Source organism: Pieris brassicae, chromosome 2 (genome assembly GCF_905147105.1).
Source record: "Pieris brassicae chromosome 2, ilPieBrab1.1, whole genome shotgun sequence".
NCBI lineage: Eukaryota > Metazoa > Arthropoda > Insecta > Lepidoptera > Pieridae > Pieris > Pieris brassicae.
The window spans coordinates 9,310,216-9,415,432 of NC_059666.1; the positions used below are offsets into that span (position 1 = coordinate 9,310,216).

Genomic DNA, 105,217 nt, shown 5'->3' on the forward strand with positions numbered 1-105,217 from the left:
GATTTCATCCAGTCCAGAATTGGTTTAATATCAGAGTCTTGTTGTTGCTCTTCCTGAATTAATTTACCACACCAATCTGGACTAATGGTATCCGTTCTTAGTATCCTCACATGGGCAACCTCTCTACCTTCTTGTCTTGTACAATGTTTACAGTCTTCCTCACATGGCCTACGAGACAATGCATCTGCGTTCCCGTGTGCTCTACCCTTGCGATGTTCAGTAGCAAAGTCATACTCTTGCAATTGTTCGATCCATCGAGCCACTTGTCCTTCTGGGTTCTTGAACTGAAGTAGCCATTTTAAGGCAGCATGATCTGTTCTAAGACGGAACTTGCGACCTAGTAAGTATTTACTAAAATGCTGCAGCGTCTTCACAACAGCCAGTAGTTCCCTCCGAGTGACACAGTAGTTTCGTTCTGGTTTCGATAACGACTTGCTGAAGTAGGCTATTACTTCCTCGCGCTCACCTTTTACCTGTACACCTCCGATGCCAATTCCACTGGCATCTGTATCTACCACATATTCGCCATCATGTTCCGGGTATCCTAGTATCGGAGTCGCACATAGTCGGTTCTTGAGCTCATTAAATGCAACTTCACACTCTCCATCCCATGTGAATTTCCTCTTCTCTTCGGTAAGTCTGTGAAGAGGTTTTGCAATATCCGCGAAATTTTTCACGAATCTTCGGTAGTAAGAACATAAACCTAAGAAAGCACGGACTTCAGTTTTAACTTTAGGTACTGGCCATTCCTTCACCGCAACTATCTTCTCGGGATCTGTTCGAACTCCGTCCTGCGATATAATGTGACCCAAGTAGCTCACTTCTCTTTTGAAAAATAAACATTTATTTGAACTTAATTTCAGGTTAGCTTTATGGAGTCTGGTGAGCACCTGTTGCAGATTCCGTATGTGATCTTCAAAATTTCTCCCAATGATGACTACATCATCCAAGTACACTAAGCAGGCTTGTCCTATCAGTCCTGACAGTACTTTCTCCATTAGTCTTTCAAAGGTAGCAGGTGCATTGCAAAGCCCAAACGGCATAACTTTAAACTGCCATAGTCCCTTTCCAGTTGAGAACGCTGTCTTCTCTTTATGACTTGGGTCTATCTCCACCTGCCAGTATCCACTTTTCAAGTCTAAAGTTGTAAACCATTTTGCCCCACTTAAGGTATCCAAGGTGTCATCTATTCTAGGTAAGGGGTAACTGTCCTTCTTTGTGATATCGTTAAGACGACGGTAGTCGACGCAGAACCTTAAACTGTTATCTTTTTTCTTGACTAAAACTACTGGAGAGCACCAAGGGCTGGAAGATGATTCGATGACATTATGGTTTGACATTTCCGCAATCATCTTGTCTATATTTTTTTCATATGCGACAGGTACTCGTCGCGGTCGCAAACGTATCGGTCCTTGGGTCCAGTCTCAATTCGATGTTTAACTACACCTGTCCTTCCTAGATCTCCATCGTGTGTAGCAAACATGTCTGAAAATGACTTTAATAGTTCCTTTGCTTTCAACATTTCTCCTTTCGACAAGGTTTCCTTACAGCCCTCTAATACTTCTTGAACTATATCTCGTTTACTAACTGTACTATTTTCAGTGATAGATCTATAGACGTCGTACCCACCCTTCAATGTATTACCTTTTAGAGAAACTACCTCATCTCTACACTTGAACGTACCGTTCTCCAAGTCAATCTTACAGTTGTAATGCTTCATGAAGTCTAAACCGATAATACAGTCATCCACGATGTCAGCAATAACCACCTTATGTCTGTATGATCTGCCCCCAATCTTGAAGGTAGCGATACCTTCCCCTCGAACGGTTATGTGCTGACCAGTAGCTGTAAGGAGCTGTACATTTCCACCAGAAAGGCTTTTGTAAAATGACTTCAGAAGTTGGTATCTAATTACTGTCCGGGAAGCTCCAGTATCAAGGGTTAACTCACACCTACATCCGTTTACTTCTCCGTCGATAACAATGGTATTCCCATCCTGAGTTTGAGTGATCATAACTTTTGGGGCCTTCCTTACAGAACCGGCCAGCACCCGCCCCGTGGTCCTGGCTTCTACTCGTTTCCCTGCCGCTGTTCAGCGGCAGTCACACCCGCTGCTTCCGGTTCCCCACGTCTAGTCTTTATTTCGCCTCTGAGATCTTTTTTAGGGCATGAAAACCTCATATGTCCTATTTCCCCACAGAGGTAACAGGTGGGTCCACGTTGGGAACTTGGTTTTTCCGTGACAGCCCTGATGCGGTTAGGTCGATGATCCTTCCAAAATGCTTCCACCTCCAACGCATGGGCAAGAGCATCCTTAAGGTCCTTATGGTGACCAAGGTTCACAGCCATTCGAATTTCACGGTCTCGAATACCGTCGACAAAAGCTTGAACCAACATCTTGTCTGCAACATCTGGTGAGGATGCGTAGGCCTTCCTTACCAGCTTCTCTATTTCAAGTCCCCATTTTTGCAAACTTTCATTTGTCTGTTGTATTCTATCCTTCAATTGCGCCCTATAAACGTGCTCTAAATGTGCGTCTCCATACCGTGATTCCAGGGCATCTAGCAGTTGCTTCAACGTCACCTTACCTTTCTTGGTATCTAATATGGAGAGGGCTTCGTCTCGCAGTCCCAGAATAAGGGCGGTAACAGCTTGATCGTCAGTCCACCCGTTTGACTCTGCTACAGTCTCAAACTGCAGCTTGTACGCGCCCCAAGAAGATGTACCATCAAAGGGAGGCACTTTCAGATAGGTGGTGCAACAGTCGTGACAACACCAGTGGTCTTCAGGCATTGGATTTCATTTTCTATTCCAAGGATACGTTTATCCTGCTTGGATAGCTTACAATCCATATCAGATTCCAAATTCTCGATTTTTTTATCTACCTGTACTTTCAGGTCACAAAGTTTTTCTCCGATACGGCGAGCCTGTTCCTCCATCATCTGACGTGTATGTTCTTCTTGACGGCGTGCCTGTTCTTCTTGACGGCGTGCCTGTTCTTCTTGACGGCGTGCCTGTTCTTCCATCATTTGTCTTGTCTGTTCTTCCTGACGGCGTGCCTGTTCTTCCTGACGGCGTGCCTGTTCTTCTTGACGGCGTGCCTGTTCTTCCATCATTTGTCGTGTCTGTTCCTCTTGACGGCGTGCCTGTGCTTCCATCATTTGCTGCAGAGCAAGGAGGATGTTGCCATCGTTACTTTCACCCATCCCGCATTCGCATCGAAACTTTGTCGCCGGGCGGCATCGCGTGCTGATTGCGCCCTTGTCTGCACTCCCTCCGCAGCTGAAGACTCTGCCACAAACTCCTCCTGATTCTCCCTTGGAGTAATTGGCATGCTTCTATCCCACTTCTGACACCAAAATGTTACGAGCTAGGGGATCGGATAGAAAATGCCGTAGAGTTATTCAAGGGTTTATTTCTTGAAAAATCAATGAGGAATTTATGGCACAATTTAATCGCAGAGATGCACTTATAACACATAAAAACACAGTCACTAATTACTTCACTTATGCACACTTCACACAGTACTTTATCACTTATATTCACTTTATTCGCACTTTATCGCTTCGGTGTTTCGCTCTTGTTATCGCATTCAAAACTAAGTGACTAGTCGCGTTTCGGCTCGCTTATATATCCCTGGGAATAATTCTAAACAATATTCGAGAACTTTCTAGGCGGGCTTGCTACTGAGTAGCGATTGCACAATTCTAGAACGTTCGCACTCTTTGTCTCTTTCGCACGTTTCTCCGTCCTTGTCGTACGGCGTTCTAGAGTGCTCGTCTAGTTTCGAGAAAGTTCTGATCTTCTCTCTCTCTCTCTCGTATCATTTCGTCCTTGTCTCACACCTAGAAAGTTCGGTGTAGAATATTCCTTCATCAAAGGGGTATAACTAGGCCTGAAAACGCCTGAAAACGGGTCTCCTGAAAACTGTACCACTCGACTACACATGTTCTGAAACCGACTGAAAAAAGGTTTCAGCTTCCTGAAAACTAGGGTAACATTATGAAAATTACAATTTTCTAATATGTGATTGACCCTCTCCTGAAACGGTCAGAAATCATATTACAGCCTGCTGAAAAGTTCTCTAACTAGTGGAAAAATCTAGAAACATGCAGTCGACCCGTCTTCGTAACAATATCTATACAATTTACTAGCACCATATCATTATTCACTAAATCCAAGTAACATTTCTAAGGAAGTCTTCTCATCCCCTTGAATTTGTAGTATACATATACCAAGCAGTACTCTCCACTCACCGGTGATAGATAAACCTAAACCGTAACGCTATGTGAAGGGACCACATGCAACAATTCCTCCTTAAAAATCCTTCATAATACACATAAATTTCTGTTCTTATCTTTTTCAAAAATATTTTAAAATTGCAGAGGGTATTGAGTGTCCTTTGCATTTATTATCCACATTTTACTTATAAGTATACAGATACCGATAGTCTTATTTATCAAATAACTTTTATGATGATATAAACCCAATATTAACACATATTTTGATACATCTGATTATGATGAAAATAATATTTTTAATTTCACAAAATTAAACAAAAAAAAGTTACATCATGAGAATAACGGCAGAATTTTTACATAGTTCGTAGGAATCGTTAAGATCTAAAATTCATTACAAGTTGATGACAAGGTGGTGACGAAAGCGAAGGGTTTAAATAAATGTATTACAAAAAAATAACCTTAAATAACTATAATTATTGTAAAATGTATCGGTTTAGATTATTACAACATACAATTTTTACACAGGAAATAAATAAGATATGTTTATCTTTTAATGACGCTAAGCGGTACATTTTACCAAACAAAATTGATACGTTACCTATAGGTCATTACAAAATCATTAGTATGTAATTAGGTTAATCATTATTGTATATTACGCACTGTACATTTTTATGTAAAATAGATTTGTGTTTTACATATATACATTAATATTGTATTTTTATACTTACATTTTTCTGTATATTTCATATAAATAAATTAATGATAGATAATACTTTTGTTAACATAGCTTTTACACATTAAGAAAACACTTTTTAAACGGATTGATTGAATTGTTTTTAAAATACCAACTTAGTTTTATTCCTTTCCTTGATGAAGACAGAAGTAAAATGAATTAGTGATGTGGAAAATCTAACTTTGTTGCAAATTTCATTAAGAATAAAAATAGTATATATAACGAGATTTTTTCAAAAATGCAATGGTGTTATGATGAAATGCAGCCGCTATATAAGATACCCAGAGTAAATTACCACCAAGGACTACCGGAATTGCATATGTTTGATGGTAAAAATCCATATTTGATTATAATAGATGACTTAATGAGAGAATCTGATGATCTAGTTGTTAATATATTTACAAAAGGTGGTCACCATAAAAATTTGAGTGTTTTTTACATAACCCAAAACTTATTTCATCGGAAGACACGAAGTTTATTGAAGATTTCGCGAATTAAGATTCGAGAGCGCATTGACTGAAATCACTCAAACAATTAACTGTGTAGTTTACGCAGAGTTTTCAAATATTATAGAAATAGATAAGAACAAAAATGTATGTGTGCATTATAGTAGTTAAGCAATCAGTTATGTAATTATTAGTATATTAAGAATAATAAAATATAGTGTAAACGAATATGACATGGTTTTTATTTACCTTCATTATTTTTTTATAAATACTTATGTTGTACTCATTACTTATGTTGAGGGTTTAAATGAATTCATCGGTACAAATATGAACTGATAGTAAGAAATATAGTTAGTAAAAGAGTAGGGTATCTGATATAGGACTTACAGATCCAGAAGAGTCTTTTATTATTGTAGGGGTGGCAGGAGCACGTACAAAGGCTTCCAGTTCAAGACGAGTGGGTTTCTATATTAATGGTCTTCACACGGATAAGGAGCATAAAATAGATAGTTTGAATCTTAATCACCAATCGGTTGTTGCAGATACTTACCACATTTCGCTCTGATTAATCTATCAAACTGAAACCGCGAATCGTTCTGGACGCTGCTGCTAAAACGAATGGGATATCTTTGAATGACATGTTACTTACTGGACCAGATCTGTTAAACTGTTAAAATCCACTACCTGGAGTTTCGATGCGCTTTCGACAAAGACCGATTGCTGTGTCAGGAGATATTCGAGAGATATTTCTTCAAATCAAAATTAGGACTGAGGACAGGAATGGACTTTTATGGCGAGGTGATAGACGAGATAATGAACCTCAAGAGTATCATATGACAAGTGTAATTTTTGGTGCGGCGTCCTCACCTTGTACTACCATTTATATAAAAAATCTAAATGGTGAAGAATATCGACGGGAGTATCCTGAAGCTGCAGATGCAATTTGTCGTAATCATTTCATGGATGATTATCTCCAAAGTTTTGATTCTGTGGAAGAAACTAAGCGTATAGCAAAAGAAGTCAGTTTTGTGCACCGTCAAGGTAAATTGATTTACAAAAATGGTCGAGTAACTAACCTGAAGTTATAGCCGAGATGGAGCCGCAACTCCAGAATAAAAGACAAGAAGTCAAGCTTCAAAATAGCTCATTATCTCCGTTGGAAAAGACTTTGGGCCTTGTTTGGAGAACCAGTGATAAAGGCTAATCAAGAAGTACTTGAAGGGACCAAGCGACCCACTAAACGAGAGTTCCTAAAAGTTGTTGTCTCTTTTTGACCACTTGGATCTTATTACACCGATAACTTTGCCCGCAAGGGGAATGGCTCGATTGGCTAGGTCATATGAAACAGTTAAAGAACCTTTACATTCCTCGTTGTTATCCAGGTTGTTCGGTGAAAAAATCTAGAGATGCATATATTCGTGGATGCAAGCCAGACCGCGTATGTTGGAGCTGTAAACTGGTGTGCTGTAATAGGAAATAAATATATGAAGGAGTCACTAGTCATGGCAAAGAGTAGAGTGGAACCAATAAATTTAGTATCTATAACTCTGCCGTGCTTGGATGTCGTCAAGCGCGAAATGTAGTCAGTGAACAGCGATGGATGTTTTGCTCACGCTAGACTAAAGAATATTTATTTAACGTTTTGCAGTCTTGGCGGGATTTTACAGCTTGAGGGAAGATCTGGTGCTCAAGGTGGATGGAACCCTGCCCAGAAATTCATGATGAGGTTGAGGAAATTTGAGGTGAGGCAGTCCCCGGGTATCCATACTACTCACGTCTCGCGTTAAAACACTCACTGTACGATTATAAAACCTTAACTTCATGCTCAAAATTGCATTGCACTCTATGTATCTATTTATTACTCATAAGTTAATCGGACATTAAATTTAGTACAATTTCTTTGCTATAGATTAGATGCATTTGAAATAAATTCTCGAAATTCTGTAAGGGAGTAAAATAATAGTTGACACTACGACCTTCGCGAGTATGGATCTGGTTATATGAATGAAAGTGTTGAGTGAAAGTCACTATAACGTTGAATTCAAAGTATCTAGGCCGTGCACAAAGTAGTATACTAATTCGATTTTAGACGAAAAAGTGTTTAACAACATTATTTATTAAAAAGACAAAAGCGGAAATTATTATATTAAAAGCATTCGAGTACTTTTCTGATTAGGCGGGAGACTGCCACAGTTCTCAAGTTGACAGTTAAAAAATACATTTTATTTAATTCAAAATTTTAACACCATTATTCTCTATAAAGAAATTTTATAAAAATCTGAACTCGCTACAACATTACGTAGATACAATATTAACATTATCTATATAAACAACTTGTTTATTATGCATCAGTGACCGGATAAGAAATCAGTTTAGTGCCGACCGAGGAACAAGACAAACGCACAGTTTGGTAAATATGCCTGAAACAAATTACCCATTTGAAATAACCGATGTGGAGGAGGAGACATCAAAAATGTTAATGAAGTATTTCACAGGTATGATTCTATTGAATAATTTGTGACAGTTTAATATGTAAATTATTTATTTTTACTTTGTAAATAATAGAAATGTAATGATACTTAACTTGCACAAAGAAAATTAATAAAAAACTATCAATGCGTGTTATTTTTTAAATTAGGTAAACTTATAAAAAATTAATTAACATAACTGGACAGATATACTAAAGTGGCCCTTGATTTTGTCGATACAATTAGGTTTATAATGAAGATAATTTTGTAGGACACATTTGCCCTCAATTTGAATAGCGGTATTTATTCAAATTCGATATTTTGGTATCGGTTCGTGACCTAAAAACAATACAGTATAATAATTATTAAGGAAAGGAATTAATTATTTGTATACACCTCTGTTTATTACATAAATGGTTGATTATTTTTTATAAAAAGACTAAGATTAATTGTTGATGCAATGGAAAGAATTAAATTATGATAGAAAACTAGAAATTCAAATTTAATTCATACAATACTTAATAATAATGAAAAAAAATCTTTTACTATAATAAAATAACACAAATTGTCTATTATATACAACATTTTATAATTGCTTATCGTAACTACTAAACGTACTCTTATGAGCTGTTTCAACTCATTTAATTTGAGATTCAAAAATATATCGATTACAAAAAAAAACAAGTAATGAATTTAAAACATTTCATCGTTTAGATAACTATTAGATATTTACTGCTAACAATTTGTTTATCTATTGTTATTGTGACACCAATTCGTATCTTAAAGACGCCGGTAAGTTGTATCACTATTTTAAATCTCTTGCACTGATTAGTTTTATCTCATGTTATTGACCGTTGTTGTTAAACACAAAACACTTAATATGTTGCTGTAATAAAATAATTTCTTTGATGTACGACTCCAGTTAACATCAGTAGAGTTTGCGATATGTATATGTTTTAAAGCATTTGTCAGTCTACATGCAGCTCAATTATCGCAATAGTCATTTCTAATAGGCAAGTAGGTGATCTGTGCCTAAAATACTTATTACCGTCGACTTATTAGGTCTAAGGCAAGCCGGTTTCCTCTCGATGTTTTCCTTCACTGAACGAGCGAATGTTAAATGCGCACATAGACAAAAAGTCCAAAAGTACATAGACTAACCTACGACCTCAGAGATGGGAGTCGTACGTTGAACTACTACCTCTCTCTCTCTCAATAATCGCAATGTTTATAATAAATAAGCACTATATTTCAGCTAATTTATAATTCAAACACATAAGAACAAATATTTTTAAAATGACCATGCTTCGGGTCATTATTATAAATTTAATCTGTGACCCCAAAACTAAATCTAACCCCTGAGAGGTAGGATACAAGTTACTATATAATACGGGCAATTACGAAATCATACTTACCTTGAATAGGCAAGTAGATAACCCATTCTAAACCTAGATATAATGGATAATTCAAATAACATCACTCGGTTTAAAACTACAATAGAATTGTTAAATAGTTCGCTTAGTTAGAAAGAAGGTGAAAGAACATAGCGTCATATGACTCCCGTATATCAAAAATATATTGGATTAAATAGTTATTTTAACTACTGTATATTGAGTATCGTGGGCAACAACCACGACTTCTAGTAGAGTAATTTTATAGATAGTTTTGGAAAAAAATCCGCTATTAAGTACTAATATTCCAACCTTTCAGAGACAAAATTTATAATATTTAAGCGGCGATTAAAAAGCCAGAGGCTTTCCTGGAGAGGCGTGCCTTCCAATACGCCATATATCGTTTAACATCAGAAGGATTTGTGGCCAAATGTCTGTCCAAAAAATATAGAAGTTTTAGGAAAGTACTTATTCCCGAGGAGTAAGGTCTAGTAAATGGTATTATATTACTTAAATGCTAATGTGATGCTGTTACGTAATGTACTTTCTCTCAAGTAAATCAATATCTATGTGTTATTTATTACACGCAACAACCGTACGAACTTTCCGAATACTGCCTATGTATTTGTTTTTTAATCTAAAATCTAAAAGTTGAGTTAAAAATTACTCCTACTTTTAACTAACAATCTATTAACAATCAATAAGATAACTACTGTAGTAACCTTCGCTTTATTGACCGTGAAGGTTTCTATTAGATTGTCTGAACCTATCTATGGACAAGGAAATGCATTAAAGCGTGCCTTTTTAAAATATATTTTTTTTATATAAAAATGAGTATTCATGCATAACAATGCCCAATTTTCAAACGCCCGCCGCTGTATTTATTCAAAATACATTATAATTTTTATATTGGATTAATCAACCAAGATTTTATTGTAAGTTCCATATGAAATAAATCCTTGAATATCGATTTCATTTTCAGTCGGTCCGTCAAATTAATCGCAAGCGTTTAGATAATAAACTGAAAACAAAGTTATTGTGTTGAGATGTTTAATATTCGTATTCAAATAGTTTTAAAAGCACACCGAGCGCTCCCCTTTGCTCGTAGGCTGTATATAAAAAGAAATAGGATTATCGTCGTCAGTCAGAGCTCGCCAGTCGCAAAATGCAGGCAGACTACAACTACCATAAATTAAATAGGCTGTCTAATATCAACCGGCTCACAACTAACAAAAAATTAAGAATTCTGAAATGTATTTACAATTTTCTTAACGTACAAAGTAAAAATAAAAATTATTTAAAAGAAAATAAAAACAAATTTAAAAGTGGCACCTTTAACGCTGGCAGCATTTCCTCTCTGTATTGCGATTCTTATTCGTTGGGCCAGGAAAGCACCAGCTCTGTATGTAGTATAAAAAATAATTGTAATCGAAATTAAAAACAATCTGTTATGGAATTAATTATTAAGTTTGTTATTGAAGAGCTGAGACAGGTAATTTTTTAACTTACAAGGGTTACAAATCCCACATATTGAAATCCATTTTTATAATGAATAAAGGTAATTTTATTAAATTATTTTAGTTTTATTTTAAATAAACAGTAAGTCGTTTGTCGGCTACTTTACTTCTACTAGATAGTGTTTACTTATATTAGTTCCAGTTAATACGAAAAATGTAGATCTTGAACTAGTCAGAACATTTTACCGTTCCATTAGCAAGCTTTATTGCCCATAATAAAGATAATATACTCGTACTGTGTGACTAACTACGACACTATTCAATTTTTTTCATATAATAGATATATATTTACGTATTTATTTCAGGTGAAATGACAGGATTTGTTCGAGTGGGTCCCAAAGGCTACTTTTTTCCGCATAAATTTAAACAAGAAGCCGCAAATTTTTATAACATGGCAATAAGACCGAGCGATATTTTTGTGACGAGCTATCCGAGATCGGGTAAGTGCACTTGTTGAAATTTCATACAGATATGATAGAAATAAAACATTATGTATAGGTGACCTCGTTCTTCTAAAAAACCTTCCGAGGTAATAGTTTTTTACCTTCAGCTGTAGTCTACGTTAGTGACTATGCAACTGTGGTTTAGTGTTTGATTCAGGTTTCGGTTACTGGCGAGTTCAAGGTGCAGGCAAACTATACCCAATATGTGAATTTACTTTATAATTAAAAAATTTGACAATACAAACGATTGACACTATTACTTATAGTAACGGTTATCGTGCCCTGAGTTATTGATATGTTTTTAATATTTTTTCATTTCCATTACAGGCACCACATGGACCCAAGAACTAGTTTGGATGGTAGCCAACGACTTGGACTACGAAACGTCAAACGCTATACCACTAACGGAAAGATATCCGTTTTTAGAGTAAGCCTTATTACATAGTAATTACGTTTAAACGTATGTTAATAATAGATAAAACACAATCGTAATTATCTATGTGTGTTTTAAGTACAATGTACGTTCATACTATTTTGTATTTTAACCAACTTAGTTACTTCGTTATCGTAGCAAACCCAACATTTTAATTTTCCACTATTTTGGTGTGAAAAATGCGTCGGAGGGGATATTTAAATTCCGGCAAATCGAAGTCGCAAACTGATTTTAATATTGTATAGGCTATTTACTTATTTATATATTTATTTATATCATCACGCCTTTTGCCCGATAAGCGACGACAGGTCCTGACTTATCTACATCTATCGCTTCACCCACTTTCATGACATTTATCAAACATGCTCGTCCGTTATAGGTACTTTTAGCTTATCTTGTCTTGTCTAGTACCTCCTGGATTACATCCAGGTCTACTCAACCCGAACCAGCCTCGTTTACCTTATATAATCTTGGTGTTAACCGCTTCTTATACATCCACTCCACATGGACAAACCACCTAAGCATTCGTATCCTTGACACTACCTCCTCTTTTAACCCACACTGCTCAAGTATCTCACTATAACTTATCCTGTCTGCACGGTATTTATTCTACTTTCATTCTTTCACTGCCTATAATATAGCGTCAATTAAATATGACTTCACAGATGTGATTAAATAAATCAAATAAACTTTATTATCATATTACATCTATATAGAACACACATTTATTAAGTCATAAAAACAGATAGTTCAGCTTCGTTTATTTTAGCCAATTTTGGTTCCACTTCCGGAACATTTCACTGCCTAAAAATCTGCATTAAATGCACTAACAATAAACACAATAAAAGAGTTCAAAATAATTTATGTACTTTTTACAGATTTTCAGTATGCGTCCACCCGGAAAATATGCAAAAATTTATAGAAGAAAATAGTCACGATGAAAGTAAATTGGAGCTCCTAAGAATGGTCACAAAGCCTGGAACAGAACTCTTGGCTGAGGCTCCTTCACCACGATTTATTAAAAGCCATTTGCCGCTATCGCTATTTCCGCCTAATATATTGGATGGAAAAATGATTTACGTTGCAAGAGATCCGCGTGATGTTGCAGTGTCCTTCTATCACTTAAATAAGTCTATGAGGACACAGGGATATATGGGAGACTTCAAACTGTTTTGGAATTGTTTTATGAATGACTTACGTAAGTATTGTACCAAAATTTTATACTTATACATAAGACTGTTTTATAAGCTACATTCTCCAAGACAGAATATTATAAGATATAAACTCAAATTCTATCTAACATTTCAGACCACTGGACACCTTTTTTCGAACACTTAAAAGAAGCGTGGGAAAAACGTCATCATCCAAATTTGCTATTCCTCTTTTATGAGGAGCTGTCAAAGGTATGATACCTTACATGGGCTTTTTTATACCTTAATTAGTTACTATTGAAATTGATTATATCATGTCTGCTATATTATATTTTATGATAATATGCAGACTTTTTTGTGAACAAACACCGACCACAACACATCATACACAACGCAGCAAACTACCCTAAAACGCAATTTCTTCGCCCACATTCTTAGTACCAAAATTTTCCCTATCGATTCAAAACTATACCTTCACTAACAATCTTAATCTTTTTAATCTCAATGGCAGAAAATTTGGACTTAGTAAAATCCATCAATCCATTAAAAATCGTGCGTATTGGAATTTGCGAAGCGTAATGGCAAGACACTGGGTATATATCATTAAGTAGCTCTCAAGTCTCAAGGTCTTGTCTGCCAATGAATTATTACAGTACAAAGCCGACCCTATAATAATAATAATTCGAAATAAAAAATGTTTTGTAAAAAAATCATTTTGTATTTAAGGATTTGCCGGGAACAGTGCGTCGGGTAGCCGATTTCTTTGGCAAGAACTACAGCGACTTACAGATTGAACACCTTTGTGATCATCTCAGTATTGAAAGTTTCAAGAACAACAATTCCGTGAACTATGACGTCATGAAGGAACTCGGGATTATGGTTGGCAATAAAGAGTTTATCAGAAAAGGTAATTTAAATTAAATGTAATACCCATTTTGAATTTTAATATTAGCCATAAATATAAACATAGACAAAAGATACTGTGTTGTGTTTAATGTATGGTGCAATAGTGACAAAGTAAGACTAAAATAAACATTTTGAAACCATGGGAACAAATACGGGGTTAATATGAAGAAGTAACAAGAAGAAAAGACGGTCAATCTCTAATCCAACACACGTAGGCATGATACGCCTATTACATCCGTCCAATTTCAAACGTAGTTTCATTGTAACTACCGTCGACACGAACTGTCATTTTCATACAAATTCAGTTTTCGACTTTCTACATACACTACTGTTAAGGCATCTTGACTAAGCCCGTGGTCTATTATTTCTCGTTTATTAATAAGTTAAAAAAATGCGATTTCATTGAATATTTTTGTAGGCAAAGCCGGTGGTTGGAGAGACTACTTCGATGAGGATATGACTGCTCAAGCCGAGAGATGGATTGCTGACAATCTACGTAACTCTGACTTACGCTTCCCCCATCTTTAATCTCCACTAATATGAAGACATATGCTCTCAAGTTTAATTTTTATAAATATTATAATAATCATAGCCTGTAATGTAATAAAATGATTTATTTTATAACTTGGATTAATGGGTGTCGAAAAAAAAACAAATTGTGGTGATATAACCATTTATTGTAATAAAATGCTCTATTTAGTACTTTTAACACCATGATAATAAACATTGACACTTTAAGTAATAATGTACGCTTAGTATAAATCGTTCTCTGCCGAATGCCCGTCCATAAATAAAACAACGTTTCAGTCCTTTACGATTTTATTAAATAATTCAAATAAATTAAAAATGTTCGTCAGAAATATAAAACCTATTCGTAATGGATAAATGTATCGCGATGCAGTCTTTGCATTGTAGGATTGCGCACTTCACAAGGACTGAAACTAAACAGCATTACATAAAATTATCCAAAATAAAAAATTTAACAAACAATCATTCTTATAATGCAAAGACTACATATTTACATGAGCACAGTCGATACCTTCAAGCAGTTACACAATGTACTTCATAACTCATTCGTTATCGTCAGTCTAGACGTCGTAGCAGAAATGAACGGGATTGACGACGTCCGAGCCCTGCTTGCGTGACTATTTGACTATACATACTGTGAAGCCACTAAAATAAGTCGTGCGCCACTCGGTGACGCACCTAACGCGTCCTTATCTATACACTTATAGAAAAATCACAAAATTGAAGCGATTAAGGAATTAGGAATAAATTCACGCGATGACATCCGGCAACAGCGCGTTGTCCATGGGCGGGCTGGAGGGAGGCTTGCACACTTCCTCGGAGCCGTTTATTCCGTTCGGGATTATCTCGGGCTTGGCGAGCTCCTTCTTGGTTACGCTCTTCACTGCTGTTTTGCTTGCCACGGTGCTCTGAAAATTTAATTTATTACTAGTATTTAGAAAAAAAGTATTACAAAAATAAACCAACTTCAAATACATGTCAATATTTATTTATAGAATTTTTATGTCAAATAAAACGAAAATTATATTTCCTAAGTTTCTTTTTAAATCACATTTAACCCCATGGTAGTATTAAACTTGGTTCATATATAAACATGAACCCTTTATTATTGCCTGGAACCAGCTCGAAAACAGTGGGATTTTTCTAGTTAAATATAAAAACGATCATCTCGATTTGACTAGTTCCAAGAAATTTATGTGTCGCAGCCAACTAGCTTAATTAGCCGTTCAATTAACAGCCTAGCCGTTTAACTAGCGGCCTGAATCATATTCAGCCATTTGATCAAACAGCTAAGCAAATGCCTTGCATCGATGACGTTTCATTACTTGCCTAGCCTGTTGACTGTTCATATAAATTTAGTTCCAATTTCTGCCACTCTCAAACTCGAAATGAAACTCTTCTAACTTTCAATATAGCGTCGGCAACCGACAACTTTTATGAACAACAATGGAAGACTATAGTGACAATAATTGTAAATTTAGCTTAAGCAATTTAATTTTAAAAGAAATATCTTAATGTGATATGTTTCATCTTTTTTATTTCTGCCAAATAATTACTGTATCATACGAATGGCCTAAGCATTAGCAATCCAGTTTCTTAAATGTTGTAACTAACGCTACGGCTGAATATCTTTCAGGCCGTTAGTTAAACGTCTAGGCTGTTAATTGAACGGCTTAAGATAGTTCGCAGCCACATATGTACAACAACATACATGCTCTTAAGAATGGGTGTATGCGTGGGTGTGTCTGTGGGTCAAGAATCTCCAAGAATTGCGTGACGTAATACTTGAACGCTCCCTCATCAACAAAAAGCTTGTTTAAAGCTGGTTTAAAGCACAGCGTAAAATATTTAAGAAATGGTAAAACGTAGAGGAAGAGATCAGTGTCAAAACAGTAATAACAAGCAATACCTTCCTAAACCATAACACTTATTGTTAATGTTGTTAGCTAAACGTAAAAGCTCTGAAGTATTCCTTGTTATTATACCTTAGCGGGTGCAGTCCTGGGTGGAGCAGTCTTAGCTGTGATGCGTTTGTTGGCGAGATCTTTACTCTGTTTATCGAGTAATGTACGTGTTGGTTTTGCTGCTGCGGGCCTGAAACGTATTCTAATGTGAGTACTAAACTCTTGTTTTTTGGTTGTTAATATGTGTGTATGGTAAATACACAAATAAAAAGAATATAATTATTTTATAAAATAACAATGTGTTATAACTTTTATAGAAAGTATTATATTGGATGGTTCAATGTAAATTAATAGACACGGTAACAATACTCACTTAGCGGGAGCAGCGGCAGGCACTCGCGGAGCGGGGCGTGGCGCGGGACGAGAAGCGGGCGCGGCTTTTGGAACTGGTTTGGCCGCTGGTTTCACGTCACCGTTCGTCAACTGTTTTTTCTCTGGTGCTTTGGGCTTAGCAGCCGCGACAGTTGTTTTTGTTGCGGTAGTAGCTTTGGTGATAGTTTTCGCCGAAATGGGCGGGGGTCTGGTGATTGGGGGCGGTTTAGTAGCGGGTGCGGCGGGTTTAGCCGTAGCGGGTCGCGGGGCTGGTTTTGAGGCCGGAACTCTCGGAGTCGCACTGAGGGGTTTGGCAGCCGCACTCGGGGGTTTAGGAGCGGCCGAGGTCGTTTTGGCGGCGGTGGGCGGCTTAGGCGCGGGCGCCTTAGTCGCCATTCGAGCCGTAGCAGGTCGAGGTGCGGCCTTAGCGGCGGCCGGGGCGAGCGGTTTGTTGGCTTTCGTCGGGGAAGAGGGCTTGGGGGAAGGTTTAGCGGGGGCGGGGGTGGGAGCCTTCGGCGCCGTCGCTCGTGGAGTCGTGGAAGAAACCGGTCGCTTGGTCGCCGCGGCGGGTGACTTAGCGGGTGTTTTGGGGGCGGTTTTCGGCCGAGCGGTGGGGGTGAGAGAAGGTTTCTTGACAGCGGTTTTAGACGACGTTACGGAAGCGGTGGCCGCAGCGGCGGCGGCAGCGACTGCGCCGGCTAAAGCTGTAGCCGCGAACGGGTCGACTGGGGCCTCGATGGGTGCGTCGCTCTGCGTTTGGTCGGTCAGGATTGCCGGCGTGGGTGGCGGAGTCGTCGCAGGTCGAATTTGCTCCTCGTGGTTCGGAATCTCGCCGGCGACCACGACGCAACTTTCTACGAGTAAATCGTTTTGTACCACATCGTTTGGTAATACCGAATCTTCTAGAGACGCCACGGGCACATCTTGCGGTATTGAATCACTTATATCAGGTAGAGATGATTTTACGGGAAGCCGCTCTTCTGGAATAGGAGACTCTCTTGCTTCCGGTTCCTGCAAAAGAATGGGTGATTCTCGTGCTACTGATTCCTCCTGTAGCGGAACAGATGATTCTCTCGCTATGGATTCCTGTACGAGAACGGGTGATTCTATTCCAACTGATTCCTGTACTGGAATGGGTGATTCTCTTGCTTCCAATTCTTGTAATGGAACAGGTGATTCTCTTGCTTCCAATTCTTGTAATGGAACGTGTGATTCTCTTGCTTCCAATTCTTGTAATGGAACAGGTGATTCTCTTGCTTCCAATTCTTGTAATGGAACGTGTGATTCTCTTGCTTCCAATTCCTGTGAAGGAGCAGGGGATTCTCTTGCTTCCAATTCCTGTGAAGGAGCTGGGGATTCTTTTACTTTCAATTCCTGTGAAGGAACAGGGGATTCTCTTGCATCCAATTCCTGTGAAGGAGCTGGGGATTCTCTCACTACTGCTTCCGGAACAGGAATGGGTGAATCTGATGCCATTGATTCCTGATCAGGTAAAGGTGATTCTGCTACTACGGATTCCTGTACAGGAACCGGTGATTCTGTTGTTAACATGTCTTCTAAAGATTCCTTTTGTGCCAGCAATGGAGACTCCCTTGCAACAAAATCATCCACTGGGAAAGGTGAGTGTCTAGGTGTAATATTTTCATTCATTGTAAGGGTGTCTTCAAGAACAGATTCCTCAACAGGGAGAGGAGACTCAGTCGGTAAAGATTCCTTTGAAACTGTTTCCATAAGTGGTTCAGGAGACTTGGTAGGACCTAATTCCTGGAGCGAAAATTCACTTTCTAGAGCACTGGTTTCTTGGGGCAAATCTTCTTGAACTGGCTCGTCTAATGGTTGGAGAGTTGAGTTATCAACTGGAAGGGGTGATTGGTGTTCAGGCTCATCCATAAGTGACGATTCAGAAGGAGCCGGTGACTCTCTTGGTAAAGGTACTTCGGCAGGAACCAGCGGTATATCCTGGGGTGGAATGGGCGAATGTGTTTCCTCAGGAACGAGTGGTGATTGTGAAGGTAGAGGTGATTGTGCAATAACAGATGAATAACCAAACATTAGGCCATCAGAGACTGCTTCAGAAGGTTCTGGCGAGTTGCATAGTACATCGTCTAGGAATGGCGACTGTCGTGGTAACGAATCTTCCTTTTGTGTTAGATTTGTATCATTTTGATCAGACTCTGGAAGTGGAGATTGTGATATAAAATCTACGGGCTCTGGAGTTTTTGTTGATAATGTATCAGATATTGGGATTACACCACTATCTAGAGAAATTTTTGGGGTGTCCTCTTTATTACCAACTAAATCATTACTATCACATGGTTTATTTTCAGTCTCAAACTCATCCGCATCTTTTTCAGACTGATGGACATCTACAATTATATTGTTTTCAATTCCTTCAGAGTTCAATCTATTGAAATCGGTTGTATCTGTTGGTTCTGGTGTGAGCTTATCAGACTCTAATTCAGACACAAATTCACTTTCTTTTTCAATGATATCTGCTGAATGCTCAATAAATGTTTGCATATGTTCATTGGCTTCAAATGGAATATCATTTTGCATTTCAGTATCTTCCTGGTTCATTTCCATTTCATCATCTTGAGACAAATCTTGTGGTGTTATATTATCTTTTTCACTTTCAGATGGATCTAACAGATCATCATTACTAAAACCTAATTCTGAACTTTTACCATCAGGAATTTCGGGAATTTGTTCGAAAAGTAATTTATGAGATTCAGGAGTGTCTGTTGGTATGACATTCTCCTGATTGCTACATTCAAAATCAATGTTGGAATAGTTTTGCATATTGTTACATTCAACATGGCATTCTACATTTTCATCAAGATTATTTTCTGTAATATCATTTCTATCATCAAATCTTAATATATCATTGTTAGGTTCCATGTCATTGTTAATGAGTGAAAATAAATTGTTGTGTTGCTCTGGATGAATGTTTTCTTTATCTTCTACACCATGTTGACAACCTCCATTTTGTTCTATGTCTTCATCATCACTATCTGGTAGTGGTTGAACTGAATTAAGATCAACTTGTGATTCTAGTTTGGAGAATCTTTCACATGTGTCATCATCCTTCTCCTGGTAAAAGCTCATGCTCATGGGATCTCTTTCCTTATTTTTAAGCCTTTCAAAAAGATCATTATTGCCATCTATGCTGAAAGGATTGGTTTCACTTTGTGTTTGAAATACCTGAAATAATAGAAACTTGTTATAAATTAGTTAGGTCATGTATTAATAAATGAAAATATATTAATATTTTAGCAATAGTTAACTATCTAAATTGGCTTATAATTGATATTGGCTATTATTAAACTCTAATTATTCATAATTATCCATAACTAACTTAAGATTAATATATGAGATCAGGTTTACTCTTAGGTGATATTTTAAAATTAGATATTATTAGACAAATATACTAACTTGTATATTGCAGAAGTCTGTAGTATCCTTTTGTATCCTTTCAAACTCTTGGATAAGACTTGAATCCTTTATTTTTTCAGACTCGAGTCCATTAAATTCAAAACTCTCCATATCACATTTTGTATTCCCATTTAGATGTGCAGTAACACCTTCAATTGAAATATTCTGTAAAGAATGTACATGTATTTTGATCAAAATTTCTTTTTGACACTAGTCACAATAAGTTATTATAAGAAATAAAGGAAGTCATACCAAATGATGATTGAACTCCTAAGTAAGCACTACTGACTACAATAGAGCTCAAATGATCTTGTAAACAGTTTGTTAAATATTAACTTACATGGTGACCATTCAACTGATCACAATTATCCAAGTCTTGTAACTCTGCTGGTCTTCCACCAGCTTCAGTCTCAAACTGCTTGCAATCAGGAACTATAATGTCCTCCATGGGTAAAGGCTTACGTGGAGACTCAGCCAGCAAGACATCAGAACCAGCCACTCCACCCGGGACAAACACCGGGGCATCAGGGTTCAAAGGTGAACTATTCATGTCTACAGAACTACTCTCCCACGCTGACTGAAATTGGAGAAAATATTGTGAAGATAAGTTATCTTAGCATTTAATAAGCTTTAGGATATGGAACTAAAAATTTAAGGGAAAGGATTTTTCACTTTAAAAACCCTTTCTATCCTAATTTATAAACATATTTAAAAAAAATTAAATTTATTTTTACATAATATAAAACCTTATCAAGCAACATTATATCTAAGAAAATTCACATTTAGAGTTTTAATGAACTATCTCAGACTTTCCTTCTCAAACCTTTTAATTTTGACCAGTAAGTTGAATATTTACTAAAATAAAGAAAAAACTACTTTTGTTACAATATATATTTACTTCATGAAATTTTTTATTACACAATCATTGGCAAATATTGCATGTTGGTCTTTAAAGCAGTTTATGAAAGTGTTATACATTACATAAAGAACTAGTTATTAGTAATAGTCACAATTATTAGACAATAATAAAAAACTAAAAAAACCTAGTATTATTCAATACAAGGAAAGCATTATCACTATTATAGGGGTCAACATCTGGCAGAAGCTTTATTATATTAAATATATTTTTCTCATTCAAGCATTTTTGTTGCTCTACATAGAAATGATGCAACAGCAGCAAAAAGTAGGCATTTGCCTCATCATTGAATATTTGCAGAATAATTGAGGATATGTCTATACCAAACATATAAATAATCAATTGCGAAAACTATGTTAAATACTAAAAAAAATTCTAAACATCACATACATTGTCTTGACAGGGAGTCTCTGATCGGGGTGCCTCGTCTGCTTCTTCACTAGGATTCTGTTCAGGTTCACCTTCACCTTTGAAGTAATTCCACTCGTCCTCAGAGTCTTCACCACTCTCAGCTACATTATCCACTAGATTGCCGTCGGTTTGGCTCGCCTCCACTGCACAACACCATAAAATTAAGGATAAAGAAACTCCAATGATTTTAGTACACAACAAATACCAGGTGACAAAGAACAATACACAACCCTTGTCTATCAACAGGTGACACACCCTCGCCTAAAACCGGCTTTCACTAGATCTTAGAATATAATATTTCAAACTTAATCTCTGAAAAGTACAATATAAAACTTTGTGGTAAATAAATGACAAATAACGGCCGAGAACCGCGTGCTAGCACTATTTACCGGTCGCGGAATTTAAATTTCGATCATGTTCAAACTCGCGAAACTTTGGAGGACGCCATTACAGGTTCCAGACACGCCCGATTCAATTATTTTTCATTAAATAATACAACAATTTACAATAACTCATATGGTCTCTGCGGGAATCCTTTAAACAATTATGGAGGGATGTGTTATCCAACAATTCTATTTCCAGAACGCCGCTCGGCATGAATCAACACTAAAATAACCACATTACAAACTATTTATGTTTGTAAATATTTAACTAAAAAATCACGTACCAGGAACGGTTAGAAGCAATACGATAATATTCAAATTATTTCAGTCGTTTAAATAATTTAAGTTTTCTACACAAAAACTTGATTATTTCACAATGCAAGTAGCAATGATATGAGAGCGGCACATGCACAACGAGCGTTCAAAATATGACTGAGGCGGGAGCGGGACGGAATGATAAACGAAATCAGTCGGACGTCGTACGACGGGCGAGCATAGGGCGCGAGGGGAGACTGAGGAGACTAGAATGTTACCATCGTAACGTTTTATAGATTCCTCTTTGGTATCTAATTTATATTTTCTAAATTTAAACTAAAATAACAATGTATTTATTTTGCTCGACATAGCGTTAATACGCATTAATCGTATTTATCAAGTAATTATCAAATATGAGGGATGCCATTATGAGCGAATAAGTAAAAAAATATATATATAAAGAGCTATGTAAAAAAACTTTTCTAGTTTATTACAATATAAATAACTGTTTATTATAATAAAAATTAAATTTGGCGTTGCGGTTAGATTCCTCAAAAATTCATGAAAGACTTGTAGTTGGCAACACTGGCACGCGGCATGCGCCAATACAACGGGCGTCGGGACGTGCACGTCGCAGAAATTATATATAGCATATATTATACGACATAAAATATATTTATAATACTTTACTTAAGTATTACTATTACTCATTTTAATTATCATTATTGTTTTGTACCAGGTTTCCTCTTAGGTATTTACTCTTTTAGAAACGATAGTGACTAAACGGCTACAATAACTTTAAAACCTTTTTTAACACTGTCAATAAAATTTAATTAATTTATCCATAACAAAAATATCTTCATTCGAAATGTATGCAAAATGTCTTAATTGTTGTTTGATCTTTAAAAACTATTTCTATCAAAAAAAATATGCTGATTTTTTGATTAAAATGTCAAATATCAATTTAATAGTAACGTAAGTCGAGGAGATGCTAAATTCGAATTAGGTATTATCTTAGTTTCAATTTAAAACTCATAAAAAGGACTTGCGACATTCTCACCAGCATGTGCAGGCGGAGTGGGCGGTGCTGGGTTCCTCATCTCCACATCTCCATCATCAGCGTCCACATCGACTGCCGTTTCAGGTCCCAAATCCTCGCTGTCGCTATCTGAGACGCCGTTGTCTTCGCCACCAGCGGCCTCAGCCACCGTATTGACTTTGTCGTCGACATCGAATGGGCGCAGTGGTGGGCTCACCACCGCGTTGTCCAGCCTACAAAATAATTTATTAGAACTAGCCCCAACTCGTAAGTAATGAACTAAGGGTAAAATTCTTATGTCATATACGTACGTGCGTTTTTGACATACGGCAGTCACATTTATCTCTCTCTCTCGCTCTTTTTCACGACTCGTGAGCATTACACTAAGGTGTTTATTTAAGATTCACCATTGTTTGTCCTTTATTACAATTGTGCCGTAATATTATTAATTTTTAAATTCGTAAGTAATGAACTAAGGGTAAAATTCTTATGTCATATACGTACGTACGTTTTTGACATACGGCAGTCACATATATCTCTCTCTCTCTCTCTCGCTCTTTTCACGACTCGTCAGCGTTACACTAAGGTGTTTATTTAAGATTCAGCATTGTTTGTCCTTCATGACAATTGTGCCGTAAAATAATTAATTTCTAAAGATTTATTTATGTTTATATATTATGAGTTGTTTATCTATATATAATATTTACAGTTAAATCGATATCCAAAACTAAATTGTTTTCCATTGTGTGGTTATTTCTCTATTTTATCCAACGACAAGAATCAATCAAATTAAATATTCCGTTTTCATAAATTTGATTTTATTTTTAATCTATAGGAGATATAAAAAAAACACTTTCATAGCTTTCATTTTCATACAAATAATGACTAACATGATAAAGGTCATACTGATATCGGCAGTTTAAGTAGATAGAATGAACTCATAAGACCAGTTTTTTAGAATCCATTATGATAATGATAACCCGCAGGTGGCGGTTATTTTTATCCGACTTCGCGAAAATGATAGTTCACAACTATTATATTAATTTCGTATGTAACTACTATGCAAAAATAAATCATACCCAAGCTCCATGGGCGGGCAGTTCTGGGCGGCAATATCTCGGGGGTCCTTCAGGAAGACAACGATTATGGAGATATTGTCCTCCGAGCCTTCCCGCTTCGCTTGAAGTATCAGACGCTTTGTCACTGCTTTCAAGTCATCTGTATAAAAAAAACGTATAATTAATATTCTCTTAATAAAATCGTTTTGTTTTTATATTAACGTATAACGTAACGTATTTATATTACAATTTATATTTAATTGGTCATTTGTTTTATTTCCGTAGTAAATTTTGTTATAAAAACGGCCATTATTTACATTTATGATTTATAGCCAATTCAACCCTGAGGATTTTACATGTCATTTTACGTAGGACCTCATATCTCGATTGCACTGAATCAAATAAATAAACACGTCACCCATTTATTAATAACACTATCATTGGCAATCTAATACATTTGTTAAAGGGCCATTCAATATAAACAATTCAAGAGATCCGCCTTCACACGTGTCTTTGGAGGGAATAAGTGACCTTGAACAATAATTGCGAGGGGACCCTCGTATAACTGTCGTTTAGTATCGCTAACACTTAGATCAAATCAGGGTTGACTAATTACTATGTTTTATCTTTGACGTATTATCCCCCCACCCCTCTCCCCGTAGCCCCTCAAATGGGACGTAAAAGAAAACCACCTCACAGGACAATCGTATTAAAGTATCATCGATTTCGAAAACATCCTGACATCCATACAGGTTACACATTAAGTACGAAATAAATTAACTTTATTCAAAATACATAGCTTCAAGAAGCAATATTAGCCTAATGTTAAGCATGACTCATTATATTTCGAAGCCGAATCACTCGCACATCATGATCGGTTGGCTTGGGTTTTGTAGTCGATTAAAAATATACGACCTCAGTTTTGTCTATGGACATGTTTAGTATCTAAGCACAAAATTTATACAAAAAAACTCTGGGGGCATAGACAAGATGCAGATAACAGTATTGTGTGTACAAAGTCGAAGACACGACACAAGCTGTCATTTTCATACAAATTTAGTTTTCGACTAAGGCCCCAGTATACAACATTTCATAACAGCGCAATTATCTTAGCATACAGCATCTTACGACGTCTATTGTCTGCAATTTGTTGCAGCACAATGGTGAATAACTGTCGGATATGGGGTAACGATGTTTATGTTTGCCACCTATGATGTCCTTGTTCAGACTTAAACTAGCGTGAGTCAGCCTTTGTGCCACATATATGCCACAGCACCTGAGTCACAATTACTAGACGTATTTCGACATATAACTAAACACTCAAGTCGCCCATTAAACTATATGTAGTGGAATAAATAATTATAACAATATATCAAAAAGGATGATGCAACGACGAATACTATTGACTTGATTATTAAATGCCAGATTCAGGGAAGCATCAGGCAGTGTGTGATTATCGTACATTTTTTTAATAATTGTAATTAGACATTATGCATGGTTCTGAGCATAGCTGTTTATATTTTATTAAAGGAATTAATAAACTTAGATCAAATGTCAAAGAAACTTAACCCAACTTAGCATAGACAACATTGCCATAGACACGTTTAATAATCTATTATCACTAAAATTTAGTATGTCATTTAAATAAAAGGTCAAAAATTGCGTGCTTACTTATGAATTATAGCGAAAATTGGCAAAACAAATACTTTCGTGATGGCATCATTACTAATTAGCCAAATCGACACTCCTTCGGGGCGTGACCAAGTAATGGGTTTAAGTAATACGTAAAACACCGTTTATTTTGACAGCATGCAGTAGACGCGCCTTGACTTTGCTGGGTGCGGCATGTCCACACACTTGTTTTTTAGTTTCCCTGTCTGGCCACCTGCCAAACGCTGTCTGCATTTAGTATTTCATCGAATGCAATAAAGTTTTTACTTTGAATTATACCCACGACAATTGACAACTTGAACCAATTGATAATGCAATGTCGGCAATAAAGTTGTAAATACTTGAGTTATTTTGCAATACGTGTCTAAAATTCAATATCATTATAAAAGGCAATCCATTTAGGATCTCCGCCATTAAGTTGTGGAATAGGCTGCCGAACGCCATACGATAGGCTACCTCCCTAACATCTTTTAAAATCTTCTGCATAAACATTTCTTAACCATATTCTATCCTGGTCAATCGTGACTTGTGTGATTCTTGTATATCATTATCTTTTATATTGCCATCCATGAATCCATGAGATTAGCTTTTGAATTCAAAATAATATTTATTTTGTAATACTTTAGATTAAGGTTCTATATTTTTTATTTAATTTCATGCACTTTACACATATTTATTTTTTTAGCTTTTTCCCTTACTAGGGTTACCTGGAACAGATCGCTTGTTAGCGATAAAGCCCTTATTATTTGCAGGTATTATGTTACTTGTTTTTTACTTCAGCACTACAAAAAAGTCAATAAAGTAAGGAATACTGCATTATTGACAATGATAAACAACGATCTGAACGATATATTATTTTCCAGTTAGGTTGCGATGTGCAATGAAGATGAACACATCGACGTCTATGGACCGATTAACGGTGATATTGCTGGAATGCGTAGCCGCTCGGCCATTGTTCTTTACAAGCAAAAACCGATCACGAAACAACACCTGCATAAGCTTTACGAATCAAAAAAGACGTCACAGATATAAAAATAGTTGGAAGAACATATAGTAATTAAGGGATAAAAGGATAAATTAGTTCCAGAGAAGCAGGCAAGTAGTAGGACTGCGCGCGACGTTCTCATTTTATTAATCTCGTCTGATGCGCTTTACTTTATTGCTTGAAACCTTATTACTTAGCGGATAGGCAATACGAGTATTAGGAGCAAAATTAAGTCAGGGAGGGAGGCGGTGCGGCAGGTGGCTGAGACGGCGGATCGAGTGCAATTTGCTAGCGAGTTCCTCCGGCCCGTTGCAATCCGCAATGCGCGAAGCATCCGATCGGAAATTACAAATTTGCTTATCCTCAGTATTACAAAATAGTAAAAATTTACTTTTTAATCCAACGCATTTCAAATCCTAACACTTCAACACGCCGTTTCAATTTGCAAATTGCACTTTCAATTTTACCGTACAACGTGGAATTCTATACATTTCGAAACGTAAACGTATACACCATACACAGACTTTTCATCTACTTAGTGAAAGCACTTGAAACTGCATATAAACTGCACAGCATGCAGGAGACAGGATGGGGAGTCGTGACCCCCCAGACGCCATTGCTGCTTCGCTCAAAGGTACCTACGATTCAACTGTACGTGAAATTCAACCATGTCGAGGCTGCACAGACGGCCCTATTAAATTTCCTACCCGTAAGAGCCTTGTTATTCAGATAATTTATCCGTACTTTTACTATTTAAATATAAATTCTCTCTAAAGTTTTGTATTTTGACTTATATACGTATTTTAAATTGCTTTTCAGCTCAAATAAATTAAATCATTACATGACATAAACTGACAACAATTTGATAACTTTAGTAAACGATATATTGCAATAACCTCCGTGGATAAAGTTATTAGGAAATTCCGTAGACAAAGCCATTAGAACGATGATATCACGGTATCGCTTTCAGAAAGTGGTTGTGTAAACAAGAAATAAACATGACACTGTATGTGGTCAAACAGTAGATCACTGCGGCATACTCGGATATAAAAGAAGGTCAATATGAAAACGAGTTGTTATGTCACAGCTGGAACGAATCAATATGGCCAGCTTCACTCCAAATCTGAAGTGTTAATTAAACGTTTAGGTAAATAAACTCGAGCGTGAAAGCGTAAAGGGTCGGATATTTACGGATACATTATCGTAGGAAAACAAGCTTGACGCTACCACTTGAGTCCGGTCTCAAATATAGCTAAAGTCGTCTCGTTTCAGCGGTGGACGGCACTTGACAAATATGAAAATCTCGTAAAGGCTTTCAAAATGCACGATAAAAAGCGGACCTGCATTAATGCAGAAAAATCTTAATGCAATGCTGGACAGAAATAATACCGTATTAAAACTACAGAAAATGTCTTAGAATTGCTAATAATGCGCTACTTACGTATTGAACTTTTAGACTAATCAAGCACTGAACAGCTTTAGCGTCTATCAACAGTTAGTAAGAACCAATTAGCCCATTAGCGTGAACATTGAAACGCAATAAAATGTTAAGAGAACTTTAACAGTGCCTTGTTCAGCGTTGGCCGTTAATTGGTGAAGGGTGAAGGACGGAAGAGCACAGTGAAGTCGGGAGAATCTGTAATTAACGCTCGAAGAACACACCGATGCGATTGGCCTCAACTAATTGGGACTGTCTGTGACCAGTCGCGCAAATTCGCACTTTTTATTCTATGCTCTCATCTGCGAGTTTGTTTTTTGCATTTAGATATTCAGGTTTATCTAAGGTAACACAAGTGTAGCTTGCAAATATATAAATGTTAGAGTGGCAATTATTATTGCTATTTTGAAGTGTAAAATATTTAATTTTCGTTTTACTTGCGTTCTATTTGTCTTTCAATGTCGCGTTGATAAATTTTAGTAGAATATCTCATCAAAAACAACGATTCTTAAAACACTGCAATTACAAATAACATGTGTGAAATGGTAAAACAATAGAATGAAAAACGAGCCAAATTGCAAAAATAAACGAAATGAAAGATGAGAATCGGCACAACTGAATGGTGTTCCGGGAAACGATATAATTTATAACAAACGCTTGTTTACGTTACAACATACATAGTATATGCAATTATAGAAGTTGTATGTCATTACTATCATTTTAGGGTTAATGCATAATGTATGAATAAAATAAAGAATTATTTTCTGAAATTCTAATCACACGCACAAACTTGTACAGTCTGGTGTATATTTATAATGCGATCGATATAATGTACGCTAAAATTGCAGGGAAAAGTAGAACGTTGTCGCATTTCAGATTATCATCGATAAGCAGACGAGCTGCAAAATTAATCTTTATATCAACAAAGTCAAGTATGCAATGTGAATGTACGCACTTTTTGTCCCCTTTCATCAAATGCAATAAGTGCTTATCATGAGTGTATTATCGATTAGATACAAAGTGCAAAAATAAAAGCAATACAAAAACTTCGCTTAAATATTTAAAATAGGTAAAAATATATGACCTCAAACGATAGGCGAAATTATGCAAACCACCAACAATAGCGCTATTTGTCATACATGATTCATGGCGTGAATTATCGAACACAGATCTGGCGTCATCCCTGCTCACTTTATGTTCCAAATTTACCCAATACGATCTACAGCTGCATATTAATCACTCAAGGACAGAATCAGGACGCAGAATACACGAGTGCGTTTTGTATCATCCTCTAAAAATAACGTTTTAACTCTAAAAAGTTCCGACAATTTCACACAAATGGAAATGCCGTGTAAAATAATCGTTACCCTGGATTATTTTGAAAGGAGAACGAGAGACAGGTGACAATGACAACGGCCGCATAAAGAGAAAACCAATATATGGCTACTTTTACGACAGCTATATACTGTAGACATTTCACATAAATAATAGTTATAGAATATATCGAACGCAATAAATTACAAAGAAAATAACTAATAAAGAAGCAGGGAGAAATCTATGATTGTATTCAATTCAAGTTCCAATTTTCTCAACTAGACGCTATTCGTTCTAGCTTTCATGAGATTTACAGCTACTAGATTAAATTATTGCACTACAATGACTTGTAGATGCTAACTTGTACATGAATCGTGCAATGCAACAGTAAAATAATAATTACCAAACGAAACAAGAGAACGTAAGTCTTCAGTAGTTCAACACATTTTTGCCAGTTTCATTAATAACTGTTCTGTAAAAGTTATCTTTTCTTTATATCCTTCATATAAATTTGAAGGCCATTTTTTATACAGAACAAATGGGCAGGAGGCTCATCCGATGTTAAGTGATACCTATTGACACTCTGACATTGTCAGCCTTATAAGAATTGGTACGCTTTTATCTTGAATCAATTCGACTTACTCTAAGTCGAATTGGTTCAGAAATACTTCAGTGGACTGGTGGTTTCACATAGTGTCCAACACTCCCAACCACAACACATGGCCTGGCAACAAATAGAACTAACCTAGGTTGATGAACCAAATATTGAGCATGATTTGAGAGGAAATTAGATCAGGAATCCCTACGATCGCCTAGTCGGTCCTACGTGCAGTTTGATTTGCACGACCGCCGGGGACCCAATCAATTGCAAATAACAATTTCCGAACACACGAAACAGCTTATCGTTGAAAGGCCAGCCTCGTTTCAATTTGACGCATTTGCCTTTAAATTTTTCAGTCTTGTTTTTAAAGTTTCTGCTTTCTGTATCTGGCCCTATATTTATATCCTGTGTTTATACAAGCATAAAGTTATTTTTTTTTATGTGATGTTTATGTGCAGAGCTTCTAGGCTTAGGATAGATACAAATTGGATTGATGTTTTAAAGTATCTAAATTGTCTGAATACAATACGGGCCCTTGAAATTCAAATCAATGACCGTTTATCAAGCTTCCTTGACTTGTGGGACAACGTTGCAATCTTAAAATTAACTGAATACGGGGTTAATGACCTCCGTTGGTTAAAAATACACGATCTCTGTCCCACGGGCGGTCAAGATTAAGTATAATGGTAACTCAAATAATACTTTATACATTGTGAATTCTTAATAAATCAAGATTAATAAACATTCCTAAATAGGAAATGAATTTTAAAATAAACTTATTATATTGTATAATAGAATTAGTAGCTAAGTGTGAGGAAAAAATCACTCATTTTGTTTGTATACATCCCGCTTAGTGTTAGAGAAAATCATACCATCGTATCATAGACAAAAATAGAACCTACCTTCACCTGTTAGGTTATCGTAATTCGGTTCATCCGAGGCAGATGGCAAGTTATCGGCTCGTGAATCGAGGATTCGTCACGACGCAAAACGTGAGGGAAACAGCAAAGATAAAGTACATACAGCGTTGTCGAAGATCAGAAACACGGCTCTTGTTTATAAGTAATTACCGCTATAAATTCTTAGTTACAACGGCGTTCGCAATCTTTATCCTAATTAAAAATCTCGTTTAATTAACGTCTATAACAATTGAAAATAGTTTTTTGCTAACTTCACTCTTCGTCATTCGCGACACTGCATTGTTTCAAAAATTTCATAGCAATTTACGCGTCAATATGAAATAATGAGAAAGTATAAAATTTATCATATTAAAGACTATTATTTTGTTGAACAATTCTTCATATAAATCCTGAGTATAAAATGCATTACTTTGCAAAACGAGTTTCAGCGTTTCAGCTTAAAGTCGGTCGAGCGAATTGGGTAATGATGCATCCGAAACTCGGTCGTGATGATGGTTTTCAACCGCTTTCACGAGGCTATATGCTAGCGCCCGCCTACGCCTTCTTTACATACAATCATTGAGCCGCTTACTGCATTGCAGGGTTGTCTATAGACTTAAAAACATATTCTTCTGATATCATAAGACACGTTGGGTTTATACATATAAGGACGAATGTTAAGAAAACACTTTTTAAACGGATTGAAGCTATGTATTACGGTCACGGAGACCACGCACGCAAGCACGCGAAACGTCGGAAAATTTAAAATTATGTAAATAATTATAATTTTATAATAATAATACATAGCTTCAATCCGTTTAAAAAGTGTTTTCTTAATGTGTAAAAACTATGTTAACAAAAGACAATACTATGTGGAACAGGACGAATGTTTAAAAGGAAACTAACATTAAAGAACTTTATTTCTCATTACAAAATGATATTTATTTAGATGAGAAACTTTTAATATAATACGAACGAGATGCACGTCGCCGTCCAAATTTCAGTCATCTAGGCTCATATATGTTTTAAATTGAGGAAATAGGTTATTTCATTTGTAAATAGTAATCGATTGATAATTAAATAATTCCATACGATGGATTAATTTTGCAATGGTGGCAACCATAATAAGCAAGCACAATGCCCCGTCCCGCATTGCAAGTGTATGAGTCAGCGTCGGCGCCGGCGAATGTTTACAATTGACACGATTGATGGCACTCACAGAAGCCGGCTCTAAGAGATTTCACACAATTATGCTAAGCGAATTCGCCAATTGATTTACCTACGTATCAGGATTTTGGATCGAGTGTTCTTAATTTATAATAAAAACAAATACATTACTGATCTTTCTTCATTATCATGTACTTACTAATACTAATCCAAAACAAAGAATCCTAGACTGAGCGAGAATTATGACTGTTTATCACTCAGCTTATCCATTTGCCGCCAATAAGGAAAGCCAACCAAAGCCAGTTAGAAATGAAATGCATACTATACAAATTTATGTGTGTTGAGTAGGTGTTGATGTAGCGTAGTAAATGTAAATAGCTTCACACTTAGTTGACAAACAAGTAATTACTTGTTAGGTTAGGTCAGTACAGCGTCGTTATACTAGAAACATATGATCGTTCGGTGTCATATTCTAATAGGTCAATTACAATTCAATAAATAATCGAATTGCAACATCCGTGAAAGTCACGCTCCACTGAAACACTTTAAGTACAAAATGCAGTGTAACCAATCTCATTATTAAGGAAGACGGGAGCATACATAATTTTAATGATGATACAAGATGAGCAATGTAAGTGTTAACAAAACGCTTATACCCAACTCATGATTCAACTGTAATTTTGAGAACTAAACGAGGTAAACGCATAAATTTAACTCAATAGGCAAAAGGTCGTGAGACAAAAATGGACTCATTCCTGAAATGACGTTCTACATAGCTTCAATTAGAAAATGTACTGCAAGATTCTCTGGACCAGTTTTTAACAACCTTTTTTGTACCGTGCCCCACCTTAGCCTGCCTAAAATTCCCTATGTATAAATTTAATACTAAAATATTGAATAAATCTTACGAAGAAATCAGTAGGAAATTGTTAAACAATAAGTAATTTTTCAAAATATAATGAAAACTGATATTCTAAATCCTAAATTTTAATCAAAATAATTCTATATTAATTTAGTGAGACCCTTGCGCTTGATACTGCACAGAGATATTATATAAGATTCCAATTTGGTTAGCTTCAGTCTCAAGTCTGCACGTTGTGTTAAACCGCGCTGATTTCGATTGGCCCTCTTAACAATCAAATTGCCCCCCTGTGGGGCGTAGGCCCCAAGTTGGGAAGCACAGCTCTAGACTATCAAGATTATCTAGTCTTGAGAATTGAGAGTAGTAAACTATACAGTAAACATCAGTGGCCCTATCACTTCTGTATCTGTTCCATTATCGTATGTCTTTAAACCTTTTGTCTGACGTTGGCCATATCATATCATGTATTCCTTCAACGTAAGATAACAGTTGCGCATATAGAAATCCATTGGTGTATTGAGGCGCGTGCCTAGCTAATAGAATAAAGTTTATAAAAAGTGTTAGACAGCTGGGAAAACACATACAAGAAAAATATACACACAAAATAAAGCTTAAATTCGTAATGGTCAGTAATAAATATTTGTTTGGTATTTCAATTAGAACATCGAGACGTGTGAATCGTTTAAATGGCGTGAGAACGAGGAATTGTTTTCAAAACATAACTGTTCCAAAGCATTAAGAGATTCTGTTAAACTGGGATAAGTGTCTTTTTGTATTCGATTTTATGATAAATGTAGGGAAAAAGATAAATACAATCTGGATAAAAGGTGATCTTGGTCCTTTCTAAAGAAAAGGACCAAGAGGATGAAGAAGAAGAGGGCACCCCAAAAAAATGTGGATAGAAGAAATTGAAGAGGTAGCAGGAGGCGAATGGAAAAAGATAGCCATAGACAGAGTCAGTTGGAAAAATCTGGAGGAGGCCATTACCCATGAAGGGATTCCGATCGACGCGACGGTATAGAAACATCTCGAACTAATGTCCTTGCCTGCGCAGAATCGATTGTAATAATTGGTAAATCAGTTGACGTTTGTGTCCCGCGCTGTGTAACGATGCGCAAACTTTCTTCCACTCCCTTGTTTACTGCTCAAGTTTGCCGTGATCTATACTGAAGGTAGCGAGGATATAGGATATAAATAATGTAAAAAAATCTAAGCTATACCTTTTGTCATGATTGGAAATTAAACGGTCTTTATTATTATTATATAAAACAGTGTTCGCCTAGTGGCTTCAGCGTGCGACTCTCATCCCTGAGATTCGATCCCCGACTGTGCCAATGGACTTTCTTTCTATGTGCTCATTTAACATTCGCTCGAAGGGTGAAGGAAAATATCGTGAGGAAACTGGCTTACCTTAGACCCAAAACTCGACAGTTTGTGTCAGGCACAGAAGGCTGATCACCTACTTGCCTATTCAATTCACAAACGATCATGAAACAGATACAGAAATCTGAGGCCCAGACCTAAAAGGTTGTAGCGCCATTAACTTTTTTTTTATAATTATAAGGTGATCTTAGTAATGTGTTCGTAGCCATGATTCACAATTTACGTAGGAAACCATCGTTATAAACACAATACTATCTTTAGTCGTTCTCTAAAGCCGATAAGGTTTGAAAGGCCATTGGTCAAATAACACAATGTCGCACACATGCAAAATCTATGTTTGTTTTATTACATGGCACACATCTATATCGTAGACGGCAACATCTTTTCTATACATACGTTTAATCACATCTTAAAAAACCCCAGTGGGACATGACAAAACTTTGTGTTATTCCGGGTAGGGTTTTTAACAGAATCAAATTTCCCTTTCAATCCAAGACATATTGTTTCCTGTTATATGAACTAAAGAAAACATCAGAATTCTCAGCCAAGAACACAATAAAAATAAGTAAAAACTTAAAATATCGTAACGTAAGAACAGTGTGGCTCAAATCAAGTTGCGTGTTAAAAATATAATCCCGCGTGCTACCGTCGAGGCTAAGAGAAATCGAATTGTTTCTTGATATTAGGTCAATAAAAGTTTCATAAAAACGTAAAGATAACTAGATAAATATGTTATATTCTTGATATGAAATACATACTTTTCTATGAGAAATGTACAACAACAAAACGCATTAAATGATCACAAATAATATTCTGCCTCCAATATCAACTTAATATGAATTTCTTACTTAGTCTACTTTTTCATAGCTACACACCAACATATGGAATATTTTGCTGTTCTAATCCACAAATCCTGTTTCTTCTTTAGACTACTTTAAAGACTTTACGAAATAAAAACCTATTTACTAAGTAAAACGAAATGTTTATTTTTTTATACATTTTCCAATGTTTACATAAAACCTTCCTCAGAGTTCAAGGAATAAATTTAAAAAAATCTTGAACTGGTCCAGCCGTGTTCATCGTTTGCGCTTACGCTTTGCGATTGATTTTTATTCAATATATAATTGAAAATGCAGTCATTTAAAATTAAAGGCTGATTAAAGGCTCTTTTAAATGCGTCAATTTAATTTTATGTGTGCTCGAGTTAATAAAACACATTCGTTAGTTATCTTGAAATAATGTTATCTTTATCACCAATGTTCGTTGTAAAACATACGATTCCGCTAATTGGGGGTTATTCACCTTGTGCATTGTGTGCAATAAATCCAAAACCAAATAACTTATATTGTATAAAACATAATACTTTTTAAAATTAATTTCTTAATTTTATACTGTATCAAGTTATATACATTATAAAATCATGCAATTAATTTTTGTTTCAAAGCCTCTAATTAGGGAAACTATCTTTGACTTTTGCTACAGATCAACACTGTTTTAGCTATATTTGATCAAAGTTTCTCTGTTCGAAATTTTAAAATATTAATTTTAACTTTATACACTAACTGAACCTTCATATTTATGGGCTAAGAAATGCTTTAAAAGGACCATTTTGCATAGGCACGTTTGCGTGGGTTTTGCGGGAACAAGTTTTTGTATCTGCCCACAGGACTACATATCGGTAACCGGTGAACGAAAACGAGTTTAGTACTGCCTACATTCCTCCCTGGACTAATAAGTAATATATTTATTGGCGTTTCAAAATCTTGCAATCTCTGTCGGTACTTGATGTTTATAAAAACAGCAGAGTACATGCACATATACAAATATGTACCCTATTTAACATGGTTTTATAAAGGCGGAAGTTGCTGCTTCCGAAAAGGCTTATTAGAGGAACACCTATAACCTTTGTCATTCGACATTAAATCATCAGAATCATTTACTATTTCACGGAATAAATGATAACCCACGCGTGTTTTGTTAAATTGATATGAATTTTTACATTGACGCTTGTTTAAGTATTCGTACTTCATATATATCTGAATTAAATTACTAGCACTGGTTTCAGTACAAAATTCCACTAAATGCTATTCCTTGTTATCTATCATACAGCTGTCACAGATTAGATTATGAAGTGTTTAATATCGAAGACTACTTATTTTAAGAGCACTTTTGCATTACTTGTAAATTTCTAATTGTACCTATTCATTATCATTATTAATTTACTTAAAGCTGTAATTTGCAAATTTATTATTGTGCTTGAAAAACCACACGTCACATGATCTATTTTTTTGTCATTTAAAGTTAAAACGAGGCGAACGAAATCTCCAGCTGCGAAGTGCATTGGTAAACGACAAAATTATCCAGCAGTGTGGTGTGGGGAGTTATTTCTGTACATTTCGCGAGAAATGCAAGTATCCTGCTATCCTAGTATATAGATCGGACTAATAGGGAGCGGTCGATTCCCTCTTAATAGCAGGAGCCTAGGACGAAAAATTATGACTGCATAATTTTGGTAGTCAAAATTATTATTAAGGTTATTTCATTGACAAGCTGTCACGAAGATTGTTGTTTCAAACGAGTAGTAACCATACACAGAGCACTGCTGTGCGCTTGTTTAGAACGAACGATAAAATATATTGAATTGTTATTGTTAACTTAACTGCACTAATTCTTATCTTTGATGCCTTATATTTTTCTATTAAAGAACCATGTACTATAGTAGTTTACTTTTTTTAACAAACAAAATTCATAGACAAGTTTTAATGATAAACAAACCTAACAGTTATCGTGAGTAAACTAGGCGAATTATGTTCAAAAATATAATTAACATTTTCGTATTGACGTATCCGAAAAACGTATTGTGAAGCAAAGTTCAAGCCAATTAAGTTATATAACATCCGGGATTCTTTGAACACTTAACCCTAACCTAATTTGTGCCATACAAAGATCAAAGAGATCAAAAAGAAGTTTTATGTTATGTCACTTGTTTGATGTCAATTTTAGACCACTATAATATACAGTTGAAACTTGATAAACTAGCATTAAAACGTGAGCTTACCTTTTCAGCTAAAAACGCACGATCCAGGAGATTTGAGTCTAAGCGAAACATAAATTGTTTGGATCATGAGGCAATATAGCCAGAAACACTTGCTTTTGATCAACCCGATAAAGATGTGCCTGAGACCAGCGTCGGGACTACGTTTCATTTCCGCTATTCGTGTTAAAGATTGCATATTTGGGATTTAATTTCTTTCACTATTCTATGGCATATTTTGGATAACCGTTAAACTCCCGTTATACATGTTAAGGATATCTTTAAGAACGATTCCATATAAGTCAAGTTGTTGTAAAGCAATTGCAAAATATCCAGGACCACTTAAGTTTACGAAATCAATACGTATTTTTTATAAAAACATTCAGCCGAAACCTACCCAACGGGTCATGATTAACTGTCAATACCATTTTTGGAGTAGTTATCTGGACATCCATGTTCAGATTTTATGTATGCTTATGAGAGAATTACCGACAGAAAAAGTTCCGTATGACTTGATATTTAAAAGGCTGAATTTTATTAATAATTTACAGTTACTGAGAACATAAATTTCTCGTATAAAAAACGTTTAATCAATTTGAAATAATTGTTTCAATCTTTGAAGCCTCATTATCTGGGAAAGGAAATTTATACTTAGGTGAGTCTAGAATTGTCTTAATTAACTTGCGATATCAAAGACAATAGATAACATTTATTTTATAATAACTGACACACAATCCACTTTCTCATATAACCGCAACAGAATACTTAATTACAAAGGCAGACAAGACATGTCTGTGGAAAATGTGCTTGACGCGACTACTGTCTGGTCACAACTTACAAACCGTAAGTAAGAGCGTGAGAACAAACCAGAACATTGCCAATTAAAGGAACAGCTCTTAGTAATGCGAGCTATTAATTGCTTTACCCATTGCGGACATGCCAATTCTATTGAACGCGACCGTTTATTTGTAGCTATAGCTAGGATTAACTGTAACATACAGTAGGCATAATGGGATTGGCGAAGTGGCTGAAAATGAATCATCAGAGGTAATGCCTGGGGTCAGGAAGATGGCGAACGCGTAGGTAGACTTGTAATAGGAACCTGTTTGGGTCATGCAACTCATGCAATTCTATTTATAACCCCGCCTTTCTGTATTCGGCCTAAATAATCGACTTTTGCGTCTGAGAATTTTATGTTTACAGTTCTTTAAACAAATTTGGACCAAGTTAAATTCACACATTAAAAGCGTCATTGTGAAGCTTATTCTGGAAAGAGCTTATGCCAAAGCTAATTAATATTGTGAAAGATTAGATTTAGAACATGTGGGTGTAGTAATTGCAAATATTGTATTATCTGTACCTCACCTACACATACACCTCAATATATCTGAGCGTGTGGGCGCAGTAATACGCTGTAAAATAAATAATGTAAAATAAAACAGTAAATTACACCATGTTTGGAAAGAGAAACTTTATGTAGATGGATAAACTGGCTGCGCAACTGAGTTTTCAGTTCCACCTTAAGATTAGAGTATAAATGGAGTATCAATGAGTTTCCTTGAATCACGTCTGGTATTTATTAACCTATACCCATTCTGGCGTTCAACAAATTCGATGTCCGCTATTACCGCGTACCGACACGTCTTATTATAGGCACAGGCTTCGTTTACCAAACAAGTCTTCCATTCTCGGAGCTGTATTTGGAATGCAACAGACGCTTACTATGCACATACAATAATGATTCCTATATCTTCGCTATATAATTTCACGGCGTTCATTATGAGGATTATATTTTCTTCAAACATTACAAAAATGTAGGGTTTATATTCACGGAATATAATATCTAGTTGTAAATAGATAGTAGTATGACATTTAACATTTAGCACAATGCCTGGATCCTTTCACTGAAATCCGTGCATCGTGCATTTTAAAGATACACAATGAGCACAACACGATTCACGACCAACGATCCTCCCTCTTAATTGCGAAACAAATTCATATCACTAGCAAATTGTTGTATTATCAAAGTTATTTTAATTCTGATGGGATCTATACAATACCATATTTAATTCGATAAATTAAAAATGGCAAGATTTTTGACGATAACAATATATAAAACAAAGTTATAAAATACTTATAACAAATTACTTATTTCTATATTCCAATACCGGTATTTCTAGATAATGTTTTCATTACTTTTTGCAAAGATTTTCAATTCAAGTCTAGAATTTCCTTGCAATTAGTGTTTAGTCAGTCGCACCGTGCAGTCGGGTTTTTGTCTAGTTTCTTACATTATCGTCCGACCTCATTACTCAATAGGTCGAAAAGGCGATTTCCTTCTCAAACACGTCAGCGTCATTTACAACAATCGCAGACATGACCTTCAATTGTTTAAACAAAACTATCACAATAAAAACTTTTATGTTCCATAGAAGTCAGAGTAATAAGTGTAAAATCATTGAATTTCGGACTGGAACGGCACGTGGCTCGTTTCTTCAACACCATCACCGGCCGTACCGTTCTCCGCCATAATTACCGCCATTAAGATGAGTCACGCTCAGCTACCCGGTCTCAGACCCGCCTGTTTTATCAATCGCCATCGGCTACGTTTCTTTTTTGTTGATAAGTATTATAAGGAAACCAAACTAACAGACAACAATCAAACACAAGCTTCTTGATTAACCAAATATCATTCTGCCATAGGAGATAGTGGAAAAATTTGAAAAGAAGCTGAGAAAGCGTTGTCTTGTTCCGCGCGAAGGCTTTCAGTAATAGTTGATCATGTATCACTGTATGACGTCAACGAGGTTAATAAGCGACAAGAAAGATTCTATTCGCGTAGCAAGAGCTAGTAGTATTCACAGGAAGTAGACGATTACATCATTCCCGTTGGATATGGAAAGAGCTCGAGGCTTGATTTATGTCTTAGTACTTGAACGATTAACGCAAATATCTGAATCAATCAAAAGGAATATAAAAAAGCCGCCGCTGATGACTATTTAGCATAATAATAAAGCAGCCCAGACTGGTTGATGTCATCACATTGTTTATACTGAAATACTTTTAATATTCCTAATGAATGTTTTCAAATTTGCGTACAAACACTATTTAAATTTTAAATTCAAATATTATAAGTGTATTGATATAATTATCTGGATATCATCAGTAAAGCTACTCCATCTATAAATTGGGAAAGCTACTTTTGATCTACAAATAAACCTTAATCTTGTCAACCCGTACTCCCGATAAATTCCAGTGCTATTTAACACGTATTTCGCTTTTAATGTTAACTCTAACTTATAAGCAGAATTAGTAGATGACGATATTAAACACTCATTGGTCGATGGGCGGTAAGACAAATGTCTAAGCCACGTTTATAAATAGCCCGTGACGAAGTTAGAATTGAGACTTAAAGCGAAATATGCTCGAGGGGCTCCAAGGTACATAATGAAGGAAAATAAAACATAGTTGAAATGCGACATGGCACTAATTTAAATCCTCCCGTCAGATGCCGGAGTGGCGCAGTAAATCAAGCCGCTCCCGTGCACGAAATGAAAATAATGATTATGAGTATGTATGAGCACAGTATGAACGAGCACGCCCAGTACACTGTGACACCTTCGATAATTTTAATAACGCAAACATGAATATTAATATCCTTAATTGTGTCGTCACGTAAGGGTTTGTTGTTGGTTGGTACATACTGTGTATTTTTAATCATAATGGATCATTATATTAATTAGAACTACTTGCTTTTAATTATAAAAATGTTGAGGTGGTGAATTATATTCAGTAAAATGTATTGCTAAACAGATGAGAGGGAAGCGATAAAACGAAACATTAACAGTAAAATAATAAACATTAAGAAAACACATTCTCATCGGAAAGCAACGGTCTGCTTCAATTTGGTGGAGAAAGCAACATCGATGTAATTTCTATAGCGAATGCAGTGGATAAATGGAGAGGCGTTCCCGAAGGGCCGTTAGCACTGCGCAAGAGCACGTGTAACTATTTTTACCAAAATACATTTGTTACCATCATTCCGTTTAGATCAACTTCCGACTTTTCAAAAACATTATGCAACGAATGTTAGCCGAACCGAAACCTCTCATGTGAAAGTAACAAGACAATGTTTATATTCTGTATAATTAAAACTCGTTGCTCCAGTTCTTGATTCTTCTTGACAAGAAACCTTAGCAGTGATAAAATTTATTTATGAGAGAAAATAACATTGGTATAAACGCTGTTATAGAGTTATTATCTGCAATTCTGAGATTCTTAGCTCTCACGATTCGACTCGACCGCAGACCATTAGTCACACGCTTACGTACTTGTATTACTAGATCCAGACATTGAAAAAAAATATAGGTTAGAAGTAAAAAAATAATTACGAACAATCGAATGTAATCGATAAGTTTCGTTTGGGCACTTGAAACACATTCTTTAGGAATTGAAAAAGGTATTCCATATTCACCGATTAAAACTTGGTACTTGTCTATCTAAGGAGTCGTATCAGACAGACTCAACGACACGACGGAGAGCAATTAATGAAAAGTTTAACATTTCTGTTAAATCATTGCGGTAGAAACGTAGGAAAGTGAAGCACTCGTACCACAAGACTACGAGCAGTAATTTAAAGAAACGCGGTCTACAAAACGTCGTAAATAAGCTTAATCATGGTACAGCCATTAGTAACGGTAGACGCAATTAAAATATTGACTTTGAATTTAACCACAGATTTTCACATAATAGGTTAGTAAAATATGTTAAAAAATATCTTTGTTTGCAGGTATCACAATTTTAATGAATCTTCCTAAATAACCGCGTATGTACTTGTAAGCGTCAATTTTGTAAAATATGTTATTAATTTCTAAAAAATTTAAGAAGCTATATTTATAGAATAAAAACATTTTTATAATAAATATAATCTATATTCAAAAACAACTACAATTGTGGTAATATTTATGAATCAAATATGCAGGAACGAGGGGAAGTGCCACAAGAACGAATGTTATGGAAATAGGTTTAACCCCAAACTTAGGGACGTAACACCTAAGTTTCAAACATTCATAATGACACGAATATTTCTTCCTACCACCGACATCGCTACCATGCCTTATATTTTACATCTACATTTAACTGAACCAGTTGTCATGAATCTTTGTAAAGAATGTAAGAGGAAACTATCAAAATCACCTTTATGGTCATATTAATATATAAATACCAATAAGGTATAATATAGTTTTTATTGGAGTCACAATTCGACAGTAATAGACGAATAAATTCATCAGGCATTGTAATTGAGCTTATTACATCTTTATGTATTGTATAAGTGATTTAGAAATAAAATCAAGAATAAGATAACACTATAATACTTTTAGTACGCCTTTAAGGGCCATACTAATCCAATCATATAGTAAAATGTAACAAAGCGTAAGTGGAATATAGGTTCTCTATACAATGCGAGTTAAAGTGAAAATAATGAAAGCGTTAATTATTATAACTATTATATGTCTGAAATTATGAATAGAATTATTAGAGAACTTGCGTGATGAAAGCGAACATGTGAGTATTGGAGAAATTCAGATAAACACGATAATCGTAACGCTATTTAATTTACCGCTTAATCAATTATACGATATCCATAGATAATAATAAATCTGGGGCAATTGCAAGCTTTTGCAATACCAGTGAAAGCGAAGTAAAAATAATAACACTTAATTTACAACACAATAACACAAAACGGGAGAAAAGAATAAATAAATAATGAATAAGTGTGTAGATCTTATCTTACTCATTTAAACAATTTCTTGCAGACAAGCGAAGCATGAATAATAGAAACATTTAATACACAAAAAAGAATTTAACTACTCAATATATAAAAAAAATGTGTGCATTTTACACACGTAAGAAGTGAAACTTTTTATGACCTTATTTTTCGAAAAATTATCTACTATATGCAACTTTAAATTAATTGCTTAAATTAGATAAAGTTGAACAAAAGGCTTTTATTATCACAGACATGAATACAAATAACACAATTATTTCATTTTACCTTATTACTATTAAGATCATTACTGAATTTCATTAATTGTAATTTGTTAATTACTACTATCATTGTTGTCGTTATTATATATTTTTTGAGTCTCTTCGAATCAACCGTGGGGAAGAAAAAGATGGCGGTATGTGACGGTAAATTTTTTGCCAACGCCGATAAAGAAGTTTCACAGAAATATAATACAATTGACATAATTAAATGAAGCCCAAATGGCGGCCTTCCAGGCAAGCACTCTGAGAAAAACGAAAATTTAATATCGTAAGCAAATACAAAACAAATGAATTAAAACGTATGTAAACAGTGATTAGGACAACATTAGATGAAAAAGAAAAACGAAAATACATAAAAAGTAGCAAAGGTTTATTGGTATAATACAGTATATCTATCTATAATAGAGAAAATAATTTAGATTAAAGTACCCTCAACATGTTATAAGAAAGGCCTAACATACAATTTCAATTGGATTTAGGTTGGATTACCATAAATACAATTTCAGTACGGTATTTTGTCGTTCTGAATATATTTGATGAAACATTGCCAATGCGACCGAAGGTGAATGTTTTCCTTTAAGCAGTATTAGGCAAAAAACTATCCTATAAATGAGAGTTGCAAATACACAATACGAACAACGCACGTTAATTCACACGAACGATATGGATTTTCGCACTTATTAACGACACGAAAACTCCCATGAGAAATACCGAATTCGTGTAGGGCGTAAAACAGGGGTGCCGTCGTATACGTATAGAATTATCGTAATACGAAAAAATATGGTTTCTCTCACAAAAAAGAAAAATATATAAATTATTGGTATTACAACCTTTTTAGCTCCGGGCCTCAGCTTTCCGTATCTGTTTCATGATTATTTGTCAATCTAATAGGCAAGTAATTAGCTTCCTGTGCCTGACAGTTGCCGTCGACTTTTCGATGTTTCACGATGTTTTCATTCGCCGTTCGAGCGAATGTTAAATGCGCACATAGAAAGAACGTGCTAAATGCATTGTAGAATTCGCATGCATTATAATTGACTTCAGTATTCGATGGAATTCACTGTATTTCATGAAAGCGAGGAGCCATTTATCTATTCATAAGTCAGACGGGAAATACTGCCAACGAGTATGAATTGCAGGTTGCCCCAGGTCGGCGCGGCGTTCAGATCGTAACTTATTCATAGTTTGTTCAAAGCGCCTGAGGGTTGCAGTCAGAGGGGGTTAATGACCGTATGACGTCATACTCCCTAGTTACAGCTGGTCATGACGTCATGCTATCAAAACAAAACCTACTCTAAATCCTCAATCACAAGATCGAGTCTAACACGGATGTGTGAACCACATGTCCTGTAGGATGTGGTCACATGATCTCATTTTAATTTGACTTTTAAAACCTTTAGTGGGAATGGAAAAAAGGTTATTACAACAGCTGTCAACGAAAAAAGAGCTTCATATAAATCCCACATTTCAAGTCATACCTTTTGACTCGTTTCCTTTGTGAAGTGATTAATTATGACCGTCAAATCCCAAGTGCCGTAGTGGTATAGCGGTATCAAAAACATCAAGACCGTCACTTACCGAATTCTTTCACTCACAACATTCTTCATGCAACTGTTTCTAATGACGACAACGTTAATAGCCTGAGAAATCTAGTCCGCAAGCGGTGTTTACCGTGCACAGTCAGATTAGAACGAAAGATAGCCCAAACAATGGATGTAACAGATCTGATATGCAAATAGAATGCAACAATGATATTTCAAAACTTTAATGATGAAGACGGGCATAATTTTACGGAATCACCGATGACTAAGGCATCTGCTCGGTATTTGAATTAGCCACTTACAAAGCAATATCTTGTTTGATCAACGTTTAGATTAAACCACTTAAATTTGATTAATATTGATAGCAAAGAACGCCGAACGTAAATAAATACAAAATATGCGCTACTAATATAGGATTTAAAAAAATGAAATATAAAAGCTTCATTATCATCGAGCTTATTACAACTACCAATAATAGCGGTATAAATAATTAATGCTGGTAAATGGGTTAAATAATACACGAGACGCAACCTACCTACATCTCAAAATGTTCTAGAAGTCTGACAGGATATAAAAAAATAAATCAATGTCACTACAAAAATTTTTTTTAGGTCTGGGCCTTAGATTTCTGTATCTATTTCATGATCATTTGTAAATTGAGTAGGTAAGTAGGTGATCAGCCTTCTGCGCCTGACGGACGTCGTCGACTTTTTGGGTCTAAGGCACGGTTTCCTCATGATGTTTTCCAAATGTTCACATAGAAAGTCCATTGGTGCACAGCCGGGGATCGAACCTACGACCTTAGGAATGAGAGTCGCACGCTGAAGCCACTCAATTACTTAATAACATATATAATGAATAACTCAGGGGAACTACTTAAGCGATTTGTATGTTTTTTTTGTATTGATACTAAAAAAACTTTTAAATTAATAAATCTAGTAATTTTTTAATTTAATATTTTTAACATGAATTTTGACATTCAAAAGTGCCTTTTATATGCCTAGTTGTAACAAATGATTTGACTTTGAATGTGCATTAAAAACTAACACCCTTACAACCCTTGTATCATCAACCCCAATTTATTAATAGCGATAGTCTTATAGCAAAACAGTCCATTTCATTGTCACACTTAAGGTGATTGCAAAATTTTAGTTAAATTAATAGAAAGAGCCAAAGTTAAAAGGTTGTAAAGTTGATTGATTGCGGCCTATGTGATGGACACACATCGGCCGCTAACGAACACAGACCTCTCAGGTTGCCAGCCAGTGACATTTCAATGTGACATGCATTATGTATTGTCTAGTTAGTAAATAGAGAACATATAAATCACGGCTTTAAAATCTGTGTCGTATTCAAATCGGCAAAACATTTCAATAGATGATGTCAAGGAGATAAACATTAAAAATAAACCGCTAACAAAAAAAATTAAGTAGATTCAGTAGGTACGAACGAAAGCGTTCCAATGTAAGTTGGAAAAAAACTACTTCTTAGCTATAAGACATAAATAAAAAAACATAAAACTAATAATTTGAACAAAGTATGAAAAGATTATAGAACACTAAGACTGTTAATGAACATTGCCTTAGTTTAATTCATTAGCATTGTAGAAAATTAAGTCAATATAATACTTATTAGCCATAAGCCATTAAAAGTTGATGTATTTCTTAATTAATTTGAATATAACTAAATCAAGATTCCCAACAACAGCTACCTAAACTAACCTATTACATATAGTACAAAACTGTGATGTCCTATGTACATAATTCAATGTAAAAAAATTAAAAGCCTGAAGAATCATATTTATTGTGAGGCCGTACGAAATCTTGTATTTTTTTATAAAGTAATAAACTTTATTATATTCTATTTAATGTTTCTCGACATTATCGTATTGGCAAAGTCTGTAAGGATGATATGTGTGTATTTCTGTAATAAATAAATAAATATATAACGCCTGGTCATACCTATTGGTATGGTATACCTGGACCAGATTCAGAAAGTACTTGAAAAGGGACAAGTTAAAAGTACCTATAACCGACGACCATGCATGGTGAATGTCATGAATGTGGATGAAGCGAGAGAGGTATGTCAGGATCGTAGCGAGTGACATCTGTTCTCTGCCTACCCCTTGGGAAATAAGCGAAATATATAACTTGGCCTAATAACTGACAAGATAATTTTCTTTAGATACATAACGAAAGCTGGTCTCCGAGTCTGGAACAAGCTATATATAAAGTCACGGACCGATTCTGGATTTTTTTCATCTTTAACAAAAAACCCGAATTATCCGTGCATAAGTCAAGAAACCAAAATATCACATTAACACAAGTCTTAGAAAATCATTAAATAAAACATAGGCATACCATTTATAAATTTGAATAAATAGAAATGTTTTCGACTTAATCTCAGTCATTTTTTTTACATCAGAATAATGAGACCGTTATTCTAACTGAGACTTGAATGTTTTCCAGTCTAATTAGATCCAAATTAGCATGATTGTTATTAATTTGAAGAAAAGATTCTTTATAATTTAATTTAATTATTTTTGGTAAAAACTTTTTACAAACTTTTGTTGAGTGAGAACAAGTATCAATAGAACAACAGAAATTCAAAAATCAATACTGTTTGAAAGCATTCAATGGAATTTCTGCAAATAAATCACGCTTAGAGCATTTTAAAAGGAATTTGCCACAGTATCGCCGAGACCATAGAAAATTCACTACGGGCTAGATAAAACGTGCAGAATAACGCTTTAATAATCCCATTTCCACGCTCGAGGTTCGTAGACCTCGCGTGTTACCAACTCATCGACAATCCTTAATTAGTCTAATTGAAACACGAATTCAAACCATAACCATCAATTTTCTATTATCTACCTCCAGATAAACTTTCCTATATTTTCTTATCCGCAGTGAACCGACATTTCACAGGCTTCGTAATGCGATCTAAGCGATTTGATTACCCACATTTTATAAACAAAAAGATGTGAAATCTAATTTATGATGGTCCTATTGAAATGCCTCTATGACGTGGTGCATTTTTGAACACAACACACACTTCGACAAAACCACCGCTCACCGTATTCAGAAATACACCACCATAAGAGGTTATAGAAAAGCCGGCCGGCGTCGTGCCGGTATGGCGCGTGGGCGTACCGGCATAGGTAACTCACATGCATGCAACGGGGTTCAATCGACGCTGGCTGGTTCTAGGTAAATTGCAAATGCACTAGGATCGCGTATCGGACCGCGGTGGCCGCTCGCACAGGCGGTGTCTCGGGGACTGGCGTGGCGCGCTCGCAGTACGGAGCCCGAAGCACCCCGCGCGCCGCCCCTCTGTCGCCCCTGCGCCCTCCAGATGCTGTCGGCTCGCAGAAACCTCCAGAATCCTAAGGCCGGTGCACACAATCAACGCTTTCTATATGATGACGGTTCCAAAAATCAGCAGATCCCTTTTTCCTTTTATATATTCAAATTCTTCTTTTACACTTTGACAAGCAAAATGTACGTTGATGTGTAGTGTTAAATGATTTTGCAAACCTTCGTTTTGTGGTGCTATAATGTTATTTAATATAATAATCTGAATTAAAATGCTTGAGACAGGTGAATACGAAGTAAGCTATTGCAATAATACAACGATGGTGGCTAGGAGGCGTCGACCTCGCGGTGCCACGCTCGGCCGCGCCGACCAGCGCTTTGCCGAAACTTCGCACTTCACTTTTCCATCACTAGGAAACTCAAAGGCAGCAGCCGTGAAATTACCGTAAACTGACGCAATAGACGTCTGGAGACATTGTTCAATCCACTATTGCCAAAAAACCAATAGGCCCTAATACAAACAAAGGCGAAAAACCAGACGTTCGACCGAAAAATCTAATTTAAGCAATTGTCCAACATATTTGTACCAAACACAATTTATGCACGATACAAAGTATTTATGGATGAACCATTCTGGTAAACAATAGAGACATTACGAGGTGACCGGATAAGGCAAAGTTTGGTCCATGTCGTGCTGAATCTCAATGAATGCGGGCACCTCCTTACCTCCACGGCATATACATATTGGACCATTACATTATGAGTCACGATTGCACAAATCAAACAACAACTTGGTACCCACATAAGGTAACAATTGCGTTTTTATCGAAACGAGTGAAAGCTGGAACATCTGGTTGCACACGTTGCCTTATAAATACGAATCAAATTTAATATTTTAAAAATTAAATATAATATACTAACAATTATTATATGTAAGAAAATTGTAGTGTAAATAAATTCAAAGTTGATAAGTTACAGTTAGTTGGCGGATGTCACGAAGTCTTTATTTTACTCCGATAGCCTGTCTCCAATTACGGATCATTACTCACGCGTTATATTTATTAATAGTAATGCGTGCTTCACAAGGTACTAGAAAAACGAAAATTTAATAGCTTCAAATAAATTGCTTTATTCTACTGGGCCTCAGATTTCTGTATCACGATCCTTTGTCAATCTAATAAGCAAGTAGGTGATCCGCCTAATATGCCTGACACACGCCATCGACTTTTTGGGTCTACCTACGTAAGGAAACCGGCTTGCCTAAGTTTCTAAAATTCAAAGGCGTGTGTCAGGTACAGGAAGCTGATCACCTGCTTGCCTATTATATTGACAAATGATCATGAAACACATACAGAAATCTGAGGCCCAGACCCAAGAACGTGTACATTCTACATTAAATACTCCTATCAAGTATTGAATGTAGAAAGTCTTTGGGTGCACTGCCGGGATCAATCCTACGATCACAAGGATGAGAGTCTCACGTTAAAGCCACTAGGCCAACACTATTGCTGTATTATTCTACATTTAATATATTTAAGTTAATATAACTTAAAATAATTACACTTTATGTTAATTTATTAAGATACTAAGCTGTTCGCTGGTTTTAAACGCGTTAATTAAGACCCGGAAATTGCGGAATTATTTAAAAACTATGATTTCTAAAGATATTGAAATCAAATAAAGTTAAGGGCAATTACGGTGTCTTATAAAATATAAAAAGTACTCGTTTAAAAAACTTGCATTACTTAGCGTATTTTGTATATAGAAACCGGGTGAGACATATTTTTGTAGTATTCTTAACAAAGAAACATTCTCTTATCATGTCCTTCAATCGAATTTCAGATTCCGATTATGCGCATTAAGCAAACAAAGTGCGCCGCAACTTTATAGCCAAGAAAGACGCAATTACAAACAACGATAATGGACACTAATGAAATAATCATATATTTATTGGGTAGGCTTAGACGACCATTTGGACCGTTATGGGTCTTTGCCAATCAAGCCATCCTTGCTTCTTCCAGAACCTTTCGTGCACTTTACAGGCTTCACGGAGCGAGCTAAATCAAATGAAATAATTACTGAGGTATTTCAAAACAATTGAAACATAACGAAAAAGCACTCGGTCAATGAACCTTTCGCAAAAACATCATCTATTGTGGATGTGCGTTGCACGGATTGCGTGCATGACATATTTTAATGATCGCTAGGAGAATAGATTACCGGATAAGGTAGGCTTATTTGCCTTGCATTAAAACGAGTTACGAAATGTCTGTAGTGAATTCTATAAATAAACTGTAAAGTTATACGCTATTCCAAGATCCGTATGTTCTTGGCAATATGAGTGTCTATGGGCGGCGGTATCACGTCAGGTGAAACTGTCGCTACCCCTGCTACATAAAATGTGCAATGTATTATTTATTGTAATATCACAGTTTTTTTGTACTTAATTTCGCTGGTCATGTCCGCATGTTGTAGAGACGGCATCGCTTTTCATATTTTGTTCTAGCATGTGTTTGTCCTAATTTTGTGGTTCAATTAATTAAAAAAATAATATCATTGATAAAAGGACAGTATTAAACCGAGAAAATCTATATAAGTAATAACACTTGTTCGATAAGGAAACGTGTTTTAAATGCAAAAATTTACGTGTTTCAGTGTATGCTGTTTATATAATCAAACAAACAGATGCCATAAAATAGCAAGATCTATAAAAGACTTTTAACACCATTTGATTATTATTCCAGCGATTACGATTGTCTAATCACTTTCTAACTGGATGTAATAAATACCCAAAAGTGTTTAGAAAATGTAGTTACGTTTACGCTTATATGATATAACAAAGTCTATACATAATAATTTCTAGATATTTAAAGTCAAATATAAAAAATGCCCTCATCATCCAGTAAAATATGCACTATTATATCCAAAACTCGACCGGTCTGATGGCAGTACAATGGCGGAACGCAAATATCGGCAAGACAAACAACGAGAACAAACACTGTGTGGGTAATTTCAACCTGTCCATGGAGATATTTAAATGTATATAGTCTTAAACTAGTGGCTTGAGCGTGGGACTCTCATCCCTGATGTTGTCCCTTGTGCAATAGACTTTATGGGCATTTAACCGCTCGTACGGTGAAGGAAAACAGCGAGGAAACCGGCATGCCTAAGAACTAAAAAGTTGACGGCGCCTGTATGGCTAGATACTGAATAAATTAAGTTAAAGTGTAATTATTTAAAGTTATATTAACTTACAAATGTAAAATAATATAGCAGCACTGTTGGCCTAGTGTCATTACGGTACAACTCTTATCCTAGGTTGTTAGCCAGCCACTGGTTTCTTTGGTATTTAAAACGAATGGTACATATTTGAAGTTCATTTAACACAAACTTCGTAATGAAATCTTTTTGTATTTGCTGTCATGTTATTAAATTCCTGTCTCGTTTGGCATCTTCACTATTCTCGTTTTTATGTCTCCTTATATATTCACTTCCTGTCTAAAGTTGTTTGACTAATTGCTGTAATTTTTGTTGCTTCAATATCTACTCCTTATTTTGATCTCTCTTATCATGTTAACAAGACTTTTAAGAGTTTAGCTAAAGGAGTACGGCCTGAATATTATTTTTGATTTTGGGTAGAATTTAATCTTACTTGGTATTTATGCGGTCGTCAAAGACCTTGTTACGAGGCGACCTTAAATAAATAAAAAAGTCTATCGCTGTTTGTAATATCATATTATATTTCTTTTTAAAGTATAATATATATAATACTGTTTGACTGATGGATCTTATAATAATGACGGCAATGTCTGAAAAAGACTACATTGCACAACAAGCTTATGATAGTTGTACATTATGACATAACATACAAAATTAATTGACGATTTGTACTTTCCCCATACTCCTGTAAGAGTATTTCAATTATTTCTCCTCCTCAGCAGGAATCGATCAACCTAAATTTCCCATAAGTAGGAATTGAAAACCAGATATAACGCCTGATTCTGATACCTCAATCTTTCAAAGCATTTAAGAATAGTAATTTATACAAATCCACATCACACCTCGAGAGCAGTCCCAAAAGAAACTGTTGCTAAGATATTTATTAACTCATTACAACACCTCAAACATGACACAATGTTTCCGATTAGCAACAGATTAGCTTCCATAACTCAATAATTACATCAAATTCCTTGCATTAATTAGTAAGTAAAGTTAGATAATGACCGCACGCGACCGGAGAAGGGGCTATGCAAAGTTGATCACTGCACCGAAACGGGTGTTATGTACATTCGGGACTGTTCATGTGCAAATAGTTGTAGATAGATCCGAATTAATGATGATAAGAAAGATATTAAATAATCAAAGAAAAGGACAACTGACATAACCCATAAAGGGTTGTAGCTCCACTGGTTTATGATCTATAATTAGTATGTATTTAGATCGAAGAGGTACAACGTAAAAGAAATTACTATAATCAAGGGTACTTAAACTTCAATTAAGCGTACGTAAATATATATAAAAAGAGAAGATAAATGAAGTAAGTTAAGTTACATAATTCTCTAAAACATCACCAACGTCAATTCTACATTCCAGTAATACAGATCTATGATACAATTTAGTTTTAAAATATCATAATTGACAAGCATGCGCATACGACGAAATGCTACCGAATAGAACTATAGGTATTGTGTACTAAATGTGGAAGATCTAATCTCCCGGAAAATACGTTATCTATCGTAATAGAAAAGTAACAATACATCTGCAAAACTTAAGACGCGTTCAGTGGGTATATTTAAAAAATGGAAACACAACTATGCATGAATCAAATAGAAAATTTATCAACCAAATTGATTGAAAACGCGATACATCAGACCTAGTTTGAATAAATAACGTCCCTTTTTTTAGGACACGGGAGATATGACACTCCCTGCTACTTAGCTGCTCCGGCACTAACTGGTCGCGTGTTTGATAGCCTATTGATGGTTCTATAAAGGCCCTAGTAAATACTAAGTTCTTACAAATCATCAGAGTAGTCACATTTTAATTTCAATTCACATAATCAAGTTTAATCTCAAACGTTTGCAAACATTAAAAATATTCCAAAGTAAAACTACTTTCGACATTTATCATTTAAAGATAACACAAAAACTATCTAAACATCATAGCGAGGCATTATTTTCTAATAGGAAATTTCATAAATAATGTACGAGGTGATCTTTAGTAACGATACATATTGATCATAATGTTTTCTTTAAAATTAACTAACTGGTTGGTTCGCCTACATATTGAGAGACTGAATAAATAAATAAAATAAGCATTTAATGCTGTAATATTTTTGTATCTCTCCGATCGCCTCACCTGTGTTCCCTTACTTCTCTTTCCATCCCTGCTGCTATCCTTATGTTACCTTCTGTGTCCATTTTCCCCTTTCTTCTTTTATCATGACTTTAGTTTTACTTTTAACTTAACATTTTTTCACTCCTAAAATGATTCATTCTTTTTCAGTTTTAGCATAAAAATTCATTCTTAGTTTGGTTTTGGTTAAAGCCCATGTTTTGCCCAACAAAAATATTGAGAGGCTTGAGTGTCACTGTGCCGTATAGGAACGAACAGAAGTTATAAGTAGTAGTAATGGAAATAAAATATATGACGAGCATGTCAGTAGAAAACTAGCAGATTAACACACCTACCAAGACAACACGTGATTTTACGTATAAAAGGGCCAAACGCGCAGGAGGCTCGCCTGATGTTGTGATACCGCTCCGCCGCCCATGGACATTGGCAAAGGGCTTGCAAGTGCGTTGCCAGTCTTTTAAGAATTAATCTAAGTCGAATTCTTTCGGAAATACTTCAGTGGACAGACTGGTGGTGCACTACTGCAAAAATTGCCTTCAAAACGATCAGTCGGTGGCGGCCTAAAAAAATGTGGTTATGTTACTAATGCCATCACACATTCTTACAAAGCCTTCAAACAATGAAGGTATTTACGCCGTAAAAACAATTTGTGTCAAATTTGCACCACCCACGTGGTGTTGCCGGATGGGCGATACAGATTTTTTGGACGAGATCCAAGTGATTTACGATGAGATAAAATTAAAATATGCATTCCTGAATAACGTGTCGGCAACGACTAGTGTTTTCACACTTCAGACGGAACAGTTCTAATGAGATACTTATTATTTTGCAATTATTGTATGCAATTAATAAAAGGACGTTGACATCATATGGTAATCCATTTTCACCGGTCCCTACAAATTGCGCTCTCCTAATCCCGCGTTATCAGACGAAAGGATTACTTTATCCTTTGTCAGCGTGAGGTGGTTTCACAAAAGAGACAAATTGAGGAAGTCAACCCGACCCTCCGTTGAAAAATAACCGCATCGTGGCGAGATTAATGCACAAGATGCCAATAAATATCAACGCAGATTAATTTCGAGTTTATATATCTATTTATATAAGATGTACGGAAAAACGTCTACACAACTAGTACTATGTTTATAATTTAAACATCGCATCAATCTACGTATACAAAACATATTTTTGAAGTAAAACTTCTTTATCGGCGTTGGATAACAATTTACCGTCACATTCCTCGGTTACGCGTCACATTTTTCCGTTACACGTCATCTTTTTCTTGTCCCTACCATGGTTGATTCGAAAAGATTCGAAGCCATTAATAACAAACATATATAATAACGATAACAATGATAGTAATATTTCATTTACAATTAATGAAATTCTGTAAAAATCTTAGTAGTAATAAGGTAAAATGAAATAATTGTATTATTTGTATTCATGTCTACGATAATAAAAGCCTTTTGTTAAACTTTATCTAATTTAACTTTATATAACCAATTTCTGTAAAGTTGCATATAGTAGATCATTTTTCAAAAAAATAAAGCTCACTTCTTACTTGTGTACAGTGTACACTAGTACACGCACACATTTTTTTTATATTTCCTCATTGCGAATCTTTATTAACATTGTAAATTACGGACCCATGCTACTTCTTCGATACAAAAAGTGCCATCGGGAGCTGTGCTGCGATATTGCGGACTCGGTTAGGAAGTTGCATGATCTGGATGGCGCTGGAGCTTAGCGCTTTGCGCTTAAGTTCTCATATCATTTGCACACGTGTATATCCTTTTTCATAACTACTCATTTAAAAATAAAATAAAAACAAAACTATTGCACGCACAGGTTAATATATAAACCTGATGTACTCATTTACAAAAAAGGAACAACAGCCATAATGAAGAAATAATGAAGCCACGGACACAGTCAAACCTAGACAAATACGGGCACATTTTAATCGAACGTTCACGAGTCATGAGGGTGGCATAGTAACGATGTCAAAGCAAGAGGGCTGCCATTGTGGGCCCTCCTCAGACCTCATTGCACGCCATACATTTTTATTGCAAGCTCCCTCGCCACGCGGCGGGACCACTCAACTGGAAATATAATCACTACTGTGTATTGTTTTGTATAATCAGTTGCGGGCTGGCGAGCCGAATGTTTTTTCACCGCTCACCGGTATTGTCTCGCGAAGGACCGAAACCTTAATGGATTCCCTACTTATCATATCTGTAAGGCTATTGTTGCCGTACAAGGCGAATTGCAAATGCATAAACGTATAATGTCGTAAATACAACATTTCCAACATCGCGTTGGTCATTGACAAAGCCAAACTGAATATAGACCATCTCTAAAAATAAACGCAAACGCAATGACACACTGAAACATGTTTATGCAAAGTTAAATTAAAATTAAAAGCCGGTGTTACCTTCTTATATACTCTGCAAAATAATCATATACAAAGCAGTGAGCTCTTACAGGTTATTATAATTGTCTTCCCTTACTCATTCAATAGGTCTAAAAACAGCAAAATTTTCCAAATTCCTTCTGTAAAATATTCTACAATTCTTCGCGATTTTAATCCAGAGCTGGATATATTCAGTAGTGGCCTGATCGGTTTTAGAGAAAGCATTGTTGGGTGCCACGTATCTCGAAACTAATTCGCTGCTTTGCTGATGATTTTTTATATATTATTTTCTGTTTTACCAAAAATTTCTGGTAATTTTATTGTGTGCTTATTTTTTATCATGTATATGTTTTAATTGTATTTTTTTTTTGTAACACTTATATTTACTTTAATTGTCTTACATTTTAGATGGAAGATTTTGTAAAATATGCCGTAGATTTTGTACTATGTATGATGTGGTAAATATTAATAAATAAATAAGTGTTATTACCATTAATTAAAGCGAAAACGACAAGTTACTAGCTCGGCTTATCAACATCACGAGGATCACAGTGTTGGCCTGATGGCTTGTGCGTGTGTCTCCACCTTGCGGCCGTGTTTTGGAATCATGTCATCAATGTAGTTCCCTATGTGCCCAATAACACAACGTACGAGAACTTAATTTTTAATATAAATAAATTAAGAAAAAAAGATTGTAACTTTGTTAAGGACCGAGATAGGACTGTGTCTGCTCCCGCTTGGTATACTTATGTCTAACCCTTGATTACTTCGCGTACTAGTTACACAAAGCTTACCACAATAGCTTAAATACTAAGAGTATACAGTGGAAGAAACCACCGTGAAACGGGATACTTTAGATTCAAAAGTCAATAGCGTGTGTCAGGCACAGAAGGCAGATACAAAAATCTGAGGCCAAGACTCGAACGCGCTAGGCTTCTTGAGCTAGTTCTGTTTACTGTTTAAAGAACTTGATAACAAAAAAATATATTTTTGTAATAAGAAAAACTACTTAATAGTGTATACAAACGAGATACACGATCTGACAGGCGTTCCTAATTTTAGGCTAGTTTTAGCCTTCTGATATGTATCTTTAATGACCTTTTGAATTGGTTAAACGCGCTATTAATAACGAATTTTAGACGGTAATTCTTTAAATAATAGCACACCCTACTTAAGAGACTACTTCAAATAATTTACTAAAGTGAAAACCGAGGTTAAATACTGTTAATAATTTAAAAAAAAACGGATTGTTTACACACACACCACTAATTATTAAGGAAATTTTTTTCTCTTACTTTAAAAGCATCATCACAATAGCATCATGTACATTTTCGAAGCCATAACTAAACGTTATAAAACAGAAAAATAAGATTTAACAGTATCCAAGGCACCATGAGTTGTCCGAGATGTCATGTGGAGCGAGACTCCGTACTTTCATAGAATTGTTATCTACTTTCAACGTAATGTATGCTTATCATCGCAGATGGAAACAATCCAATTAAACACATATTAATATACATTAAAATACGTCAAAACTTATCAGAATTTATATAAAGCAGGTGAAATTTTAATGCACTCAATTTCACGCAGACACGGAATGCGTATGTTAAGCAAGAAATGATTTATTGTTTAAGAAACGTATACATAGATTTTTATCAAAATACGAAATAATAATCAATATGACTTTAAACGTGTATAAATTGCATATAGTAGCAATTTATACACGTTATCTAATGTTATTAATTAATTTAATTTTAAGGTAATAATAATAATTAATTCATGTACATTAAAATAGAAATCTATCTATTTATTCATTTTAAAGCTTGCCAACGCTCGGCACACTGACATTGGGACAAGAAAAAAAATACAATATTTAAGTTAAGCACGTATAGGCAAACAAAATATAAAAACTAAAGGAAAGTAAATTCGATTTTAAGTATGAGGAGAGGAGCTATGAATATCCAGACCTAGCTCGTTTATTAGAATGCTTCATCTAGATATCGGAGAGTATAAAGAAGTTTTTATATGCGTTTGTGAACAGTAAATAATATTTAATTATAAGCCTGCATAACATTGACAACCATACTTTATAAATGTTAATTTTTTATGTCTTTGTTCAAGCTGTTTGATGAATTATTAGAAATTTTATAACGCAACAATATGTATATAGTATTTGCATTACTCTTAAACGACATTGAAATAATAAATAAAAATTGAAAAATAAATAAAAAACGTTTGGTTTCTATGGCAATGTAACTGTAAATGCTAGCTTTTTTATGATGCAGAAGGCAAACGGGCAGAAGTCTCATCTGATGTTAAGTGACAGCGCCGCCCATGAACACTCACACTGCTAGAAAGCACTCTCTAACGGGCTGCCGGCCTTTTCAGAATTGATACGCTCTTTTCCTGGAGGACCCCAAGTCGAATTGGTTCATAAATACTTAAGTGGTCAGTTCCACATAATGGTTGTGCGCGACAAAAAATCGTATATATTTGTTAAGCATGGAAAGACCAGCGCTGGTGTCACCGGCACCAACATGCGCCATCTTAAATCTTTAATTAGCGCCTGTGCACTTGAACCGCACTGTCCAAGAGTCTCCCAGTCCTCTAAATCTTTAGTTTTAAGTAAATTAAAATGTGTAGTGAGGATCATCATACAAGCGATTAAAAAGAGTGGCGGAGAGTTTATTGCCAGTTGTTCCCTTCCGTTCTACGCCCTTGATTTGAGAACTGGCAGTAAATGTAAAATTAGAAGCATTTAATGTAAATTGTACATTGTGTTAATATATGAATAAATGATTTTTACTTTGACTTTACAAGGTTAATGTTTGTTTAAAATTAATTTTATAATCAATACGTGAAAACATCCGCATACACAATAAATTATCTTTTGTTTAACAAATGCTTATTTTTAACTCTAATTAGAACGTCAAACGGATAATTATGCTTAATTTTCATTACGCATTTGTGTTAGTAATTACTGCCAACAACTGTCCCGAATTCCAGTTTACACGTTTTAACGAACAGTAAATAGCATGGTAATTCAGTAGTTATAAACAATTATATTGTACCTCCACGACTTAGTGGTTGTATTAAGATTTCAATTTACATTACACTTTCAATTTTAGTGCTCAAAACTTATTTATTTTATATTTGTAATTATATTTAATTCTAGCGGTTTTATACATACTTCCATATTCAGAATCTAAATCAGTCTCTTTGTATCCTATTTGAATTCTTTTGTCTATTGGTCAAATTGTGCTAACGCTGTGATGAGAAGACACAGATGAAGGATTTTAACGCTGCAATTGATTTTTTTTTTCTTATGGAACAGGGGGCAAACGTTCAGGAGGCTCACCTGATGTTAAGTTTTACCGCCGCCCATGGACACTCTCAATGCCACCTAAAGGCAGACAACGCACTCGCGAGCCCTCTATACATTTTTATGGATCAATGTTAAAAATGACAGACGATATATTTTGATAAGAACAAAAGCATTGTATTTGATATACACACTTCATTGATTTAAGACTAAAAAATAACTCAATAAATTGGCCAAGAAACACGTGAGCGGAACACAGGAGAAATCTGAAAGGCTGTATAGAAATAGAATCTGATAAAGGCTTCCTAAGGAAATCTGTTCAAAGTCAAAATAATTCTTGAAAATTGTTCAAAAGCACAACATCGGTCAGGGTCAGTGATGACGTATAAACATATTTCCATTTAAAATATTTTATTTTCAACAAGAAATAAGCCGCAACGACCCAGATATGTTTAAACTTTTGAGCAAAATTATAGCTTTTGTGAACCAAAGTCTTAATTACAATTTTTTTAATGCGGAATTACGCTGTAGAATTTTCCTACGTGAACAATACCAGTGTTTTGTTATAACATATATAATAAGAATAATTATTTCCTGTATGTTAGATTTAAAAAAACAAAATAACGAGTGTTGACTACAAACTAAAAAGGAAGATTCTTCGTTTCTGGTTAGAATCCCTATATCCTTAGCGCAATATCCCATCATCTCTATACATATAAAATTCTCGTGTCACAATATTTGTTCCCATACTCCTCCAAAATGGCTCGCCCGATGCTTATGAATATTTTTATGCATATTCAGTATGTCTGAGAATCGGCTACTATCTATCTTTCAAACCCCTAAGTGATAAGGGGTGTCCACTCCAAAAAAAATTATTTTCATTTTTTAGACAATTTTTATTTGTTTTGATTTTTTATGATACAACATACAAACATAAATACAACCCTTAATTGTCTACTATCAACCCCTATTTTTTACTATAGTAGATAGGTTATTTATATTGAACTATAATAAATGTTTCCTGGAAATAATATACATGGCAAATCAACGTTTGCCGGGCCAGCTAGTAATCTATAATGAAAGTACGAAAATCTATGCAGACCTTATTATTAATCAGTAATCATTATAAAATTCAAGCGCGTAGGAACCTGCTGCCCACTGAAGTATTTCCAAACCAATTCGACATAGGGTCCTTCAAGACGCGTAACAATTCTTTAAAGGCCGGCAACGCACTTGCGAGCATTCTGGCAATGTGAGTGTCCACTTATTATCATTGAAAACCTTCAAAAATCCAAAAACCAAAATGCGCGTGCGCTTGAGGACCTATAGTGTACATATCTAATAACGACAAGTACAATCGATAGATACCTAACGTACTTACTTTAATGGGTGACGTACACAACATATTTATCATAATATCAACATTACAGTGCTATCTGTAATCATCAGGGTTGCAGACTGCAGGGCTTCAGCCAGGTACAGCAATAGAATTTTATGGCCACTTTACCACAATAAAGCTGAAACCTAAATAAAATAAAATATATTGTGCTAGGGATAAAATAATCGATTTTCTAGACCATTAGCGCGCCAGTTGGCGACAACATTTCTATTAAATTATCCAGGTTCAACTATTTGTTTGAGCGATTTCCTCTGAATGTTATTCGCACGCTTTACGGTACCACGGCCCAATTTATAATGCTTATACGTGTTTCCGTGCACATGAAAAAATATTTATTCAATAGGATTAAGAACATTGTCAACCGCGCCGTAGACAACCCGTAATTCAACCTTGAGACACTTATCACGCGAAATAACTAAATAAAAAAAATGAATGGCTTTTTTAGGTCTGGGCCTCAGGTTTATGTATCTGTTTCATGATCATTTGTAAATTGAATAGGCAAGTAGGTGATCAGCCTTCTGTGCCTGACGCATGCCGCTAACTTTTTGTGTCTAAGGCAAGTCGGTTTCCTCACGATCTTTTCCTTCACCTTTCGAGCTAATGTTTAATGCGCACATAGAAAGAAAATCCATTAGTGCACAGCCGGGGATCGAACCTACGACCTCAGGGATGAGCGCCGCACGCTGAAGCCACTAGGCCAACACTGCTCAAATAAATAATTTGTCTTCGAATAATTTAGGCCAGACACTTGCGAGCCCTCTGGCAATATAAATATATATTGGGGGTGGTATCACCTAACCTCGGGCGAGCCACCTGCACTCTGTTATATATAAACCCGAATTTCATGTTGCAAAACAAAGGAAGAAAGAAAGGCGAATATAAAACAAAACACAATCTCAAACTTTTAACAAGACACACAGGTGACAGATAAAGAATTAACATATCAATAAATTTATTTTCTGAAAGCCAATCAGAGTTTTAAGCCAACAGTGTTAAAAACCTTGAAATTTAACCCCCGACAGGGCCGTTATTTCGTTGGGGTCATACTCCTCGGTGTCAAGGTGCCACCCTCATATGGGGCATACAATTTTAAACTGATAAAGCCATAATCCCATAATACTATCACGTGTCCACTGGAGCGGAAATTGGTAACGCGATTAACGAAAATAAACATTAACTTAATTATTTACGTTACAAATTGGAAGTTTGAAAATTACTCATATATACTTTTCTTAATGCGCGGATAGATCCAAATATGGGCTATTTGCTGTCGTTAATTTCTTTAAGAACCCCTCCGTATGCAACAAGATATTCACAATTGTTCCATGTGCCTCGTACGAATTATCAGCGGAATTCGCCATCTACAATACAATTTATGAAGAATGAAGACCTTATTAAAGAGAATTTGAGGAAGTATTTTGGGAAGCGGGAAAACTTTGTCTTTATTTAGCAGTAGTAACAATTCATTTTGTCTAAAATATTAAGTTGATTAATGCTTAATTAGAGTTCTTAATGGACTTATGTTTTCTATTTCGTATATTTTGTTTATCAATGTAATCTGTGTTGGCTATGTATATTGTCTAATTGTTTTCTATAACAATTATTGTAGCTGTAAGATTACTTATAAATAAATAAAATAGATATATCAACAAAGCTTTGTAGCCGAGTCTGTTAAGTCGACGTCTCTTGGCTCATCACGAGACTAACAAAAACAATGGATTGTTTACGGCAGAAACAATTAGAAAGGCTTCATCAAGACGCTCGAGGGAGGCCGACATACCATCCGGGGGTGAAGTAAAAACAAAGTATCCAATTTCACCACTTCCCCACTTCCGACGCAATTATTGTGGGGCTGTGGTCTGGCCGCATTCAGAAATCTAGGCACTGCCAATCTCGTTACGGAACGCGGCTTTTATTACAACCATTTTTTCGCAAGACTTGTTCCAATAATCTAACAATCGATTGAATTGGTGCAACCATTTTTATAGTTAGATTTTTTATAGGCTAACAAGCCACAAAATAAAATTATCTATAAATGAGATAATACTTTAACCATGGACTACATGTACTGCTCAGTTTATTTGAATTGTTTTAAGTTAAGTACGGATCGCTTTTTAACATAGCAGACAGAAGACGAAAGAGTGCAATTATACCGATTTATGAATAAGGCTATGTTCATAAGAAGCCTCAAATAGCTATTGAAAGTTTATATTATTCTCCTGTCACTTGCCGATAAGTTGTGACAAGCATTCTTTAACTAATTGACGCTTATAGTTTACGAATGAGACCGTTATTAGACCGTCTCTAAGCGTGTTACTTTACGAAAACATATCATTAGCATGAGTCATGTCAAGTGAAGTAAGAAGTGAGTCAATCACGATGCTTTCCATTCAAACGACGATCTATCACCAACGGTGACAGATTAAGCAAGTTGACAAATCACAATTTAAAATTTAAATTTCGAACCCTTCTACAAGATGGCATTTGTGTCAAAGTTTGCACACAAAGAACTATTCAACACCTCAAAACTTCAACTAAAGTGTCACAATGAAAAACCCTCACATTACAACAAAACTGTTGTACATGAAAGCTCTTTTACGCTTTGCGATCCATTAACGACACTTAAAAGCTTGAAGGGCGTCACACCAAAACAAGTAGAGCTCAGTGTTTTCGAACTTTCGCTTGATGTATACCACAAAATCTTACAAGGAAAGTTCTTATTGTTGTGGCCATAGTACTTGTATTACAAATAGCAATTTCGTCACAATCATATGACCCAATAAACACTACTGTTGCCAATCAATTGTTTGCAAGGTTAAGAGAAAACGTATTACAGAAATCGTTTTGGGGTATGATATTTTTTAGTGTAGTATTCCTTGTATTTATATATATTGTAATTTCCGTTTATTACAGTTATATTAAGACGAGTAAGTCATCCACAACACGAAGCGTCTGTATAAATTACAAGAATGCGTTTTTGTTATATAAATATATTATTATTTATAGGTGGTCGCTGGAGTGTATATAAGCCCTTAAACAGAAATGACAGTGGGCGGGGCATACAGTACGATGCAGTAAATAATAAGTAAAATTAAATATGGACTTTAATACAAAACTATAAGCTAAGGAGGACGTCCAAGTAAACAGTGGTAAGAAGATATTAAAGAGAATGAAGAAAGAATGTCCTGGATAAGGTGTTTTGGAAGGCCTTTAATCGAGAAGTGTTTCCGATCAATGGTCTGATACAATAACAATCAATAAAAATATATAATCAAAAAGGTAAATTGTATATTGTAAACAATTGTATAGCTTTTACCAAGACCGGTAAACATTTTTAGCAACTTGAACAAATAATCTACTTAAAATGAACACATATTATAAAATCGATTTTGACAATCTCAAAAGCGAACAGATTGTTAGCGTGATTCATGAGTTTGGATATATGTAATTTCATTTGTGTGAATTGGTTGGAACATCGTAACTCGAAAAAGTCGATATTCACTATTTGAGATAGGTATAAACATAGCGTAGCAGAGCACTGTTGAATTACAGTGCGCGACTCGAAACTCTGAGGTCTTAGGTTCGATCAACGGTTGGGCACCAATATGCTTCCTTTCTATATGCGCATTTATCATTCGCTCGAACGGTGCAAGGAAACATTGCAAAGAAAATCGGCTTGATTTAGACCCAAAAAGTTGATGGCTTGTACCAAGCACAGGAGCTTGATCACCTACTTGACCAGAAATCTGAGGGCTAGACAAAAAGCTTGTCTAGCCACTGAAATATTTTTTTTTAGATATAATTCTTCTACAGGCCGCAAGAAGACTGTCGATTACGAACACTTTTAGTGTTGTCAAAATAACAATAGAGCGCTTTGGCGACCTCAAATCCCTCATGGTTTTCCGCAGACTCTAAGTGACATATCGTGAATAATATCAATAATTATAACACATACATATACCTGCACCTCCATACAAAGTTCATGATATCCATGACCAAAATATCGTATTGACAAACACAGTTGCATTAGTCCATGCTTTATAATGCAGTTATGATCTATATCAGTCAAAACATAAAATAGTAGTATACTTGATTTTCTTATCATACTTGTATCAAATAAATTAAAAATCCAAAAGGCGCTACAACCCTTGGACTTCACCTCAAATTTCTGTATCTGTTCCGTGATCATTTGTTTCTGATAGGCAAATAGGTAATCATCCGAACAAAGACGGACTGGTTCATTGATGGTAGGTAAACATATATATTATATAAATTAAGGGTAACATTTATAAATAAGACCTCAACAAAAGCGTCTCGCATTGACCTTGGCAATGTTTATTCAAGATTTTCTATTAAATGCCGGGGGCACATGGCCTCAAACTAACAATAGCTGTCAACACAATTGTTATGCTTAATACAAAATTCATAGCTATAACTTATAACTCATAGCCATGAACAACTTCAAATTGTAACAATCCTCTCTTTCGTGGGTCTGTAGTTACACTGTAAACTTTATTATTTAAGATTTAAGTTTCTTTCGATATGATTTTATTCATTAAGTAATTTCTACGTCTAATATAATTGATGTGTCATAAATGTTAATGTCATTGCCTCGTACTCCTTAAGCATACATATTGTTTTAGAACTTATGAATAACTAACGAGACTGTATCAATGGCGTCAAAGCTAAATTTGATGTTGATTGTTGAATGATGATGTTTGATGAAAGAAAAAAACTGGTAAATTTGATTCCCAATTATTTAAATTTAAATGTTAAAATCATAAATGTCGACTCTTCGGGGAGCGACCTGTTAGTGACGCATATTGTTAATACTACAGCAATATGCACAGGGGAGGCGAAGAAGAGGGCTAGGCTTTATCAGCTTTGATTGTGAATATTTGACCTAAATATTCAATAAATATAATTATTTATATATCTAAATCCCTTTATAGACTCTGTAAGGTTTCACACACGCACACACCATAACATTTGATACGCCTTTTGGTATTTCGTACATAAAGAGCCCAACACCAACTATGCCAAAAACTCAGTTATGTATTGCGCAGCCCGGACATACAACGACCGATATTAAAGCTTTGACTTGTTGAAGCTATCTCGGAATATGCTTAAAATGAGTATCAAGAATGTCCATAGCGCAAAATCACCAGCATCTCGAGCACACCCTATATACACACTCTCACTTACATACGTTACTTTTACACTGTCACACAACAGTCAAATTAGGTATTCATTAGTTTAATTGTATTGTATTTTGTTAAAAAAGCTTTTACACATAAAGAAAAATACTTTTTGAACGGGTTAAAGCTTTAATCCGTTCAAAAAGTGTTTTTCTTAGTTTAATTGAATTGAATAGTTTTTGTTCTTTGAATAGTTTTTTTCCTTCTGTAATATTTGAACCCTTTTGTTTATATCATGTATTCCATCTCGACTATATGTTTAGTATAATTGTTTCTTTATTAAATATACAAACACCTAGTATACGTTTTTTTTTAAATTAAAAGAAAGCTAGAAAGCAATAAGTCCGCTCGCTGCTTATAAGTTTTACTGATTTTTCAAACGAAGTGTTAAATTATACCAAGAAAATTATAGTGTTGAATTTCATTCATGTTTTTATTTAATATATTTAATTATTATACTGATTAGTAAATCATTGGCTGTAATATTAAGATTATAACTCTTTACGGATGTTTTTTTTTAAACTTTCATCTTTCTACTCGTTAGCCGCTAGGCTTATCACTTACCTGGATTGGCCGTGATCTGTCGGTACACAGCTAACGCCACCTCATCCTCGCTGACCACATCCCAGAGGCCATCGCAGGCTATCACAAGGAAGTCTTCATCACCATCCAGGTCTAACGCAGCCTGTTCTGGATGAGCAATCACGTATGGCTTGTATTGTGCGTCACCTAAAAACATTCATACAAACATTAATCCAAAATATTCTTCAATTAAAATTGATCGGACAGTGTTTTCTTTTTTTTATATCAGGGGCAAACTGGCACTGATCTCAAATGCGTTGCAGGTCTTTAAGTCGAATCGGTTCGAAAATATATATATAAATACTTCAGTAGACAGTTGTTACTACTAACGATATTTAAATCTATGATATACCAAATACTTATTTCTATATATATATACTTTTATATAATCTAATTACGAAACTCATGTGTAAATCTTTAGTAAGGAAACTTTGAAGCGCGAAATGAAGGATACAATATTACTTTTGTTCAAAAGATATAGCGTGGTAATATTAAAAAAAAATCCTAGTTCCCAACTCGTCCCTAGGTATTATTGTCGACCAAAAGAAAATGCGGTCTAGCGTCTGTATGTAGCTACCATATAATCATATCATTTTAAACTTAAAAAATAATCAACCTGATTAATAAATATCGATTTCAGTACTGCTATTTCCCAAGCCAAAGAGTCCGCAATAAGACAATAATTGGCTATAAACACTCCGTAACTCTTTTAAATAGTCAAGATAATATCGATTTATTAATAATAATAATAATCGTTTATTTAAGAAAAACACTTTTTGAACGGATTAAAGCTATGTATTATTATTAAAACTTATAGTTATTTACCAAGATAGTGGTACAATTAGATTGATCAACTACAAATATCCGCACAACCTAATATAATAGTCATGCAAATGTCATATCAATTATTACAATGTCTTATTAAGAATATAAAATAATGTTACAGTTAAATAATTTACAATCGGTGTCAAATCTATGCGTCCAAATATTTGCCTACGATAAGGCACTTTGCCTTTAAAAATTTAATATAATCTGATTTATTTATTCACGCCTTTTTTACCAAGGGGTAAAAGGGGTCCTGGCATAGAGAGTATTCATGGACTTTCATGACCATGATTTCTCGTTATGATACTTTTAGCTTGTCCCTTCTCTAGTACCTTCTGGATTTGAAGGTATGTACTAGGCCTACCCAACCTGACTTCACCATCCACAGCTACCTTATACTTGTTAACAGCTCATCCGTTCTACATGATTCATAACCCACACTATATCATAATCCATACTAAATAGTTTATTTAATAAATTATTTTCAAAGCTTATATATTAAGAGCGATAAAAGAAGCCTTGCGTAAAAGTCGGGGATAAATTTCAAGCGCCCGGATTACAATCTATATCTACGTTAAGGGGAATCGGTAGTATCCAGCCTCCAGCCCCCTCAGGGCTGTCCCGTGAAGAAAATGTCAACATTATACTTTCATAGAAACTACGCCATTACTGTATGTAGTGATGGTGATAACATAAATAACGATATTCATTTTGGATTGTTTTTAGAATTGTCAAATGAAAAATCTCACAATGGTAATATGATTTTCATTATATTTACAATATTACATGAAAATTATTAATATTTGATTATAATTTCACGTGAAAATAACTTTACACGTTTCCTTGTCTGCTTTCTATATTCTAAACTAAATTGCTAAACTTTTTTTAGTGCAAAAAAGTTAATACAATTTCTATGTGCGCATTTAACATTACCTCGAACGGTGAAGGAAAATATCGTGAGGAAACCGGCTTGCCTTAGACCCGTCGACGGCGTGCGTCAGGCCAATTGACAAATGATCATGATATAGTTACAAAAATCTGAGGCCCAGACCTAAAAATATTGTAGCGCCAGTAATTTATTTAGTTATTTACTCCATATAATTCCATACGAGAATATTAGGGATGGAGATGCATAATATCCTTTTTCAATGAGATAAAAAATCATATAACTGGAGTGGAATTAAAAAAACAAGTAACGAGGAAAATAATTACAGCACTATCATGTTAATATCTCTTTTCTGCCAATAAATTATTGTGATGAGTAATTCATTGTATCGTAACAAGCACATCACTAGTTGAATGCAGTCCGCGGTGATCGATAGTTTCGTGCAGTTGACGAGGGGTGGCCACGACTCGCCGGCGCCCGACGCGCGCACTGTACATACCCTAGCCCTTATTTTACATTTAATGGGCTAATAATTACTCAGGTAACAAAATATTGATAAACATTTATAGAACCAAAAACAAATTTGGCCTTTATATGGGACGAATTTGGTACAAATTAGAAAGAATATTGCTTCATATTAGAAGGCTCAAAAAACAAAATTTCACTTACATATTCAATAAATATTATTATTTAAATAAATCCTTTTATAGACTCTGTAGGGTTTCACACACGCCCACACTATAACATTTGATGCGTCTTTTGGTATTACGTACACAAAGAGTACAATACCAACTATGCCAAAAACTCAGTTTTGTATCGCGCTGACCGATACAAAGACCAATATATTTAAGCCTTGACTTGTTTAAGCTATCGTGGAATATGCTTAAAATGAGTATCAAGAATGTCCATAGCGCAAAATCACCAGCATCTCGAGCACATCGTAGCTACATACACACTTACATACATACGTTACTTTTACACTATCAAAGAATTATATAGAATATTGGTCCATATTAGAAGGCTCAAGTAACCAACGAAACAGACAAATACATGTGAAATAAAACGTTAATATAAAGGTGAAATAATTAAATTATTTACAAAACATTTCTGGTACGGTAATGTAAGCGATCAACGATCAATCATATAGAAATATGCTGTGTTTACTTAATAATAAATAATGATTTCGTTAACGCAATGACAATGTTAAAAGTTGTAACTCCACCTATCTGTATGTCGCTCAAAATGTCGCGGCAATTCATATAATATAAACTAGCTGCCCCCGCGAACTTTGTTTCTCCTTAATGTGGTTTTAGTCAGCCTTAATACCGTGACACGAAAGAATAATTTCACTGTATTATCGTCACTATAATTTGAATTTGATTTATACTTCGGCCTAAGTAACACGTGGCTATGCTAACACCAAAAATTAAAAAAGTAGAAATAATTGAATTTCACGGTATTTCGTTTACCACAAAATAAATTTAATTTATACTTTAGCCTCAATAACACGTGGTAATCATGATATTGAATTACAAATTATATGACACGTTTGTCGGTTTACAATGCAGTGCCATCTATTGATTACTTACTCAATCCAGTCGAAAAGTATCGACATCTTTTAGAATCTTTTGGAATTAACAGATACTTGTGACTGTCAATTAATTATAGACAAATATTTTGCAATAAAATAAAATTGCGACTATAATTAAAGATCTAAGCTATCCTATTTCTTAAGTTGGACCAGACTGCTCAAGGTGTGCCAATTTAATTTAAAATTGGTTAAGTAGTTGAGGAGTCTATCGCGGACAAACATCGTGACAGGAGATTTATATATATTAAGATTACAATAAAAAGCAATACTATAAAGAACGTTCACCAACCACATCGACCGAAATAGTCATCGTACTCAAAACTATATTCTGTCATAAGAGAGGAGCTGGTCCTCGCTGACCACGACGCTTAGATATCTTCTACCGCATTTACCACGGGGAGTGTTCAGAAGAGTTTTTCGGTTTAATACCTGCAGCTGAGTTTCATTATTGGACGTCAAGGTAAAATACAAAATACCATCCGTATCACCTCGACGTCCGTCGTTCTACAACTGAGCGTTTTCTAAGACAGTTTTTGCCACGCACCTCCACTATGTGGAACCAGCCCACTGAAGTATTTCCGAACCAATTCGACTTAGGCTCCTTCAAGAAAAGAGCGTACCAACTCTTGAAAGGCCGCCAAAGCACTTTCGAGCCTTCTGGCAATGTGAGTGTCCATGTGGCGGTATCACTTAACATCAGGTGAGCCTCCTGCCCGTTTGCCTCCTATTACATTTAAAAAAAGACATGAGCTGCCATGAAGAGAGATATTAATAACGTATAGTATTTAAAAATCCATGCTACACAATGCCGAGTCGGAGGTGGTCGACGTCCATGGATGATCCTAACAGAATGGCTCATCATGATGATAGTATTGTATTTGTAAGGGCAAATAGAAAACAATAAAACCAATTTTTTTGCTCATTTTCTTCTTAGCTTTATCTTCTTTTTCTTATCCGGTACACTCTTGACAGAGCGGTCGTAATCGCTGTGTAGTAGTGGTAAACAAAGGGGCAGATGTGATGCGCTTCATGACGTTTCGCCATCGTCTCCTATTATTACTATTACTATTGAAAACAGACGCTGCTTAGTAACGAGTTCTTAGCTCTCCGAAGTATCGAGACATTTGTACGAAACTCGGTCCACGAAACCCCAAGCATTCTCCTCCAGCAGCACAATTCCAGAGCGTCTATTTTCTGTCTTTTCACATCTCGCAAGTTTAATGTTTCCATGTCTCCATGTTTCTTAGTTTTATACACAAAAATATTTCATACTAAAACGCTTAAATCCTTGTGGGAAGCTGTCCGAACTTTGTTTGGCTTCAATTTGATTTTTATTCTTAGCCTACCTTTTTATTGCTACCAACATTTCTAACCCTATCCTGATCAATCGTGACTTGTGTTTCCTTTTCTTTTGTATTGCATTTGCATCGCTATTCGCTGTTCATGAATCTGTTTGATTAGCTTTAGAATTTTTGGTTTGTTATTAATATTTTATTTGTATTACTTTAGATTAAGAATTTAGCAAGATTTTATTTAATATTTGGTTCTGCACTTCTTGCGCTCATGATTTTTCTTTTTTAGCTTATCTCTTACTAGGGTTACCTAGAAGAGATCGCTTATTAGCGATAAGGCCACCCGTTGCATCCCTTGTAATTTTTATGTATTGTGTTTCTTTTATTTTCATTGCAACGAAGTATTAATAAATAAAATTAATAAAGAAACATAGTTCAAAGAATGAATAAAAAATACACATATTGGTCCAGCTGTATTGCGATCGTATTTTGGGTTTGATAACGTAACATTACCTTACGTATCTTCTATAAACCAAAGACGAGAAATCTATCTTTATTGTTGTCCGGGATTTCACACTACATTATAAGTGACGTTAACCAGATAAACAATCGTTAAATGAACCATGCTTTATTATATGGTAATGTTGTCCATCCCTCGCCAACAACTTAATGGTAGGCACACGACAATAATAATCCAGATGAGAATTAGTGTGCAATGCTTAGTACAAGAGCCAGTTTTACAATAAATAATTAATTGTGAAATTCAAGTATAGATTCCTTTATAAATAAAGTCATTTTTAGGTACCGGGGATTTAGAATATAGCTAGCTACGAAATAGTCTGTGAAAATTGTCAAACAAAAACTTTTGTCTAATATCTTATTCGCGGGAAATTTAACGTGGATTTATGATAAATGCTGAAGGTAGTCTGCGCTGAGAAAACCGACTATACAGGTTGTCCCAAAAGAGTGTCAAGCGGTGGTCCAGAGACACCGTTATTTCCGCTTTTTAGGTTAGAACATGTAGGTTTTATGTCAAATAGGCTATGTTTAACATAATAAAAAGAGAAACAATTATTTATCTTCATCATCTTCAAAGATACACCCCAGTATTACCTAATAAGCGGAAATTAACCAAAAACAGAAAAACATATTATCTACAAAAAAATGTAGAACATACATAGGGGTTATTTGGGTTCCTCTAATCTCTGGACCACCGCTTGACACTCTGTTTTTGGGATACCTTGTATAACATATATTTTTCTATTCATATTCTCAACATCTTACTAACACCTGAAGATTATGCTCGTTGGACGTATGGAAGAAGAAGTAATCGCCGAAACCCGCTCCCGAACGCAACAATTTTGAAGAATTCAATTCTATTTTCTATCTAGCCTACAAACTTTTCTGCCCACTCATATAATGACATAACAACTGTCATCATTAGAAAAAGCTTACAAATCTCACGACAGATCTTTTTCGCACTAAAAACATTATTTAGGTTTAAGTTTAATGTGTAATATTTTATCATTTTTCTTGCGGACGATTGCTAAAAGGCACTCAAAACGCCGAATTATATAATAATAAAGGTTATTAAAGTAAATTTCCGTTTATTACTAATGTAGAAGACTTTTCTTGAAAATGTTGAAATTTTTCTTTGACACAAAATATAAGCTTAGCTGTTATAATTTATGTACAGTACTTACAGTATTCTTTACGTACATAGTACTTTATTCTAATCATATAAAGATATTGATAAATAAATAGAAAACTAAATGAAAATTAACTTTGTTCCCTGTGGCAGTGTACCTGCTGCCTCGCTGTATTGCGATACTTATTCGTTGAGCATGATTGACATACCGCCGCGCATTGACACTCTTAATAGGCGAGTGTGTAGCCGGCCTTTTAACTTTTTAATTAAACTCAATACATAAACAATCAATTTCCATTGACAGCATTAAGAAATAGCAATAAAATTACACCATCTCTTAGACTAGACCACTCCCTCTAGCAATAAACCGTCTGATTAACCCGCCTCTTACACAAGGGTTGCCTTTTCAATGCACATTCCTTGCTCGTAGGTAAAAACGCAAACAAAATGAAACTCATTAGGGAATTACGCATTTAAGTTTTCCAAAACGTCACTCAAACCGAAACTGTTCAGACTACACTTGAACATTGCCTAACTACTGACACGGCTCACGTAGTTCTTCCAGATTGTAACAGCTGAAGGCCGTACACCAACAGCTCACGAGAGTAATGTATATATATGTGAATAGGTGTAAGTAATATTGAAGATATTATTTTATAACAAAAAATCTGTTTTGAATATTGCTCTATATTATTCATTCTTCGCTTCTTCTTTATTGCGAAGATAATTTCATGCCTTAAATGCCCGATAGCTTTGAGATTTTTTTACTTGGGAAAACCCCAAACTCCACCAACAATCGCCATAAGCCGTCGTATCGTAATAGCAGAGCCTTATCCGCTTCCCGAAATGCGATTCGGTGGTTGCGTCCGCCTCTGTACACCCATTGTTAGTTTGTGTCAAGTATCCTTCACAGACCGGGAAATTCGCTTTTAGAAATAGCTAGGAATGATCGAGTACCGTATTTGCAGGGATGGATCCCTTCTTTTGATCACATGGACCCCTGCTTCCTCGCTTGGACACTTTTTAGGCGACGAGGATTTAGTGACGGGCCTGCTTAGCTTTTAGATAATGCCACAACCTCTGATCCTACCCGTAGGGCTCCGGCTGTTACCTTAGGTCTCTTGGTGCAGATATCCAGTACTCATTTAGATAATTTAGTATTCACTATTTTCGTGTAAGGTTGTTAGTTTCTTAGGTCTCAACCACTAATCTACTCATATACTATACAGCTATTATGACATTTTCACTAGCTGGCAAGCTGTTCAAAAACCTATTAAAACATGTATATATATATTATTCAATTTAGTTTGAAAGAAAATGATAAAGTTAGTTGTATATTATATTTTCTATTATATATATGAATAGCTTCAGTTGTATACAATAAGTGTAGAAAAAGAAAGTTGACTGGAACGATGAAGTGTCCGTTATATTAATTGTTATTTTTTACATTTACATAATATAAAGCAAAAATTTAAATTTATAACGACGGCTAGACGAAACAGAATACCACGAAAGAAAATATGAATTTCATTCCAATAATAGCGGATTTAGTGGAAGCGGGGCAACAAAGGCGTGGATGACTATATAACCTGGCCCCAAATTATTTTACAAACAAAAAAAGATATTTTTCAAAGGAAACTTTCAGTCGAGTTTTGCAATAAATCATTAATTCTGAAACCAAAAAGTGGCCTCCAGCATCGGAGTAAGGCTGCATTTATTCAATATCCTAAAATTTTTAATAGTTTTGTATCTAATATAAAAAGAACATTTTTGTTCAAGATTCATTTTATGTTCAAAAGTTAAAGTGCGTGATTAACAAACAAGCTCTGGAGAAAAATATATTAACCAATTACCAATTTATCGATCGATGATAACTTCTGAATTTCATTTCTAAATAAAACCTTGATTTCGACTCCCGATAGTCATCCAATACTTTTTTGACATACGGGAGTGACACTTTTCATTTATGAATATCACCTTAAGTACTCAGCGCTTAATCATACTATGCAGCCTTATAAAACATGAAGAAATAATTTATAACCATAACTGTCATTATGGTAACCATGGCAACAACCGCGTTTTATAAGACTGATAACTGGGAAGAAAAGAAAAACTCACCGATCGCCCTAGAGACGGCGAGTTGCCCGTTCACTCGCCATGTGCCCCAATACATCACGGTCCCACCGGACGCTTCTATACGGTTTTTCTCGTCCTGTATAAAAGTTTTAATTGTTATATCTATTATATTAATTAAGTGTTATTACTATTATTTTGTAAATCCAATTGGTATCCGTTCATTCCGTGTATTGATCCACTGTAATGTAAGAGATTTTGCTAGTCTAGAAGATGGCTGAAATGGCAGTCATCGCAGCCAATGGAAAAATTTCAGCGGATGCGTTGCCGGCCTTTGAGGGAGGAGCATACTGTTTCTGTAAACAATTGAAGGTCGTATCTCCAAAGACCCCGGGAGTCTAATGCGCAGTTCGCTACTTTAGAAGAAAAAGTGTCTTTTGAAGTGGAGCGTGGAATACTTTCAGCCATGAAGGTGATGCTGAAGAAATTTTGATTCATTTTAAATTTGAATTCATTCCTTTTCACGAGGTTACAATTTAGTTCTTTACGTCCTTTCCACACCAATTATATTTAGATTGAACTTTTCTATTTGTACTGTTTTGCCTGTATTTATGTTTTAAATTTTCTATAAACTACATTTTTTTAAACCAGCGCCATCTAGTAATTAAAGCCAGAAATACATCGTAGTAAAATCTGTTGTATTGTGACTGCACCGACTAAAACTTACTAAAGGGTCTTATTCTCGTCTACGAGTTCGGTTTAATGTTTTGTAATTTATACAAAAATCAGTACATTAAATATTGACAGCTATTGATTTTTTGTTACTGATTTTGAATCATTCAATTTTATGATAGAACAACTAACACTAGCATCTTATATAAAAACACTTTAAGAGTATGTAAAGAATGTTTTTTACTACATATATATATGAAACATTCTATAATTTACTGTTAATTTGTAAAAAATAACGCCGAGACGCATTGATTATATTCAATACTTTTGTTATATTAAATTTGATATTTACGTAAAACAAGGTCTAACGACGTGGCTTGGCCTAAAAACAAATAATTAAAAAATTACCTCTCTGCTTGGTTTATGTGGATGTACCAGCTGCATTAAACGCATACGTTGAGCAACAAGAGCCAGTGAGTCGCCGGCCCATGCCACCAAAAGCCGCTTTCCACGAATACAAATCACAACTGCTGTACTGCCTCCCACTACGCGGTGCTGCAAATAATCATATTTTTTTAATACACATTATACGCAAAGTCTCTTGACTGGAGGATTGGACCATCTGAGGTAATACTATCACATTAATTCAATACTAGTAGCGCCATCTATGTGTTAGCCTACGAACTTTTCAGCCCACCTATAATCGTCGGGTCGTAATAAATTATTATATAAGGGAGCGTTCAAGTATTACGTTACTATTTTGGAGATTTTTGTTTTTTTTTATTTTTTGTTATAATTGGCTTCGAATCTCTTCGAATCAACCGTGGTAGGGACAAGAAATAGATGACGGGTTAAGCCAGGTCAACACTTGTCTCATCTATCATGACGCAAATAATATTAGGTGATATCAAATAATTTGTTGGAAAGTTCCAAATTAGGCGTATTATATACCTAAACTATTGCATTCACAATTACAGAAACGAAAACGACTTTTTATGTTTTTCCGTGCAATCTTTCCAATTCCCTCCATAAAAACTTTCCTCAAAGGGTATAAAGAAATTACAGTTGCAAGCCGTCTTCGAGTTTTGAGTTTAGCAACATACTTTGCGATTCATTTGTATTTATATAGATAGGTTTATTTGTTAAAATTCATGAAATAATATTTATTCATATATATAAATAACTTTCACTTAAATTCAATGCTTTAATAGCCTCACAAATGCTAATATTTGTACATAGATTGTACCTTTTGTTACATTTTTTTTACTTTCACATAAATCATTCAAAGTACATATGTCGCAGTAAAGTAGTTAAATCAGAGAGTTAATTGAATCTCTAGACAGTTAATTAAAAATAGATATTCAATCAAGTCGCTAAAGTTCCGTCAGTCAAACGAGTTTCCTAAACGTTCCTAGGCAACTAGAATAACCTAACCTAACCATTTACAATAAAGCAAAACACGGAATTTCCAAGCTCTCAGTTCTTCACGATCACACCGAAATAACACTAATAAATGAAATAACCATGGCAAAGTCTTGTTTTACATTGTTAATCAACACGCTGGCTTTTGGTCAGACAGATAGTTAAACGTTTTCGATTGAATATCGACATATGTCATGATGTAATGATCTGTCTAGAGCTTCAATTAACTCTCAGATTTAACTACTTTACTGCGACACATACACCATTCTCTCACGTTTTATGTTTGTAATTTGATTGTTTTCTATTTTTTTATAATAATGTCACTGCAGTATGGCCCACTGAAAATCCCATTTTGTATTCATAAATGTATGCCTCAAACAAATGTTATTTATTAATCGGTTTGAATTTGGCGTCAGCTGATTTAACATATATTTTTCATCATAAAATACACCTTGACACACGAGACAGTTATAAGAGGTCATAGGAATCATTTATTTATTTACACAAATACATACGTATATTATCCTTACAGTAAGCCAATACGATAATATCAAAACAACAGCGCCGGTCGTCAATGGATGCAAATAGCTCGGGATAGAGAAAGATGGCAAGCCTTGGAGGAGGCCTTTACCGGAGAAAGTACATACATACTAACTGTGTTCATCTTTTCTCTCATTCAATGTAACTCTTATATAATTAATTTAATCTTAATATATATAAATCTCCTGTCACGATGTTTTTCCGCGATGGATTCCTAAACTACTTAACCGATTTTAAATTAAATTGGCACACCGTGAGCAGTCTGGTCCAACTTAAGAGATAGGATAGCTTAGATCTTTAATTATAGTCGCAATTTTATTTTATTGCAAAATATTTGTCTATAATTAATTGACAGTCACAAGTATCTGTTAATTCCAAAAGATTCTAACAGATGTCGATACTTTTCGACTGGATTGAGTAAGTAATCAATAGATGGCACTGCTATAGTAAACCGACAAACGTGTCATATAATTTGTAATTCAATATCATGATTACCACGTGTTATTGAGGCTAAAGTATAAATTTAATTTAATTTGGAGTTAACAAATTACCGTGAAATTCAATTATTTCTATTCATTTCTTGCTTCATTCATTTATTCATTTTTGGTGTTAGCATAGCCAACCACGTATTACTTAGACCGAAATGTAAATCAAATTCAAACTATAGTGACGATAATATAGTGCAATTATTCTTTCGTGTCACGGTATTAAGGCTAACTAAAACCACATTAAGGAGAAACGAAGTTTGCGGGGGCAGCTGGTATATTATAATATTAGATCTTTCTATTCCTTTGAATTAAATGCTTTATGTACTCGCAAAGCTGAGTATGACTAAATAACATAAATGAGCCTAGGGAATGCATTGTGAATCATTGTTTTCAATAACGCACTTTGTATGCAACTGATAGAGATATGACCAATCTTATTTTATATCTTTTCGAATTGGAAATATACTAGTCATTTCAAAGTATGTTTCTATACCATTTTAAATTAAATTCCTGATAATGTTGATTTATATAACAAAGGCAATACTAGACGGCCTTTTCAGAATTGATCTCATTTCTTGAACACGAATTAGTATTTAAAAACGATTTGTGATTCTTCTGTGTGTGTTGTTTTCTACGTGTTTGTTAAGTTTGCCTATGTGCTTGGCACAGTAAAACTTGTATTTTTCTTCACTCAAGTACCAATGTACCTCCGAATACGTAAGGATGGTCAAGCCGTATTTCACACATATGCAAACCGAATGAACACAACGCATTCAATCCCGTAATATGTTTATTTTATGTAATAGGAGGAAAACGAGTAGGAGGTTCACCTGATGTTAAGTTTTACCGCTGCCCATGGACATTTACGTTGCCAAAAGGCTCGCACGTGCGTTGCCGGCCTTTTAAGAATTGGTACACTTCTTCATCTTGAAGGACCCTAAGTCGAATTGGTTCGGAAATACTTCAATGGGCAGCTGGTTCCATTGTGGTGGTGCGCGGAAAAAACTGCCTTAAAAAACGCTCAGTAGAACAACGGACGTCGAGGAGAAACGGATGTTATTCTGTATTCGGCCTTGACGTCCGATGATAAAACTAAGCTGCAAGTTAGTTTGAACAACTCCTCTGAACACTCTGTAACTACAGAATGTATGAAGTTATCTTATAATAATGCATCCTTGAAGAAATATTACACTTACCTCAACTTTGCTCTTCCTAATAAATTCGGAGTCTGTCTTCAAAAAGGCGTCTCGTAGTGCATTTCGTAAGTCTTTCTTGAAGTGCTGACTCTCCACCAAATATTGGTGCAAATGCGCCGCACAGTACTGCGCCGCGGACGAACCCGCGTGCCCGTCATATACTGCATAGAAACTTGTGTGTTCCGTTGTCTGCAAGGTATAAGATAATTATTAATTAATTAATTAAGAAAAATATAAACGGTGACTTTTGTAATAATAAAATATTTCTACAAGGGCTGCCTGGAAGAGATGGAAATAAGGCCGTCCTTTGCCTTAATTTATGTTACCTGAATGTATATGTACGAAATATGTAACGCACAAAAGTAATCATGAATAATGTCGAATTTAAGTGAGTACGAAACACATAGTAAGTATTAAAAGATCTTCCGACTAGAGTCTTTAAAAATCGACTTCGTGTATTACTGTTGGAAAAAATATATTATTCAATAAATGATTATTTGCGTGAGACACTGTAGTTGATATAAATTTAATAACATTTGATATGATATGTACGAGACAAATAATAGAATAATTGACCAATTCATATGACTAATAATGTAAAATGTTAAACTTCTTTAAATTTAAAGATGCCGTCAATATGACAACACTTCCAAAGACATAATCAAAATATAGTTATCAGTCTTGTTGGGGCAGCCTTTGACGCGGAAAAGCACTCAAAACGAGTTACATATAAAATAAAATGGCTTAATATCGATACTAACTTTCATTGAATAATAACTTTATTTCTATCTAAATTAATTAAACGAAAATAAATAATTTCCATACAAATAAATTGGCTTCATATAAACCTATTCGATTGTTTATAGGAGCAGTATGAAACATTTATTTTAACAATTTATTTCCTTAAACAAAATAAGACACGATATATATGAGTCACAAGACGACGCTTCATTATGTTCAACTTTATTTTAAAAATAAAAATAAATCAGAGGCGCCATAGGCAAGTAGGTGATTAGCCTCATGTGCCTGACACACGCCGACGACTTTTTGTTTCCAAGCCGGTTTCCTCACGATGTTTTCATGTTTTCTTTCACTGTTTAGGCTGTTAAATTCGCACATAGAAAGAAAGTCCATTGGTGCACAGCCGGGGATTGAACCTACTCTACCGAGTCGATGGAGAGACGCACACTATAACCGATAGACCAACACTGCTATCTTATTAATTTTTAACTCACCTTTACAAATCTGTTTTGTAACATCTTCGATAGCTTGTTAAAGGCCGGCAACGCACTTGCGAGCCTTCTGGCAATGTGAGTGTCCATGGGCGGCGGTATCACTTAACATCAGGTGAGCCTCCTGCTCCTTTGCCTCCTATTACATAAAAAAAATCTTAAGGCTACCGTATACGTATACTAAACGTTTTCAATACAGTACCTCAATGTCAAACAACGCTTCCAAGTTCCCAATTTCAACGTGTCGATCCTCCATAACGCGTCGTGAGTTCCGCAAAGCAGCGGAAACTGTCAAAAACTCCTTTTGGCTCCGTGGTGGCGGAGGGAGTGTGTCCAACCGAGAATTGTCCAGATACCTCATACATACAGCGTTCACTCTAGCTATCACTGCCTGCATCAGTGATATCGCTTTGTATGCTGGAATTTCAAAAATAAACATTAGGAAGTAGATTTTCCTTCGTCATTACGAATACTTTTAAAACCTCATTACGAAATCTCTTTTAATTATTAAAAAGATATAAATCAATCAGGTCCTCAACCTTTTTAGGTCTTAACCTCAGATTTCTGTATCTGTAATGATCATTTGTCAATTGAATATGAAAACAGGTGATCAGTCTACGCCTGACACACGCCGTCGACTGTTGAGACTAAGACGAGGTTTCCTCACGACGTTTTCCTTCACCGTTCGATTGTACATAGAATGATTTCTAGTCGATTGGTTCATTGCCGGGGATCGAACCTACAACCTGAGAACGAGAGTCGCACGCTGAAGTAACTACGCCAGCACTGCTCTTTCAATTATGACCAATCTAAAAATAATCATTTCAATACAGAATCAGAATTTCAAACTTTCCCTAAAGATTTCCATCTTATCGTATTTATACATTTCCAAAACATAAATCAACGTCTATCAAATGCGACGAATTTCACGAGCACGCAAGAATGTTGCACGAATTTAATGAATGTTAACATTCACATCTGCTAACAAAGCAGGTTAATAATAATAAGGTTTCCCAACTTCCTGACGCCAACAGCTGTCGTTAACTCCTGTGGTGAAACCGGTTTAAATACCTGTATTTGTTAGGAACCAAAAGAAATCCCATAAAATTTTAATATTGAATAGATTCTAAAAGGTTTTGATAAGGAGATTATAAGAAACTTCACGCAATGTCTTTGTGAACTATAAAGCTTAACTGTAAGTGAAAATATCAAACGAAACGACGGTGCGTTTCGTTCGATTGTCATTGGTCAACCGCATCTCCAATAGGCGTTGGGCGTACATTACGTTTGTCCAATCAAAACCGCATGGTTTTGTCGATAGTTTCACTGCCTTCGTTTTTACTGAAATAGAGTACTTTAGTGAAAACTATAACAGAACCTTACTACGAACGTTAGGTTAACGACAGCTCAAACCGACTTCTATACGATTGTTCCGGGAAACAAGTTTGTGAAGCACTATTACGACTGTTTTAATGTTTTAAAATTTTTAATTCCTTGGGTAGTATAACTGTAATATTTTTTCAGATTTTTTACAAAACATTTTACTACAAAAAAAAACCGAGTATGTCATTATTCTACGGAAATTATTTTGTGCATAACGTTAGTAATCGTTTACGAAATGTTACCTCCCCTGAAATAGATCGCAACAACCATAAAGATAGTTTTAGTTTAGATTTTAATTCTATCAAATAATCATAAAAGTTAATGCGACAGTTTAAAAAAATGCTAATCATACATCGCTCATATCATACAAGGTCATAATATTTCCGTGAAGAAAGTGGTAGTAGTTTATTTACGTTACTAAACATTCGTCAAAATATACCATCATACACGCTTTTGCTATTAATTATAATTAGATAATTTCGTTAATGTACATTTAGTTCGTTTTTAATTATTTGCTCTAAATACACAACAACAAACGTGTTTAAATCGTCGAATATGAAAAAAAATAGCTTTCATCTGATATATATAATAGTAAATACTAGATTTTACAACAACTGATGTAGCTACATCTAAGTACAGGAATCGCTGTGTCGGATCCATAATTTTTAACCGATGTTTCCGGAATTATATCAACAGTATAAAGATAGCGTACGAAGTTCGAACCCTTAGAGATACCAAGTCTAAGTATTAGAACAAAGGCGCTCGGTGTCCGATCGTGATGTAACAATGGAAACCGTCAACGCCTGATAAGCCAGATTATACGATAACTCCATGATATCATGGCTGTAAATATACTAATTTCTTTATCACGGGTTGTATATTAACCAAGTGGTTGAACTTGCGACCCCAGCAATATTAATTGTGATAAGCGAGGTATACTAATCACACATCTTAAGGCTCACATACAAGACTTAACTCTTAATACAACTGACAATTATATTAAAAAAGAAAATCACCTTCAACATTTACGTTATTGCCCTAATAACTAATACCTACGACTCAAAATATGGTAATACGCCATTGATTCGCCAAATGAAACTTTTAGTTCCCTAAAGGATCTTGAAGGATGTGCTTTTAAAGAAAAATATGAATAACATAGACTAGATGTAAATCTGATGTATTCATATGTTACAGTTGGATAAATTTTGCAAAATAAAATTGTGGACAACAAGTTAAAGGTATGATGTAATAACGTAGTGCAAACGGCTTATTGTTTTATTTTTGGATATCGCTAATCTTCAGTCCATCCTCACAGTCAGGATTGATATTAGAATATTAATTACGATTTTATAGAATATCGAAGGTTAAACAAATTGTATCGTAAAACCGTATCGCTAAACCATTTGGAGGAGAGTCCCACAAAATAAATTACAGACGGCTGAACGGTTCTTTTTAACAAAGTCATTCAGTCAGTCAAATATATCCATTAAGCAATTCAGTAATAAGTTGTGCTAGAATGCTTAAAATCCTAGAGATGGACCAAAAATTTCATGACATTCATATCGATCTGTCTCGGTTTCGTGCCAATTTGAGAAAGTTACTATCTTCATAAAACGCCATCCAATATTCTTAGTCCAGTCATAAATAAGGATCAATATTTACGATAAACAAAAATATGTCTCGACTTTAATTCATATGATATTATAAAACAGTATTTCATTAACATATTTTATTAAATTAACTTCGCAATAAATACGCATTTGATGGTTATTATTATTATTGAATTTTTTACTTATACCTAAAACAATCTTTATACTAAAATTGCCAAATTGTTTTTATAGTCAATGATACTGTTTATTATACCTCATATAAAATTAACACCTCTTAACATTTTTCTCTTCTCTGCATTTTATTTGTAATTGTAAATATATAATTTTTATGTATTTTAGAACGTAGCTTTAGGTTTATTTATTTTAGGTTTATAATTGTATAAGTATACATTGTTAAACGTAATTTTATTATTTAATTTGCGCTTTACCCTTAATGTTTTCTATTTCCTTACTAGGGTTGCCTATAGGTCGCCCATTGGCTTCTTAATTTATGTTATCTGAATGTGCATGTACCAAACATGTAATGCAACAAAGTGTTAATAAATAAAACATATAACATACAAATACATATTGTATTACCTGACTTATCAGCATTATAACCAAAGTCATTTGGATATTTTTTCGCTGCAATTCGCACCTCGTCTAGTATTATCCGCAACAGCGGAGTCATTAGTGTCGCCGGACATGATCTGAAAGCAAAAACCGAACAATTTGACACCATTCTTAGACTTCTAAATGCATTGGACTAAAAGCGTTCTTGCTTGTAACAACTAAAAGAACTTTCTTAGATTTATACCATTACTTTGAATATTTTTTTTAAACCAGCTGTGCCGCTTCAGCATTTCCACCCGGCTTAATTTCACTTACAGGCAAAATGTATAAAAAAACATTCAAGCTGTTTTGGAGTGCGACCAAACACTGTGAAAAGAATTATAATACTACAAAGAGAAATATGTATATATGTAATATATTTATTTATAAAAAGTTACACTTTCATTTACATCATGCCCTGCAAAACTGCTTACGCAGTTTGACAGCAGGTACCTCGCTTTATATAAACATAGGTAACGTATGTATATATATAAAATTTTATAACTCTTAAGATGCACATCTCCCTGTCCGGGGGAAGGCCTCCTATAACTTCCACCCTATTTTCTTATTTAACGAAACAATATATATAACATATAGTCAGCAACATTGAAAGAATAGGTTTAGCATAGTTTTCAGACGCGTATCTTACCTTAAGATAATGTGTTCGTCTACAAATAAATTTTCAATCTAAGTGCGTAACACTGGTGTAGTGAAGGAAAACATCGACGCCGTGACGGGCACAGACGCCTTACTTGACTATAAAAAACAATAACCAAGCAACCCAAAGGGATATCGCCACCATTAGACAAAGAATAAATTTTTATCATACATTTGGAACATAGTCTCCAACATTCCACCAGTCAAACTGTCTTCAATAGAAGTAATATCGATCAGGGCTTAGCCATTTCAAAAACCGACAATTACCGCTGAGCGGGAATAGCTTAATTGCCTTTACAGCTTTCTGTCTAGCTAATAGAGCTATTAGGCAGTAATTGCATCTCTATTTAAATCTCTAGCGAATATGATGTGACTTCACTAAAGGGGTTTTAGATATTTATCTGTATTAAATAGTTTCAAAGGAGCTGTCAATATGGACGTCATACTCAAACATGGACAGCGTGGATGAGGCTGTTCACGGCAGAGTAACGTAAATATTATTATAATAATAATCTTAATTTTTCTCACAAAAACTCCCTATTTCACAAAATAAAGCAACAGTTATTTATAATAAAAGGAAATGCTTGTTTGTGTGAGATTGATGCCTGTTACAGGTCATCAGGCCCCCAGCACTTAGGATCGCCAGTAGATCTTAAAATGTAGTGTAAATTTATTCTTCATAAACAATTATTATTATTCATGCATAAGAGGTTACAACATTTACAAAATAATTATATATGAGGAAACCACATGGAGTATGTGTATAGGTGTGTGGGTGTGTGTCTGTGTATGTATTCTTAAAGGTGCGTAATACTATAAATTATTACATAATTTAAATCAAACAGTAGTAGAGTAGAGTAGTTGTGTATAGGATAGGTTTGAGAAACCTATCCTATACACAACTACTCCAAACGCTATTGCGATCCCAACTCTAATTTTTAAGTTCTTGTACTGTACACAAAATTTGAGAGAACTACATCGAAATAGCAGACATAACCGTGAGGATCAACACGTTATTGGAAGTTAGTCAGGGTCACCAAATTTGTCTGGGTCTCAAGTGGGCCGGAAGGTCGTGATGGAGCTCTATGTCGGATATAAGTCCATGTTCTTTGGGAATGCCTGGCAAACCTCGAGGGCCCATCTAAAGAGCGTGTTTTTAGTGGGTAACTACTTTGAGTGTAGACCCAGCCCCACAGACCCCGCGTCAAGCTCGACATCCATAGCGCGGACCTGCGTAAGCGCATTTTCACCTCATTAAAAAAAAATAGTGTCACCAAACATACAGAATATTTACATCGAATTCACAAAAGCAAAGTCATACAATCCACGCGTATGTTTTATTTTAGCTTTGCTATTGAATACGTACTGTGTTTACTAGTAAAACAAAAACAAACATGAGTATTCATATCATAAGAACGGCTACACCTACAAAGATAACGTTATATTTGTACTATCGCAAGTGCTAAATTTCTTTGTTTTCATACTGACATATTACATCTTTTATAATCTTAATTGTATTTTATAAAGGTTATATTATATATACCTCGAGGAACTTATATTCATCCTTGTCTATGTCACTTTGCAAATAAATACGATAAAAAAGTTAAACTCAATTAGCTAAACTTTTTTGTTATTAAGTAGTTAGTAAACATCCTACTATGAAACTAGTAGTAGGTATACCTGAAATAAACTTAAGAGCAATTTTTGGAATAAAAAAAATTTGGTCGAAGTTTTTGAAAAACTTACTTGATATATACTTGCGGTTTTGGTATTAATTTTTTTTATTTTTCAAAATTTATTTTCTAATTCAAAAGAAAGATCAATACGCATTGCACAGCGTGATATACATTTTTCCCTATTAGATAATCATTTTTTTTAATAACTTGAAAAATAAAGATCATAAAAATGTTACGTAATTGCGTTCATACCAACTAGAGTTATGATTAACCCGAATATAAACAAATTCTACGACATCACGTTTTTTACGTCCAGTTAACTTGGCTATGGTGGAATACAGTGATTAGACATAAAACGCCCTAGATAATATTGTCCATTATTTATCACAAATGTATTATATTCTTTAAGTACATAACTCGACGTTTCGAGTACTTCTCAACAAGAGGCTTTATAAATAATACGATTTAGTTACTGATATATATATATATATATATAAGAATACATAACATATAAAATATGGGCACTTGAAACAACGAAATGGACTATGTATATACCGGAAAGAGATGTATAGGCCGACAAAAGCATGTAATATGATCTTTCTTTGAAAATAAACGATTTATTTATCGAAAGAAAAGACGGGCAGATGACATAATAGAATAGGGAAAAACTGGATAAAAGTTGCTCAAGATAAAGAGATATGGAAAAATACGCCAGAGGCTTTTACGTTACGTGTAAACTCTGTATGACGACACAAGGGACTGTGCATTTTATGGCGTTATACGGAGTTGTCGTTAAATGGAGAGAAGAAAAGGTATAGATAATCCATGACACCTACGAATTAGTTAGTAAGAACAGTCTACACGTGCAAGCAATCCTAATTTGTAAACAAAAAACGACACACGACAGTATATTGCGGGCTAGGATAATAAAGCGACGTACACGTACACAGCTGCGCAGTTTTTACAAATTTTAGCAACTTAAAAGTACATTGTAACTGAATTGTTGACGTTATTGAGATTGGTTGTAATGTTATGTAGAGTGTATGGAATTTATTATATGGAAAACAAGCTAAACCCACCAAAGCCAATTGCTTTCGACGCTTTAGGGAGTTCGCCGTTTAATTGTACATGGAGTTCACACTGTACTAGAACACTAACAACACTAACCTTAATTTTTAGAACTTATTATTATTACTAACACATCTAATACTAAAAAATGTAAGCTTAACAATTATTATTTATTATTAATAAAGCTTTTATAATAATAACAAGTACACGTGAAATTGAAGATCGTTATTACTAGATTAGTATACCTTAGCTTTTAATGTTAGTTTAATATAACGTAGAAACGATGTTATTATGTTACGAATGCATAATACATGCAACCAAATAGTTCTTATGCTGCTAATTTTACCATTACATCATGTTTCTCGTCCTTTATGCAACGAACAAGATAACTGTTAACAACACTTTAACGTAATTTTTAAGATAATAATTTAGATAGTTTTAGCATTGTGTTTCTGAACGACCGTTCCTTATAAATACTTAGTATAACGCAGAGTTGAGAATTAGCGTTATGACTTCCCTAAATACGTCAAAAATATATTGATTTTCACATACATTCATTATAAGGGATCTACCGCTAAGTCTGACTCCCATAAATATGACAAAACGTGACTTATGGAAGTCATAGTTCACGAAGTCTCGCTTCTGAACATCACCCTGAATCTTGCCCTTACTGTATTGGAACAACATCGCTTCCTTGCTCACCTGCTTGCTTAAAGGTAAAGCAATGAAATAATTGTGTGAGTCCAATGGAGATCTACAAAATTTCATGTAAACAATTATGAAGTCTAAAAACACTTTCTCGTTGACACTTTATTTCAATGCTTTTTATAGAAACTTAACTACAAATGTTTCGATTTGTAAGGCACAAATTTGGCCAATAGTAAAAAAAAATTAAATTCTATCTAACCGAGACAATTCAGAACTGTATCCGTTCGGTCACAGTTCGGTAATATATGTTATATTTTTATAGTATACTAGCTGTGCTATACGGTTCTAACATTTTTTTGGTTAGACATGGTATCGCGGACTTTTTTGTAGATATTGATGATTTCTATAAAACAAACAGACAAACAGTAAGTAGTGTTATTAGATTTTACGAATTTCTAATAAATAATGTCTCATTCAAGTCACCGAACCCATACATTTCTGATATGTCTCGGTTAGATAGAATTTAAGTACTCAATCACTTTGCTCCATTGTCAATACCGGAGCGTACGCGATTTATAGACATTTCATACAGAAACCTTAACTTTTTGAAAATATTCTTTAACTTATCTACACCAAGGATTACGTAGTTGGAAAGATTTTTTTTTAAACATTCATGTAGTCTAGGACCGTATTCAATGCAAACAATCAAATATTTCCTTTTTATAAAATTAATTTTATATGTTTTATTAGTCTGTGGAGCGACTACATTTGTCTAGTATTTCATAAAAAAAAATACAATTTCCGCTTTCCCATTCATAGACACATTAACAGAAAGGAACATGTGTTCCGGAAACTAAGCGTGGACACAAACTAAAATCCGGACGTACTGTCTATGGCGTTCATAAAGAGGTCAATGATCCTTATCTAAACATGAATTCGAACATTTTCTTTATTGTTTTTTAAAGCGGAAAAGTAATTTAATGCTCTCTGCACTCGGCACACGCACGTATTGCGTACTGATGACATAATTATCTATAATAAACGTATGCATCAACAAGATAGCGTAAATCTATATTTTTAGAATGGATTGAAATAAACAAAATTCAGTAAAGAATTTTAGTCTGCTTTTTCATAAGGACAAAAATGATCACGCACGCTGTGTGGTGTGTGTGGTTTCAACAGATTGAAGTTATGTATATATTATAAGTTTATATACATAACTTCAATCCGTTGAAACATTGTGTTTTCTTTAAAAAATTAAGTGTTTAAATTAAAATTGCAGTCTGAGGCATTTGAAATATTTCCGGACGGCACTCAATTCCACGCAAATTCAAACATAATTAATTAACTGAAAAATGATGGGATCATTCGTATGAAAAACGATAGCGCAATTGAAATAAACGTTTGTAAACTATATGTCACTATATTATTCATAGAAACTCATTTTTACCAGCAAAGTAATACTATTTTTTGTATTTATTGTTTGTTGTTATTGTCAGAAACTAATATGTAGGCTTAACATTATAAGAATATTTACAACAGTTCCATATAAAAAGATTATATCACGAATAAGTTCGATAGCGGTTTTTGTATGGAGATGTTAAACAAAACTCTTTGATTGAAGCTGGGTATAAACTGACTATTGGTTTAACATATGAGCTTATATCTAACATAAAATTTCGGGTGGCGTCGCTAACAAACACTAATTTGGCTCATCTAATAATATATATAAGTGACACTTCAATACAAATAAAGTCGAACTGTTTGGGCATATCGGAAACAATAATTGTATTACAGTTTATGAGGCTTCATTTTGTGTATGTGTTTTTGGTGCCATGTATGCGATGGCTTACATTTGTAAATATATATGTAACTTACCTAATGTAAGGTAACACAACTCATCGGAGTAAACCGACGCCGTGATGATTAAACCAATAAAATACTGGTTTATTCATAATGTACAAGGCTGTATAAACATATTTCTAAAAAGATGAGAAATATCTCCTGACTCAGAGTGAAATCCTCTTCAACAATAAACGTTATCACATCCGCTTACCTCCCACACTGCTTTCGCACCAATTTATTCATGAGGACAAGTATCATGACACAATTGGACGGAAAATTAGATGAAGCAAAAAACATCGGATTGATAACATCTGCTCATATTGAGCATAACACAAGTTACATTTTCGGTAAGAAAATTACGTCAAGACTAAATTAGCCTTTGCTGCCATATTATTCTAGTAAACCGCATCCGTGGCAAAATAATATTTAGAGTTTAGCCACAAAAGGTAAAACCTACTTGCCCATCACAAATCAACAAATAACTCTTCTCTTTATTCAGCAGCTCATGTCTGAGCGTCGCAGTCAGCAACGAAGCATCTAGAACGGGCTATCTGTTTCCAGCGCCTCTCTTATGACAGTGTACAGTTTTAAGTATTTCACATGATCGGACCTTCTGGTTGGTGAACTGCCACGTGATCTTCTGCCTTCTGTGTTACCACGATCAGTTTCTCCAAGTTCATATCGCCTCTGTGTATTGTATGGCCGAATTAAGGTACCATTCGCTGTAGGCATATGGTAGACAGGCGAGTCCTTATGCGGAGTTGGGTCAGGTTCGATGTAATGGTGCGCTTCGCACACAGTCCACAGTAATTTGAGCATTGGCCGCCAGCACCACATCTCAAAGGCATCAATCCTTTGCCTTTCACAAGCCAGCGAGATAGTCCACGTTTCTACTCCATACTGGAAGATAGGGAACACTAGAGCCCGTATCAGTCTTATTTCGGTTTTGACACCAATTCCTCTTTTCTTCCAGATGTTGCCTAAACGTGTTATGGCATCTTTAGCCATGCCGATTCACCTTTTTATTTCGAAGACAGAGCTGCCATCGTTAGAGATTTGGGATCCGAGATTTATAAAGCGGTCTACGATACAATGATGCAACTTGCAAGTGACACATGGAAGCTTTCTGGCTCGATCTACTAACATCAGTTTCATTCATTAAATTACTCTTAAAAGTTTAAAATTCACCCCAACTTTTGTAGATCTCGAAAAAAAATTCACTAATACTTAATACTTCGATTATACATTTTTTTAATAATAAATTTCCCTAACTTACGAATCCAATTCTATAAACATACATAGATTTCTTATTGCAGTGACGCATTTCACTATCTTACTACAGTCTTCTAGTTACGGTCTGAATCTTCTTAATAATTCGGGTAAATTCTCGGTTACTTTTATATCGATATGTTGCTCCAGATCGCACCTAGAGGCTCCAAATACAGGACATTCTATAATGAGATGCGAAATTAAGTAGCAACATTTTAGCCGGTAAAAAAAAATATATTTTTGATAACCGGGGCAAATTTAGATTAGCGTCAAACTTTGAATTTCATTGTATAAGTAAAATATCACGTTTATTTTAGTACATTTCTGTGAAGAACGTCTCAAATCTTTATAAAAAATTTGGTGACGACATTAACGACGTGAAAGCTCTCGACCTTAGCAAATGCTTGTCTTAAAAATGCTCCAAGCCTGAAGCACCCTGAAAGCAAAGCGCTTGGAAGTGGTTTTTCTAGTGGCTGTATATTATTATTTTTATTTACTTTAAGGCCTAGAAAGTCTGTATGACGCATGAGTGTTAAAATGGACAAAAAATATTACAGAATGGCACGCGATGGAAAAAGGAAAAGAGGAAGACAGCTCAGGAGATAGCCAGACGATATAAAGTTAATAGGAGGCACAACTTGGAAGAGACAAGAAGAGCTAACATTAGAAAATAATGGCAGCAGCTGTAAGAGTCATATGTGTCAGAGGACACGCTGATTACAGATGTATTAGATTAAGTTAGGTGATACCAGGACCGCACCGATCCCCTGGCGCGCCTGTGTGCAAAACCCATGAAGCGCCTCCTATTTTTACGAATCTTCAAGTTTCAATGTATTTGTTATTATTTGTCAATGTTGACTGAAAGAAAAATGTTCTTCACTTTAATATACTTACTTAAACAATAATTTCTAAAATAGGTAAAACGTCCGTTTGCGGATTGTTGCAAAATAAAACGCGAATTAAATTGTTAGTTACTTTATAAATGATATTATATCCGTTTTTAAGATCAGATTTATGGTAATTTTAATGAATAAAAATATTTACATCATTCTAGCACAATATAAAAAAAACCCAGTCGTGTGATGATCGATGTTGGCAGCGTCGTTTAGCAGCACTGTATATATAAAAAGCACGGGGATGTAGATCCAGCAATCTTTTTCATCATTATTCTTACCGCGCATATTTGATCCCTTATAATAAGCCCCTTAAGTTGTTTATGTCCAAATTAATTTCGTTTAGTTTCTCTATTATAAATGACGTTAATCCAGCGCTAGTTGTAAATGTGTATAATTAGACAGAAAACTAGGAATTACTCTCATATTTCCAACTTTCCAGTTCTTTATTATCATACTAATTTGCTCTATGTGTGAAACGCCAGGATTACAATTCAGTATTATTGAAAAACACTTTAATTCGACATAAATTTAAAATTGTTGAATTTGACTACAGAGTATGAAAATTAATTAATTTTGGATTTTATCAAGGTATGTTATGTCGGCATATTATTGAAATCATAAACACATTTCACGTTTTTTTGATTCGCTACATTGAGTAATTAATGTAAACCGAAACCCAAAGCGTAAAATGAAATTTCAAACGTAAATATTGAATAATGTTCAAACGTAAACGTAGGTATTATACTCTTAGGAGACTTGTACAATAAATGCACTATATATTTTGTTATTTACAAGGGATATGTTGTGCCTATTGTTCCTACTTATCGATACTATAAAACAAAGAATATGTTGTTGTGTAAGTTTAACATAAATAATTTCGGTGGCGGCGCCCTCATTGTCTTAGCGCCTGTGTGCACACTTCGCACACATGGGCGGCGCGGCGCTGTATGTAACTTAAATAAATGTTATATATATATATATCATACTGAGTGTCAACAAAAAATAGCTTAATAATAATCATAATAAAAATATTTATAAACATTGCATACAGTAACATGAAGGTGCTGTTAGTATATTACAGGTTAATACAGGACCCGAACAATACTAATACAGGACAGAATGTTTGGGTCGTAAAGCCAGAGGCGTAACTGTGTAAGTGGGTACGTAAATAACGCAACATGCTTTATAGCTTAGTGATTTTCCACACAGGAGTTAAAATACCCTTACAGAGTTCCAGTTAATATCGTACAATCTGTGTAAACTAATATAATAATATAATAAATATAAACTAATCTTCAAAGAGATGTGATCGGCCTTGTTTAGATTGCCAAGTTTATCACGGCTATATTAAGCTGCACTTGTATGCAAGAGTCGTGGGAATTTAGTAAGGCTGATTTTTATGCGTAAATTACGTAACTGAGTGATTCATTCGATGAATAATTATTATAAAAGTAGGTTAATACTCATACGTATACGTTTAAGACGATTTATTAGGTCAGATATGTCTGAAACGGGAACGAGAATTACTTAATTTTTCATCTACGTGTCGTGATATTAATACAATACAACGAATTACGCGGGAATTTGGTAAATTATTATTATTTTCTTATTACTAAAAACAAGTGTTAACAGCAACTTAAAGTTGAGTTGGTCCACTTGAAAGGGTTCTTGTTTTTGTGTAACATAAATCATAGATTTTTTTCTTAGTTAGATATTAACGTGACCCTTTCTGACCTTTTCATCATTCTCAACCGAAACATTTCAACATAGTTACTAAACATTTCACACCACACTTAATTCGTTCGAAATGTGTTTCGTGATTGACGTTTTCCCTTACTATATCTGTATACACCATTTCTGTTCTTAAATTAAGTTTTTATTAAGTGAGTAACAGGGAAAGATTCCGAAGGAGGTTCAATAGAGGGGTTCACGTTCTTTTTAAACATATAGAACTACGATTTAAGCATTAATCCCGACTTACGTCTGATTAGACATATCCGATTACGTAAACGAAGCGCTTAAAGTGACAAACGGAAAGGTTCTTAGTTCTCACAGTGTATCATCAATGCTCGCGCGTATTATATTACGCATTACCAGGTCAATGCGTGAGAAAATAATATCTCTGTAATAGTATGTAATAAGTATATAGCCCACATAATACAATATATAAAGATACAATTATTGGCGAGCAAAAACTTCGGGCTACTACTATTTTTTTGTTGTTGGAAATATATTGCAAATCAGTGGCGCTACAACCTTTTTAGGTCTGGGCCTCATTTCTGTATCTGTTACATGATAACCAATGTAATAGACAAGTATGTGATCAGCCTCCTGTGTCTGACACACGGCATTGACTGTTTGAGTGTAAGGCAAGCCGGTTTCCTTCAACGTGCCAGCGAATGTTAAATGTGCACATAAAAAGAAAGTCCATTGGTGCACAGCCGTGAATCAAATCTTCGACCTCAATGATGAGTCGCACACTGAAGTTACTAGGCTATCTGTGCTATAATATCTATGTCAAGCAAGAAATACCCCCATTACAATTCTTCCAAAAAATAAGCAGATTTCGCTAACGTAGGCTACGATTTTCTTACGAAATTCTTTGGGATCGCATCAGAAATATGATTGCTTAAAAGAGAAATTGAAGACAATATATAATAAAGTATTGTTCACAGAGACTATTGCGTAGTAAATGTGTAAAACGAAATAGTATCGGATATACTTTGCACAACGTGTAATCATTTCAACACGCGCGTAGAATATACCAATGTCAAATACAACCAAGATGCAGAGACATATCAATAAAATTAAAAAGCTATAAAAACCGTATTTTATGAGGTTCAAAGTACATTCAGCAATAATAATTTATATAAATAGTTCAAATTGATTGATTTCTCATAGCAAAATGAACATAACGTTGATATGTACTTCGACAGACAGCTTCTACGCCAGTCTGTCAAAATACTGTCTGTATTTTGCGTTTGACAGGTCAATCGAATTTCAAAGGCCAAAAATACTTTTCTCTACTTATGTAAAGTATTTACATAATGGTTGCAAATTTATACATTCGAAATCAACTATATTTACATGTAACATAATATGGTCTATGATATAATTACTAGTAAAAGCAGTAGTAGTATTAAACATGCTCCTAAAATACATAAGAAGTCTTAAACAATGTGCAAATAAAATCTTTTCAGTCTAGTTAACATAGATTAGATAATGTATATTTGCAATTTCCAGTTTGCGTTAGTTTGCCAGTTCTAACCAACGTAATACATCTAGAATAGTTTTAAAATTAGAGACTGTTAAATTTTAATATATATAGTGTAAGTTTTAAATTACAAGAACAAAGACCGAATGCCTGCTAATGATAATTAGATGCTAGAACAGCGATGAGTCTTTTATTATTCATCACGGAAAACATGAATATTATTCCTACACAAACACATCTACTAGTCTGTTACTATACACACCAATGACGTACGTCACCTGTGGGTTGCGGTTTATAGATATTACCATACTGACTCACTAGTTCTTAAATTAAATAATTAATACCTTATTTCAGCAGTCCCAACATTCGAAACAAAAAAATATCTGGTCATAAAAGCTAACTTCTACTGTGTTATTAGTTTGATTTATTTGGAGGTTTCTCCGTTATTACCATTATGTGCCAAATCTCTTGCGATTGTAATGTATATGGTGAAACGGTGAAATCAATCCTCGCTTAAGCAATTTTTGTTCTGTTAGGCAAACACGAAAACAAACGAACCAATGGCGCTACAACCTTTTTAGGTCTGGGCCTTAGGTTTTTGTATCTGTTTCGAGATCAATCTAAAGGGCAAGCAGGTGATCAGCCCGCTGTGCCTGACGCAGGCCGTCGACTTTTTGTGTCTAAGATAAGCGTCTTTCCTCACGATGTTTTCCTTCGCCGTTCGGCGAATGTTAAATGCGCACATGGACAGAAATTCAGTATACAGCCGGAGATCAAGCCTATGACCTCACAGAGGAGAGTCGCACACTGAAGCCACTAGGCCAACACTGCTTGTGGGGTTAGGGTTAATTTTTATAGCCAAAAATATTGATTAATATAGGACAGGAATGCTCAAAGCTGCATGCTTGAAGTATGATTAGTTAAAATATTTTTTTTTAACTGTATTCTTAATTGTAGAATTATCCAGGTGTGTGCATTATTGTGATTTAGACAATTGGCTTCAGTGGCTGGAAATCTGAAGCCTTAATATATAATATTGTCTATTAAAAAGGTTATAATGCCACTAATTTTTTTAAAGGTATTATTGTGTAGTACTAACCTATTAGTTATAATATAATTATGTCAGAAAATAAATTAATTAATACACATTTTTTTAGAACATGAATGTTCACTAAATATTATTAGTCTGGTTTTCAATTGTTAATTAATCATAACACAATGATGTATATAATTTACATACACAAATAATATTATGTTGATTAGGACTAACATTGACATTTATATGTCAAAAAAGCAGCTATTATTATTAACAACTAAGCAAATAGTTTATAACATATTTCTACAGGTGAAATGTATCAGGTGATTGACCTGATACACTTTTAAAATCAAACATTGTTTAAGTTGCAAGGAACCCGTTTCCACACTATAAATGTATAAAAGTATAAACTGTAAGTTTATATAAATATAAAAAAGCACAGAAGAAAATAATGCTAGAGGTTTGAATTACAAACCAAATTACCTTCATTTCTGGAGTTAAAACATATACATATAAAATGAAAAAAATATTGTTTAACATATAGTAATGCATATTAAATTGAACACTGTTGTAAAACATATAAATCCTAAAAATGTAAAAAAAAATGTTTCAGTTTATTGCTCTTTGAAATTTCACAGTCTAAAAAAACACAAAAACCTGTCTTGTAACAAAGGCTGCCAACAGTTATCCTGACCTTGACACTCAGAGGTCAAATAGAAACATGTATAAACATCACACATTTGCTGTATCAGTTATTGGTGTAGTACAGTTGTAGGTACCAGCCACACATTGATCACTGTCATCACTTTTATTGTAGAGAATAGAGATATTATATTTCAAGATCATTATATTATTATGCAATCTTTCCTAGCCATAAACAACTTACACACAGTTTAAAAAAATAAATATGAGCTATATACATTTTGAAATATTTCAGCGGGAATATGAATGGTATTGGCAGACTCAAAGCTACCTTCTATGTTTTTTTATTGTCAAGTAATTAAAATAATTTTCAAAGGTAGTCAAAATGGAATGGCATAAATAGCAGATAATATAGGGTTATGAACATTGTAAACTTATTAATTATATATGATAACTTTAAGCTAAATATTTTGGGTCACAAAATTTTCACTTTTACCCTAGTCTATATCTGATCAAAAGATTACTATTTATTAATCATTTTAAAGTATGCATATTAAAAGAACAGACTGTATTCTTTATTTTTGTTCATATTTTCTAAGTCAAATAATATAAGTAATTTTAAGTTTAATACTTGGAAGATTATAAAATATTGAAAAATCTAAACAATATTTACAAATACAAGTAATTTTTTTTTTACAAAAATGCCCTAAAATTAATTTACATTTATACAATGTGAACATAGTAAAGGTATAAACTTACTTCTCTCGTAGATACTCGATGGTCCAGTAAATAACATCGCCAGGCAATTCTGCCTCCGTGATGGAGTAGTCAGAAGCAAACACAGGTAATTGGTCCTCTGGATTTACATTTGCAGCAAAATTTTCGAAAAACAATCGGTACGATGTCAAATAGTCCTCTTTATCTCCCATTTTTCTTTATATTCACTTGATTTTCGTTCTAACTAACACACACTTAAAGATATCAACAAATCACACAGTAACACGGGAGTACTTTTAATTAATAATTACACTTAACATAAACTTTAACATTACACTTATTTAATAGATATATAAAAAGGATAAACAAGTAAGGTTGAAATAGGTTTATGCGCGTATAATTTTGTATGCTATACAAAATATTAATAAAAATAAAAACACTCCGAATCACATCTCGCTCGCAAACCACCACAGAATTTCATACTTCATAAGTATTTAGTTCATAGTCAATATGATTGTAATATAAAAAATGTTGCCAGTATCTGACAGACATTTCTTGGCATATAAAAAATAGCAATAGATAGGAATTAAAAACAATAAATGTTACAAAAGTAGGATTTTTTTCTTTTTACGTAACGTTTTTGATATTAAAAATTGTAAAGGCTTTGCGTAATTCCTTCCTATCAAATGAAGTTTGTGTTGATCTAATGGTATTTTAGTATATACTGATAACTGACATTATATGTTATCGACAAGAAAATGTTCAATGTTCCTCGTGTAGTAAATAAAGGTGGAAAAATAATACGTGATGGTTGATGGTTGACGCACGTGTCAGTGAGATTTTAGTTTTTTTTCCCGGTGTTTCTGTGATTTTCCAAAGCTAAAATAGTTGTTATTGTTCTATCTTCACAAAACTAACCCTATTGGTGCTGGTAAAGTATAAAATTTAAACTTATATAGTCGCTGCAGTTCCAGTAAAATGGATCCTGACCCCGAACCTCCCGACCCGGGAACCTTTTCTACGTCTCGCAAACGACAAGGAGAGGAGAGAAATATGCCTTCCTTTAAAAAAACAATTACGGATCCCATTCAGGCGAACCCGTCTGTTCAACACCTATATGTCCACCCCTCCTTTTCCGATGGCCCTCGATCGTACTCTAATGATGATAAAGGTCCATTCATTGTCCAAGTTTCCCGGGAAGTAGAGGACCCATCTTCTGGAGCCTTGTTACGTGCTATTATATTCGGTCAGTTTATGCATAAGCACAAAATTAGTTCTGTCATACACGGTGGTGTAAAAAATGTAGGCCGTAATAAAATTACCGTTGAGTTCTCTTCTGCTGAAGCTGCCAACAACTTTCTGGTTAACCCGATTCTCGCTATGTGCAAGTTTAAAACTATTATCCCTTCTTATAACATAACCAGAATGAGGTTGGTCAAAGATGTACCGGTAGACTGGTCAATGGACGAACTGGTCAATGGACGAACTGGTCAATGGACGAACTGGTGGTGGTGAGGTATTAAAGTCAAGGCGGCTGAACCGAAAATCAGTTACTGAGGGTGTCACCACCTGGGTGCCTACCCAATCTGTTGTCCTTACCTTCAGGGGACAAATGCTCCCTTCTCAGATTTACTCTTACCACACTTCCCTCCCTGTCGAAACCTACAAACTTCCAACCATACAGTGCCTGAACTGCTGCCGTTTTGGTCATATCAAATCGGTCTGCCGATCTAAGCCCGGATGTTACAGGTGTGCTCAGCCCCATACAGGTGATACGTGTGAAGTCACCTTAGAAACATCCACATGTCTACATTGCTCAGGTAAACATTTTGCTTCTGACAAGGGCTGTCCAGAATTTACTCGACAACAATCCATAAAAATGGTGATGTCCCAGAACAATATCTCATACATTGAAGCAGCAATTCAGTTTCCACCTGTCCGACGTTCATATGCTGAGATAACAAAAGAAATGTTTACCCCTCCTGTCTATTCTCTAAGATCTCCTCAAAAAGCCCAAACTCCTACCAAAACTTCATATCGCCAAACAATGTATCGCTCCTCTCGTCCCCAAGCTTCTCTAGCAAAGGGGTACGATAGAACAGCTCACCAGACTATTGTTGGTGAGTGCTCCTCATCTCTCCCAAATGGTTGTGCTCTCAACAATAATGTTGACACCCTTCCCTCTCAGGGCAAAATGTTAGAATTTATTTCTGAATTCCTTCTCTTCTCAGTATTGTCGCCCCATGTAGCGAAATTCCCCTACCGCCCAACGTTGCCAAAAACCTATCCCAACTCTTAAAATTATTACAAAACGGACCCAATAACCCTAATTCAATGGAATAGTAAAAGCTTACGTTCAAGAAAACACGAATTGATCTCCCTCATAAACCTCCATAAACCCACAATTGTTGCCATCTCGGAGACATGGCTGAGACCTGGTTACCGATTTCGGGTGCCTGGTTTCTCCTGTCTGAGGGATGACAGGAATGATGGGTATGCGGGCAGTGCTGTCTTTGTACGGCATTCCCTCCCTTTCTCCCAAATTCCTCTTCCTACCCATAGCGAACAGATTAATGCTGTTGCTGTTCGTACCTTAGATATTTCTTTTGTATCTTTGTATATTCCTCACCCTTCTCCTTCTGTTCTTCCCGAGATACAATCAATTTTATCATCCCTTCCCAGCCCTATCATAGCCATGGGTGACTTTAATACCCATCACACTATGTGGGGGTGCCACGCTAGTGATAGGTTTGCTCCACTGCTGATTGACTTACTCGACGTTGTCAATCTCTGTATCCTCAATGATGGCTCCCCAACTCGCAGGGTATACCCTAATCAGAATCCCAAATCTGCAGTGGATCTCACCCTCTGCTCCCCTAACCTAGCCTCGCACCTAACTTGGAACACCCTTGAGTCCACCTATGGCAGTGATCATTTTCCCATACTTATTACATTAAACAACAAATCCTTACCCCTCTCTTACCACAACCCCCTTTTGAAATATAAACTCAAAAAAGCAAACTGGAAAGAGTATGCCCAATCCGTTGATTGTATGGTAGACACTCTGCCGGATTTGGAACGTGAAGAAAATGTCTTGTCTTGCTATGATCTATTTTTAAATTCTCTCATATCTTCGGCCGATTATCAGATCCCCAAAAAGCACTCTCCTAAAAATCTGCTGCTTTCCTCTCCCTGGTGGGATGATGAATGCAGCGATTTGTTTGGTAAGAGAACGGCTGCAGAGAAATCTTACTCAGCCTGTATGTCTCAGGAGAACTTTAATAATTATCAGAGGCTTGATGCTAAAATTAAAAGGTTAGTATCGAAAAAGAAAAGATCTAGTTGGATACAATTTTGTGAATCCCTTAGCCCTCGCTCTCCATCCACTATTGTGTGGTCAAATGTGAGGAGATTCCGTCGTTCCCTGAACCATGTTGATGCTTCTTCAAATAACCCTTCTGACTGGATTAATAACTTTGCAGACAAATTGGCTCCACCTTTCGTTCCCTACGTGGACTCATTTCTGAGTTCTATGCCAGCTCCAGCTTCCGATGAAATGGATGCTCCCTTTTCTTTCTCTGAGCTTCAAATCGCTCTTAATGGTCTCAAAGATTCAACTCCAGGGGAAGATGGCGTTCCATATTCCTTCCTGGCTAGACTGAATGACAAAGCTAAACTTTACTACCTTAAAATAATAAACAAATGTTTTGAAACTGGTATTATACCGGCATCTTGGACATCTCAAATAGTCATTCCCATTCTCAAACCTGGAAAAATCCCTTCAGATTCAAATTCATATCGACCCATAGCTTTGTCATCTACTTTAGCTAAAGTAACAGAACACCTTCTTAAAAACCGACTGGAATGGTTAATGGAAAGTAGAAATATTCTCCCCTTCTCCCAATTTGGGTTTCGGAGGGGTTTGAGTACCACAGACAGCGTCAGTATACTGACAACAGACATTCGCCTAGCCTTTACAAAAGGAGAGTACCTTGTGGGTGTGTTTCTTGATATTGCTTCTGCATATGACAGTGTCCTACTTCCGGCGCTCAGGCAGAAAATGCTTAAGCTGAGTATACCTTTGAGGATGGTGCATCTCATATGTAATCTGCTATTTTGCAGATCTATTCTGATAAAGCATCAGGATACCTCTCTTCCCCCCAGACTAGTCTGGAAAGGTCTCCCTCAACGCTCAGTTCTCAGCCCTCTGCTCTATAGCATTTATACCCACGACCTCGAACTGTCTGTCACCAGTTTTTGTAACATCTTACAATATGCTGATGATATTGTCCTCTATCACAGCTCAGGCAGTATAGGGGAAGTATCCTGTCGTATCAATTCTGCTTTGTAATATCTAGGCCAGTGGTTGTCTGACCACGGCTTGACCCTGTCAGCTGGCAAATCTCAGGCAGTGGTGTTTACAAGGAAGAGATACATTCCTACTCTACTCATTTCATTTGAAAATCAAGCAATCAACCTGACAGATAAAGGAAATTTTTTAGGTATTTATTTAGACAATCGGCTGAACGGAATTGCCCACTCTGAACACATAATAAAAAAATGTGAAAAAGAGCAGTATTTATTATTACGTACGTTACGTATTAAGAGCAGTAGCGGGGGTTTGGTGGGGTGCTCACCCCTATTCTTTAAAGTTATTGTATAATGCCTTAGTACGTAGTCATATGGATTACTGTATGTTTGTTCTGGATCCCTTTAACAAATCAGCTGCTGGAAAATTAAACAAAACTCAGTATAGGTGCCTAAGAATAATTCTAGGTGCAATGAAATCCTCCCCTACTAATGCTTTGCAGGTTGAGTGTGTTGATCCTCCTCTACACATTCGCCGGCAGTATTTATATGACCGCTTTGTTAGCAAGATGTTACAGATATCATCCCACCCTCTTTGGCATCGATTAACCCGACTATCACATGCTCCTTGCACCCGCAACTCCTCTTCCTATCTGCTCGATAGTTATCTAAATTACACCAGCCTCCCTAACCCCATGATATCTTTTCCAACAAATCCGCTATATTCTACTCCTTATAAAGCCCTGATATACAACCCTCCCATCATCACAGACCTTCGTCTGATCAAAGGAGCCCCAGATGCCAACATCAAATTATAAAGCTATATTAATCAAAATTGGTCAAATCATCTTCTTATTTACACTGACGCATCAAAGCTGTCTCCAGATGGCTGTGTTGGTGCTGCCTGTTGGGTTCCTCGGTATAGAATTATCCTGAAATTTAAATGTCCTCCCGAGTCTTCAGTGTCCACAGGAGAGGCCACAGCTCTATTGGAAGCAATCCTATTTGCACACTCCCATAACATACAACAGACAGCTATTTTGACAGACTCTTTAAGTTGTTTAATGTCCATTAAAGAGAACCCATTTCGTAGCAAATCACGTTTTCCTATTATACTAAAAATCAGGGAGACTCTGCTCTCTTGTAATCAAAAAGGATTGTCTATCATACTAGTTTGGATTCCTAGCCACTCAGGTATCCCAGGAAACGAGACTGCTGATTCATGTGCCAAAGCAGCTGTTGAGACAGGTTCTCTAGATCATTTTAAAAATTCAGCTCAGGATCTTTGTTCTCTTGCAAAGATATATCTGGACAGAACCTGGAAGATATTTTGGAATGACTCCAAATCGGTTAAGGGTAAGTTTTATGCTTCCATCCAACCAAACATACCAAGACAATGCTGGTTTTGTTATTATCGAAATGCAAATCGCTGGATTACATTCACAATCTCGCGTCTGCGTCTTGGACATGCTTGCACCCTTGTTCATCTAGCCAGATAAGGGATCACTCTATCTGTGAGTGTGGCTTGGATGAAGGCACTGTATCTCACATACTATTTAATTGTCCCAAACTAACTTATCCTCTTTATGACATTCTTCCCCCTAAAGTCCCACGTCCTTTTATTGTTAAATGTTTGTTAATGTTTGTGTTTAGTCCATATTGTAGATTTTTATGTAAATATATAGAAAGCAATAGAATTAAAGTGTAATATATATAAATTATTCATAAATAGTAAACAGTATTTAATAATGCTTTTACTCATATTTGTGTTGTCTGTGCTGTCTCAAAACTAACAATCCAATTTCATGTATTTTTTTTGTGTATATTCAAAATTAACTTAATTATTATTTTTACCGATCAATCTCCTTCGTGCCTTCTCCATCTACACGACACTGGCGAAGTACCTTTTGGCATAGCTGCCCAGTTGGCATAAATAAAAGCCATAAACAAGAAGAAAAAAAAAGAAAAATGTGGAAACATACAAAGTAACACGCGACACTATCTATTAAATAATTCAAAGTTTGCCAGCCCATATTAGTAATGCCAACTTGGGGGCTTCCCCTCAAATTTAATGGCAATCTGAAATAAACAAAATATTCAAGAAATGATTAGTTTCATTCACGATTCTCTACAATTTATATTAAGCCTCGAACCCAACCATTTTTATCGATATTTAAGTGTTTTTGATGTAGGTCCTAGTAATGTATATAATGCTAACTCTATATGTTTCCCTATTATTAGAGTTAGCATCAGTGGCCAATAAGAGTCTATAATATATAGAAAGTTAGAACTTAATAAATTAATATCGGCGACTATATCTGTTATGTTCTCTTTGGAGTTTGGCGTGATGTATTATCTGTCATCTGTAGAAGCGTAGGACGGTAGGAGCCAGGTCTCCAGGACTCGGGAGGTTTCGCATTGGCATTTGGCAGGGCTCAGGTGCGAATTGCGAAATTTCTAAATTCTAATTATTAGAACAATTGTCATAAATATAATTGAATAGCTAATGATAACAGGAGATTTCTCGTGTCAGGATTAAATTGGATGCAAGTAAATTAATTATTTATAACTTATGGCTAATTTCGGTGATCGATTTTAATGTAATTTAAAAATAATTAAAAAACATGAATATTAACATTCTATGATCAAGTATAATTTAATTCATTTTTTTATATGTATCATGCCTCTTATCATTACTATCAATGCACTTCAATTAATACTGTAGCTTATCTTTACTCATTTAAACTTATCAAAAAATTATTAATCATAATTTAACGCGTATCACGTACAAGATATTTAATCAATAAATATATTTATCGTGTAACTAGTTAAAGATATTAAATTTGGTACTTTCATTTCTAGATTCACACAAAGTGATACAGATAGGTATAAGTCTGAGTACCAAGTTTAAAATGCCATCCATAGCAGGAAAATATCAGCACTACAAAAATGATAACATTGATGACTACTTCTCTGCTGTTGGTATGTTTTATGTTAAAATTACAAGTAAAATATTTTTATTGGTACATATACTGTGTTTATCCCATATAATATGTACTTAATGGTGAAATATCTTTATCCAGCCAATGAACCATTTTAAAGTTTTGACATGAAATCTTGTGTTTTAGTCTAAACTGTGAAATTCTCTAACATTACATTTGGTAACTTCCACTAAAATAGCTTCATTATTATGAGTAGCTTATGGCAAGGGCATCTTTCAGGAGTCCCTTTTATGGGCAGAAAAA

General features: G+C 35.0%; 2 protein-coding genes across 2 annotated transcripts; one reads left to right on the plus strand and one right to left on the minus strand.

Annotated features, from left to right (window-relative positions):
* Window positions 1-7,789: 7,789 nt before the first annotated feature.
* Window positions 7,790-14,953, plus strand: LOC123720052 (sulfotransferase 1B1-like). Its single transcript, XM_045676495.1, has 7 exons — window positions 7,790-7,915; window positions 11,102-11,236; window positions 11,567-11,666; window positions 12,551-12,870; window positions 12,981-13,075; window positions 13,550-13,730; window positions 14,148-14,953. Exons 1-7 carry the CDS (start codon window positions 7,837-7,839, stop codon window positions 14,255-14,257), a joined length of 1,020 nt encoding a protein of 339 aa, XP_045532451.1. The 5' UTR covers window positions 7,790-7,836; the 3' UTR covers window positions 14,258-14,953.
* LOC123720051 (titin-like) lies at window positions 14,531-98,147 on the minus strand. The gene is made up of 15 exons (XM_045676493.1): window positions 97,707-98,147; window positions 83,985-84,094; window positions 80,615-80,829; window positions 79,181-79,369; window positions 75,943-76,089; window positions 74,908-75,001; window positions 66,530-66,694; window positions 24,049-24,187; window positions 22,991-23,202; window positions 21,272-21,435; window positions 20,306-20,542; window positions 19,966-20,130; window positions 16,535-19,734; window positions 16,243-16,351; window positions 14,531-15,165 (listed from the first exon to the last, which is right to left on the minus strand). The coding sequence occupies exons 1-15, from the start codon at window positions 97,874-97,876 to the stop codon at window positions 15,007-15,009; spliced, it is 5,475 nt and encodes a 1,824-aa protein (XP_045532449.1). The 5' UTR covers window positions 97,877-98,147; the 3' UTR covers window positions 14,531-15,006.
* Between the last annotated feature and the right edge of the window lie 7,070 nt (window positions 98,148-105,217).

Coding starts and splice junctions, on each gene's coding strand:
- LOC123720052 (XM_045676495.1), top strand. CDS start 7,837: ATGCCTGAAACAAATTACCCATTTGAAATAACCGATGTGGAGGAGGAG. Junction 7,916..11,101: donor GTTAATGAAGTATTTCACAG/GTATGATTCTAT, acceptor TATTTATTTCAG/GTGAAATGACAGGATTTGTT. Junction 11,667..12,550: donor GAAAGATATCCGTTTTTAGA/GTAAGCCTTATT, acceptor TACTTTTTACAG/ATTTTCAGTATGCGTCCACC.
- LOC123720051 (XM_045676493.1), bottom strand. CDS start 97,876: ATGGGAGATAAAGAGGACTATTTGACATCGTACCGATTGTTTTTCGAA. Junction 75,002..75,942: donor CACATAAACCAAGCAGAGAG/GTAATTTTTTAA, acceptor ACTTTTATACAG/GACGAGAAAAACCGTATAGA. Junction 23,203..24,048: donor TGCCCGCCCATGGAGCTTGG/GTATGATTTATT, acceptor ATTATTTTGTAG/GCTGGACAACGCGGTGGTGA.